The sequence below is a fragment of the Peromyscus maniculatus genome, chromosome 2 (genome assembly GCF_049852395.1).
Source record: "Peromyscus maniculatus bairdii isolate BWxNUB_F1_BW_parent chromosome 2, HU_Pman_BW_mat_3.1, whole genome shotgun sequence".
NCBI lineage: Eukaryota > Metazoa > Chordata > Mammalia > Rodentia > Cricetidae > Peromyscus > Peromyscus maniculatus.
The window spans coordinates 65196032-65339887 of NC_134853.1; the positions used below are offsets into that span (position 1 = coordinate 65196032).

At 43.5% G+C, this 143856-nt stretch overlaps 5 protein-coding genes and 2 pseudogenes across 9 annotated transcripts; 4 read left to right on the forward strand and 3 right to left on the reverse strand.

Annotated features, from left to right (window-relative positions):
• Positions 1-5428: 5428 nt before the first annotated feature.
• Positions 5429-61234, reverse strand: Rigi (RNA sensor RIG-I). 3 transcript variants are annotated; one of them, XM_006975324.4, is made up of 18 exons: positions 60851-61220; positions 43234-43368; positions 37471-37652; positions 36434-36581; positions 35217-35339; positions 33671-33778; positions 33140-33293; positions 31976-32234; positions 30072-30234; positions 28608-28712; positions 25227-25384; positions 24161-24296; positions 21665-21813; positions 18488-18578; positions 16324-16494; positions 15090-15241; positions 9172-9315; positions 5429-6985 (listed from the first exon to the last, which is right to left on the reverse strand). In XM_006975324.4, the coding sequence occupies exons 1-18, from the start codon at positions 60954-60956 to the stop codon at positions 6689-6691; spliced, it is 2781 nt and encodes a 926-aa protein (XP_006975386.2). In that variant the 5' UTR covers positions 60957-61220; the 3' UTR covers positions 5429-6688. The 3 variants fall into 3 exon arrangements, with proteins under 3 accessions (XP_006975386.2, XP_076419583.1, XP_076419584.1); XM_076563469.1 differs by lacking the exon at positions 5429-6985 and adding an exon at positions 7020-8192 and having other exon boundaries at positions 60851-61234; XM_076563468.1 differs by lacking the exon at positions 43234-43368 and having other exon boundaries at positions 60851-61222.
• Positions 52775-54346, forward strand: LOC102916481 (ribosomal L1 domain-containing protein 1 pseudogene; annotated as a pseudogene).
• Positions 57249-60337, forward strand: LOC143271616 (uncharacterized). Of its 2 annotated transcripts, none has more exons than XM_076563471.1 (2): positions 57249-57632; positions 58444-60337. In XM_076563471.1, the coding sequence occupies exons 1-2, from the start codon at positions 57475-57477 to the stop codon at positions 58697-58699; spliced, it is 414 nt and encodes a 137-aa protein (XP_076419586.1). In that variant the 5' UTR covers positions 57249-57474; the 3' UTR covers positions 58700-60337. The 2 variants fall into 2 exon arrangements, with proteins under 2 accessions (XP_076419586.1, XP_076419585.1); XM_076563470.1 differs by having other exon boundaries at positions 57251-57632; positions 59175-60337.
• Positions 61235-78287: 17053 nt separating the features above from the next.
• Positions 78288-92037, reverse strand: Topors (TOP1 binding arginine/serine rich protein, E3 ubiquitin ligase). The gene is made up of 3 exons (XM_006975325.4): positions 91849-92037; positions 90440-90637; positions 78288-81823 (listed from the first exon to the last, which is right to left on the reverse strand). The coding sequence occupies exons 1-3, from the start codon at positions 91849-91851 to the stop codon at positions 78866-78868; spliced, it is 3159 nt and encodes a 1052-aa protein (XP_006975387.2). The 5' UTR covers positions 91852-92037; the 3' UTR covers positions 78288-78865.
• Positions 91724-92390, forward strand: Smim27 (small integral membrane protein 27). Its single transcript, XM_042270985.2, has 2 exons — positions 91724-91894; positions 92198-92390. Exons 1-2 carry the CDS (start codon positions 91850-91852, stop codon positions 92318-92320), a joined length of 168 nt encoding a protein of 55 aa, XP_042126919.1. The 5' UTR covers positions 91724-91849; the 3' UTR covers positions 92321-92390.
• A 259-nt stretch (positions 92391-92649) lies between these two features.
• On the reverse strand, positions 92650-105021 carry Ndufb6 (NADH:ubiquinone oxidoreductase subunit B6). The gene is made up of 4 exons (XM_006975327.3): positions 104727-105021; positions 102517-102609; positions 95348-95392; positions 92650-92827 (listed from the first exon to the last, which is right to left on the reverse strand). Exons 1-4 carry the CDS (start codon positions 104904-104906, stop codon positions 92759-92761), a joined length of 387 nt encoding a protein of 128 aa, XP_006975389.1. The 5' UTR covers positions 104907-105021; the 3' UTR covers positions 92650-92758.
• A 4197-nt stretch (positions 105022-109218) lies between these two features.
• Positions 109219-113994, forward strand: LOC143271829 (UAP56-interacting factor pseudogene; annotated as a pseudogene). The gene has a single exon (XR_013049056.1). The product of XR_013049056.1 is annotated as a UAP56-interacting factor pseudogene (transcript).
• The last annotated feature ends 29862 nt before the right edge of the window (positions 113995-143856 follow it).

Below are 143856 nucleotides of genomic sequence, written 5' to 3' on the forward strand. Positions count from 1 at the left end.
TTATTTCATTGCGATGTCGAATTTTAATACCACATATTTTAGATAGTAACTGTTTATCAAGTATTTTCTCCTGTTTTGTAGTCAGTCTGACTCTTGACTATTTCCTTGGCTATAGAGCTTTTATTCTGAAGCAGTCTGATGGGCCTATTTGCATTTTTGTTGCTTTCGTCCTTGAAATTCTGACCAGAAAAACCATCGCTATAACCAATGCCATGGCACTCCCCCGATGCATTTATCTAATACTTTTATAGAGTAAGAACTTATGCTTACATCTTCAGTCTATTTTTAGTGATTTTTTTTTTAAAGATTTATTTATTATGGGGTTGGGGATTTAGCTCAGTGGTAGAGCTTGCCTAGCGAGCGCAAGGCCCTGGGTTCGGTCCTCAGCTCCAGAAAAAAAAAAAAAAGATTTATTTATTATGTATACGGTGTTCTGTCTACATGCCAGAAGAGGGCACCAGATCTCATTACAGATGGTTGTGAGCTACCATGTGGTTGCTGGGAATTGAACTCAGGACCTCTGGAAGAGCAGTCAGTGCTCTTAACCCCTGAGCCATCTCTCCAGCCCTTTAGTTGATTTTTATACATAGTAAGATAAGGGTCTAACCTCATTCTTTTGCATGTGGTCATCCATTTTTTTCCACAGCATTTATTGAAGAGACAGCTCATTCTCCACGTGCGTTCTTGGCTTCCTTGTCAAGTCATTTAACCATACCTGTGTAGGTTTATTTTGGGGGAGAGGGAGCGCTCTGTTCTTTTCCATTGGGTTATGCACTGTTTTATGTTAGCACCGTGCTATTTTCATTGCTATGTCTTTGTAGTATATTTTGAAGTTAGATAGCAGTAATAACTCCAGTTTTGTTTCTATGCCCAGCATGTCTTCCTCTGGTGTGAGTGTTGTGGTTTCATGTACCTAGTAAGGTTGCTTTTATTTCTTAGAAAAACATCATCGGGGAAAGCAGCACCGGGAATTTCATAGGATTACATTGAAGCTACAGATCATGGTGTTAGTGCAGACATGTTCAACTTTAGTCTTCCACTGCATGGAATTTGAGTTCCTTAATTTCTCCTTTGGCTCATTAGTTGCTCAGGAATATAATATGTGTACGTTTTTCGCACGTTTCTAAAATGCCTGGTTACTGGTATGTGAGGACTTCCTTCCGTGTGGCTCTGGTCGTTCAGCAGATGTGTTGTCCCTTTGATTTCTTCTCAGCACATCCCGTGTGAGCAGGTGATGGTCCTCATTGGTGTCCTCTGTGTATCAGACATCTGGACTTGTGCTCACCCGGAGGCTGTCAGCGGTCCTGTGAACTGCAGGCTGTTTTATAAGCCAGAGACACTCTGACACTTACAAAAACATCCTCTTCCTCCCACATTTTGTATTTTAATGCCACACCTGACATGTTTTGATATTGTGCATCTCTTAACCAATGGTGGTAAATGTTTAACATTTTAAGAGTGTTATCTTTAAACCTTTAAAGGGAAAGTAAATGGCAGCAACAGATCTACATACCACACGGCCGTGTTCTCGATTGGGTGTGTTGCTTACCTTCCCTGTGAGTTTTATGCTTTTGTGTCTTTCCTGGTTTCTAACTCCAGCTTGAAGAGCTGCCCACAGCATTTCCCGTGTCAGGTCTGTTGGAGATGACTCCTTCATCTCATGTTGGGAAAGCCTTTATCCTTTCTTCACTCTAGAACAGCTATTCTAGGGATGATAGTCTTGACTGGCAGATTGGGGGGACAGGGTGTTTGATCTTGGCCTTCTTGACCTCCAGAATTCCTAGTCTTAAATTGTCCCGTCTGTGAGATTCTGTTGTAGCAGCCTAAGACCCTGGTTGTGAGGGAATATGATTCTGGAAGGAGGCCCTTTCACTCTTAATTCTATCCAAATGTATCCTCTGTTGTTCAAATCTTAGACGGCCTTTTAATTTAAAAACAAAAACCCAGAGCCAGCTATCAGGGTGAATGCTGAAAGTTCAGAGAAGCAGAGCAAGAAGCCCCAGCCAACCTCACCTGGCCAACTCCTCAGCTGATCCTGTTCCCATGAATCCTCAGACCGAAAGCCTGAGTCCTCACCGGAAAGGGTCTCAGCTGAACTGCTTTAGTTCCTGTTTCCTCACACCTTACATACCTTTCTCTGCCCTGCCGTCACTTCCTGGGGTTAAAGGCATGTGTGCTTCCCAGTACTGGGATTAAAGGTGCATGTGCTTCTCAGTACTGGGATTAAAGGTGTGTACCACCACCACCTGGCTCTGTTTCCAGTGTGGCCTTGAACTCACAGAGATCCAGACAGATTTCTGCCTCCCAAGTGATAGGAAAAGGATATGTGCCACCACTGTCTGGCCTCGATGTCTAATCTAATGGCTGGCTCTGTCCTCTGATTCTCAGGCAAGCTTTATTAGGGTACACAACATATCACCACATTCCTCTGTTCTTTTTGCTGCGGTATTCTTGGCCTGTGTCCTGTGCTGGTCCATAAGACTGTACAGCCTTTTCCCTGAGTTCTAAGGTGGTGCTGGCCCACTCACTCTCCAACTGAAAGTGTAGTTCTTGCTGGCTCCATCCCCTCCATCCTCTCGAAAAGGGGATGATAATCTCCTTTGTGTTTATGATTTTCCAAGACCATTACTGCCTTATCTTTCCTAAAGAATAGGCATTCCTTGGCATCTAATGTGAGTTAACTGGCAAATTAACACAGCAACAAAGTACATGTACCTTTCAGTGTGTGCGTGTGCGCGTGCGCGTGCGCATATGTGTGTGTGTGTGTGTGTACAATGTTTGTGTTACATAAAAATATGTAAAGAAAGGATATGTTAGTCATATCCATCTTTGGGTGTTAGAAGCAGAGCTCAGAGTGGTTTATGCAAAAGGGAAAACTAAAGCCATATAAAAGGATAGTGACATCGTGACCTCAGGCTTAGCTGGTTCTAGTGATTTAAACTGGGGCTCCTTACCCATCATCTCCCCCTCTCAGCTCCCATTCTCATGGCCTCTGAGACAGCATCTATTGTATTCTTCCAAGTCCCTCCATGGGTCAGCGTTATGGCTACCACCCGCTGTTGGTTGTCAATCAATCATTTGTCATTGCAAACATTTGGCTCAGGCACAGACAGCAGGACTTGCTGCTCATCAGTGAAGAAGTTAACTTTGGCACAGCTTCCCCAGAACTGTAGCAATGTCTAAGTTACTCTTCTGTTGTTGCAGGAATACACCCTGACAAAAGCGCGTACAGAAGGGATTATTTTGGTGTAGGGTTCCAGAGCAGTATCTCTCACCCTGCTGGAGAAGACATGGCAGCAGGCAGGGAAGCTTGGGAGCAGGAGTCACAGCGAACAGGAAGTGGAACCAGCTGCAGGTCTCTGGATCCATCCCCAGTGACTTCCTTCCTCCAGAGAGGCCCCACCTCCTCCGGGTTCCACAGTCTTCCCCAACAGCGCCACCCTCTGGAGACCCGAAGCATTCAAACGGTGTGCCTTCAGACCACAATTGAGCCAGTGAGGCAGCCCGTGGGTTGTAGAGGAGTATACAGCCCTGCTTGTGAAACGGGAACCATGGTTCCACGGGCTGCTTTAGGAAGCTGTTAAATGTCATCATCACAGATGTGATTTAACACTCAACTAATTTCTGTTCACTTAGTCAAATTGCCATAAACAAAGACAATCAAAGCTGGTATTAAGAATTTTTAAAGTTTGCACCCAGCAAGCCTGTACCTGTCTATTAAATACAGATTTGTAAAGTGAATTGGTAGTTGTATTTATGGTATATTAAAACAGTTTACTGACAGGATCCAGAAGTTTATAGTTCACTTTGGTTCTACCGGTCTCACTGGTATCCCACCTACATATCTATTCCTGTGTTTTTACAGGATGCTGATTAACAATGTCCAGTGAAGTGTTTCAGGAACCGCTGGTTTAATTGGATGTGAATGTGACAGAGGCAATACTATGACCCCTGTGTGCTGTCAACACCAAGAAAGGCATAAAAGCCTCCCTGGCTATGCAGGGCATCCCTCAGGACCTCACAGCACCATTCCACAAGACTTGGTTGCAGAACTGCCATCTGTTTGGCCTGTTGTTTGAACTTTAGTTACCGCTGAGTCTGTTCTGAGTACAGGAGTCAGGACTTTAGCAACCTTATTGCATAATGAGGTCTTTGCAGACTCCATTTCAGGATGGAAAGGCTGCAACAGCAGTATTGACCACAAAACAGCAAGGTCTGTGATTGTAGAACAAGTTGTAGCTGAACTTCAGAAAAGACACATGCTGGCAACCTGCCAGGACTCTGTCGGGGTCTGGTCATGTGCTCATGGGACAGTCCAGATGCAGCCTTCCATTAGGAAGTCCAAAGACCAGCATTCTGGCGTTTCTCAAAACCTACCTGTTCTATTCATTCAGTACTTATTAACCCAGGGTTTGTTCCGTTCCAGGGTATGCCTGGCAGTGACTTAACTCCATGTACCACTCAAAATCTGCTCAGTTTCAGCTCTAGTCTGCTTTTCCCCATGGGCAGAGAAAGGGCGATTCTACTTCAACTAAATTATCATTGTCAGGGGCTGGAGAGGTGGCTTGGGAGTTAGGAGCCCTGGCTGCTCTTCCAGAGGTCCTAAGTTCAATTCTTAGCACCCACATGGAACACACAACCATCTATAACTATAGTCCAAGGGATCCAGTGCCCTCTTCTAGTGTGCATATGTATGTGCACACAAAATACCCATATACATAAAATATAGAAGTGATTTTTAATTAAATCATTGTAATGTTTAAAGGGGTCTTATCTGAATAATTTCCAGTAGATATCTTATACATGCTATCATTTTTTAAACTGTAGCAGCAAAGAAAGTTATCACATACTAAAAGTGATGAATGAAAGTCAGCTCTCAGAAAATTCACTTAATCTTTATTTTATTTTATTGCAGCTTATTAAGAATTTTACCAATAACTATTATCAATAACTACTACATATTATCTTTTTTCATATATTCAATTAAAAGTGTAATCCCTACAGTTTGCTTTCTTCCAAAAAGAAGTTCTGTTGCTGGTTAATTCTCTGGACATAAGAACAAGTGGGAAGTAGGGTGTTATCCCATAGCATTGTTGACCTCCAGGGTTGATTTGGGTGGCCCACTGTGCACTGGGTAGTCTTGGGATAGTCTTCAGATAGAAATGTCATGTGAAAAGAGTTATGTGGTCATGTGACCTCTGCAGTTTTGTTTGGGCCATTGATGGCACTAATAAATTACAAATAACTTCTAGGGAGATGTTTAAATCGCTGTACTGACTCCAAAGCAGTACAGATCCTACTCTGAACTGAACACAGAGTGCTTTGGTATGTTGGTGGTAACATCACTCGGATACTTGTCTCTTAAGCTGAAGGACCCCATGAAAGCTCTCTGAAGTATTTGGGTTTTTTGTTTGTTCGTGTGTGTGTGTGTGTGTGTGTGTGTGTGTGTGTGTGTGTGTGTGTGTGTGTGTTTTCGAGACAGGGTTTCTCTGTGTAGCTTTGTGCCTTTCCTGGATCTCGCTCTGTAGACCAGGCTGGCCTGGAACTCACAAAGATCCACCTGCCTCTGCCTCCTGAGTGCTGGGATTAAAGGCGTGCGCCACCACTGCCCGGCCTCTGAAGTATTTGTAACCCTCAGCAAGAAAGACAGGAATGCCATTTGAAGATATAATATTTAAAAAGAAAGGGCAAGCCTTTCCTCACAGTACTTGAGGAGCAGAGTTAGGCAGATCCCTGAGGTCAAGGCCAGCCTGGTCTACAGAGAGAGTTCTAGGAACCTTGTCTTTAAAAGCAAAAAAAAAAAAAAAAAAAAGCCATATTAACTGGAAATGTTAAACATTAGCCTTTATTGAAAATAGCTAGAACCGGGTATGGTTGCATAAGCCTTTAATCCCAGCACTAGGGAGATAAGGGGAATCTGTGAATTCAAGGCTACATATCTAGTTCCTGGTCTACAGAGAGACCCTGTCTGGAGGGGGAGAGGGAGGAGGCAACCATGGCTTGAGATGTCTAGTCAAGGAGGGGAAATGGTCCAAGTGAAAAGAACATATTGCAGAGTAAGATGTATAGTAAATGAGCAGAAAGAAATGCCTTCTCAGCGAGCATAGCTGTCTGCCACGGCGTTTGACATTTTAAGGGTATAGGTCACTCTAATCACCTGTGCTTGTGCCAGCAAAGACCAACAGAAAAAGACTACAAGAATCAGAAACCAAGAGAACCCAAAGGGGAGTGTGACCGCCAAAAGCAGGAAAGGAGTCCAATGTAAGAACCAGAAATGCCCGTTGGATTTGGCAGTCAGCCCGGTGACCTTAAAAAGAACAAATTCAGTAGCTTGTTAAGGGCAAAGCATCTTGTGGCAGGTTGAGAAAGGGGAGTAAGGAAAACCTTCCAGCACTTCATCCATCCTGATGCACTGAGTGGCTGTGTGTTCTCTTGGCCGGCAGTTCTGAAAAGTATAAAAGGGAAACTTTTCAACCCCCTCCAAGTGCTATGAGTTATTGGTAAACAAAGTACTACTCAGTGCTGCAGTTCATGCACATGCGCGTTGTGTGGATGAGAACTGCTCGGAACAGACAGAGGTGATCCGGCCTTCCACACAGTATAAGCTTGTGTAAGAAAGAGTCGGTTCATTGCTTCTGCACTCGGGGAGTCGTGGCTCCCTGGACTGAAAGACTCGGGAGCCGTGCGGTCATATGGACATTTCTGCAGGATCAAACTGTTTTCTGTCAAAATGGAAGTCCTTCCACTTTGAGTGCCGGTTCTGGGCTCCACTTGCAATATCTTCCACCACAAAACTTTCAATTTTTATGACTGGAATCTCGAACGTCTTGTATCTCACGTGGATCCCCCAGTCGTGGCGGCAGTTCTGAATGGCACAGAATATTTTTGCTTTCTTCTCGAAACTATCGTAGGTCTTTGGTTTCGGGTGTGGCTTAGACACAAAGCGTTCCTTAAAAGCTTCTCCAAGCACGGTGTAATGGGATTGCTGAGAGGAAGAGATGGAACGTAAAAGAATGTTAAAAGCAGTCCGAAGCGACTTAAAAACTACTCAGCAGTCAAGGAGGAAGAGGGAGTGGCATCACCTTTATTTTACAGGTGGCAAAAGAAGGGACTAGAGACAGAGGCTCCTGCAGGCCAGAGGAGAATCCATTTACTGGGCTTTAAGCATGGGTGGGAGGAGGTGTAAGTGAGGTGGTACTGAGCACCCCCAGAAGAGGGAGAAACCCAGCTCTCTAACTCAGAAACAAAGGGGTAGTTGTTGAACACATGCAAAGTGCACGTTTACCAGAGGCCAGAAAGGCACAAACCAAAGCATGGGGATGACCACCCACGGGTCAGTGTGTGTGAAGAGGCTCAGGAGCTGGACTGTCCCCAGGTCCTACCTATAGTTGACGAAGAGTGTACCCTACAGAAACAAGTGTGGGCCCAGCATCCAGTTCTCCAGGGAAATTGTCTAAAGGGGCCACTGTGAACTAGAAGCCTTTGAAATCGGAACTGAAAGTGCCTTTTACATCTAAAGAATCAGATTCAGAAAATGGATGTCACTGGTAGTATGCTTCTTGTTCAAATGGTCCCATATAACCCATCCCTAGCTAGTCCAGCCATTCACCACCCTCCATTGGTAGCAAGAATTCGTCTCTGGAGGTTTTACCGACCTTTAATTAAAAGCTTTAAGGGGGCCAGACGTGGTGGCACACACCTTTAAGTCCCAGCACTTGGGAGGCAGAGATAAATGGATCGCTGTGAGTTCAAGGCCAGCCTGGTCTACAGAGTGAGTTCCAGAACAGCCAGGGCAACACAGGAAAAACCCTGTCTTGAAAAACAGGCAAAAAGGAGGGAAAAAAAAGTTCTCTGTCCAAAAACGAATTTTAGAAAACACAATAGGAATAAAGAATGTCTTTATCAGAATATGACATTTTTAGATACTTAGCCTTTAGTCTCTGTCTTTCTTGACAAAGATGGACCCCCCTCCATTGGTGGTCATGACACAGGTGTTGCTGTGTATGTTGTTTGCAGCCATAAGGAAAGCATCTTTATAATTGTGTGTTCAGATTACTTCCCACTGTACCATTAGTTTGCTGGCAGGTTTCACTGTACCATGTGTGCTTCAAAACTGCAGCCTCAGCGTTTCCTTGGTATAGTTGTTGACACACAGTAAAGGTGCAAAAATGGCTGGGGAGATTCTTGACTGCCTTAAACCAAGTCCCAAGGCCCACATTTATATTCATCCACACATTTGATAAAACTAAGCAATCAACACCAGTATGCTTCTTTCAATTACAGATTTTTATGCCTAATCCTTTATTTGTCCCAGGAGCTAATCAAGGACACAACACTGCATCTAGCATAACCTTCATTTCCTTTCTTTTTTTGGAGGGGGGGCGGGGGTCGGGGGGAGGTTGGTTGGTTGGTTTTTTGAGACAGGGTTTCTCTGTGTTGCTCTGGCTGTCCTGGAACTCACTTTGTAGACCAGGCTGGCCTTGAACACTCAAAGATCCACTTGCCTCTGCCTCCCAAGTACTGGGATTAAAGGCGTGCACCACCATGGCCCGGCATAGCATTCATTTTCTACAGCTGCATAAAAGAACTTTTGGAAAAAGTGGTGGTGTGTGCCTGTAGTCCCTGCACTGGGGAGGCCGAGACACAGAAGCTTGACAAGTTGAAGCCAGCCTGGTCTACATAGTGAGACTATCTTTCAAAAGAACTTTATTTTTTATCTAATTGACACACAATTGTTTGTATTTGTGGTGTGCCGTATGATAATCTAAGAAAAGAACGATGATCTCATCAGAGTAATTAGCATTCCCTTCTGCCTGAACAGTTTCCATCTCTTCATGCTAGGAAGCTTTGAATTTCCCTCGTCTAATTTGTTATAAGAATTGTAGTGAATTGGAAACAAAGCAGTACTTGTGGAACCCTAACCCTTACCATCCTGACTGTTTGGGGCCGCTGTAATCAGACCTCCCTCTACTCCCCGGCCTCTACCTCCACTGTTCTAGTTTGTGCTTCTGTAACATCAGCTTTCCTGGCTCCCACACAGAAGCAAGACTTTATTTCTCACTACAAGGACCATGGCCAACAGTGACAACAGAAGCACTAGCGTCCTTCTACAAACATTGCTCCAGGAGATGATAAGCTTTGACTGGCACTAAGGACGGCCAGGCTGCTCACCTCGACCACTCGGATGTCAGCTGTGTAGCATGCAAAGGTCTTGCACTTCCCACACAGCAGTTTCTTATTTTCTTTATCGGGGACAGGTGGTGGTTTGTGTTGACTATCTCTGATGAATTTTTCATCCAACTGTATATGGCGAACCTACATTCCAAAAGAAAAGTCTCTTGAGTGACCACAACTAGCACACGAAGATAAATGCACATGGTTGACCACAACACCCACACCCACATACACACACCCACTCGAATATAATTTCCAATGCGCATACAGTGCCTAGTTGTATGGTTTTGTTTGTGAAAGTCAGTCTCATAATTCCTTTGCTTCTCTTAACTCTTTAGTAGCCAGTGTTTAACTACATCTTCCATTAATCTTTCAGTGACTTTCACAGACAAACCTGTCAAACAGTCACATGAACCATGCTTTCTACTCTAGTGGTTTGCAAAACTTTAGAAAACCTTCACAAATAGACCTATCATGTGGATGCTTCAGGCATAAGCCAAAGGAATGGATCAAGAGGAGAAATAGCCCTCTATCTGAAACCTCTCCTCGAGCCCAAAAACATATTGCTGAATTCCAGTACGGTGTAATGGCTGCATGGTGCAGCTGTATTCTAACTCAGAATGCAGACTCTGGCGTACAGAAAGAACTGGGCATAATGAGAAAGCAAGTGAAAGATTATCAGGAGTGAGGAGAGGGCAGAGCAGCCAGAAACACTGGGGTCCTGGGAATAATGTGGTGGGTTCCCTGGATTTCCTGTTCACCTGATATGTGCAGACTTGAAGCTGAAGCAGCTGAGATCAGACATGTCAGAGGTAGAAACAAAGTCCCAAGAAAAGCCTGACATCCCTCAGCAAAGGACCAGAAAAGAGCAGCCTTGCAGACAAAATCTTTAGAGCCTACCGTTGAGACAATATAACTTCTTTGCTCCCTGGGTAGAGAGGGCACTGTGGCCCAACCCCTCCCTACTGTGCCAGCACCAAGGGGGAACTAAGATTTCTACTTTACAAAGATATAATTAAGCCCCAGTTATCAGGATGGAGCCAGGGTCTTCAGCCTGTTGACAGGACTCATAAACCCCACTCTCCCACCCCACTTACCCACAGTCGAGTAAGACCCTATGAGGAGACAATTCCCCGCCTCCTCCCCTTGCTCCTCTCAGAGGCTGGACATCTGCTTCCACAAATGGTGACAAAGCAGTGGCCCTACCTCCTAACCAGAGCTGAGCCAGAAGCCAGCCAACACAGAAGACTACAAAGGTTCAGAGTGAAAATGTCTTAAGTTTCAAACGCCTCTTTTCGTATCATGAAACAGGAAGAGCTCACACTGAATGAAAAAGTAACAATCAATAATGCCAAGGCTGAAATAATAAGATTTGTGTGGTAAGGAATTTCACAGCCAGGATGAAATGCTTCAGTGAACAATCACAGACATTTGATTATGGAAAAATATACAAGTTCGTTACAACCCAAACTTAAAGCTCAACAGAAGGGCTAGACTAGAGGGGACCAAGGAGCAATTTTGAACTAAAAACTGAAATAAATGTTAGAGAGATGGCTCAGCAGTTAATAACAAGCACTGGCTGCTCTTCCAGAGGCCCTGGGTCAGTTCCCAGCATCCACCTAGCAACTGACAACTCTATAACTTCAGTTCCAGGAGATCTGACACCCTTTTCTGGCTTCCTTAAGCACCAGGGAATGAGTACTTGGTGCACAGACTTAAATGCTGTAAACACATGCATACACACACACACACACACACACACACACACACCATATATATATATATATATATATATATATATATATATATATATATATATATATATATATATACATATATATAGTATTTCTAAAACTAGAACAAACAAAATTACCCCAATCAAACAACACAAAGAAAATAAACCAAACAAACAAAAAAACAGACTCTTTGGGACATACGGCTACTGAAGAATTTTTTTACATTTAACACTTAATGCCATTAGAGTCCAGAAATGAAGTAGCAGGATTTGGAAAGCCAGATATCATGGCTGAACAATTCTGAAATGTGACGAGCAATAAGATCATAGATGCACAAAGCCAAATGAGCCCCAAACAGGATAAAGTAAAGACATTCACTCCAAGGTGCATATAATAAACTTCTGGAAACACAAAATCTCAGAATAAAACAAAACAAACAAACAAACAAAAAACCAGCACTCTCTCTCCAAAGGAAAGTCTGAATGCCAGCAGGCAGTCCTTAGAAGCCACACAAGCCAGAAGGAAGTGGCATAGTTATTTCTCAAATGCTAAAAGAATTATCACTCTTGCCCATCAAACCTGCCTCTCCAAAATGAAGGGCTATTCTCAGAAGAAGGAAAACCAAGACTTTACCACCATCACACTTACAATGAATATAGGTTAAAAAATAATCAGTGCATGATATTCCCAGCCTCCAGTCTTCATGCTGTCACACCTGAGATTTTCTTATTTCCTCACTGTGTAGCCCTGGCTGGTCTGGATTTTGCTATGTAGACCAGGCTGGCCTCAAACTCAGAGATCTTCCTGCCTCTGAAGTTCTGGGATTTAAGGTATTTCCTACCATACCCAACCTCTTAGGTGTTTTTTTTTTTTTTTTTTAAGTTTTGTAAATAAAATGGAGAGAGAAGTGTGACTGGGTGTGGTATCACAAAGCATCTGGATCTGGAAGTGGGAAGATCAAAAGTTCAAAGTCATCCTTGGCTACATAGTGAGTTTAAAGCTACCTGGGCTAAGTGGTGCCTCTATCGGAAAAAAAAAAAAAGTGGACTGTCTTGGGTTTCTGTTGCTGTGAAGAGACACCATGCCCACAGCAACTCTTATAAATGAAAACATAGAAGTGGGGTAGCTCACTTAAAATTTCAGAGGTTCAGTCCATTATCATCATGGTGGGGAGCATCGTGGTATGCAGGCAGACATGGTGCTGGAGAGGTAGCTTAGAGTCCTACATCTTGCAGGCAACAGGAAGTTGACTGAGACACTGGGTGGTATCCTGGGCATAGGAAACCTCAAAACCTGCCTTCATAGTAACACACTTCCTTCAACAAGGCTATACCTACTTCAACCAGGCTACACCTCCTAATAGTGCCATTCTCTATGAGCTTATGGGGGCCAGTTACATTCAAACTACCACATTGGGGTTATGTTCCTGTCTTCAAAAAAAGTTTTCACTATTGTGAAAGAGTTATATGACATGTACTTATTCTTTGCTATAAATTAACTTTGGATAAATTTCTAGAAAAAAATTTAGGATTACATGATTTACACATTCCTTTATAGGCAATTTTTTGTCTTGTTTTTTGAGATACAGTTTCTCTGTGTAACAGCCCTAGCTGTCCTGGAACTCCCTTTGTAGACCAGGCTGGCCTCAAACACACAGAGATCTGCCTGCCTCTACCTTCCAAGTGCTGGGATTAAGGACATGCGCCACCACACCTGGCTCAATTTATGAGCAATTTTAATATTAACTTCCTTTTTTGTTGTTGTTTTATTTTCTTGAGACCGGGTCTCTGTAGATAGCCCTGGCTGGCCTGGAACTCACTATGTAGACCAAGCTAGCTTTGAACTCAGAGATCTCTCTGCCTCCCAAATGCTGAGATTTAAAGGTGTGCACCACCATGCCCAGATTTTTAACTTCATTTTTTTTAAGATACAGATGAAGGTGAATGGAGAGATGGCTCCGTGGTTAAGAGCACTAACTGTTCTTCCCAGGTTTGATTCCCGGCACCTACATTGAAGCTCATAACTCTATACAAGGCGATCTGACACACTATTCTGACCTCTGAGAGCACCAGGCATGAACAGAGTTCACAGACATGCACGTAGGCAAAACACCCATACATATGAAAAATAAAATGAAAGATTAAAAGGTTCAGATCTACTCACTTTCTCAGTTAGGCTAGAGCTTGGGGGAACATGACAGGAAAGAGTAAACATGAACCTTCCCTTAGACATCCCATGTCTTTCACTCACTTATATGTAATGGCTTTTTTCATGTACTGCTGGTAATTGCTCCAAATTCTAATGAGTTAAATGTGTTACTACTAGAGTTAAGACTTTAAGGCAGACAGCAGCAACTAGTAGAGATGTCGCCAAGGCCCTGCCTGACCCAATCCCACACCTGTGGTTGAAAAGAAACGGCTGCACACATAGGCAGAATCGGTTTCTTCCTTCTGTATTGTAGGTTCCAAGGATCAAACTCAGGCCATCAAGCTTGGTGACAAGCACCCTTATCCACTGAGTGTGATGGCTAAAGTTGTATTTTAAGTTTAAATGACTGTGCTTAAGAGAACAGTAAAACAGAAACGCCTCTCACCTGTGAGCCCCACCTGCCTAAGGACAGATAATGTCCTGGAATGCTGGGGGCTGTTGTTCATGTTAGATAACAAGGCACATGTTTTCACTTCCATAAACAAGCTTGGTTGCCCCAAATGCACAGGATGTGCTTGATCACACATAGTATGTAGGCAGGAAGTATATCAGGATGTATGCTTGGCCCTGACTAGACAAAGACAAGAAGTACGAAGCCTTATGGGTTTTGCCTGTATAAATTAGTGACTAATTTGCAGCCATTGTCTGTAAGTCCTGGGTATGGACCTGGCCACTGTCCATTGTCCTGGCCAGTATTTAATAAAGCTTGCATCAAATGTGGCTCAAAATTGTGGTAGTGGTCTGCTGTGGATATTGTTCTATATAAATAAAACACTGATGGCCAGTGACCAGGCAGGAAGTATAGGCGGGACAAGGAGAGAGGAGAATTGGGGAAACAGTAAGAAGGGGGGAGAGACACTGCAGCCACCGCCAGGACAAGCAACATGTAAAGACACCGGTAAGCCACCAGCCACGTGGCAAGGTATAGATTTATAAAAATGGGTTAATTTAAGATATAAGAACAGTTAGCAAGAAGCCTGCCACGGCCATACAGTTTATAAGTAATATAAGTGTCTGAGTGATTATTTTATACGTGGATTGTGGGACTGTGGGGCTTGGTGGAAGCCTGGAGAAAAGCCCTCCAACAACAGTGGTCTTATTCTCACCTGGTGGGATTAACAGGAGCCATCCTCTACCCCTCCTCCCACCCTCACAGGTAAGAAAGCAAACCCTGGCAGCAGCTGTGAGTGTCCACATCATCCTGGAAGTCCTTCATTCAAAAGTAACATTCATGACCTATCTTGTCCCCAAGAGGAAGGGAACACAGGCTTCTTCATTTAAATTTCAGATTACACTATATGGCCTTTATAACCAGAATGGCCCAATAATAATAATTCACCATCGTGAGTTAACTGAACTACCACCATGTCCTGACGCTTCCTTCCATCATGGATGTGAGTTCTGGGCTTCCCCTGGACTGTACATGTTAAGCTGCTACATGGTAACCAGAGAATTCCCCAGGGCACAACGCTCTAATGATGGTGGACCACACAACACGAACCCTCCTAGTGAACTGTGCTCAAGCCAGTTTTCAAGTTCAAACCCAGCCGCAGAACCCTCACTAAATATCACAAAGGGTTCCCACCCCAAGAACCATAATCTTTTTTCTTCTTTTATGGCATTTTCACACAGATGTCTCATGCCCCCTCCCCACACTGCGTTCCCCCTCCCCTCTGGCTGCCCCCCCATGTGTCCTCCCTTTCAAGTCACATGAATTCCATCACTTGAGAGGTAGAGACAGGAGGATGTGAAGTTCAAGATCACCCTCAGCTCCACAGCAAGTTCAAGTTCAAAGCCAGCCTAAACTACTTGGAATTCTCTTTAAAAAAAGCCCAGACACAGACATACACACACACACACACACACACACACACACACACACACACACACACACACACACACTCAGCACCAACCATGCTCATTTGTTATTTCTGGTCAGATTCCAAAAGAATAGCACAGAAAAAGACTTACCATCTTTTCAAATTTCGTTTCATCCCATGTCTGAAGTCTTGAGATGGACTCGTTCATTATTCTCTCCTTGAACATGTTCACCTTTTCTTTTTCTATCACGTCAGCATTGCTGGTCAGGAGGAAGCACTTGCTGTCTCTCGCCCTCCCTCTGCCTGTCAGAAAACGTTTTATTTGTACTTTGGATGTAAAACACTGACGTTATGTGAAAATAGATACAAAAAATGTGGGAAGTATTCCTAGAGTTTGACTTTGATTCATGGCATCCTGCTTTCTGGAGAAGCTGGCCTGAAGAGTGGCTCCAATGCAGGTTCCAGCCTGCATGGTAAACATACAGAGGAACCAGGATCCACCTGCAGCTCGTTTCCTTAGGCTCTCCAGTGATGCAATGTGATTCCACAGCCATCGTGTCAGAAACACTGACTTACAGATGAGCTAGCCTGAGCCCTCGGTCATGGCTCCATGAGCCCTCGGTCATGGCTCCATGAGCCCTCGGTCATGGCACCATGAACCCTCGGTCATGGCTCCATGAGCACTCCCACCTGAACCCTCATGCAATGGGGAGAGAGGGTTTCTCTCCCACACTCTCACCCTGGAGTGTGGGTGAGAACTTGTCAGTGCCATTACAGAGACAGGTATAACGAGGGTCATGGGCATTTGAACTAGAGATTATTCTGGGAGAACTAGGTTACATGCAATGGAGACAGAAAAGGACATAAAATACAAAGGGGCAGTATGTGAGACATTCAACAGGCTGTAAGCAGAGTCTGGTTGGCTGGACTGGCTAGTAAGCAGAGGAGGAGAATGAAAAGCAAATGGGAATAATGAGCGGCACACACACAGCCATGATTCAGGAAGGGTAAAATGGGGTTGGAGGGGCTGTTCCTGGGGAAACAAGGGAAGGGAGGGAGGAGTCTGGAATACAGGAGCTACTCACCACAACCATGAAAGGTCTACTCGCTGACGGGCAAAGCCTCAGGCTTAGTGGATATTATATTTTCGTAAATATGCCAGCGAACGCTGGGCATTAAGTGGCGCCATTGTGAAGAGACACAACGGAGTATTACGGGTAAAACTATACCCACCCAATCCTGACCAAGTAAGTCAGCTTTTAGACTAACAGCACCAGAGTCGAGTGTGCCATCAGTCACATAACACAGCTCAGTAAAGAAGGAAGGCCAAACGCCACAAGCCAGACAAAACGGGAGCCAGGGGGAATAACATCAGCGGCTCTCACCTCTGGTTTGGATCATTTTGATGACATTGCCCACATACTCATACAGGATGACCAGATTGCACTGAGCAATGTCAATGCCTTCATCAGCGACCGAGGTAGCAATCAGAATGTTGTTATCTCCACTGGCTCTGAATGCTTCCAGGGCACACTTCTGGGCTGGGAGTGTCATCCCTGTGTGGGATAAAGAGGTAGTACAACTCACTCATGAAAGAATTATACTCTTGGAAAACCAGCTACTAATTAGGAACCATTTAAAAGTGAAAAGTCATTTTTACCTTGAAAAACAAAAAAAAAAAAGCACACAGTACATCAGATTTCACCTAATTACTATTTTTCCATTTGGCAGATGAAGAAAGTAAGGCATAGAAGTTATAACATGTTTCACAGCCTAGGAACTAAAAATGCTACTGATAAGGGAATCTGAAAATGTTCAGACAGCAAACAACCTGAAGCTTTTCTTTTTTTTTTTTTTTTTTTTTTTTTTTTTTTTTTTTTTTTTTTTTTTTGTTTTTTTCGAGACAGGGTTTCTCTGCGTAGCTTTGCGCCTTTCCTGGAGCTCACTTGGTAGCCCAGGCTGGCCTCGAACTCACAGAGATCCGCCTGGCTCTGCCTCCCGAGTGCTGGGATTAAAGGCGTGCGCCACCACTGCCCGGCGCTTTTCTTTTTTTTTTAATTCACATTTTTTTTCTGGGTTAGCTATGAAACAAGAAGGAACTATCCAGGAAACAAAAATTGTCACCATCATCTTGGGCTATTTATTCATTCACCTAACGCTCAGTCAGCAATTATGGACTATAGTTGGTCAGGTAAGAATATGATGGCTAAAGATGACATTTTTATCTACAAGAATGATAAGCAGGAAGCCATGGCAGAGGAAGTGGGGTGAGAACCACAAAATGGAAATGTTGGGGGAGGTCAGCTCAGGTGTGAGGACAAGGATGGCTACTGGGTACAAGCAGGGCGCTGAGAAAGGTCTCAATACATGATGGAAAGATGGATGGATGCATCGATGGATGGACAGATAAATGTATCAATAGAAGGAAGGGAGGGAGGGAGAAAGGAAGACTGGCAGGATCCACACATGCATGGATGAACAGTGTCTATTTGTACGTCAGTTACAAAGTTTGAAAATCAAGTTGGATTCATGTTGGAGAGATGGCGAAGAACTTTGAGATCCAATCCCATTAAGATAGTATTAGACTTGAAACCATACTTTCAAAACTCGAGTCCACTCTACATTTATGAGATCTGGAAATTCCATGTGGGAAAAGTAGCAGAACAATGAGTGAGGCACAGGAGAACAGGGGTGGAGGCAGGAAGAACAGGGTGACGACATGTCATACGGCGGAGATATTCTGGGAGCTGGGCCAAAGCTGTGATGAGGACGAGCAACACAGGATTCTTCCAGGTAACGATGACCTCCCACCCTGTGACCACACTAGTTAGAGTTCAGGGTTGCCTAGACCGTTTTTAAACTATAAACTATGCAGTAGTAGGCAGAACAAAATCTACCCTGCAAAGAATAACAATATAATAGATGCAGAGTATTTTCATTTCCAGAATTTGAAGAGAGGCATGAGCTAGGAGTGCTGAAAAGCAACTCCGGCTTTGTCTGCAGGACACAAAAGGAGGCAGTTTCCCGCAGGGAACCAGACCAGTGTGGCTTCCGGCATTTGGGACGTGTGCTGGCCTTCTGAGGCACTGACTAGGTCAGGCAGAGAGACAGCTGTGGCCATTCATGTGAAGGGAGCCTGCAGACATGGTTAAGATCCCTAATCAGTTGAGTTACATGAGAAGTGAGTTCATCTAAGGGGGCCTGACCTTTTGAACGAGGGTGTGGGCCTTCCCTGAGCTCAGAGACTTAAACAATTCATGTGCCAGGGCTTCCAAGCTGTTCTTGGCTCCTCCTCCTCCAGACCAACTGCCCTGCCTGCAGGTTTCAGGTTTGCATTGCTAGCCTCACTGTGTGTTCATTTTCAGGAAATCTCTGCCTGCTGTCCTGGGTACAGATATAAATACACATCCATACCATATACATATGTGTAATCTCCTAGCCGCTTTATCTCTCTAGCTAAACTCTGACTGATACAAGCACAAAATAATGGAACAAGGTATACATTTTATAAACATAGTATGCTACATCTAATTCACTGTACACAAATACCTGTGGCCTGGTTGGTTTTGCCTCGTCCAGTCAATATGCCAGGTTTTAGAAAGCCGAGTCCAGGATTTTCTTCAATCCACTTCTTTAAAGCCTTGAAGTGAGAAGAAATGACCAGTTGGACACTACTTGTAAACATTAAACCTTGCATTAATTCAGCATAGAATATATTTACAAAAAGAACATAAAACCGAAGATACAGATAGATTTCAGACTGACAAACCCCAGCTTCCAAACAACAACGAATTCCAGTGGTCTAGAACTCTGTGGTTCATTGTGGCTTAATTTGTGAGATGTTTTAAGCGACAAAAAGGCGAAGTTTAGCACGAGGGGTACACAGAAGAAGCGGATTTAGCAAGACTTTGAGATGCAAGGTCAAATGTGTAATCAGTCGCATGGTTACATATCAGCAACAGACAACTGCAATTTGAAAATCTGTGTGTTGTGTGTGGGTGCACATGGCTGACCATGTTGGGGTGGGCTGAGCATGTGTGTGTGTGTACATGCATGTGGAGGCCTGGGGTCCTCAGGTGTCATTACTTAGGAGTCCCCCTACACACCCCCCCTTAGTTTTTTTGAGACTGAGTAACTCCTTGGGGATTGCTGACGTAGCTGGCCAGCAAGCCCCAGGGTTCTGCTTCTCTCTGCCTCCACAGTGCTGGGCTTACAAGTGTACACTACCATGCTCAGGTTTTTGTATGGGTTTGGGGGACTGAAAATCCAGGTCCGGACACCTGCACTTCAAATACTTTACTGAACTATCTCCCCCGTCCACAATGTGAAATATTTTAAAGTAAATATTTAAAAATGGCATCACTAAAACTAACACCTAAGTACGAATCTAACAAAATGTACGCACGACCTCTATACTAAAAATGACAAAACACTAATCAAACACAGCAAAGGGGCTGGAGAGACGGCTCAGTGGTTAAGAGCACTGGCTGCTCTTCCAGAGAACCTGGGTTCAGTTCCCAGCACCTACATGGCTGCTCACAACTGTCTGTGACTCCAGTTCCAGAGAATCTCACACCCCTTTCTGACCTCTGTGGGCACTGCATGCAAAATACAGATACACATGCAGGAAAAACACCCACATACATAAAAAAAACAGCAAAGAACACAAGACAGGTAACCTTCAGTGACTTCTACCTCCTATGAAAAGACTTTGCAGCTTCTTTCTGAAATGCACAATAAGGCAGATGTAGCGGGACTTGTAAAAGTGACAGTGTCCACTGGGCCCTCTTCCTTTCAGTCTCCTGTACGTCACTCACTTTAGACAGAGCCAGCTGCCATGTTGGAGGCACATCTTTGCAAGCCTGCCAACAAACCTGCAAAAGGAGCTGAGAGGTTGACCCTGAGTCCTGAGCTAACTGCGGCCTCCTGAGACCTGGAGCCATAAGCACCCAGTTGTTCCCAGATCCTGGCCCCTGGATATCATATGATAATACATGTTGGTAATTTTCTGGCTCTAGCTTTGTAAGTAATGGACTCTTCAGCAAAAATAATACAGAAACTCTACATAAATGGAGATATACTATGGCTCTTGGCTTGAAGACTCAATATTAATGTCTTTCTTCCTTTATCTATCCACAGATTCAATGCAACTTCAAAAAAGACCCTGGGGGATATTTTTCATAGATGTGGAAAATCTGATTCCAAAGTATACACAGTAGACAATGGAATGCAGATTTAAAAACTTAGGGGGGGAAAAAAAAAGCTAAGTATTCACTTTGCCCCTTTTCAAGCTTATTAGAAAGCTACAGCACTCAAAACTATGGGACAGATTCAAGAATTGATGTTTAAATCATGGAAACAGATGTATAAATCAATAACAAATAGAAATTAGGGGTTGGGGATTTAGCTCAGTGGTACAGCACTTGCCTAGCAAGCTCAAGGCCCTGGGTTCAGTCCTCAGCTCTCGGGGGGGGGGGGGGGGGGGGGGGGGGAGGGGAATAGAAATTAATCCATCCAAATATAGTCAAGAGATTGTTTTAAGTTACAAAAGTAATTCAGGTGGGGCGGTGGTGGCACACACCTTTAATTCCAGCACTCGGGAGGCAGAGCCAGGCGGATCTCTGTGAGTTCGAGGCCAGCCTGGGCTACCAAGTGAGCTCCAGGAAAGGCGCAAAGCTACACAGAGAAACCCTGTCTTGAAAAACCAAAAAAAAAAAAAAAAAAAAGTAATTCAGTAAAGGATTGTCTTGTCAACAGACAATAAGATGTATAAATCCAAAGGAGGAGGAGGAATGGAACATTCAACCCTACCTCATACTATTTATAAAAATACAAAAATTCTAGACGGAAACAGAGAAAATTTTTGTGACCTTAAACATCAGCCAAAGCCAGAAAAAAAAAAAAAAAAAACAGACTTGAAACATTCAGTGTGCAGAGACACTGTTAAGATAGCTAAGCTGGGCAGTGGCACACACCTTTAATCCCAGTACTCTGGAGGCAGAGGCAGGCAAATATCTGAGTTCAAGGCCAACCTGGTCTACAGAGCAAGTTCCAGAACAGCCAGAGCTACACAGAGAAACTCTGTCTCAAACCATGCCCCACCACCACCATAAAAAAAAAAAAAAAAAAAAAGGTAACTAAAAAGCAGGCTGTAGGCCAGCAGAAAACACTTCAAATCCCTTGTCTCAACAGAGGACTTTTTGGTCATCCTACAAAAGACTCTTGAAAACTTGACAATAAGATGGTAACCTACTTTTTTTCCAGAACTGGGGATTAAACTCTCAGATGCTAGGTGAGTGCTCAACCACTGAACTATAGCTCCAGCCCAAAAGCTCAACTTTGGCATTGGTTTTAAAATCTGAATACATAAACTTTTTAAAGATGATCTCAAGACAAACTTCTAAGCATATGAGGTGTCCAAGCATATTAGTTACTAATCAATGTAAATCAAAACCTACAGGATGGCTGGAAATGACAATTTTAACAGGAAACTCTTAAAAAGGATGAAGTACTAAGACTTAGAACATGAGGAAATAAAACTGAGGTATTAGTGTAAGGATAAACAATCAGGACAGGCCCACACATGCATGGATACTTGATTACAGGGCAGCGAAGAATGGGCAACCTTTTCAGTAAAGTAGAGCCAATCTGTTCTGTGTGTGCATGGACACACACACACACACACACACACACACACACACACACACACACACACACAAGACTTACATCCACAAGTGCTCTGGTTTTCACGAAGAGAATGGTTTTGGTCTCGGGCTTTAAGTGGTATTCTTCCTGTAAGATCAAGTAGAGGTCTCTGAGTTTCGGGTTCTCGTTGCTGGGATCTGTGGAAACCTTTTCTAGGTCCTCCAGCTTTTCTGCAAATAGAGAACAGTTTGCAAAAGGCTAATGAATGTTAAGGCTTTAGAACTGTGGCCTTCTATTTCAAACAGTTAACCTCTCCATTGTTAGCCAGAAATCTGAGAAGTCAACACTAATTTCAAATGGTGTATCCCTTTAGAAAGCAGTTTAGCAATATAAAGCTCACACATTCTTTGGCGCAGTAATCTACAGCTAGGAATTTGACTCAAAAGTTCTATTTAGAAAACTATGCAGAAGATCCCGAGGACAGTCACTGAGATTGTTGAGACTATGAAAGAAATACAGAAAACAACCCAAACACTAAGTAACTGAGAAGCTGCTCTACAGATCTTAGGCTACCTGGCTGATGGAAATACAATGGGAATACAACATTGCTGTTAAAATTAAAGAGGTATGTGCCTGCTGATATGGAAAGATCTAAAAGATACATATTTTCTGTTCGTTTGTTTGTTTTGTTTTGTTTGTTTAATTTTTCAACACAGGGTTTCTCTGTGCATCACTGGCTGTCCTGGAACTTGCTCTGTAGACCAGGCTGGCCTCGAGCTCATCCCTGCCTCTGCCTCCTGAGTGCTGGGATTAAAGGTGGGCTTTCAAAAAGATATGTTAAGTTAAAAACTGAAACACAGGATATCTTATCTTAAAAAAAAAAAAAAAAAGTGTGGTGTGCTAGAGCCAGATCAAACCGGATTACGGTGGTCAACTGTGAAGTTCTTGAGAATTGTGGTGTCTGGTTTTAAATATCACCTTAAAAATTCAATTCTCTATCCTTGCAGCTCAATGACTTATATAAAAACAAATATAACATATAGCCATGCTCATTAACTTCCTAATTCATTTTCTCACACTTTACTATGAGTTATGCTCTTGAGTTGTTATGCATGCATGTATGTACACATCTAGAATATATGCATGGTAGAAATGTTAGTGTGTGTTCAACTGTACACAAGTTCAATGAAATATTGGTGGTTGGAAATTGATCATCGTAGAAGTACTTATACATGGAAATAAAGATAACACTGGCTTCATCCTTTGTTGGCAGTCTAGACTTTGTAAAATGCTAAGTATTTAATGCAGTTAAATTTAGCTATTATTTATGAATCATGTAAAAATGCAGAAATGCCCTCCCTGTGTTTGAAACTATTATCTAGTTCAGATAAAAAGTTGCTCACTTTTCTGAGAAATCAGCGAGGTGCCAACATGTCTCTGTTGTTTCATTTGGTTCTCACACCTAGAATTAACAGAAAATAGACCTGACAGCCATATCAAAACTACATTTACTTTGGTAATTGCAATCTCCAGTTGGCTGTGAATACAATAATCCTGCAGAGACCACCAAAAGCATTCTGTGGGCCACAAATGGATAAAAGTAATATATATTAAAGAGTTCCATGTTTATTATTTGTGAGTTGCTTACTATGTTATCCCCCATATCAGTAAAATTTATAATAAACATATGCAATTTGTCTATACATTTTCTCCCAGATAACTAACTGTATGTTTATCAACACAGCACATCACTGGCTACACACATGTATAGTAAATAATTTAGTATTAGTAGTGATTGCTTCTAGGAAAAGTAATTTGAAAGGAGAAAGAAAACATGTTCCATTTACTATTTCCGATGTTTGGAGTATAATGTAAGGGCAGTAGGGGTATATTTTTCATTATTAGAAGTATACATAAACCAGGCAGTGGTGGCACACGCCTTTAATCCCAGCATTTTGGAGGCAGAGACAGGCAGAACTCGGTGAGTTTGAAGCCAGCTTGGTCTACAGAGAGAGTTCCTGGACAGCCTGGGCTACACAGAGAAACCCTGTCTCAAAAAACAAACCAACAAAAAAAGAAGCATATATAAAGCATAGTCTTCTTAACATCATTAGAACACATGTTGGTGTTATTAAACCTTTTTAAATTGCCAAGTTGAACAGAATGCTACTACTTATTAACTGTGGGAAGCAGCTTTTCCAAATCCCACTGTTTTCCCTTTTCCCAAATAAAAAGTGGAAAAACCATGGATGTGTCTGTAAGAATTAGATTTTTCTGAAGCCAAACCCTCCTGTATTTTTTGTTTGTTTGTTTGTTTGGATGGTTGGTTGGTTGGTTGGTTGGTTGGTTGGTTGGTTGGTTGGTTGGCTTTAAGGCTTTTGCTTTTTGTTTGTAGTGCTAGGGGTTCCAGCCATGCTAAGGCCATGCTCCATCACAGCCCCCATAATGTGTCATCTCAAGCCCAGCACAACAGCACCAGCGAATAAACAGATGCTAAGTGTGATGTGCACCCTGCTGATCGAGCCACCCGACTCCAGAGACTCCCGACCTCGGAAGTCATCCTGGAGTCACCCTCACCTTCAAACCTCCGAGTAAGATCTTGCTCAGTCTCATCAAATGCTGCTTCTCGGACATCATGGAAGAAGGCTTTGAGGTAATTAAGGGCATCCTTCATCTGTGCATCCTCACTGATGATGAGAGCATCGTTGTATTTCTGTTTGAAATGAAAGGTGAGTCTCAGTACCTTTCCAAGTCCCCACGTTCCCCACACTGACGTTCAACCGGCTGTACTTAGTACAAAACTGGTTTCAGGAAAACCTTTCTCATATTGCACTGCTGAGGTTTTAGAGGTAAATGGCCCTTGGTGGGTCTATGATAAAAACCTCTGAACCAAAATCCAGTTTCCTTTTTTGTTTTAGTTAACTAGATATTAATTAAGTAGATTCACTTTGTATTGTAAAATTACGCCTTGGGAGAGAAGGAGAAACAGTGTATCATAAGAAACAACAACAAAAGCAAGTCAGCGAGTTTGACATCACCTTGCATCATAGTGCTGACACTCTTCTTAAATTCCAGAGTCATAATAAAATGTACATGGGCCTTTCAGAAGATGGCCCTTACCACCTATGCTGAGAGTCCGGTAAGCATTGAAATTCCATGAACACATGCTATGGAACAAGTCTTTAAATATGTTCCACAGCATGGCAACAGAGGTGGCGGCTGTTCCCGCCATTCCTTTCTTCTGTGTTAACCAGAGCCCCCAGGGTTCTAAGTCTGTGGCTTTAACAAAGTAAGGCCACACACGCGTCAGGATGTGGCAACAGGAGCCACTTCTTGAACTCAGAGATGGGGTTACCAATCACAGATCTAGAGCAGTAGTGTTTCGTCATCACCCAGCTTTCTCCACCCACATCCATAAGGCAGAGCTGGAGGCTTGACATGGACCCCGAACCTCTCTCTGTTCCCGTCCTGTAGCCTGGCTGTTAAATTTCAGAGAACAAATGAGGTTGGTGATGACTTTCTGTAAAGTTCCTAATTGAGCTCTTGGCTAGGATCAGAAGCTAATGTTCCCTCAGCTGCCACAGTGCAGACCCCAGGAGCTGCAGTGACCAAAGCATGCCATTCAAAGCAGCGATCGATCTACCCGCAGATGTGATGTGTACAGAAAGAGCGCTCTGCAGATCCTGCTCTCCTCCTCTTTGTCCGGCATCTGGAAGACCATGCACGCTTTGTGCACTGCAACAATCCACTGTTCGTACTTCTGGGTGCCAAATTCTCTGTTTTGAATTTGAAAAAACTTTCCTAGAGGGCAAAACAAATCAATAAACAAACAAACAAATGAACAAGTGGTCTGCAAGCATTGGTTCTAACATGCCTCGTCCTCTAATTTTCTTTCTTATTCATTATAAGTGATATTTATCCTGAAGTGGCCTGAGTTTTCAGCTGTGCGCGCGCGCGCACACACACACACACACACACACACACACACACACACACACACGCACACACACACACACACACACACACACACACACGCACACATGTATGTGTAAGTAAAGTGGTTACTTACTAAATGACCCCAAATCAAAGTGCTTTTCATTCATAATTGCATTTTTTTTTCTAATTTCGTGAGGTCAATATTTCATTTTACAAAGAGGAAACAGATTCGGAAAGAGCTGAGTAAGGGGGGCTGGAGAGATGACTCAGCAGTTAGGCTCTGGTAGAGGACCCACGTTCAGCTCCCAGCACTCATGTTGGGTGGCTTCCAACCACCTGTAAATCCAGTTCCAGGGGGATTCGATGCCCTTTTCTAACCCCCAGGAGCAACAGCACTCATCCCCCACAGTCACATGATTTTTTTTAAATAAATCTTTTATGGGCTGGAGAGATGGCTCAGAGGTTAAGAGCACTGGCTACTCTTCCACAGGTCCTGAGTTCAATTCCCAGCATCCACATGGTGACTCCCAACCATCTATCATGAGATCTGGTGCCCTCTTCTGGCCTGCAGGGATACATTCAGGCAGAACACCATACACATAATAATAAATAAATCTAAAAAAAAAGGTGGTGGCACACGCCTTTATTCCCAGCACTCAGGAGGCAGAGGCAGGCAGATCTCTGTGAGTTCGAGGCCAGCCTGGTCTCCAAAGCCAGTTCCAGGAAAGGCTCAAAGCTACACAGGGAAACCCTGTCTTGAAAAACAATGACAAAAAAAAAATCTTTTATAAAAGGATTACTAAATAATTTACTCGTATTGTGTGGGTGTGGCAAGAACTCAAACCCAGCTATGTGATGTCTAAGCCCTACAGGTCTAAGGGGCTGACAGCCAAGGTAATTCAGAAATTAAACAAACAAACAAACAAAAAACACAATGCTGCCCTTAAAAACAAAGACACCATTGGAATAGTAAGTCTCAAAAGCTTCAGAGACAGGTATATAAAACTGGGAGCACCAGTGTCCAACACAGCCTGTTCTGCTTTGCTATGAGGTCGGGACACCTGATCTCAGGGCAGCACTCACAGCATCAATCACAGCAGAACACAGAGATGTTGTTCTGGGTACAACTGGGTGCACACCTGGAGCTAAGCCCAGCTGCTTGGTTCAGACTCATAGGGTCCACAGTGATCCAGACTCTGGGGCAGGGGGGGGGGGGTGCCAGCATGGAGAGAGGTGAAAAGACGAAGTGGAAACAGCCACAGTGGCTTGGTCTGTTAGTTTAGTTTCCTGGGCTTCTTGAGACAAGCACAGGACAGTAAAATTCAAAGACAAGAAATGCATTTATGCATTAAATGTCTCCCCTCACCCATTCATTTTCAATAATAGAGCAGAGGACTGATACCCAACAGGTAACAGTGGCAGGCTTCTTCCCTGCTTCCACCCCACAGACAGGGTCTCAGTATGTAGCCCAGGCTGGCCCTCAGACTCACAACCTTGTAGACTCAGTCTCCAAGCTGCAGGGGTTGCAGGTGTTGCCACCACACCCAGTTCACAATGAGATGTTTTCCCAGTTCCAGAAGAAATGAGGTGGCTGTCGACAGTTACTCAATGTGAGGATTGGGAAAATATTCCATGCTATTAGGAAGTGAGTTATTGACAGGATTTGGACTGGAGGAAGTACAGATGTTAGCTACAGTGAGAGGAATAATTCAGTAAAAGTCTGTTCATTCATCATCACTTTAGTCAGATCGTGTCATTCTGTTTCTGGGTGACCCATATACCTCCTAACTGGTCTCTTTACCGCCTGCCTTTTTTTTTTTTCTCCATCAAGTTCCTACCAAGTAGCTACAGAGAGTTTCTAAAACAGTAGAAGAGAGAGCATGCCACCCCACGCTACTACTTCAGGGCCTTCAGTGGATTCGTTACCTAAATTATTCCTCCCCAGTGCTGTCCTTGGATACTGTTTGTCTCCCGGATGCTCATGTGGCAAAAGCATGATGAGGTTAAGAGGTGGTGACACTTTCAAGAGCTGAGGACAGTGAGAGGGTGTTAGGTAACTGATGGCATTGCTCCTGGAAGGGATTAATGCAGATCTAATGGAGGCCCAGTGTTGATGCACATCTTGGGAGGAGGAGACAGCAAGTTCCCAGTTCAAGGCAGCTGGGCGGTGGTGGCGCACGCCTTTAATCCCAGCACTCGGGAGGCAGAGGCAGGAGGATCTCTGTGAGTTCGAGGCCAGCCTGGGCTACCAAGTGAGCTCCAGGAGAGGCGCAAAGCTACGCAAAGAAACCCTGTCTTGAAAAACCAAAAAAAAAAAAAAAAAAAAAAAAAACCAGTTCAAGGCTAGCCTGCACTGTATACAAAGATTCTGTCTCAAAAGAAAAAAGAAGGAGGTAATTTAGAAGGTGATTTAAAGACAGTTTTTTTCAGGTATTTATGTCCAGATGGATCTGCTTTCAATTTAAAAAGAAAATAAAGCAAAAGAGAATTTAAAAATTCTTATAAGGTGCCTAAATAACCAAGAATGGAGAAATTCAACATATGAGGCAGATATGGTGGCTCATGTTAGCAACTCCAAGACTCAGAAGGCTGAAGCAAGAGGACTCTGCAAGTTCAAAGCCAGCCCAGTCATATAGCAAGTTTCAGACCAACCAGGGATACAGAAAAAGACCTTGTCTCACAAACAACTAGAGAAATGGGAGCCAGAGAGACAGCTTAAGCTCAATTCCCAACAGATGTGGCAGCTCACAACTGTCTGTAACTCCAGTTCTGGGGCATCTGACGCACTCTTCACACATGTGGTACACATACATACGTGCAGACAAAAACACCTATACACAGAAAATAAAAATAAATCTTCTAAAAAGGACTAGAGAAAAGAAAGGAGGTGAAAAAAGGGATGAGGAGATAAAGAAGATATAGAGAAAGGAGGAGAAATGCGTGTGAATAAATGAGAACAAGTCAGTCCACATCTGGATATAATCTCACCATTGAACTGAAAAGACACTAATGGGCAATAAAAGACTCTCGCCAAGTGGAAGGGACACAGAAAATGGGATTTAGCTGTCATGAGTTAGCACAGACTTACCAAGTTCCTCGGAGACATTCTTTGCCAGTTTCTCAGTCTCCTTCATCAGCTGAGATATGATGGACTTGAAGGTGTTGACAGTCCGTGATTCCACTTTCCTGAAAACTAGGATCGAATGAACATGAGTAGTGTGAAGGACGCACAGGTCAAACTCTGCCATTTCCAAATCCTCCTCTGCCCTCGTCACATCCTCTGGAAAGCCACAGGCTCCAAGCTCACTAGTAAGTGGCCCAAATCACAGCACATACTCAAAAGCATTGAAACAGCTTCACGTTGCTTCCTGTACCGAGTCTAATGTCCCTCCTGGCCTAGGTGTAATCCAGCCTCTCAGTCTAGGTTTCCTGGTGCCTCTGCGCTGACAAGTCTGGTAGCGCTCTGGTTTCTGCAAACACCAACTCCAGCCCTGTTTCTCTGCTGTCCTATATTCCTTCTCCGCACCATCTCGCCCCTGAAGAGTGTTCCCATTGATCTTACTATTCACGTGCTATGTTCTGGCAGTAGAGAGTTGACAAGAACTACCAGATGCTGCACAGAAGGCTGATTCTTGGAGGAAAGAAAGGTGTGCGCCTAAACTCGCCCGTCAGAGTCCTGCTATGCGGGTGCAGGCAAGGCATTGTGGAGCAAGGGAAGGAAAGTCAGTCTCTCTGGGGAGGCTGCTGTAAAATAAGCATGAGAAGGAGAAAGGCAGGAACAGGAGAGGCCAAGCACAAAGCCCAGCTGGGACGCAGGCGCAGAAGAGCACAGGGAGGGTTTGCAGAGTCAGGGAAAGCCACGCAGTCTTTACAAGACTTGGAAGTAGAAGAAGCTCAAAGGCCTCAAATTGCAGAGAAATCCACGGGTGTTGCTAAAGGGGTGTGGTGGGCCGTCTTCACACTCTCCATGGGGGACTCTCAGAAATGAACAGGGCCGGGCCCTCCCATTCCACTCAATGCATTCTGCCACTGACTCAAAATCAGTGCTCAGGCCAAGACGAAGCCAAGTGTAACTGCTGTACCTCCAGGCTTACATGGCTAGTTAATCATTAATAACCATCTGCTAGTGAACCTCATTTTTAAAACCTGTTCCAGTCATTTGATGAGAGCTATTATGATTCAGATCATTCCAACCAGATCCATTACAATCATCAGATCCATACAGGAACAAGATGACCCCATAGTACCTGCCTAGGGCATGGAGCCTAGAGGCCTGACCCAGCCACTGGTTATCAGCTCTCTTGCTGGTGCTTGCTAAGGGCTTTAGAGATAAAGAGCAAGGATGTTTGTCCCTTTTAGGCTACTTTTGAGACTCATGCATCACTCAGGAGAAGAGGTCGATTAGGGAGAAAGATAGGACGCACATGTGACTATTTCTGAAGTTTGGAGTTAAAATGCTTTTACCAAACAAACGCCTCAGAGTTCATCCATCTGAAGGAGGAGGAGCAGAGAGTCACAAGTTCGCAAGGGGTGTGTTGCTGAACCCACTTACTTTTCTGGGGCTTATAAACAACCTGCTCGAGTTCTTCCACGTTGTCCCTGACGGTGGCGATCACGGACACATCCAGGGCAGCGCAGAGTTTGCAGATGTGCAGAATGGCTTCCTCTACGGTTTTGGCGTCTCCAACACCAACTGAGGCAGTCAGCCCGATGACCTGTAAGGAGCATCCCCGACACTGGTTCTCGGACGTTCTCCAGGATGTTGTGAGCAGAAGCTCCCCCCCCCCAAGTGCAGCACTAAATAAATCTCATCATCCAGACACTAGCCAGAGTAAGAACAGAGAGGAAACCTTTTCCAGGCAGGGCTAGTCTTTCTTTACCCGTGTCTCCTACTAAGGAGGAAAACATCAGATGGGAACAAAAAGGAATAACGTGTCCATTCCAGTCACCTCCATGTCCCGTTCATTTCTGTGCGCTTTGACAAGCACCTCAACAGTCAGTGGAGGGGAAATGGCCATTTAAAAACAAGAGCTGGGTAGATTCAGTGAGATAACTTCCTTCAGTAATAACCCGACAACTATGGAATGATTAACTCACCAGTGAGAAATCTGTTTACCATCAACATTACTTGAGAAGATCAAGCTGTGGGTACCACACTAAATGTCCTTTAACCTGTACTTCTGAAATGGGTAATTATTGGAGCTAAAGAATTGCATACAATTCATAGTTTACAGCCTCATTTGGAGCCCTGGTATAATCCCATCATTCTTCACTGTATCCATCTCTGTTCTCACCTACTGTTTCAAATCATCTTCATCCTCTCCAACTCCCGCTCCCATTTCTATATTGATGGTTTTCAGCACAGCGCCTGCCTCTCCTCAGATTGAGAGAAAGGAGAATTTCTACCCATGATTCCCTTCCTTCCTGTCCCATCTAAGAATGACCCTCTGAAGGGATTCTTCTCATGTGATATTGGATGGGTTGCTGCTCATTTCCTGTGCTAAGCCGTAGACTTGCCCACTGACGCTCTACCCTCCAGATGTCTCCAGGAGCATCTGTCATAACTAACAGCTTTACTGGTTGTCCCCGTTCTCATCCTGCCAAATCTGCTGCTGCTGCTCCTTACCTCACTCTCTACACTCAAGTGATACCGTAGATTTCAGGATGCTGGAACATGCCAGAATCTTTCATAGCTCTGTGCCTCTGGACACACCACATCCTCTTAATGAAAAGCATAAAGTCATCTGCCTGGAAAACCCCTGTTAGTTCCTCTCTTCTCGGTTACATCTTGCCTTACTTTTACTTACGTTTCAACTACACCCTTTACCCGTCTCTACAGCAAAGCTCACGATCAGCTGTGACATAACTATTATGTACCCGGCTCCCTGTGCACACTTAACTGTATGAGAGCCAACGTTATATCTTCTATATCAGTGTCCCCATGGCCTAAAACAGTGCCCAAGGTACATGGAAGCCCATGATTCATACAGTTGGCCCTCAACATCCAGATGTTATAGACATCTGTGAATTCACACAACCATGGATCAAAAATATTTTGTTAACCTCATAAGTACTAAAATGTATAAATTTCCTACCTTCATTCCCTAAGCAATATAGTATAAGAACTACTTATATAAAAATTTACATTATACTGTGCAATATTAGTAATCTAGAGCTGATACAAAGAATGTAAGAGGAAAGTGTGTAGATTGTATATAAATGCAATGTCATCTCATACAAGAGACTTAAGCAGCCTAGATTTTGGTTCCTGTGAAGGGTATCCACCCTGGATACCAAGGACAACTGTCTGTCAAATGAATGAACCAAAACTAACCAATGAGTTGTAACTGATGGACCTAGAATCGGAGGAGGGTAATCTCAAATGTGGCTACAAGAATAACTAGATGGAATTCTGGATGATTGTGGCTCCTTTGAGACATCATCTGACTGAAATACCTGAGGCAGTGGGTCTGGCGACTCTCCAAGTTTGTGATCTAGGTATCTGAACATGATCTGATTGTACGGGTGGTGTTTGCTGGTGTTGTGGCATTCATCAAATATCATCAAGGTGAAGACGGACAGTGAGGGGATGGTCCCATTGTTGAGATTGTTCACGAGAATCTGGGGTGTCAGGATGATGATGTCATTGTTTTCAATAATGGGCTGCACTGAGACATTATCAGTCGTTGCCCCAGAAATGCCTGCTACGTTGTACCTGGGAAATGACAGAAATCTCTTATTACCGACTGCAGTGTGAACAAGGAAACAAAGGTGAAACATTAGATCAGCGCAACAATGAATGAAGTCCCCCTAAGCCCAAAAGAATGCAACCAGGGAGTAATTTAAGTTCCCCCCTAAGCCCAAAAGAATGCAACCAGGGAGTAATTTAAGCTTACACTCAAACCTGACATGAAGCCAGAGATCGGGAAATGCAATCTGGTGAATTGACCACGGTATATTTATTCATTCGAGTCATTAGGAGATGAATAATTCTTAAAAGAGTAATGTCAAATGAAGTAAAAAATCGTTAAGAATGACTGGTGTTTCATCTTCAACCACCAAGTCGTTCACTCTGTCAGAGCAATCCCTGAAGGCTTAGCACTTCTGGTGGAGCTAAACGAAAAAGGTTATTCCACAAAGGAATTACCTCTAAAAGCTAAGTCTATGGTTATTTTCTTTGAATCACACAGAACAGGGGCTGGAGAGATGGTTCAGAAGTTAAGAGTACTGGCCGTTCTTCCAGAGGACCAGGGTTCAGTTCCCAGCACCCAAGTGGCAGCTCACAACTGTCTGTAACTCCAGTTCCAGGGTATCCAACACTCTCATACAGACATACATGCAGGCAAAATACCAATGCACTTAAAATAAAATATATACATTATTTAAAAAAAAAAAAAAAACCACATACCCAGAACAACCAGGCATGTCAGTGTACACTGTAATCCCAGTATTTAGAGGGTAAAAGCAAGAAGATCATATCTTCTAGGCCAACCTCAGCTACATAGTGAGTTGGAAGACAGCTCTGGTTATATCTGTATATATATATAACAAAATATATTCATGGCATGAAGCTAGAATTTAAAAAAAGAAAAAGGCAGTTGGACTGATTGTAATACATACCCAAGTCTTTCAAAATAGCGTGAGAACACAGTTGCCTGCTGTTCATAGACAGGAATTTGATTAGCAAAGAAGACCACTTTCCCTTTCTGTCCACGTGGGAATCTTTTAAGATGATGCTCACATATAAGAAGTGACACGAAGGTTTTCCCACAACCTTTCGATAGAAACGGATAACCAACGTTAGATGCTTCTCTAGAATGTACTTATTTTCGGCTTCTCTATCACCGTTGGGACACAAATAAACTAATCGGTCATCTGCACTGACATGACAGTTTAAACGATGGCTAAAAACCATCAAACTACGTCCTAGGTAACGTGCACTCAAACAGCGAGACCTGAAAGCAAACAAAGAGGGCATTTCTCTCCCATTGTCCATGTCCCTTACCAAGATACACTGAGACTATTGAGAGGACAGCTTTCCCAATGGCAAACACAACAAGAAAAACCTTGAACTTCTTCACTGTATCACGGTACCCAAAGACAGAAGAAAAAGCAAAGAGAAAATGACGTAAGTTACTGTAATTGACTCACCAGTAGGAGCACATATTATTGTATTTTTCCCTTTCTCAGCAGGCAGAGCAAGCTCCAGTTGGTAATTTCTTGGTTTCAATGGGCTGTTCAAAGTATTAGAAGATGCTTCTAGAATATAGAGAGAACAAGGCCAGTGCTCTAACCACCGTTCAGTGGACATGAGTTCTGACTCTAGCAACAAGGGCCCGTTTTGGAGGTTTGGAATCTGGCCTCTTATCAACCGTCCCACTTCCCCCATTGATTTGGAACACACAGTTGTCTCTCAGTGATAAAGAATCAACAACAAGGAGACAGGAAAGGCCAAAGTGAATTCTTTCTAAATCATGGAAACCTGACTAAGAAAAAAGGGAAGCAAGACTGGTCTAATTCAGAGCAAAGCAACTCAGAACAGAGAAGCAACAGACCCCCAAAGCCAGCTGAGAACGGTACTGCCACCATCAGGTTCTCCAAGCAACTTTCGCAAGGAGAAGCCATGCTGTGCACTTCTCAGGATCCCAGATGGATCAGCACAATGGGAGGTTTAATGAGCTGAGGCCTCATCTCAATAACAGGTCAGCATACAAAAAGTCAGGAGACAGAAAAGACAGAAATCACCTCGTGTGTCCAACCTTCCCACTTTACAGTGGGAAGAGACTTTTGAGAAAGTTGAGAAAATCAGCTTTGCTTAAAAGACATGTATGGATCACTGTGCTTCTGAAACATTTAAAGCGACCCACACTGTGTCACCCTGGAATGACAGAACCTTTGTGTCATTCAATTGCTGACATAATTTGTAAGGTATCTTTTTTTTTTAATGTTCTAAAAAATTACATTGTTCTTTTAACACTATTCATTATTCATCTTATTTCCTTCTTAGTACATTTTGTTATAAATATATTAAGGCACATCTTACAACCTTCTGTTGTCTTTATGATGAAAACGTATTTCAAGGAGTACTGGAGGCCTTATCCAGCCATAGGTAACTTCACAGCACCATGTGTATGAGAACCAGTTGACTGAGCCCTCCACACAGAGGCTGCCAAACAGAGGGCACATAGCCTGCTCATCCACATGTATGGCAGCCCTGGGATTCTGGAAGGAGACTGAGCAAGTGCCTCAGAAACAGAAGCATTCTTTTAGAGCACAAGGCTGCTTTGGGTGTCACAGACACTGAAGTTCTGTGAACATTACATCAGAGGAAGCTGTGGACGTACATTCTCAGTGGTAGCAGGCAGATAAAAGCAGCAGAGGCCACAAAAGATGGGAACAGTAATTCTAATTATGAAGCCCTACGGCCACACAAATTCTGTTTCCTTTCCTTTAAAAAAGATTTTCAAAAGGCATCACAGTGCTGGAGAAAGACCATTATGGAAAAGAACAAATGATGCCTAGTACCTGAGAGTGGGCAGGGATTTTGAGGACAAATGATGCCTGGTACCTGAGGGTAGGCAGGGATTCTGAGGACAAATGATGCCTGGTACCTGAGGGTGGGCAGGGATTCTCAGGATAAATGACACCTGGTACCTGAGGGTGGGCAGGGATTCTGAGGACAAATGATACCCGGTACCTGAGGGTGGGCAGGGATTCTGACTGAGAATCTGGCACTCTGGCTCTTCCTGTATGAAAATCTGTATGCTGGACATCTCTGTTCCATCATCTTCAGCAGCTTTACTTTCAACCCTTTTGAAACCTTTGTGAGATAACAAAAAACAAAAAACCAAAGCTTAGACTCTCAATGTCATCTGACTGTGGTTTGGGTTGTGGAAGCCCCAAAAGTCATAACACTGAACATCTAAATTTCCCCTGAGCTCTTACAGCCATGACTTTCTCTTCCTTAACATTTCATTTATTTTTAAAATTATTTTATTAATTAATGTATTGTGTGTGTCACTCATGACATGGAGTGTGTGGAGGGCAGAGGACAACTTTCGGGAATTGGTTCTCTCTATCATGTAGGTCCTAGAGGTTGAACAGGCTCAGTGACAGCAGTCTTTACCTGCTAAACCATCTCAAGGGCCACCTTGCATTTCTTAAAGCAACTGGAAGAATCATTTTGAGTTGGAAGCTCAATTTGGTGTTTGAATGCCAGTGTCACTTAGTACCATGTGACTCAAAGTGTGGGACATGCCGCTGATGAGCAGTACGCACCGTGAGCCCCTCCCCTCTCAGTAGCCCATGTGGATAACATTTGCAAGAGATTCATTCCTAGGCACACGAAAGAGACACTCATGGCTTTCATCTCTGGCTAATCCCTCGCCAAAGACACAGACAGTTTCTACAGTCATTTATGTTCTAAAGAAACCCAGGTGAAAACTAAAACTAGAAACTCGGGTCTTTATCAAACTCAGATTTAAAGCAAGCATGAGTTTCCAGAAGCCAAATAAGATAGGCTTAGTCACAGCAAATTCTGCATTCACTCCTGCTCTGTCAATTCCAGATGGCTTCCAGGCAAGAGAACCAATAAATATCCATCGTTCTCAATATTCAGCCTCTACTCTGGTAGGGAGGTAAGTCTTATGATTTGAACCTTTAGGTCTGGAATTCTCAAGCTATTTCTCTGACACCTTCAGTTTGGGCTGGAACCCCTTATTTTTCCTTTCCCAGACTCTTTGGGCTGTGCAGGCTCATTCGCTCCCAGAACTCAGCTTCCCGATGCTTGTTCCCTCCCTAGGGATGTAGCCATGGGTATCTGAACGGAATAGTGTCTTATGAAAAGTAAATTCTGGTAGGATGTGGCAAAGTCCTGGGGCAAATGGTTCAGGGCTCTTTCTTGAAGCGGCCCACCTTCATCAACAATCCACAGTTCACTGAACTTGTTGTCTTCTTTCTCCAAAGCAAGTTTCAGAACCTTGGGCCAGTTCTCCTTATCCGATCTGAGAAGACACTCGACCATCTTCTCCGCACCTGCCATCATTCCTTTGGTGAAGCAGATCTGAGCGAGAGACAAATGCAGCATGTGAATCAGTTAGCTCAGCTTTCTCTGAAGAAATGTCTACTCAAGTAGCATTTGATGGAAATCTCTGTGAAGTACAGTTCAGTGGGTCTTAGTTAGCATCATTTTTTTACCCCACCTAGCACTAGCTTTTAAGACAGCCTTTCCTTCACCTTTGTCCTTTATATGTGATATTAATATGTCAAGCCAAATGTTCTCATCTTCTGAATCCTTACATTCATTGTCATCAGCAATCCCAGGGCAAAAAGCTGACCTATATGATACCCGTTCATACTAAGGATACATCAGCATATAGAGCTATTTGAAAGACCCTAACAGCACAACAGCAAATTCTTTAGAGTAGGCATTTCTAATGATAACTAAAATGTTCTTTGTATGTACTATTATGCATGAAGCTGACATGAGCACTTTACAGGTATCACCTCATTTACTCCTACCAGCATGTTAATAAGGAACATTTTTCTTACTTTAGACAGGAAAAAACAGATGCTTAGAGAAGCTAAATGAATTGTCCAGGATCACATCACTAGTTAAGTGATTGAGAGGAGATTATAATAAATGTATCTATGTCCAAGAGTCTAGCGTTTTTTCCTTTTCATTTGGTGTACTATTCAATGTGATTTGCACGTGCACAGAACACTATTGAGAGAAAAAGTAACAGGACAACCTGAGCTGAAAATGGGTTAAACTTCAAATAGTCCAGCATAAAAATTACCCCATTCACGTTAAAATTCTTTCCTAGTCATTACGTCTTCTAGATGAGGGCTTTTATGGGTTTCAGTTATCCTTTGAGGGCCTAAAACAACACTGAAAACAGGAGCCGTTTCCAAGAATCGCAGCATTTTTCTCTAATTTTGTGTTAATTTACCTGTCTGATTTCTTCACATTCCTGATTAATTAAGCATTCAGACAATTCAGAAAGGATATCTGTTGGGTTGATTCTGGCCTTAAATTCTGGTTGTAAACGTCGTAAAAGTAATCTATGTTCCTCTAACTTTTCAATTTTTTGGAAATCCCAACTTTCAATGGCTTCATAAAGTCCACAGTAACCTGAAAAGAAAGAAAAAAAAAGGGGATTTCTTAAATGAGTCCAACATAAAATGCTTTAACATCAAAACTGTAGGAATTCTGTTTGAATCGATGGTAAGAGAACTCAAAACCATCTGCAAATGGCCTCAGTTAGGGCTGACAGGTCGAAGGCTTGGTCCCCGGTTGTCTTTAGAGGTAACTGCACCATGTCCTCGCTGGCTTCGTTACAGTTGGCACATTGAGTTCATACAGAAGGAGTGATTGAGAACTGTGGACTCACTGGAAGACATAAGTCTTAGAGACGTGCTTTGGCTCCTCACCATTGTTCTTTGCTTCCTGTCCACCTGGAAGTGCAACTTTGGTTCACCACATGCGCTCCACCGTGGTGCCCTGCCTCACCCCACATGGGTGCGAAGCTATAGATCCACCTTTTATTTCCTCAAGCATTTGGTCACAGTAGTGAAAGTCAACTAATAACAGCTATTTGTGATTTTCCAAAAGGGAAGTAATATTCATTTTTAGCACCCAACAGTTCAGACCTTCCAAAATTCATTATCTTTCAGGGTAAAGTCCTAAGGACAGATATGAAGCCTTGTATTTGATCTTAGTATAAAATCTTCAAAATGCCCCCATGTACTTTAACAATAACACACAATTTACTCTTTAAAAGTATTTGTTTATTTATTTGTTTGTTTGTTTGTTTGTTTGTTTATTTAATGTGTGTCTCTGTGCACCATGAGTGTATCTGAAGCCTGTGAAGAGGATGCCAGATCCCTGGATCTGGAGTTAACGAATGTTGTTGAGTCATCAAGTGAGTGCTGGGAACAAAACCTGGGTCCTCTGCAGGAGCAGCAAGTGCTCTTGGCCACAGAGCCATATTTTGGCCCCTAATTTACTATTAAATTAGTCAAACTCATCATGTTGATCTTCTCAGTAGGAAGCAGTGAGGAAGACAAGAGGAAATATGAATCTACTTCCTGCCCTCGAAGAGCTTTCTTTCCACACCATTTCAAGAAGAAAATGAAGTCAATGGGCGAATAAAGGAGGAAAAATGACTTCCAACTAAAATAACCCAAGAATGTCTCACTCTAAGGCTCTTGGACAGAATCCCCAAGCTTGCCTGCCTTTAAGACCCACATTTAATTCAGTAGCCTAGGAAGACAATGGTTTTATTCCTATACACCCAAGAAACTAACACAACCCAAATATCTCCTGGACCTGGGAGATGGCTCAGTGGATAAAGAACTCAGCACACCAGCCTGAGGCCCCGAGTTCCTATCCCCAGTTCTCACGTCAAAAGCCAGTCTAGACAAAGCGGCAAACTCCAGGTTCAGTGAGGGACCCAGTCTCAAATCATAAGGTGAAAAGGTCCCGAGGAAGACACTCAATGCCAACCTCCGGCCTACACAAAAGTGCCCTCAAATGTGTACACACACACACAAATTAGTGTAACTGATTCTCAAGGTTCATCCACGTGGTAGCCTAAGTGAGCATCCCTTCCCTTTGTAAAACTAAAAAGGATTCTACTGTATGTGTGTACTGAAGGTTTTCTCCTTAAACTGTATTTATTTTTTAACTGTTTACTTATTTATTCTGTGGTGCTGAGATGTGTTTGAGTGTAAGGCCTCACCCCAGGCTAGGGGAATGCTACACCCTAAACAACACTACATTTGTGATAAAGAATATTAGTGCTGCTTGTATCTCAGCTGTGGCAGAAAACACTGCTATGAACATGAGTGCAGAATTCTCTCTTCAAAGCTTTGCTTTAATTCTTTGGGAAACATGCCAGGTATGGACTTTCTGGATAATGCAATGACTTTTTTTTTTTTTTGAGGAAACTACACTATTTTCCACAGCAGTGATACCATTTTACAGCCTACTAATAGTGCACACAACTTACAATTTCTTCACATCCTCATGAGTACTTTGATTTTTTTTTTTTGACATGAGTCATGGGTGTACAGTTATATCAGTCACTGGAGATTTCACTTCCATTCCACTGAGGATGAGTGACTCTGAGCATCTTTTCACATGGTTGATAGCCAGTTATATGTCTGGAGAAATGTCAAATACTTTCTTTTTAATTCATATTGTGACAGGAGCAGGCGGCACTGGAGTGGAGGTCAGAAGACAATCTGCAGGAGTTAATTCTCTCTCTCCACCTTGTTTTGAGGCAGGGTCTCTCCTTTTGTTTCTGCTAGCTGGCCCATGGGCTTCTGGCCAACTCTTCTGTCTCTACCCCAATCTCACCATAAGAAGGTTTGGAATGCAGATGCACACTGCTGAATCCAGCTGCTTCTCGTGGGTTCTGGGAACCCAGTTCAGGTCATCAGGCTGTGCAGCAAAACCTTTCATGAGCTGAGCCTTCTTACCAGCCCATGTGAGCAGCCGATCCACTCTATCTATTTTTTAACCAGGTTTCCTCTGTTGAGTTCTCGGAGTCCCTTATATTACATATTATAATACATATCCTATGTATTATAGATACTAATCCCTCATCAAATGTATGATTCATAAACATTTTCTCCAGTTCTACAGATTGATCTTCTGCTCTGGCCGTTGTGACCTTTGGTGTACAAAGATTTTTAGATTTTATGCAGCCCCATTTGTCCATTTTTGTTCTGCTTAGCTGTGCGCTTGGCATCATATCTGCAAACAGAGATGCTTCACCTCTTATGTTCCAATACAGATGTTTCAAAATTCCCTTTCTTGCCTAAATGCAAAAGTTTTTCTAATAAATCTCCTGTAATTGTCACAGTAAAAGTTCGATGTGCTGTTTTTGCTTAAGAGACAAAGACTTAAATATAATACTCAGATTAGTTAGAGCCTCCAAGAGGAAAACAATGGGTTCTTTGGGGAGGGCTAGGTAAGAGATGAACAAAATAAGCACAAGATTAGTTTACTTGTCTGTTTATCCCCTTCTGTGCCGTTTAAATTGTCAGATAAGGGCTGGGGAGATGGCTCAGCAATTAATGTTCATAATGTTCTTGGAGAGGGCCTGGGATCAGGTTCCGGCACCCATGTCCGAGCCTCACAACTACCAGTAACTCCAGCTGCAAGGGAATAACTGGCCTCTGTAGACAATGCACACACAAGCACATGCCCACTCACAAATACACATACACATAAAATTTAAGAGTAAACAGGGACGATAAGCATGCATCACTGATGTGGGAAATAGATAATATGTTACAATGATGGTCTGTCTGTAGGGCAGGAAAAAGAAGCAATAATCAACTACTAATCCCGGAAATAGCAGGAAACCAAGTTTTATTTTATAATAAATGGCATTTAAGGCCTTTTACCTAGTTAAAACAAAAGCATTACTTTTCATAAAACGGTTGCCATCATCACACGGACAGTGTAAGGCTTCCCGGGGCACACCAGCACCTGAGAAGGGCAGTGTGTTTACTTTAGCATTCCCATGTTAATTCAATATACCCGCGTTATAACATGGTGGTTATGTTTCTTGCATTTGCGAGGCCAGCTCAGACTGGCCTGGAACTCACAGGGATTTGCCCGCCTCTGCCTCACCAGTGCTGGGACTAAAGGCGTGCGCCACCACAGCCAGCTGACACATTTTCTTTGTCTGTTACATCATTCCCCTACAATGACAATAAATGTAGTCCGTCATGGCTTCCTTTTCTTTGGTGTTTCTTATATACACTGTGCCTGATTTTCATATATGTCTTCTTGTTCACTGCTTCTAACACTGAAGAAAAGCACCCTTTGCCTTCTTTCAAGCTGAGCAACAGAGAGACAAGGAACGTGACTGAAATCCCCTTTAGTAAAGGACTGGCTGCATGCTAAAGTGTGATGCTTGACTTCCACCTGCTCACATCCGTGTAGCATCTCAGACAGAACCTGCGTCGGTAGACCCAGGTCCTAGCTGCCCCCGGCGTTTCTGCTAATTAGCTGTGTGACCCTTGGCAAAGCATCTCCCCAGGCCTAAGTTTTCTCATGTACAGAAAAAGAGGAAGTTAGACATTTCTATGATGTCATTCATCTCCAGCTAAGACTGACCCCATATGCTAGCAACGAGACCAAAGAACACACAACACAATTGTAATCCGATGTGAGCCAACTAGTCCATTTAAGGATTAGAATATTCCAGGCTGGGTGTGGTGGCGCACACCTTGAATTTCAGAACTTGCAGAAGAGAAGCAGACAGATCTCTATGAGTTCAAGGACAGCCTGGTCTACACACCAAGTTCCAGGACAACCAGAGCTACACCGAGAGATACTGTCTCATATAAACAAAAAACATACAAAAAAAAAAACAAAAATAGAACACTCTAGTACTGGGTACACCTTCTGTTTCTCACCCCTCTGTCTCTTCACCAGAAATAACAATATACTATATTTAACTTACCAACTCCTTTGGTTTTTGTCTGAAAAGCCACAAGGCATTTGTTTGCTCCCATAACAATACATGTTTAGTTTGGCTGAGGTGGAACTTTATAGCTATTATAACTTATGACACTTAAAATTTAAGGGCTGGAGAGATGGCTCAGCGGTTAAGAGCACTGACTATTTTTCCAGAGGTCCTGAGTTCAATTCCCAGCAACCACATGGTGGCTCTCAAACACCTGTAATGAGATCTGGTGCCCTCTTCTGGCCTGCAGGGACATATGTAGTGAGATCTGGTGCCCTCTTCTGGCCTGCAGGGACATACGTAGGCAGAACATAATAAATGTACTGTATACATAATAAACAAATGCCAGGCGGTAGTGGCACACACCTTTAATCCCAGCACTCAGGAAGGAGAGCCAGGCGGATCTCTATGAGTTCGAGGCCAGCCTGGACTACAGAGGGAGTTCCAGGAAAGGCGCAAAACCACATAGAGAAACCCTGTCTCGGAAAAACAAAAACAAAATAAATAAATAAATAAAAAGTACTGCATGCCTACAATTTAGCTAGATTGTCATTTATTGTGGGGGCCCAAAGACACCCCAACTTGTGGCTTGTTTTCATCTTGACTCAAGGTCAGAGAGTCCAAGCTTGCAAGGCTGCATAATAGGATGCTTTGCCATAAGGTGTGGTTACCAGAGTATTAAGGAGGTGTTTACACTTGATTGTACTTTGTACCTTGAACCGTGATGTCCTTGAAGGGGGGGGTCTTTTTACCACCCCCCCTCGCTTTGGGTATATAAAGGCTGTGAGCCTAGAGTCAGTCCTCCTGGAGCTATCCTGTGTCTTTTTCTTCATCTACATCTATATTTCATAGTTATCATTTCCCAACTCCACACTCAATTCAACAGGTCGAGCAGAACTCGACAATTTACATTCACACAGCTTCACTGCAGTATAATGGGTCACTGTGTAAACACTATAAAACTTATTTACTCATTCTCCTGTTGAAAGACATTGGCATTCTAGTAATACTGTCACCTCTCCCACAGTTACAATAATTCTGTAGATTCTTTTGGATATTTCTGGTAGACAACTCTATCATCTGCTTGCAAATAGCCTTTACATTTCCTTGAACAAGGAGGCGTGAACCACATACAGATGCCTCAAGATGAATCCCTTTTCCCTTTTCAGCATTCTGACCAACTCAGCCGAGTAAAGCACTCTGCGTTGCCAGTAAGAAGGAACCAACCTGCATGGTACAGGGCATCCAAGAAGGCCCGGAACCAGCCATCGCTCTTCAGCTGCAGCAGGTACTGGAGGAACAGCGAGGCAGCCTCCATCGGGCCCTTGTTGTTTTTCTCAGCCTGGATGTACTGGACCTCATCTGCAAACAGAGGCGAGGACCAGTGAGCAGCCGGCAGAACCACTCACCGCCGGAAGAGAAAACAGAGCAGACCTTCCCACATGGGCTGGAAGTCATAACGTGTCACACAACAGAAGCAGCTTCGGGAGGCAGCAGACTCCGCTCACTCATCGGCACACACTTCCCATCCTCTGCACAAGTGTGTGCAGAGTTCCGAGAGTGCACTCTGCGAAAGGAATGTCTTCAAGACTTTTGAAAAAATATAAATAATATTAAGTTCCCCACAGGAAGCAGAAGTCACAGTGGAGGGTGTTACGTGGAAGGAGAAAGGCTTCCTCTCATTCAAAACTGAAGCATAGGCTGGACTGAGGGTGGGTGGGAACGAACACCCTATGGCGTCAGTGACGTGTGTAGCTGACGCAGTGAGCGGTTTGTGATCTCTTGTCCCAGGTTTTTGCTAAGAGAGTAAGAAATACAGCAGCAAAGTGGAAGGAGAGGGAGCTAAAGAAACCAGTGAGAGCAGGTGGCAGAAAAGACGAGCAACGGCTAATTTCAAAATGGTTGTTCATTTTGAATACACACGCTAACTCTACCCAGGAAGTAACCAGACACCATTCTACTGTGGCCTCACATACCCAATTTTTTCCATAGCAGATGGAAATTCCAAAGGAGGGAGCCAGTTGCCAGTGCGGTTTTCAGTGCATTCTTAGCGACTAGGAACCCGGCCTGCAGCACTCAAGGAAGGAATCAGGAAAGAGCAAGGAGCGGAAGTCTCCTACCTTAGCTCTCATTTAAGGGTCTCTATCAACAGTAAAGTTACTTAACAGTCACATTTTCTCTATTCAAGTGAAAAACTTGATGGATTCTAGAGTTTGGACTCCATCCCAACTATTGAATTACAATAAAAAGAAACCCTTCATCCACTTAGCAATCACTCCACTCCCTCTCCCCTTTGCACTCGACAGTCACTAACCAACTTCACAGATTCTATTCTGCAGGACTTTCAGGCCTGGTGAGGCAAGTGCTCTAGCGCTGCGCTCCAGCCCCGGCTCCCATCTGGGCGTTCATGTGAATGGTTCCACGCAGCACACGGTCTTTGCCACTGGCATCTTTCCTTTAACATGTTTTAAGGTCCGTTCATCTTGTACACGCTATCATTCTTTCCTTTACTAAAAAGCTATACAAAAAGAATGCAACAAGCCAAATGAAATTCCATTGCATGGACGTTTCACATTGCGCTTGTCCATCCAGCAGTTGACAGGCATTTGGGGCTGTTTCTACATTTTGGCTATTATGAATAGAAATGCAAGGAGTGTTTCTCTTAGTCACTGGTTTTTGGGGTGAAGAGACATGATGACCCCATGGCAACTCTTATCAAAGAAAACATTTAATTGAGGGTAAGCATCAGGGGGTAAGTCTATTATCATCATGCATCGTGCTGGAGCTACATCCTGATCTGCAGGCAGAGAGAGAGACCCTGGGATTGGCGTGGGCTTTTGAAACCTCAAAGCCCGCCTCCCCCTCGCCCAGTGACACACTTCCTCCATCAAGGCCACACTTCCTAATTCTTCTAATACTTTCAAATAGTTCTTCCTTCCACTCTGATGACTAAGCACTCACTACAGGAGCCTGTGGGGGTCAACCCCGTTCTAACCACCACAGTGCTCATGTACAATGTTTGTCCTAATGCACTTCTCTTAGGTACACATAGAGATGTGAGACTGCGGGCCACGCAGCAACCTCATTTTTAACATTGTACAAAATTGATAAACCATTTTCCAAAGAGGCTGCACAATTTTGCAATCCCACTAGCAATCTGAGATTTATTTCTACACAGCCTAACCAACCCCTGTGACTGTCTTTTTCCTTGAGCCATCTGCACGAGCTTCCTGTGGCTGCAGTGACACTTTGACACAAACCACATAGCTTAAGGTGATAGGAACATTTTTTTTTTTTTCACAGCGCTAAGCGCATACATCTGCAATCAAGGTGTTTGTTAGTGGAGCCATGTTTCCATCAAGGACTAGAGGAAAGCACTTCCTTGCCTCTTCCAGCTTGGGCAGCCATCGAGATTCCTCACGTGTGACCTCTTGCACTCCAGTCTCTGCCCATCTCCACGCTGGCATCTCCTTATCTGACTTGTAGCTCTCACTACACACCCGCCTCTGTCTTCACAAGGCATTTTCTTGATCTTTATGCCCACACATGGCTGTCATCTTATAGGGATATCAGCTCCACGGTATACCACCTTACTCCAATATCACCTCATTTTAGCCAGTTACCTCTGTAAAGACCCCATCTATCTCCAAACAAGATCATGTTCTGAGTTACTGGGAATGAGTACCCCAACATAATTCAACTCATAGCAGCAATCCATCTGGTCACTTAGCCCAGCTTCCCTGGGTCCACAACCTTACCTCTTTGAGTCCATCTGTCCTGTTACTAACATCTGTCCTGTTACTTACAGCTGTGCTCTTGCTTTCTGTGACATGATCTTCCCTTAGACCCACCATTACTGATAAACCACAAAGACCAGATTTATCCCTGCCGCAGCAGGGGCCGTCCAGGTCCAACTGCCTTGTCATATCCTGGGCAGTTTATTCTTTGCACTTTGTATGGCTCATCCTGCTGCTCACCATATCCAATATGGCTGCTTGCAAGTCAGTGATAATTTCATCAAAATCACCAGGATTTCAAAGCAGAGAAAACCCCATCTTTTGGAAAAAGCAACAGTTCCCACTGTGTTTACTGTTTGGGGGCCCCGTGAGCTTCCCAAAGTAGAGGCTTTTAAAATTCCTCTCTGTGCTTCCCTCTACTCTTTGAAGCCTCTGACTAGGACACTTTACATTGTACACAATATTTGTGTACTTATCTTCTCCTCCCTAACACTGTGACATGGACATGTTTTATTCATCTTTACATTCTACTAAACACAGTGCCTGGTTTATCCATGTGTCCAGAAGATGTTACTAAGAAATGGATACTGAGAATACTACCCATCCAGTCCTCCTCTACGGTAAGGGTCAGCATGTCACTCCAAAGTGACACTGAAAAAAATCCTATAGCCCATAGCCAGGCCTCCTTTGAAACAGCCTGGGAAGCCTGGGGATCAGCAACGCCCTCCACTCACTACACAGAGAAGCATGTAAGTTTTCCTAAAGAAATATGACTTCAGTAGTTCTCTCACAAGAGGTAGCCGGTGCCCATCATCATAAATGCAATTTGAAAAGAAGGTTATAATGAAAGGAGGGCAAGGAGAGCGTATGAGTAAATTCCCACTGTCTTCCAATAAGGCAAAAATGTAAGTCAAAAATCTTATACCCAGTCCTAGTACTTATTAGTGTTCCAGGTCCCTCAATGCATCCTTACTGATAGGATATACTTGTTATGAAATTAAGGTCAACCAAAAGAATCCAGAGCTCCTAAAGGAGCCAGGGCAAACAAGACAGGGCAAGGGAAAGAACAGAGAACGTTACTAATCTAACAGAAAATTGAGAAAGAGGAGTAAGCAAAATATTTATGGACTAATATGATAAAATAAAAGAATACGATCAAGCAAGATACAAGTAACTTCTTTTAAAAGAAAAAACACCTCAGGGCCTCACATAGCCTAGATAAGAGCTTTGCCACTGAGCTATACTCGGAGCGTCATATAATCAACTTTATTACAACCTTCTGGATGGAGACGGATAGGTGAAAGGAAAAGTATCGGCTCAGGACCCCCAAGACCAAGTTCTCAGCACAAAGGACATTTATTTGCCTCAGAGGGACAGAGGGCAGGGATAAGAGACAAAACAGGAGACAGAGGACGAGGGAGAAGGGGAGGGAACAAGGGGAAGGGATATTTGCCTTGGAGGACAAAGGACTGCCTCTGGATAGAGAGGAGACAGATGTGGCCCACAGGAAAATAGTTCATAATGGTAAAAGGAGAAACCTCATGCTAAGATGAGGTGTTTAATTTTAATTGGGCGTGTTAATTAGGTGAGCCAAAACGGGGCTTCTGATTGCTGGACTTCAGTACTTTTGTAGCTGGACTTCGGTAGTCAGTCTCAGGAGGAGGAAATAGCCAAATAAGGAAATAGAACTTGGTGGCTACCTTCAGGAATGTAATCTAACGGGTTTCTTTGGTTGGTTGGTTGGTTGGTTGGTTGTTTGGTTGGTTTGAGACAGGGTTTCTCTGTGTAACAGTCCTAGCTGTCCTGGAACTCACTTTGTAGACCAGGCTGGCCTAGAACTCACAGAGATCAACCCGCCTCTGCCTCCCAAGTGCTGGGATTAAAAGCATGTGCCACCACCACCTGGCAATCTAAAGGTTTTTAAGAAACCAGAGGGAATGGGGGAGAAGGACAAGGCCTGTCAGAGCCATGGGCACCACATTTGAGCTGGCCAGAGTCCCTTCAATAGTTGGAGATGAAAAAACCTCCAATGTATCTCTAATAACTAAAGATTAAAAAAAAACTACATAGTCTTCCACTTACTCAAGTTTTTTTGGTTTTGTTTTGTTGTTTACTTGTTTTTGTTTTGTTTTATTTTGTTTTTTCAAGACAGGGTTTCTCTGTGTAGCCCTGGCTGTCCTGGAACTCACTCTTGTAGACCAGGCTGGTCTGCCTCTGCCTTCCAAGTGCTGGGATTAAAGGCGTGTGCCACCACTGCCAGACCAACCTCAAGTCTTTTTATCATGGCTGTAGTGTAACTATGAACTAACTTGGGGAGATCTAACACATGCACAGACCTGCATCCTAACCCAGCCTTTATCACAATGCATGAAGACATATTTCCCATTACAATCTGAAGTTTGCTGAACCCTAATAATCTTTGCAAAGCAGAGACAAAACCAATCCAAATTCAATTGTTTTTAATGATTTCTTGGTTTCTTCTTTTTATCATCATATTTTTAAAGACTTCTGCATATATGTAGTGTCTGTGTGGGGGTATGTGCATGTGAAGAGGGTGCTGGATCCCCTGGAACTGGAGTTACAGGCAGCCTGATTTGGGTCTTGGGAACCGAAGTCCAGTCCTCTGCAAGAGCAGGACATTCTCCCTACTGCTGAGCCATCACTCCAGCCCCTTAGCGTCCTATGTTTTAAGCTAAATCTCCCCTTCGAATCCCACACCCTCTCTTTGAAAGGGTTGTTGACTCAGTTTTTGAACTCAATTTGTAAGAATCCTTTGTGTCTTAGAAAAAGGTTGCATTTCTAACTGTTTGTTCTGGAATATGAAAACATTATGCACCTTTTTGCAGTAAGACTGAAGGAACTCTGTTAGCTTCAGGACTTAGAGGGACATTTTTGTTTCCTTTATTTTAGCTGATTTGCTTTCTTTGGGATTTTCTGGCTATTACTGTTTCTGGGTGCTATTGTCTTTTGTTTGCATTGCTTTGTTTTAATAGAATCAATTTCACTAATTCCTTAGGCTTATTCTTTTGAATTACCAATTAATATACTTAAGCTATAATTTTCCCTTTGTTTGGAGGCTTAGCTGATATCATAAATGTGTAATATGTGAGTTAATTGGTAGCTTTACTTTTAAAGTGGCCAGCAATGTTTTGATTTTCTTTTGGTTAAGAGTTATTTAAATGTACTATTTTGTTACTACTCTTTATTTCTTTATTTGCTTCTTTGAGTGTGTGCATGTGAATGTGTGTGTGTGCACACGCATGTGTTGCATGTGTTGCATGTGTATGGCATGGCAGATGTGCAGAGAGCTGGGCCAGAGAAGAGCTTGCAGGAGTTGTCTCTCTCTTTCCACCATGTGAGTGTCCTTGGGATCAAACTCAGCTCCAGGTTTGGCAGGAAGTGCCTTTACCTATGAGGCCATCTCATGGTCCCAAAGTAAGATGATTTGAAATTATGTAAGTAATTTTTAAAAGTCCTATGATTAATTCTGGGGACACAGAATACTTGCCACTAATTTGGTATCATGGACATTTAGTCTCAAAATCCTCAAACATTATTACTCCCATCATACAGACATAAAAACTGAAACAGACTTAAAACATTTTCCTGGGGTCCTGAGCCTACAAATTAAAGAATAAATTTATATAAGCTGTGCTTAGAACATTTGCTAAAGATTTATGTCGTGTAGTATCTGAGAAAGCTAATAGATTGGAGGAGGTTGACATACTCCCATTTTATAGGGTACAAATGCATGTATGTGGCCTCTTAGTCATTCTTACTCCATGAAACGATACCTATATCTTTATTAACATTAATGAACTAATTTAACAATTTGATAAGATGCTTGAAAATACCCCAGTTTTTTGAGTTTTAAGACGTCATGTCACAGGCCGGGCGGTGGTGGCTCACACCTTTAATCCCAGCACTCGGGAGGCAGAGCAAGGCGGATCTCTGTGAGTTCGAGGCCAGCTTGGGCTACCAAGTGAGCTCCAGGAAAGGTGCAAAGCTACGCAGAGAAACCCTGTCTCGGGGAAAAAAAAACAAAACAAAACAAAACAAAAACAAACAAACAAAAAAAACAAGATGTCCTGTCACATTTAATACCCAACAAAGCTGCATTGTGGTGCTGGGCGGTGGTGGTACACACCTTTAATCCCAGCACTAGGGAGGCAGAGGCAGGTAAATCTCTGAGTTAGAGGCCAGCCTAGTCTACAGAGCTAATTCCAAAACAACCCAGGGCTACCCAAAGAAATCCTGTCTCAAAAAAACCAAAAAAGGAAAGAAAAAAAAAAGCTGCATTGTGAATTAGCTATCCTTTGAGATCTTAAGCGTTGTGTCTGTGCCATATGTTTTAGTATTAAAATTGGGTCTCTAGCTTTCTCATCTAATTGTTTAATATGTCTCTGTCTCATTTTTTATTTTTGTTTTTTTTTTAAACCCTAGATGGGTGTGTTAGTGATTGTTCTATTGCTGTGAAAAGACACCATGACCAAGACAACTCTTATGAAAGAAAGCATTTAATTGGGGGCTGGCCTACAGTTTCAGAGGTTAGTTCATTATCATCATGCAGAGAGCATGGCGGCACAAATGGTACTGGAGCAGTTGCTACATCCTGCTCAGCAAGCTGAGAGAAAGAGACGACACAGGGCCTGGCTTCTCAAGTCCCTCCCCAGTGACACACCTCCTCCAACAAGGCCACACCTCCTCATCCTTCTAATCCTTTCAAGTAGTGCCACTTCCTGCTGACTAATCATTCTTATGGGGTCATTCTTATTCAGACCACCACAGACCCTAATTCTGCCTATGGACTCATCTTGGTGCCTTTAAAGACATGTTTGACTAAAACCCAAAACTAACATAAGCCTTCCCTCCATCATCTTGTTTTATACTTTCATTTTCTGTTTCCTGGTTAGTTTAAGTTACTAAGCATGTTTTTATCCCTTTCTAGAAAATGAGACCAGAGCCTGGCTGTGGTGGCACACGGCTTTAATCCCAGCACTCGGGAGGCAAAACCAGGCAGATCTCTCTGAGTTCAGGGCCAGTCTTGTCTACAGAGCAAGATCCAGGACAGACACCAAAACTACACAGAGAAACCCTGTCTCAAAAAAACAGAAAAAAAATTAATCAAGAGGATATAAACAAACAGATCTATAACAAGAAATCAGGCAGAAACAGTAGTTTAAAAAAAAAAAAAAAAGTATCCCAACAAAGAAAAGCCTAGAATTAGACAGATTCACTGTAGAATTCTACCAAACCTTTAAAGAAAAGCTAAAATCAGTATTCCTCAGCATATTCCATAAACTAGAAGGGGAGGACACCAGCAAACACCTTCTACAAAGCTAGCATTACTCTGATGGTGAAATTAGACGAGCGCATGGAAGAAGGAAGGAAATCAGCTCAGTACATTCACTCATCCATCGACGGACTTTTGGCCTGCTTGTGTTTCCCAGTCCTGGTGAATTATCGGGGTCTCCCCATGTTGCCTCCACCCCCACAAACACTATTAAATTCTCTTGCTTCTCCCTGCTATTTTCTCTACTTCAAAAAAGTCGCCATGGCCATGGCCAGCCTGCATCTTTGTGTCTCTGCTCTGGACTCTTCCAGACACTTCTGCTTGCTCTCTCATGTCTATAATAAAAACCTCCCCACTAGCCACAGAGCTAGTGTCTCAGGGGTTCTTTACTGTGACCCCGCTTACATGAATAAATGCAGTGACAAACAGGTGTGTGTAAGCCTCTCTGTGCTAGGCTGAAATCTGAGCTCTTTGGGACTATGTCCAAGAGCAGCACACAGCTGTGTCATACAGCAGTTCTATTTTCAGGTTTGATTGTTTGCTTACTTTAAGAAACCACCATAGTGATTTCTTCAGTAGCAAGTTTATTTTCTCAACAGCAGCGAAAAGGGTTCCTTTTCCTCCATATTCTTGTCAGCATTTGTTGTTACCTGTTTCCTTGATAGATAGCCAATCTGATGGGGTGCATTGTCCCTCTGCTAATGACAGCCTTGGCTATTTGGAGTCTTTTGTGCTTCTTTGTGATTTTTTGTTTTGTTTTTGTTTTGCATGGACAGTGGCAACCCTACAAACATTATTCTAAATAGTGGGAACTGAGAGCATTTCCTCTAAAATCTGGAATGAGACAAGGGTGCCTGTTCCTTCTACCATTGTTCAATATAGCGCTTAAAGTTGCAGCTAGAACAATACTACAAGAGACATAAATAAAATTTGTACAACTAGGAGAGGAAGAAGTCAAATTATCTCCATTTGCAGACAACATAATCCTAGAAAGACCCCAACGACTCCACCAGGAAACTCCTAGCCCTCATAAAAACGTTCAGCAGAGTGGTAGGATATGCAATAAACATACAGAAACCAGTAGCTTGCTTACATACCAATAACAACCTTGCCAAGGAAGAAACCGAGAAGGGAGGGGGTCCTATTCACAATGACTTCAAACAAACAAACAGCAAACTCTAACCAAAGAAGTGAAAGACCACTGCAGTGCAAACTTTGAAGACACCGAAGAAAGAAATCCATGAAAGCAGTAGAAGATGGAAAGATCTCCCAAGACGGATAGAATTAATACTAGGCAAATTTCAACATAATCCACATCACATACACACACACACACACACACACAAATCTCAATCTTCACATCATCTTCACAAAACTAGGGGGAAAAAAAAACCTCTAAAATTCATGAAACTAAAACAGACATCCTGAGAGGGAAGGAAGATATCTTAGACTGGGGAAGGGAGAGACTAATGGAATGCATGTTCTAAGAAAGCAGAACACAGGGCCATTGGGGGAGGGAAGGAAACCATCCAGAGAGGGACAGGTTAAACAGGGATTTGAAAGCAACAGAAGAGAGGAATAAATGACAACAATAACAGGAATGCACAGAAAATGCCATAATGAACCTCGTTCCTCCGTACACAAATGTAAATGACTAAGAAGATTAAAAGACGAGAAGTCACACCACCAAGAGTACGCTAAGAGATGTCCTAGCTCCTGAGGTCTGCATGAGGCAGTCATGGAGGCCTCAGCGTTCTCCTCTTCCCTGGACTTGGCCGACACGGTGACCGCCATGCGAGCGACCCCGGCCGATCTGGAACATCTGGACAAGGAGCAGATTAGAAAGGCAGTGGAAGTTCTGTTTGCACACTCCAAGTCAAGAAAAAAGAATAATGAGTTACTTTTGAATGAGAATGAGAATTTGTTTCTAATGGAACAAATGTGTTACTATGGAAAATTCCAGAGAAAGAACTGAGGGTCTGAGTGGCTTTGCCTCATAGTATTCTATCAGATTCGTCAGAAGTCTGTTTGTTTACCAAAGATGACTGTAAATCACCTGAACAGACAGAATGTTTCCATAAAAAGCTTCTGAAAAGCATGGAGTTAATAGCATCTCTCAGATTATCCCTTTTAAAACTTTAAAAACAGAATATAAAGCCTATGAAGCTAAGCTCCGCCTCCTAGGTAGCTTTGACGTCTTCATTACTGATGAAAGAATTAGACAGCATTTGCCCACACACATAGGAAGGCATTTCTATCAGAGGAAGAAAGTTCTAGTACCTGTAAACCTTCTGGCCAAGAATCTGTCCAAAGAGATTGACCACTGTATCACCGGGACTGACTTAAACATCTCCAAACATGGTTCTTGCAGTACTGTACGTGCTGGTCACACTGGAATGGAGACTCAGCATGTCATTGAAAACATCCTGGCTGTCTCAGAAATGCTTTCAGAAAAACTACCAGAGAAATGGCAGAGTGTGAAACTCTTGTTCCTGAAAACCAAGAAGTCAGTTTCCCTTCCCATCTTTTCCTCGTTTGTCACATGTCAGGGGTAAAAGATCCTGTCCTTCTGTAGCGTGAGGAGAAAAGAACTAAAGAAAAAAAATGAAGCATGAAAAAGAAAAGCTGAAGAAGAAAAACAAAATGTCAAAGAAAAAATCCACGGAGGCTGCATCTCTTCTAACTCAAGATGACTTAGCACGTGAAGCCAGCAGCGCTCCCATGAAGGCCCCAAGACCCCAGAAGAAAAAGACCAGCAAAGGAAAAGCACAACCCGAAGGGATGGACGAACGTGACGAAACAATTCCACAACTGGTGCCAACAGGAGAAACGCCAGACAAAGACAATGTGAGGATGCAAGAAAATGTCACAGGGAAAAAATCTCCAAAAAAGAGACCTGATCCAAATATACTTCAGGGCAAGAAAAGGAAGGCCCTACCATCTACGGAGACCCCAGAAGCTTTAGGGCCTGGGGCCTCTGGGAAGAAGACAAAAAGAGATGTGCGGGAAATCAGACAGAGAGAGGGCAAGTTCTTTACTGCCAGGAAATCTTCCAATACACCCAAAGACAAAAAACCCCAAGTGGCCCACTCAAACTAAAATCAGGTTGCTTGGCCTGAAGGAACCATCAAGGTTACCCTAAGAGCTTTTCAGGAATACTTAGACAAGGTGTGGTGACACCCACTGTGGGACGTAGAGCTAGGCAGGTCTGTGCGGGTTGAGGCCAGCCAGAACTAGGTGAGACCTCATCTCAACAGACAAACAAACTTGGCCAAGATTGGGTATGCACAGCTACATCCCTAATACTCAAATCAAGCCAAGGCCAGAGAGGCATGAGCATGAAGGAAGCCTGTGGAGTTCAGCAAGAATCTGTCTTGAAAGGCCAAACTTCAGTCCTGGGCTTGGTGGTATAACACTCTGCTAACATATGCACGGTCCTGTCTTCAGTACCCAGAACTGTCAAAAATGACCATACACCACATAACAAAAGGTCCTCTGGTCCTGACCCCACTGCAGCCTTTTTTTTCAACAGTGAGTCCTAGACTTAATATTTTTGTAAAGTTTCCAGAGATGATTCTGAATTAATGTTTCTATTTGTAAAAACTAGGGGTTTGAGGCAAAGAAAAAAAAAATCTATTTTTTATTGTTCAGTGTATTTGCTAATAAGAGTGCTTCTGTATGTTTGTGGTTTTCTAATTAAAGTATAATATCTGCTTGTGGGTTAAAAAAAAAAAAAGAAGAGATGTCTTGGGTTGGTTTCCTGTCTTCATGGTTCAAGCTACTCCAGTCATTGGGGTGTCTTTTTCTACTTCTCTCTAGCAGAACTGGGGGTGGGGACCCCTCGGTGGTCTTTTCCGGCTCACTGCACAGTTTAGGCTGTAGAGCAAAGCCCCGGAAAGCACCTGCAGTCTGCACCACCTGTCCACCACCAGGAAAGACAAACAGGCACTTGGGAAACAAAAAGTAACCGCCAAATGTCCTTTGTCACCCGGACCCTTCACACACCACCTCCCATCACCCTTCGGAGGAAGTCTCTGTTTGCTCACGTGGAAGCACCCAGTACAACCTACACAGCGTCTCAATCAAGTCTCAAAAGCTAGATGTGAACAACTGTACAAAAACCCTAACCGTTGCCGGGCGGTGGTGGCGCACGCCTTTAATCCCAGCACTCGGGAGGCAGAGCCAGGCGGATCTCTGTGAGTTCGAGGCCAGCCTAGGCTACCAAGTGAGTTCCAGGAAAGGCGCAAAGCTACACAGAGAAACCCTGTCTCGAAAAAAACAAAAAAAAAAAAAAAAAAAAAAAAACCCTAACCGCATGGAGTCTGGGGAACTCCTCCCCGGGTTGCCTGTCAGCAACATCCTTGGACAGCATTTGGTGTCTGACAGTGCTGTGTTTCATGAGGTCCTCATGAAAGACCCCCGCTCCATTATGAGGACATGGGGCTTTGGGCCAATGAAATGCGCCCCCCCCCCCTATAACTTGGCCTTAGAAACGCCATTCTGCAGGAATCAGAAAAACAGGAGTTCACAGCCATAGCCAGCTACCCGGCCTTGACAGAGATAGCTATGGCCAGCCTTGAGAAAGATAACTGTGGTCGGCGGCCTTGAGAGAAAGACAGTTAAGTCAAATCAGGATATTTTATGGCTGGCCCCCTGGCCTTGAGAAATAAGCAGCTGGCCTGGACAAGGCCAAATCAGCCACACACATGACCCCAAGTTCACCCTGGCCTTCTTTGAAACAACCAATAGGGACCCTGTAACTATGCTTCTCGCTTCTGTAACCGCGCCTCTGCCCCTGGGATCCCATAAAAAGTCCCCCTTGCCCTAGGAAAGCGCGCAAGTCCTCCAAGAGACTTCGCCCCAGGTACCTGGTCTAAATAAACCCTCTTGCTTTTGCATCTGATCTGTGGTTTCGGTGTGTTCCTTGGGGTTGGGGTCTCTCCCGGAGAAAGATCTCAGCCGGGGGTCTTTCATTTGGTGGCCCGTACGGGGATTGAGACCCCTCCCTGGGACCACCGACCCACCATCAGGAGGTAAGCCGGCCGGCCTTGATTTATGTCATCCCTGTCCAGTCTGAGGGTTGTCTGTTTGTCTGAATGTTAAATGTTGTTTGTTTGTCTCCGCGCCTGCGTCTGATAATCTGTCTGTGTCAGTGGATCTGAAAGGGGGGACCGACGGGTCTGGACTTCGCCGCTGAACCCTGGGAGACGTCCTAGGGGAATCTGGGAACCTGGAAGACGTTCCACGGTTCATCTGAAGTGCCCTCTGTGGCACGGTCTGAAGACCCCTCTGGGGGCACGGTTTTTCTGGTTTTGCTTTCGGTTTGGAACCGAAGCCGCGCAGCGAGTGTTAGTCTTATTTATATTGGTCTGTCGTTTTTTTTTGTTTTCTGTTTAACCGTTCTCCTCCTAAAAGCAGCCATAGGACAGACTGTCATCACCCCCTTGAGCCTCATGCTTAAACACTGGTCAGACGTAAAGAAAGACACGAGCCAACAACAAAGGAGTCGTAATCAAAAAAAAAAAAAAAAAATAGATCACTCTTTGCGAGGCCGATTGGGTTAAAATGGATGTAGGATGGCCTCGTCAGGAAACCTTTAACCTCAGTCTTATTTCACAGGTGGAGGGAAAAGTTTTTGCTTCCAGTCCCCATGGCCACCCGGACCAGGTCCCATACATTGCCATGTGGAGACTCCTGACAACAGAACCTCCCCCATAGGTTAAGCCGTTTCTCTTCCCCTCAGCCCCCTGGCAGCAGCAGCGCTCGCGGAATCCCGGGGCCGAGGAAGCCAGATCGGCGGATCCCTCCCACTCCCTGTTCCTCCCTAACCCCACACCAGCAAGTCTTTTCCTCTCCCCGCAGGCCGCTGCTCCGGCGCAGGCGGGCGCGCGGGCAGGCTTGCAGGCGGGTGCGGGGAAAAGAGAACGCGCAGGCGGGCGCGCAGGCGGGCGCGCAGGCGGGGCTGCCGGGAAGCTAGGGCGCCGGGACGCCCCCTGCCCAGTCCCCGCAGGCCGTCAGCGGTGATGGCGGTGGCGGCGGCGGGTGCCGGAGCTCCCCACGCCTCCTCCCGTCCGCGCGGCCGCGGCGCGGTCGCGGGGGCCCGCGGCGGCGCAGGCGGGGCCAGAGGCGGGGCCGGCGACCAGCCGCCATGGAGCGCGGCAGCCCCCGGCGCGGCCGGCCGGGACCCGGGCGGCGGAGAGCCTGCGGCGGCAGCGCCCCACAGCCTCTCGCTCGGAGGGGCGGTGGATAGCGCGATGGGCGGCCGAGCGGCACAGTCGGCAGCGGCGGCGCAGGCGGACACGGGATGTGGCAGGGGCACGCAGGCGGGGCCGGGGATGGGGTCGGCGAGGGACCGCCCCCTGGCCGGCGACCCGCAGCGATGTGCCACGACCGGCTCCGGCCCAATATGGGGAAGGTGACTAGGGGGCGGCGTCACCCATGGACGCCGAGTCACCCCGCCCCGAGTGTTACAACCCCCCCGACAGCGCCGGAGGGACCGGCGGCTCCTGCAGCGGCCCCCAAACAGCGGAGGATGAGTTCCTGCTTCCTCCCCAATTGCCGGTCGCCTACGAGGAAGGCGGGACAAAGCAGCGAAGGTAGGGAACACCTACATCTCTGGCCAGTTGCTCTTAGCGGGTCTCCAGGGGCTCTAACCCCCTACCGATTCGGCTCAGGTTACCAGAAAGAGACGCCGGCAGCGCGTTTTTAAAAAAAGGACTTAGAGAGACACGGAGGGAGAGGAAAAACAAACAAAAAAAGTCCTGGCCACTGTAAGGTCTCAGGGACAGGTCAGAGAGGGAGTTAGGAAGTTAGGACGGGAGATCAAAAAAGGACACTGCTTGACAAAGACAAAGTGCTTACTGTAAACAGAGAGGACATTGGGCTCGTGACTGATCAAAAAAAGCCTCAAGGGTCTCGGAGACCTAAGCCAAGGGACCTCAATCTGGAAGATTGGGGAGGTCAAGGCCAGGAGACCCCCTCCCCCCGACCTAGGATAACTCTCAAGATTAGGGGGCAGCCAGTGACCTTCCTAGTGGACACCGGGGCTCAACATTCAGTCCTGACCCATACCGGAGGCTCTCTCAATGACCGCACAGCTTTGGTCCAGGGGGCCACAGGTAACAGGAGGTATCAAAGGACCACCGAGAAAAAGGTTCAGCTGACATCTGGACAGGACCCAAAGGGACCCCCCTACAAGTCCTAGCCCTTTAAACTGTTCGTGGACGAGAACTCAGGCTTTGCAAAAGGAATGCTGGTACAGAGACTGGGGCCATAAAAGCCCGGTAGCTGCAGGATGGCCCGGCCCCTGTCTGCGCGGGGTAGCCGCTATTGCTGTTTTGCTCAAGGATGCAGGGAAACTGACTTTGGGACAGCCATTAACTGTGTTATCCTCCCATGCGGTGAAAGCTCTGGTCCAGCAGCCCCCAGACCGAGTGATGTTCAGACCAGTTGTCTCCCTCAACCCCGCAACCCTGCTGCCTGGCTCACGGATGGGAGCAGCTTCCTCCAAGAAGGAGAACGGAGGGCCGGAGCAGCCGTCACCACCGAATCGGAGATAGTTTGGACCTCACCACTGCCACCTGGAACATCGGCCCAAAAGGCAGAGCTGATCGCGCTGACCCAGGCCCTCCGGATGGCAGAAGCCCGGAGGACCAGGAACTAACAAAAGAAAATGGGGGCGGAATGGAGCCCCGAGCGACAAGCTTACATCATAGATGGACAGAGGCCTTGCCTACCAAGAAAAAGACCGCTAACGTGGTAACCAAAAAACTCCTAGATGACATCTTTCCCAGGTATAGAATACCCCAGATATTGGGGTCAGACAATGGGCCCGCCTTCGTCTCCCAGGTAAGTCAGGAGGTGGCCAGGCTACGGGGGATCGATTGGAAACTTCATTGTGCATACAGCCCCCAGAGCTCAGGACAGGTAGAACGTACAAATAAAACCATTAAGGAGACTTTAACCAAATTAACGCTTGCAACTGGCACTAGAGATTGGGTGCTCCTACTCCCCCTAGCCCTTTACCGAGCCCGGAACACTCCTGGGCCTCATGGCCTAACCCCGTTCGAGATCATGTATGGGGCTCCCCCACCAATTGTAAATTTCCTTTACTCTGATATCTCCTCTTTTGCCACTAGCCCTCCAACTGATGCAAAAGACGGTGTATGGGGACTCTGTCTGGGTCCGACGCCATCAATCCAGGAACCTAGAGCCGAGGTTGACGGGACAGCGGCTTGGGTCCACACGTCACATGTAAAGACTGCCAAGGAACCCGACGAAGCTGAGGGCACCGAGACATCTAGTTCAACGCTCTCCAAACCCACTAAAGATAAGACTCACCCGGGGGTCCCCTTGATCCCCCTAATAGTCCTCCTAACATTGGGAGGGGCATCACCAGAGAGCCTGTTTCCCTGACGCTGGCCCTGTTACTGGAAAAAATTACCATAAACAAAATAGCTGCTGGATAGATACAAGACTGCAGCCCTTATGGAGACCGGCCAATTCAGACAGCTCCAAGTAGCCATGCTCAACAAAAATGATTTAAAAGATAATTCCAAAGGTCACCATGGTTTACGACCCTTGTCTCCACCATTATGGGCCCCCTAATCGTCCTCCTGCTCATTTTATTGTTTGGGTCATACATCCTCAATAAATTGGTGCAATTCATCAAGGATAAGGTTTCTGTTGCCCAGGTTTTGATCCTAACCAAACAATATCAGAGGCTCAGACAGTCAGAGATAGAGCTAACCCCTTATTCTCCATCCTAAAATGAAAGATTTCATTTGGTACAAAAGAAAATGGGGGAATGAAAGACCCCCGCTCCATTATGAGGACATGGGGCTTTGGGCCAATGAAATGCGCCCCCCCCCCCTATAACTTGGCCTTAGAAACGCCATTCTGCAGGAATCAGAAAAACAGGAGTTCACAGCCATAGCCAGCTACCCGGCCTTGACAGAGATAGCTATGGCCAGCCTTGAGAAAGATAACTGTGGTCGGCGGCCTTGAGAGAAAGACAGTTAAGTCAAATCAGGATATTTTATGGCTGGCCCCCTGGCCTTGAGAAATAAGCAGCTGGCCTGGACAAGGCCAAATCAGCCACACACATGACCCCAAGTTCACCCTGGCCTTCTTTGAAACAACCAATAGGGACCCTGTAACTATGCTTCTCGCTTCTGTAACCGCGCCTCTGCCCCTGGGATCCCATAAAAAGTCCCCCTTGCCCTAGGAAAGCGCGCAAGTCCTCCAAGAGACTTCGCCCCAGGTACCTGGTCTAAATAAACCCTCTTGCTTTTGCATCTGATCTGTGGTTTCGGTGTGTTCCTTGGGGTTGGGGTCTCTCCCGGAGAAAGATCTCAGCCGGGGGTCTTTCACTCATCTCCACCTTTGCCCCAGAGCTTTGCTCTGTAGAGCAATCAACAGGGGGCCACATTCTTATTTCTCAATCTCTCATGCCAGGACGACGGGAATTACAGAGCAGTCTAGAAAAAGAAACAGACGATTTCCCCAGTTTTGAAAGTTAAAAAAAAAAAAAAGCATCTTTACACAAGTTACTCTACATTTTTCACACTTTGCAGGAACTTCTGTCCCTGCCCACCAAACCCAAATGCCCTCCAGTCTTCCAGTCTAATATGCCCTGGGGGTCTGCCACAAACCCAGTGTTCCTAGGTTACCCAAATTAACATAAAAAAAGGAGGATAAAAAGGGGAGGAACGGCCCCCAACTGGTCTCGGCCTGAGTGGTTTTTTGTTTTGTTTTGTTTTGTTTTTTAACACCAACATGGAGAGCCTGAGAGCCTGCCTTGGGGACTACTCACCCTCCTGGAGCCAGGGACCCATGTAGCTGAGGATGTAGGTGGGGTCCAGAGTCTTCCTGACATAGTCTCTGAATGCTTGCAGATTCTGCCGCTGTTCAGCTGTCATTCTGTGGCTCCCCGCGAGCGATGAGCGCCCTGGCTCCCCAACAGCCGCCCAGGATGAGCACCGTGGGGACTTTCCAAGAAGGAAACCCGAGGGAAAAGCGGCCAGGACCGGCGACTGGAAATCGAAACTGTCTCGCGGCGCGGGGAGGGGCGGGGATCCAGTTTCGATTCTGATCCAGAGAGCCGCCGCCGCCAGTAGGGACCCAAACGCACCTTGGAAACCTCCTTGAAGTTCCAGCCTTGTTTTTGGAGTGGTGCGGTTTATAAAGTGCACACAGTTGAAGTGTACAGTTCAATGAATTTCGAAAAATGGAGACACCGGTTACCTCTTCCGCCAGATCAGCCGGGTCCTGCAGTAACCTCTGTTATAACTTTTTTAGGAAACTATCTCCTCTTTTCCAAAGTGGCCATACCAGTTTGCATCCCCACTGATAGAATTAAAGAACTAAAGTTGACCAACATTCCCTGGGTACGGATTGTCTTGTCTTTTTTCTTTCTTCTTTCTTTTTCTTTCTTTCTAACTTTGAAGCAAACTCGTAATTATTGTAGTTTTATTTTCCCATATAATTAATGATTCTGAACACATCTGCCATGTGTTTAGCTACCATACATAGTTTTTGTTTGTTTGTTTGTTTGTTTTGTGAAACTGCTATCTTTTACTTGTGTGTATACTGGACACAATCTATTCCAAATATCATCTTCCTGTTTGCTGCTGACCACTTCAATTTTCTTAAAGGTGTGTTTTGACACGCATTAAATTTATATTAATAAAATATAACTTATCAGAGACCCCCAATCCATTTATCAATTTTTGTTTCCTCTAATAAATATTTACCTCTCCCCAGGTATCTTACTTAGGATTTCCATTGCTATGATGAAACACCATGATCAAAAAACAGGGCTGGAGAGATGGCTCAGTGGTTAAGAACTCTGGCTGCTCTTCCAGAGGTCCTGAGTTCAATCCCCAGCAACCACATGGTAGCTCACTGCCATCTGTAATGAGATCTGGTGCCCTCTTCTGGCATATAGACAGAACACTGTATGTGTAATAAAAATTAAAAAAAAGCAAGTTGGGAGAAGAGGGCACTTCCAAATCACTGTTCATCTTCCAAAGAAGTCAGGATGGGAACTCACACAGGGCAGAAACCTGGAGGCAGGAGCTGATGCCATGGAGGACTACTGCTTACTGGCTTGCTCAAACCTATGTTGTTTGTTTGTTTTGTTTTGCCTTTCTGTTTTTCAAGACAGGGTCTCTTCTGTTTAGCCCTGACTGTCCTGGAACTAGCTCTGTAAATGATGGTCTGGAACTCAGAGATCTGGCACTGCCTTCTGAATGCTGGGACTAAAAGGCTTTTGGCCACAAAACCTGGCTTTTTTTTTTTTTTTAATAGAACCTTTTTTTTTGGGGGGGGGGTGTTTGTTTTTGTTTTTTTCTTTCTTTTTTTAATAGAACCCAGGGCCACCAGCTCAGGGAGGGTACCACCCACAATGGACTAGGCCTTCACACATCAATCACTAATCAAGAAAACGACCTACAAGCTTGCTTACAGACCAATCTTATGCAAGCATTTTCTTTCTTTTTTGTTTTGTTTTGTTTTTCAAGACAGGGTTTCTCTGTGTAGCTTTGGAACTTGTCCTGGATCTCACTCTGTAGACCAGGCTGGTCTTGAACTCTCAGAGATCCGCCTGCCTCCCGAGTGCTGGAATTAAAGGCGTGCGCCATGACTGCCTGGCGTTTTTCTTTATTTTATTTTATTTTTTTGGTTTTTCAATACTGGGTTTCTCTGTGTAGCCTTGGCTGTCCTGGAACTCACTCTGTAGACCAGGCTGGCCTCGAACTCACAGAAATCTACTTGCCTCTGCCTCCTGAGTGCTGGGATTAAAAGTGTGCACCAACCACAGCACTGCTGAGGCATTTTCTTAACTGAGGTTCCCTCCTCTCAAATCACTTTTGCTTGTGTCAAGTTAACATAAAACTATCCAGCAAAGCAGCTCTGGGAGTTACTCCATATTTCCTGTAGAGTCACTAGACTTTTAGCTTTTCTCTTAGTTCTATGGCTGTATCAAATTAACTCTGTGCTGCAACACAGAAGACTAAACTTTTTCCAGACTTCTAACTGTACTCTCGCCATATGTTGAAAACCTATCCTTTCTCCACTGAATAACCTTGGGACATTTGTCAGGACCCGACCCGCCCCCCCCCCCCCAAAAAAAAGTGTGTCAGGCTGTTAAAACCACAGCATGCAGACATCTATGTATTTCAGGGAAGCCAGGGCTAGATAGTGGAGACCCTGTCTAAAAACTAAAGAAATAAGAAAAACTTGCGTTCATGTGTGTAGATCCATTTCTGACTCTTGCATCAGGTTCTATTTCCTGATGTTTATAACTATTTACCACTTTCTCTGGGTAACTGTAGATTTCAGGTGAGTCTTGAAATCAGGTATTACTGAGTCATCCAAACTTGTTGCTCATTATAAAGAGTGCATTGGCTATTCCAGGTTTTTTTATATTTCCATAGGCAATGCAAATCAACAGGCCAATTGAAAAACAAAAACAAATAACTGCCTATTGGATTTATATATCAGGACTGCACTGAGCCTACAGATGAAATCAGAGAACTGAGTCTTCTACTCCACAAACATGGTATTTATTTAATTTATTTAGCTCTCTAATTTTTTGTTTTGTTTTGTTTTGTTTTGTTTTGTTTTTGTTTTTCAAGACAGGGTTTCTCTGTGTAACTTTGGCTATTCTGGAACTCGATCTGTAGACCAGGCTGGCCTCTAACTCAGAGATGTGCCTGCCTCTGCCTCCCGAGTGCTGGGATTAAAGGTGTGTGCCACCACCGCCTGGTGACTTTATGACTTTTATTAATTTCTATTCCTTACAGCTTTCCCAGTCTTTATGCATTTTTTTTTGTTGTTGTTGTTTTTCCTTTTCTTTCCTTATGCCAACCTGAGGCTCTAACAGAAGACTGAGTGGAAAAGTGATGAGAACTGACAAACTTTATCACTAGTCTTGGTTGGAAATGATCAGAGATGTGGGTATAGTTTGCTTTCTGTTGCTGTGATAGAATGCTGACCAAACATGTTCGTTTGGCTTTCTATTTTCAAGTCCATCATCAGGGGAAGTCAAGGCAGGAACTCGAGGCTTTAGAATCCTGGAGGCTGGAATTGAAGCAGAAACCATGGAGGAATGCAGTTTTCTGGCTTGCTTGCTCTGGCTTGCTCAGAATACCTTTCTTGCAGCCCAGGGTAACCTGCCTAGGGATAATGGCGCTTTACATATGATAGGCACGTCTATGTCAATCAGCAATCAAGAAAGTGCAGTACGGACAGGCATACAGACCAGACTGATGGAGATCATTCTCAGCTGAGGTTACCTCATCTTAAAGTCCAGGTTTCTGTCAAGTTGACATAAACTATGACAGATGCTTCCTGTCAGATTAATGACATTTTCTTTTATATCTGGTTTTTAAGATTTTTTTTTTCTTTCTTTCTTTAGCATGAATGGATGTTGATTTTTTTTCAACTGGGTCCTTTGGAAGAGAAGCCAGTGTTCTTAACCACTGAGCCATCCCTCCAGCCCCAAATTTTTTTTCAACTGTCTTTTCCCCCATCTATTGAGCTGATCATATTTTAACATTGCAAATTTTATTGACTTTATTTTGTTTTGTTTGAGACAGGGTCCTCTGTAGCCTCAGATGGCCTGGAACTCACTCTGTAGCCTAGGATGACCTTGGAACTGTGCCTCCTCCTTCTGCCCCTAGGATGCTGGCTGGGGTCACAGGTTTGTACCAACATGCTTATCTCATTGACTGACTTGTGAAAGTTAAACAGGCCTGGAATCCCTGGGATAAGTCTCTTTTGGGGATGACGTATCATCTTTTCTATATACTTCTGCATTCAGTTTGCTATATTTTCATACAATTGGTTGTTTTTTTATTTGTCTATGTTCATAAAGGGTATTGGTCTGCAATTTTCTTGTAAGGCTTTTTGTGCTAGGATCCTAAGAGTCTGTGCAACATTTCTCCCCTTAAATATTAACAGAATTCACCAAAAAGACCATTTGGGCTGGAAGTCATATTTGTCATATTTGTTTGGATTCAATTTCTTTATTACATATTCAGATTTTTTTTTCAAACTTCCTCTTGAATCGGTTTTGGTAAATTGTGATTTTTTTTTTTTCAAATGCTAAAATAATTCAGTGAGAATCTACTAGCCTGGAGCAACTCGAAGGCCCAGAGAAGGGACCTTAGAAACAGAAAAGAAGACTAGTTCAGGCAATCACAGGGAGCCAATGGGTGTTCTTGAACTGCTCACAGGAAAGCCCAGGTAAGACAACTGCCCAGACTTCAACCAATCAAATAACTTTGCTTCCCTTGTGGATTCAACTACAAACAAAACAAAAACACTCTCCACCAACGCCCTCCAGCCGAACTCTGAGCTGCTTTGAGACTGCAGGTGCTCAAATAAACAACTTAAAAATGTGGCACGTCCTAAGTATCTTCCAACACAACACATCTGACCACACCTTCCAAATGCTAAAGTATTGGCCTAAACTGTTCATGTCATTCTTTAATTCTTTTAAAAACCCTTAAAAAAATTCATCCCTGCTAGGCATTTGCCAATTCACCCTGAGGCCTTCTGCCCCCTCTCCAGTGCACACGGAGGCCTTCTGCCCCCACTCCAGTGCACCCGGAGGCCTTCTGCCCCCACTCCAGTGCACACTGAGGCCTTCTGCCCCCACTCCAGTGCACACTGAGACCTTCTGCCCCCACTCCAGTGCACGCTGAGGCCTTCTGCCCCCTCTCCAGTGCACACCGAGGCCTTCTGCCCCCACTCCAGTGCACACCGAGACCTTCTGCCCCCACTCCAGTGCACACTGAGGCCTTCTGCCCCCACTCCAGTGCACACTGAGGCCTTCTGTCCCCACTCCAGTGCACACCGAGACCTTCTGCCCCCACTCCAGTGCACACCGAGACCTTCTGCCCCCATTCCAGTGCACACCGAGACCTTCTGCCCCCACTCCAGTGCACACTGAGGCCTTCTGCCCCCACTCCAGTGCACCCTGGAGGCCTTCTGTCCCCACTCCAGTGCACACCGAGACCTTCTGCCCCCACTCCAGTGCACACCGAGGCCTTCTGCCCCCACTCCAGTGCACACCGAGGCCTTCTGCCCCCACTCCAGTGCACACCGAGGCCTTCTGCCCCCACTCCAGTGCACACCGAGGCCTTCTGCCCCCACTCCAGTGCACACCGAGGCCTTCTGTCCCCACTCCAGTGCACACCGAGACCTTCTGCCCCCACTCCAGTGCACACCGAGACCTTCTGCCCCCATTCCAGTGCACACCGAGACCTTCTGCCCCCACTCCAGTGCACACTGAGGCCTTCTGCCCCCACTCCAGTGCACCCTGGAGGCCTTCTGTCCCCACTCCAGTGCACACCGAGACCTTCTGCCCCCACTCCAGTGCACACCGAGGCCTTCTGCCCCCACTCCAGTGCACACCGAGGCCTTCTGCCCCCACTCCAGTGCACACCGAGGCCTTCTGCCCCCACTCCAGTGCACACCGAGGCCTTCTGCCCCCACTCCAGTGCACACTGAGGCCTTCTGCCCCCACTCCAGTGCACACTGAGGCCTTCTGCCCCCACTCCAGTGCACCCTGGAGGCCTTCTGCCCCCATTCCAGTGCACCCTGGAGGCCTTCTGCCCCCACTCCAGTGCATACTGAGGCCTTCTGCCCCCACTCCAGTGCACACCGAGGCCTTCTGCCCCACTGCAGTGCCAGCCATGCACCTCCGAGGCCCTGTTTTCATCCTTCTGCTTCTCCAGTCTTGTCAAGGGTTGCTGAACTTTTCATTTCCTTTCAAACATTTTATCTACGGTTATAGGATTCCAAATGGGTCCCTCCATCCCCTGTTTCATTTCCCACGTCTCAGCTTGAAACTTTTGCTTACTCACTGTAACCATTTTTTTTTTTTTGAGTTTACAAATATATTTCTAATAATATCTTTAAACTTTAAGCCAGGATTGGTGGGGCAGGCCTGTACTTTGGCCTACCTGGGAGGCTGAAGCCAGAAAATATTAAGACCAGTCTGAATAATTTAGTTACTTCTGTCTCAAAATTAAAAGTGAGAAGAGGGATAAGGATGTGACTCTGTGGTAGAGCATTTGCCTAGCATGTACAGTGAAGGGCCCCAGATGTCTCTGAGTCTAGCACACACCTATTTTTTTGTTTTACAGATACCCCTAGACAATGGTCAGCCAATAAGGGTCCTAGACCCTGGAAATCCCCTCACCCCAACCTCTGCTATGATAAAAACTCTGCCCCACCTGAGCTCAGGGCTCTCTGCTCTCACCGATGCGTTGGACAGACAGAGGGACCAAGCTCCGGAGCTTGAAATAAAGGCTCTTTGCTTTTACATATGGGATTTGGTCTCTGTGGTGGTCTTTTGGGGGTCCCCGAAATCTGGGCATAACAGTACAAGGCTCTGAGTTCAACTGATCCCCAGTACTGGAAAACTAAATCTTGGTCTGCAAATTCTATCACTGAGTTACTGGTCCAGTCGTCCCTGTCCCCCCCCCCCCCCCCCGCCACTCTTGACTCTGTGTCCCCTCACATGTTTAATAATTTTTAATTTTATGCTGGGCATTGTGGATAAATTATTGAATCTCTAGATTCTGTTACCTTAATCTGGGGAATGTCACCTTTTGTTCTAACACACTAAATGATTAGCACTTCATTTTGAACTCCCAGAAGCTTCATTTACTCATGTGACAGCCCTGTTCCGGTTTTGCTCTTAATGTGAATTTAACCCTTAGTCTGGATCGTGTCCTTCACGAAGGGGCCTGAATGTTCCCCAGCCCTTTAGGACCCAGCAGGACTCAACCTCTAGAATGTCTTCTCTCTGAGGACAGCTCAGATACCTGTGAGGCTCTTTCACCCCTCCAGCTTTCTTACATAGACCCTTGATATTTTCCCTGTACACAGGCATCTCAGAGACAGACAAAATCTAGACTGAATCTTTCGTGTACAATCTTGGGGCTCTTCCTCCTTTTTTTTTTTTTTGAGACAGGCTTGTAGCCCTGGCTGTCCTACAACTCACTGTGTAGACTAGGATGGCCTCGGACTCAGAGATCTGCCTGCCTTTGCCTCCCAAGTGCTGAGATTAAAGCCATGTGCCACCACCACCTGGCAAGGGCCTCCTTTCTTTCTGAGATTTCTCCCTCAGAATCCAGTCACCCTGGAAGCTCCATGGTCCATCTTATAAAACAATAATTACGGCTTTCTCCTTAGATTCCAGACTGAGGAAGACTCTCATAGAAAAGCCAAATGAACTATTCTTATACAGTGCAGTTCCCATCTTTCAAAGGCTCAGTTCTGTCCAATTTCTTTGGGTTTTTTCCCCCAGTGCCTTTATGTAGCTGTTCTTTGTGTTTTGTACACGTTTAGTTTATGTGTGTTATACAAACTCCTGTGCTACTAAGTTTTTGTGAGCTTGTTTTGAGCTCACAAAAAGACTAGCCTTGAGCTAATGACTCTCCTGATCAGCCTCCTGAGTTCTGGGATTACAGGTTTATGTTACCACTCTGGTTTAGGGTTGGGAATTTTTGTCTTAAGTGCTTGAGACAGGGTGTGTCTATGCAGTCCAGATTAGTTTAGAACGTCTGATGTAGTTCAAACAGGTTTTTAACTCCTGGTCTTCCTGTTTCTACTTCATGAGTGTTGAGATCGAAAAGTATACCACCAGATTAGGCCCCGGGTATAAGCATTTAAACAAGAAAAACAGTTAAGACCAAGAATTGCTTTTCAGGGGTAAAGGTGGGGGCTGGAGCGATAACTCAGTGGTTAAGGGCACTGGCTGCTCTTCCAGAGGACCTGGGTTCAGTTCCCAGCACCCACATGACAGCTCACAGCTGTCTGTAACTCCTGTTCCAGAGGATCTGATTACCGCATACAAACATACTTGCAGGCAAAACACCGATTTATATAAAGTAAAAATAAAATATATTATTAAAAAAAAAAAAAAAAGGTAAAGGTGTAACTGAACATGGTGCCACACATCTTTACCTCCCGAACTTGGGAGGCAGAAGCAGGGAGATCTGAGTCTGAGTCTACATAGTGAGTTCTAGATCAGCCAGGCTACACAAGTCAGACCCTGTCTCGAAAGAAAAGGGGTAACGATATGCCTTGTTGTATGCTTCCAGTGGGAAACCCTGTATCCTTGAATGGCGATGGATTTATTAAGCTACAGTTGTACTCTGATTCCTAGGTAAAATGTAACCAAAGCCAGGGAAGAGGTGCCCCGGGATGGTAAGAAGAAACATTGAAAAATCTCATACCCTTTCTTTGCCTGGGCATTATTACTCAGATACCACCTTTTCAGCCTCAGCAAATCTCATCACTTCATTTACCAACTACTCGTAAATTCTGTATTGTCTCAGCCTCATCCTGTGTTCATTCATCTGTGTAATTGCACAAGTTTCTTCAAATACTACATCACTTCCCTTACCGCCACCTAGCATTTCTCAGTGTTTCACCCTTTGGACTCAAACCACAGGCTGCCTTAGTTAGCATTTCCTGTGGCAACATACTGCTTATTGTATTTTAACACAGAGGGTCATTTTAACCCTTTCTTGTGTCCCCTCCCATTTTAAGGTGAGGGGCACTTTTTTTTTTGTCTGTGTGGTGTGCATGTGTTCGCTCATGATCTGCACTGGTGTCATTTTCTACACTTTTTAAAGTGAATTTTTATGTGTATGAAAGGTTGCCTGTGTGCACTTATGCACACAACACAGGCCTGGCGTCTGAGGCCAGAGAAGGTCTGGGGTCCCCTGGAACTGGAGTTATAGCTGGTTATGCACTGCCATGCAGGTGCTGGGAACTGAACTAGGGTCCTCTGCAAGAACAGAAGCGCTCTCAAACTGCAAGCCATTTCCAGAGCCTCTCTTCCCTTTCTTGGAGACAGGGTCTAAGTAGCCCTGGCTGGCCCAGACCTTGCTATGTAGACCAGTCTGGCCTTGAACTCAGACATTTGCGAGCCTTTGCCTCCTTAGTGCTTGATGCCTCCATGGTTTGTTGTTGTTTCCTGAGAGAGGGTCTCTAACTGACCCTGAAGTCTCCATTTAATCTAGACTGGTCAGCCCAGATCTGCCAGTGCCCATTCCATCCAGTCCTCAGACTACAAGCACACATTACCACACCTGGCTTTTTTTTTTTTTTTTTAAGACATGGGTGCTAGGGATCTGAATTCATGTTATCATATTTGTTGTGCAGCTCTTTACTGTCCCAAGCCATCTCCTCAGCCCTGAGGGCCATATCTTAATACTACTGCATTAATTCCTGTCATCTAATTTCGAAGTGAGTGAATTTACCTACATGACAGGTAAGGCTTTGCACTATGCAATAACATTAAGAATAAATACCAAGGCCTTATGTGAGAAACTAGGATTTTTACAAAGTGTTTCACAAGCTGAGGGAATGGATGGGGGCTCAATGGTGAAAATGAATAGTGTGCTAAAGGGAGCCGAGAAAGATAAGCCAAGCTACGGATTTGAAACAATCTTACATACCAAGAAAGAAGTTTGAATATTCTGTCCAAGTGAGGGGCACAAACTGCAAGGTTGCTTGTTAACTAAGGTGGTCATTGTGAACAGCATTCAGAAAACAAAATTATCTCCAGAGCTCCAGAAGTAATGGATGAAAGCAGTGGGCCCCAAAAGTTCCTTACAGAAACACCTGACTTTAAAAGAAGATAAATGATAAGATTGGGGTGTTCTTTTTACACCAGAGAGTACTAAACAGAAGACAGAAGGCCGACTGCCAATGTCCTCACTGGATGACTCGGGCAAAACCTGAGTATGGAAACAAGGAAGGAAGAAGAACTGAGTAAAAACCTGTGGGGGCTGTACTAACAGACCAAGGGAGAACACCTGCTTACTAAATGCCACCTAATAAACTAAGGAGAATGATTTTATAATCACCATAGGAATAACCGACTCAGAAGAGAAGCACCGGTAGATTCAGGCAAGCTTACTAGGAAGAGGACGCTTCCAGGATTTCAAAGCATCTTCCTACAAATTAATGAAAAAAAAAAGAAAAGTACTGAGTAAAGAATAGGGGGGAAAAAGACAACCTAAGCAATGATCAAAATGAGGTGTAACTGGACAAACCTCAGATACAACCACCAACAAATAGGCCATCTAGTAATTCTAGCCAAGTCTACAATCTGAACCAAGTGACAACCAAGACATTTAGGGTCAGTCTGTAAAACACATACTTCAGAAGTGCCAAAGTGGTGACAGACATGTGCTAGTCAACTGTTCCAGTCTGAGACTGAAAAATAAACAGGTACTTTCTGGACTGGATCTGCTGGAAGTGGAAGAGCTAGGTAAGACATCTTGAGGGCACTTGTAAATCACACATTGTGCACCAATGTCAATTTCCCTAATGATCACATCACAGTTACATAAGCCCATTCTTTAGAAAAATAGGAATATTAGGATAAAGGGACATTCATGTATGTAACTTACAAGCCATTCAGAGAAATACTGCATACACTATTTACAAGGCAGTAAAGTTATGGAATTGGCCTCAATGCTCATTAGCAGATGAATGGATTATAATATATATATATATATATATATATACACACAGAGTATTGGTTGGTCATAAAGAATGAGATCATATCCTCAGTAAAACACATGGAATTGGCAAATGATATTACATGAAATAAACTAGACTCACAAATGTTGTAGTATGTTCTCATATGTGGAACCTAGACTAAAAAACATCAAAGTAGATGACTATTTGGAAAAAAAGGACCAGTGGAAGAGGGGAGAGAGTAGTGTGGGTATTGGAATAAATGCAACCAAAGTACATCATATACATGGATGCCAGTATCATAGTAAAATCTATCATTTTATACACCATATCCATATTGTATACCAATAAAAAATTTCAAAAGTAGAAAAAAAGCAAATATATGTGCATATGTAGAGAGTATCTAAAGATGGAAACAATTGTGATAATACATTTGCAGATTTCTAGTGAAGAGTCCTACAACCCTTCTGGAAATAATTTGGCAATATGAATCAAAAAGCATAATGCTTAACACCTTTTATCCTCAACTGGGAACCAATACAGATATAACACACTGAAGTAAAAACTAAGGAGAGATGATGCAGTGGCATGCTCTTGTAGTCCAATACTTACGAGACGGACAGGATGGCTCAAGCTGAGGAATTAAGAGACCGACCTCAGCAACAGTTGGACCCTGGTGCACAACTGGGAAAAGCTGCATGTATAAAAGTATTTGTACCCTAACTGTAATGGAAAGGGAATCAAAATGCTCAGCTGTAAAGGCCACTGAGCTACAATACACGATTTATACTCAATGCCTTGCAACAAAAGATTAAGTTAACCAGAAAATTAAATGTTAAAATAGGATTGCACTCTAGTGAAAACTGCAAAAATCCACTTAAGCTACAGTACAAATACATACACTGTCACAGTGACAGGATTTCATTGTTAATTTGCCGACTTCTTGCAATAAAATCCTGTCATGAAAACTAAAAAACAATCCTGCATATAGTTTTAAGCACTCATGTGCTGCAGCATAACAATATAGTAGTACACACAGCCATCCTGCGCCTTCGGACTGATGAGGCACTTTATAACTAATTACCAACAACTGCTTGAGCCTACCGGTATTCAAAAACCAGTCACTACCAGGTGAAAATGGGGGTTACAAACACACTTTAACACAAAATTCAGCGAGAATGCTGTCCTCGAGTGAAGACAGACACCATGGATGAAGTTTTGGCGGTGCAAGGAGCAGTACGGGGATTGTGGGTGCTAGAGCACAACGAGGTAAGATGAAGGTGGGAGACAGATTCGGACCTAGCCTTAGATTTCTAAGCCATTTGTCACACTGGATTTTTACTTTATTATTATTATGGCCTGTCTAAAACATCATAATGGGAAACTACTGAAGTATTTTTTAATTTTTTTTTTTTTAAGATTTATTTATGTATGTGAGCCACCATGTGGTTGCTGGGAATTGAACTCAGGTCCTGGAAGAGCAGCACTCTTAACTGCTGAGCCATTTCTCCAGCCCACTACTGAAGTATTTTAAGTAGAGAAATGGAATAAAAGTTTTAGATTTTTCTTTTCTCCCCAAGACAGGGTTTTCTCCGTGTAGCTTTGGAGCTTTTCCTGGAACTCACTCTGTAGCCCAGGCTGGCCTCAAATTCACAGAGATCTGCCTGCCTCTGCCTCCCCCAGTGCTGGGATTAAAGGTGTGCACTACCACCGCCCGGCAAATTTTAGATTCTTTCGCATGATGTCCTAAGAATGGAGGAGTACAGGCAGGGTACAGACCAGAAATGCTGACTGGCTAGACCAGAGGGTACAAACATAATGAAAATCTTAGAAGAGATCTGGTGACTAATGAAGAGGACTCAAGAAAATAAAAGCCTTGGGTACTTAGGCTTGCAAACATAACTACCCTATAACCCCTAATGAAATAGAAGCAGTAATTAAAAGTCTGCCAAAAAAAAACCAAAAAACAAAAAACAAACAAAAAAAACCAGCCAAATAGTTTCTGTCCCAATTCCCACCAGACTTTCAAAGAAGAGTTAATGCCAATTCCACAAAATAGAAACAGAAGGAACATTGTCCAGTTCCTTTTATGAGGCCTGGTACCCAAATCACTTTAAGACCCAACAAAAAGAGAATTACAGATCAATTTCCCTTGTAAACATAGATGTAAAAATCTCAGTAAAATACTTGTGCAAACTGAATCCAAGAACACATCCAAGATCATCCACCATGATCAAGTAGGCTTCATCCCAGTGATGTGGGGATAGTTCAACTTACATAAAACTACAAATGTAATCTACCATATAAAAAAGAAAGGCAAAAACCACAGGATCATCTCAGATGCAGAAAACGCCTTTGACAAAATCCAACACCCCTTCATGAGAAAAGTCCTCAAGAGATTAGGGATACAAGGGAACATACCTAAACATTATAAAGGCAATTTGCAGCAAGCCAATAGCCAACATCAAATTAAATGGAGAGAAACTCAAAGCAATTCCACTAAAATCAGGAATAAGACAAGGCTGTCCATTCTCTCCACAACTATAGTACCTGAATTTTTTTTTTTTTTTTCTTTTTTTAAACAGGGTTTCTCTGTGTTGCTTTGGAGCCTGTCCTGGAACTCACTCTGTAGACCAGGCTGGCCTTGAACTCAGAGATCCGCCTGCCTCTGCCTCTCAAGTGTTGGGATTAAAGGCGTGTACCACTACCACCAGGCTAGTACCTGAATTTTTTTGTTTGTTTTGTTTTTGTTTTTCGAGACAGGGTTTCTCTATGTAGCTTTGCACTTTTCCTGGAACTCACTCTGTAGCCAAGGCTGGCTGGCTGAATTCTTAATTAGAGCAAAAAGACAACTGAAGGAGATCAAGGGGATACAAATTGGAATGGAAGAAGTCAAAGTATTGTTATTTGCAGATGATATGATAGTATACATTAGTGATCCCAAAAAAATCTACCAGGGAACTCCTACAACAGATAAACATTTTCAGTGAAGTAGCTGGATACACAATTAACTCATGAAAAACAGTAGCCTCCTTTATACAAATGACAAATGGCTGGATTAAAATCAGGGAACCAACACCTTTCACAAAAGCCACAAATAATATATCTTGAGGTAACTCTAATGAAGCAATTGAAGACTTCTATGATAAAAACTTTGAGATACTGAAGAAAGAAATTAAAGATATCTGAACATGGAAAGATCTCCCAGGCTCATGGATTGGTAGGGTTTAATATAGTAAAAATGGCCACTCTACCAAAAGCAATCTAGAGTCAATGCAATCCCCACCAATTTCAAACACGATTCTTCACAGATCTTAAAAGGACAGTTTTCAGCTTTGTATGAAACACAAACACACACACACACACACACACACACACACACACACACACAAAAAAAAAAAAAAAGGACAGCCAAAACAATCCTGAATAATAAAAACTGCTGGGGGTCTCACTATCCCTGATTTCAAGGTGTACTACAGAGCTATAATAATAAAAACAGCATATTGGCACAAAACCAGACACATTGATCGGTGGAATCAAATAGAAGACCTAGACATAAATATACTATGATATATAATATACATATAAATCTATGGAATATAATATAATATACATATAAATCTATGGAAACGTGCTTTTTATAAAGAAGCCAGAAACACACTGGCACAGGAAACAACTTCCTGAACAGAACACCAATTGTGCAGGCACTAAGATCAACAATCAATAAATGAGACCTCATGAAACTGAAAAGTTTCTCCAAGGCAAAGGACAGCATCATTCTGACAAAGCATCAGCCTACAGAATGTAAAAAGTTCTTACTAACTACACATCCAACAGAGGGCTAGTATACAAAATACATAAAGAACAAAAATAAGGTATCAAGAAAACAACCCAATTAAAAAATGGGGTACAGATCTAAACAGAATTCTCAAAGAGGAAACTCAAATGGCTGAGAAACACTTAAATGTTCAATATCCTTAGTCATGAAAAAATGCAAATTGAAACAACTTTGAAATTTCATCTTTCATCCATCAGAATAGCTTCATATCAATAAAACAAATGACCGCTCATGCTGGTGAGGAATGTGGACTAAAGGGAAGACACATCCATTGCTGATAGGAGTGCAAACTTGTAGTCACTGTGGAAATCAGTAAGGCAGTTACTCAGGAAGATGGAAATTTATTTACTTCAAAATCCACCCACTCCTATCACTCTTGGGCATGTACCTAATGGACACTTCATCCTACCACAGAGACACTTGCTCAACCGTGTTCATTGCTGCTTTAGTCATGATAGCCAGAAATTGGAAACAACCTAGATGTCTCTCAACATAAGATTATCCTCCTCAACACAGTGGAATATTATTCAGCCATTAAAAAAATCATGAAATTTGCAGATAAATGGTTGAACCTAGAAGAGTCATCCTGAGTGAGGTAACCTATACCCAGAAGAACAAGTAGTTTGCATTTGTTTATATATAGATATTTGCTGCAAAGCCAACAACAATCAAGATACAATTGACAGAACTGGAGGTTAGGTAGAGTATGGGACTAGGGAAGACAGACAGGTCTTATCAGGAAGGGGAATAAGAGTTATGGATGGATGGATGGGAGAGGGGCTGGAATGGGAGGGCCAAGTGGGGAGGAGCAGGGGAGAGGAAGATGAGGTAGGGAATATGGGGAGACAGCTAAAATTAAGGGGCATTTTAGGGGTAGTTCAGAAACCTAATACAGTGTAAGTTTCCTAAAATATATACATATATGAAGGCGATATAAATGAAATCGCCAAATAGGAGACAGAACCCCAACTGGCCATATCTTGTCACCAAATGAAGTTTCTAATACCAGAACTGGGTTACATGCACCCGAGTTGTTGGCCAAAGGGAATCCACGATCCAAGCTGTTGCCAAGACAATAGGTTGCTCTTGACAAACTGATGGTGAAGACTCATGGAAGACAATACCCCAATACCCCAATACCCACACAACTCACTCAATATGGAGAAGTCAAGCTGACGCCTACAGACTTCCCCACTATGTTCTAGCATTTTCAGTACTACATGCTACCAAAAGGGAAATGTAAACACCAATCCAGCTACAAACCCTCTGACAATGTGTCCTGAGAGATGCTAGTGCAACGGTGGTAGAGAGCCTGTGGGAGTGGCCAACCAATATCTGATTTGACTCAAAGGACCACTCCATGAGATGGAACCCATACCTGACACTCCTTGGGTGACCAAGAACCTGAGACTAGATAGCCAAGGACCTAGAGTAAAACTAATACTGGTCTTTAAGAAGGGGGGGGGGGAGTAGCAAATAACCTTCTTCTCTACTCATAGATCAGTTCCTTGAGCTTCCTCCTACAACAGATGGGAGCAGAGACCCACAGCCAGAATATTACACAGAGACCTTGGACACTCAACCCTATACAGGATGTCTCCATCAAATCCCTCAGCCCAGGTAACCCTGCAGAAGAGGAAAGAGTCTAAGAATCAGAGGGGATCAAACACGTATGAACTCAAGAGACTGAGGTGGCATGCACAGGGCCTGCACCAGGTCCTTTGTGTATATATTATGGCTTCCAGTTCTAGTGTTTTTATGGGATTCCTGAGTATGCAAACGATCGATCGTTTATTGTGCTTCCTCTTGGGCTCTTCTTCTCTGTTTTATCCAATTCTGATGTTTTGTTTTATACCTTATTATTATCCCTTAGAAACCTGTTTGTTTTCTAATGAAACATAAAGGGAGTGGCTTCAGATGGGAAGGAACTGGAGGAAGGGAAAGCAACCCCCACCCAAAAAGCCCACAAAGCTTCTTACAACTGCAAAGTCCATTCCTCCATCCCTCTAAGTCTTTCTATTTCCCACTGTGAATTTCAAGCTGTCGACATCAACTTTAGAGTCCTACAATTTAAAAACATTTTCTACTGCCTTTTAAGCAAATTTTGAGGATGACTTTTACCAAGTTGTTTCTACACTTTCAGCAACCCTGCCTCTAACAAGCTAGGCCCTGGCCCTACTCCTGCTTTGGAACATTGCACATGCTCTTCCTTTCCAATACTACTGCTGTCAACTTAGTTTCTGGATTCTAACTATTACCTCCACCTCACCTCAGATCGGGTCTCCATTATGCATTCTTCATATAATTATATATACATAATATACATATACACAGCAAGATACAATTATATGCATACAAATACATAAAAAATTGTATCTTCTCTCTATATAAAATTTTATCTTCTCTCCAGACAACTTATTATAGTGTTATATTTACATAACTGTTTTAGCTAAACAATCTGTAAAATCCATGAGGCCTTGTTCTCCCACTAAAACCAAGTACAGAGTAGCCAACCAGCAAGCCCTCCAATTTCCACTGAAGACTTAACGGGAAAACAAGGCAAACTGAAGCCTAAATCTGGATCAAGTTCAAGCTCTGCCGTAATGAAAATCCTTTCATTGGGATAGATATAGAGCCCTATTATTTTCTCTAAAGATTAAAAAATCAAGGGCCGCTTGGTGTGAAAAGTTGCCAAAGAAAAGTTTGGCTAGGGTTTGTGTTTGTAGTAAGCCAAATGCTCCAAAGCCATTTTCCTCAAGTAAATAAGATACTCAATGTCAGTTAAAGACCTGATCCAACCACTGAAACTGGGACCTGTAAATGATCACCCGATTTTTAAGACTTTGGCCCTAGCAAAACTTTAAGGAAAGCAATGTTGCACAGGAAAATGTCTGAATTCTTTTACAGTGTACTATTTTATTGTCTTTTGTTGAATACACATTTGTATTACTGCCAGTCCAGATAAGCAAGTATATAAACAAAATACTAAACTCTTCTCTCGGCAGAAGTCAAGATAACCTGTGCAGATTAAAATGACTTATTTCAGCCTAAGAAATGGTTTTGAATCATACAAATTTTTTATGAAAAATAACTGTCCAAAAGCATTCTCCCAGCTTGTAACACATTTTCAGAATAACTCTTGAAAAAAAATTCAAAAATACTACCATAAAAATATGTCAATACCATATGGCTTTATGAAATAACTTCTAAATTTTTTTTATTTTTATTTAAAAAGGTTCCCAAGTTTTAAATAAACTGCTAGCAACATTTTCTTCACTTAAAAGTGCATATATCTGGGGATGGGACATACATAACTTTTTGAACAAACAATGAATTTTACAAATTAACACACACACACACTTAAAATATTTTCAGAGGTAAAATTTTTTCAATAAAAGTCATCGAGATTGCAGTAGATGACTTTTCCCCTTTTTTCTATAGCCTCTGAATGAAGAATGAGATGCTTTGGCAGCTTTAAGACATATCACAGTCTCCACCAAAAGACACTGACAATAATGAGGTCCGTGGAGATGGCAATGGTCTTGATGGCTCAGTCTGAATAGATACATTACTGGACTGGCTGTCCAAATCTGAGGCAAAGGTGCTTTCTTCTTCTCTTACATCAAGAGTTTGTTCAACTGAGTCTGCCGGTGGTACACTATTATCCACAGTTGGGCTGGTAGTCAAGTCATCAGTAAGTGCAGTAACATCACATTCCTTGTCCAAGATACCAGGCTCATCTTCTATGGTGACAACATCTTTAGTTTCAAATGCTTCCGAGGAAGGAGTCAAAAGCTCATTGTGCATAGGCTGTGGAAGATTACTAGTGCTACATTCCACACCAGCCTTTACTTCTGAGTCCTTGTCACTATCACTGTCGATGGTTATAACGACCGGGGAACGTGAAGTGTTATCTCCATGGTGTTTCTTGTGCTTCTTCTTATGTTTCTTCTTTTTCTTTTTATGGTGTTTAGTTGTGTCAGTAGTTTTTCCTTCATAAACTATCTCTACACTTAGGCTCCGCGTCCTTCTTTTCCTCTTCTTGTGTTTTGTCTCTCTGTCTGATGATCGGCTATCTGAAAAGCTATCGCTCTCATTTTTGTAATTTCCATCCAGTTTTGATGATTTTTGGTAATGACTGTCCTTCACTTTGGAAGCACAATCACGAGATGGTTGAGCCTCTTCATTAGTACCTTCCAAATGCCGGGTTTTGTACTTCCGTTTCCCTCCAGGCTTTTCGTTTCGCCCCCGGTCAGGCCCAGTTGATGTAGTCCGTGACCTATTACTAGACAGGCTCCTTGATCTGTGCCTCTCATAGTAGTAGTATTTCCTTTCACTGTGATTCTTTTTCCGAGCATTTGTTCTTTCAGAAAAAGACTGAATTCGGAATTCTGGACTTGAAGATTGTCTAGAATAATGGGCTCTCGAAAGAGTCCTCTTCCTGTATGATGATTCATAACCATCCCTGTCCTTGTTTCTGCTATAATAAGTGTATTCCCACTTATATTTGCTTCCATAATTATTTCTTAAATAATAGCGATCTCGATTTCTGCTTCGTGATCTTCTTTTGCCATGATCACTGCTCCGAGATCTTGATCTGCTGGTGCTTCCACTACTCACTGACAGTGTCTGGCTTTTCCTTGACCAGCTGCTATCTCGAGTTCTTGATCTCTTTTTGTCCCTCCTTGCTCTAGGTCTGCTACTACTCTCCCTACTTCTGGATCGTTTATTCTTCATTCTTTTCTTCCCATGATGCTTCCTATGATTCCTCTGATCATGCCCACTTCTACTCTGGGAACGTGAATCTGAACTTCTCGATCTTCCCCTCTTCCTGTGTCGATGGTTATATGGGGAATATCCTCTGTCTCCTCTTGTAGGCGAACTGTCTCTGGGAGTTGACAATGATGTAGATCGTTTCTCTTCTTTCTTTGATTTTATTGTTGTATCAGCATCATCACAATGGCTTTGACTTACTTGTTCATCCTTTCCAAGAACAGAACATGGAGATGAACACCGACTAGCATCACTATCACCAGAACTGTAAGACTGTTCTTGTTCTTGTGTCTTCACTGTTTCCACTTTCTCATAAGAGCCCAACTCCTCGGAATCAGAAGACAGTTCAACAAGTTCTGGGGTCCTTTCAGCTAGTGGCTTAACAAACCCAACAATGACACAATTATCTGATGATGAATCACTGTCATTATTTAGGTCGTCATTGGTCTGTACTCCCTGTATCTGAGAGGTGGCTCCTGTGGGAACAAGTTCTTCATCTGAACTGTCCGAAGAAGAATTTAAAAGGGAAGACATACCAACATGCACTTGCTCTGAACTTGAGTAAGATGGCCCGGGAGTTTCGTCATCCCATGGTGCCTGCCTAACAGTGGATGCATTCATATCTAGCTCTTGAGTCTCAGCCTCATCTGGTGATATTGTTATGACTGAAGAATCAGAATGGCTGCCTTCTTCAGATGAAGGAGGGCAATCATAATTAGCATGCTGATCAAAAGCTGCCATGTTGAAGGGAGATCGAGCAAAACTGATAAATTCATGTATAAAATGCTCAGTTCGATTAAGCAAAAATGGTCTTAAGTCAGACACAAACGCCTGACTCTCCAAATCATAGCGAGTAACGTTACTCATAATGATGTGCTGGACAATATTGACTAAAGACCCATGGGCTCCAAAGAGAACCGTAAGCTCACGTTTTAACCAAGGAACTAATCTGTGAAGGCAAGCTGGATTTCTACGGAAGAACTCAGCTGAAATATCCCTGTAGCGGCCACCATCTTCAATGCTTCTAACTCGAACACCAGCACGATAAAGAGTTCGTCTAAAATTAATAATATCTTGTTCCTGAATTTTCCGCAAAGATCTTTCATCTGCAGTAGTTGGCCCCCCTAATGTCATTTGCCTCATAAATTGAGGCATTTCAACATCTCTAGGTCTTGCTGAAACACTTAACCCTTCAAACAGTACTCCACTGTCTGGTGGGGTAGTTGTTCTTCTATTTGTGGTAGTACTAGGTGAGTAAAGAGAAGCATTCCGGTCTCTTGTCATAGTTGTCCGTTCTCTTGTCATAGTTGTCCGGTAGCGGAATCTTCGAACCTCAGGAGCAGGAAAAGAATCATTATATGAAGGCCTTAGGACATATTCCTTGAAGTCATCTTCGGCCCTCACAGAATGGAAAATAGAATCAAAGGGCTGTTTACACAGTGGACATTCAGCTTTGTTTTTTGACCACTCTTGCACACAGCGAAAACAGAACTTATGCAGGCAGCGATCTAAGTAAGACACATTATCAAATCTGTCCAAGCATATAGGACACTTAGAATCAGGAGATGCATCAGTCGGTACTGTCTGCTGTAATTTGCTAGTACCAGCTTTTGGTGAAAAGTTGTCCATTCTAAATTCTTTAGCAGCTGAGGCCATTATCTGTGAAAGGGAAAGAAATGTATCAGTAACTCAGTAAAAGGATAACTGAACAAAAAAAGACTTTGTTCATACTTAGGCAAAAATGGTTTAACATAAAAAGGCAGTACATGATAAGAGCATTAAGGACATAGCAATTAAATCACACACTCCAAGATCAGTTTTCCTAGGATAAAATCCTCTTCTGTCCTCTCAAGTGCTACTATCTTACTTTCATTTCACCTGTAGGTCAGTCATTAGGAAAGCTATCAAGTACACAATAAGCTCTTAGGTAAGTATTTGAAACAGAGAAGCATAAAAGCCAAAGTACCTATGTTCCCTATTCAGACTTAATAAGTTACATTTACCGTGATTGTTATTTTTGATGCTATGACCATAATATTTCTTCCTAGACCCTTATAAAATAAAAAAAAAGAAAACCTCTTGTCCTCAAATGTTATTTTCATGTATGGTTTTGTATTTTACACACACACCTCTAATACCATGGTCAAATTATTTATAGCCTAACTATAATATAGGCCTCTAACATCATAGTCTATTTACTAACAGTCTTAACTACTGGGTGTTTATGTTTCTAAAATAGTCTTTGAAATAATTTATGTATACTCATGTATTTTAATATGATACAGTACACCAATTTTTCTGAAAGAGCTTTTGTAAAATACATATGAGCAAGTTCACCTGCTTAGGCCAATGCTATAGTTTTCAGTGAAAGCTTCACTACAAAATGGTCTTTCAGTATAAAAGCACTAGAAGGTAGCATGTGGCTCCAAGAGCTAAGCAAATGTCAGCTGTGGTATCAAGAGGACAGCCAGCCAGTAGCAGTACTTGACCACTACAACCACATTATTATGTTCACTGATCATTTCTAACTATTTCTTTTCTTTTGGAGACAGGGTTTCCCTGTGTAGACCTGACTGTCCTGGAACTCACTCTGTAGACAGACTGGCCTCAAACTCACTGAGATCCGCCTGCCTCTGCCTCCTAAGTGCTGGGATAAAAGGAGTGTACCACCACACCCAGCATTTCTAAGAACCCATCATAGCTTCTTTTGTTGTTGGTTTGGTTTGGTTTAGAGTGGGTTTACTATGTAGCCCATACTGGTCTCCAAAACATAAGATAATGCTCCTACTTCTGCTTCTTGAGTTCTATGATTAAGTGCAGGCCACTGGACCTAACCCTCCTTTTTTTGCTGAATCAAAAAGTGAAACCACAAGGTATATTCTCTGTTTGATGTCTCCTTTCTTACTGTCTGCATCCTCATCATGAGAATGTTAATGATCACTTTTCTTTACACATCGTATCAGCTTACAAAAGAGTTTGATGGAGCTGAAATCAAATATTCATTTTATTTCAGCTCTCTCATCTATAAATCCTTTCTTATACTACATTTAATTTTAATTTTTTTCTCTGTTTTTCAAGACAGGGTTTCTCTGTATAGCTTTGGCGCCTTTCCTGGACTCTGTAGACCAGGCTGGCCTCGAACTCACAGAGATCTGCCTGCCTCTGCCTACCTGAGTGCTGGGATTAAAGGTGTGCACCACCACCTCCCGGCTCTTATACTACATTTAATACTAACCCTCTTGTACATAAGATTTCATTCTTTAAATTTCTCTGGGCCTATTACTCATCTTCCTCACTTCATAGGAAATTCCATCACTACTCAAATGCTAAGTTGGCTGAATGATAGAACTATAACTTCCTAAATAACAACTTATTGGTCTAAGGGGGAAAAAACACTTAAAAAAAAACTGTACTACTAAAATACAAGTGCTCCACCATACTTTCCAAATTAAACATTCTCACTTCAGATATTAACTTTCTCAGAACCATACCTTAAGAGAAAAGTCAACTAACGCAAACAAATGTTTCTTTAATGGTACAGATATTCCCAGTCCTCTCTTCAGAACTTTTCACTGGTCTTGGAAAGTGGAAAATTACAAATACATAATACTAATTGCTTTTGCTCTGTTAATTAATTATTTATGTGGTTTTGGGGAATGGAATCCAGGGTCTCAAAAATGCCAGGCAAATAAATACTCTACCAATAAGCTATATCCCCGGCACTTTTGAATGGATTCAAACTCTCAACAGAATCACATAAATGTCTCAGTATTTCCCTCTATGCAGAAAAAAAAGTTTAAGCCATTAAAAATAGAGAAAAGAAAAAAAAACTTGTAGGATCAAAGCCAGCCTGTGCTCAGAGCAAACAAATGGCAAAGAGGAAGGAGGTGCAAGGCTGAGACAACCAGGCTTCAACTCAAACTAGCAGCTCCCAAACCAGAGGAACCTGCAGCGCCCACTTCACTTGGCCCTCAACACAACGGACTAGCGTTAAGAAAAGTGATCAGCAGAATTCAAGATATAACACATTTTATCTTAATGTTTCTTTGGAAGACAGAATCTTAGTGTTTACTAAACATTTCTAATTCACACGAAATGTACAATTCAGACCTGGGAATGTATGTAGCTCAATGGTGGGCCTGTCTGGTACAGGTAAGGCAGTCCTGGATTCTATTCCCAGTACCGCAAAAGAAAAAGGAAAAGAAATCACAATCCAGGATCAATTAATTAAAGGATACTGTAGCACGAATTGTTAGAAGGTCTTATTAATAAAATCAAACCTGGAGCCAGGTATTGGGATGAAAACTGAAAGATCAGAGAGACAGAACAGGCCATAGCTAACCTCACCTCGCCAATTCCTCAGCCGATTCTGTTTCCTCAAACGGGAAGCCTGAGTCCTCATCCGAAATGAATCTCAGCTGAACTGCCGCTCAAAAGCCTAAAAGCTTAACCAGGCTCTAATTCCTGGCCCTCATGCCTTATAAACCTTTCTGCTTCCTGCCATCACTTCCTGGCTGTTGCTAGGATTAAAGGTGTGTGTGTGCCACCATTTTCTGTGGAACCATGACCACAACTTTGAAATCTTCAAAAAGATGATGGGACCCCACAAAGATGATTCCACATGGACTATGGAAAAGCCATTAAGCTGATTAACACCACAGAAAGATTGGCTTTGAACTACAAACTGCTCAGGACAATTTCAAGATGGCTAGTTGAGATGATCCAGATTTACAGACAACTCAAGCAAAGACCTGAGACAAGCCCTACATTTTCCCATTATACAGAGACCGGACAACAAACAATATAGCTACCTCTCTCAGGACTTGACAATTAACCCAAAATCTTTCTTTTCAGGATTCCTTAAAGATGTCTTCGTCCCCAGAAAGCAGAAAGTGGCTTTAAGAAAATGACGTCCATATTTCCAAGAGGTGGGGTAGGTGGTTTGGGTCATTCAATGGATAATTGTTACTGTTTACGATGGTTGGTTACAAGCTGTTAATTGTGAATGGCAAAAAATAAATAAATAAATAAATAAATAAATAAAAATAAAAAGCTTAACAAAGGAGATTAGATACAGGGTTCTTTAAAAAAAAAGATATAGAAAAGGGTCAATCATTGAATCTACTCTGAAAAAAGGGAAGATATAGAAATGATAAGGTAAAAAGGTAGATTTTTGGATCTACTCAAAAGAAAATATGGATATAAGATAAAAAGGAAGACTATTGCATCTACTTTTAAAAAGGAACTACTTGTTCTAAATAGGATAAGTAATGAACTTTTTTTTGTCTGAATTTGTCAAATGTTAGTGGACCGGACATTGTTAATGTAATTCTTGACTATATATATTGTATATACTTATTAGATATATTTTTTGTATTAGTTATAAGTTTTTTTATTTTAGACATAAAAGGGGAAATGTGGTGATATTGTGTTCCCCAATATATTGTGCACCATAATAAACTTTTCTGGGGCCAGAGAACAGAACAGCCACTAGACTGACAGAGGCCAGAAAATGGTGGTACACACACCTTTAATCCTAGCATTCTGGAGGCAGAGATTCATCCTGATCTGTGAGTTCAAAGCCACACTGGAAACAGCCAGTCATATTGACACATGCCTTTAATCTCAGGAAGTGATGACAGGAAGCAGAAGGGTATATAAGGTGGGAACACCAGGAACCAGAGTCTGTTAAGCTTTTAGGCTTTTGAGCAGCAGTTCAGCTGAGGAATTGGCGAGGTGAGGAAGCTGTGGCCTGTTCTGTCTCTCTGATCTTTCAGCATTCACCCCAATACCTGGCTCTGGGTTTGTTTTTATTAATAAGACCTTTTAAGATTTGTGGTACATACAGGATACTAGACTATAGACTTCAAACATCAATGAAGTATACTCTTTGAAAAAGTGAAACCTAAGTCTTTCCTAATTTTGAGAAATATTACTTTGACAGCCTAAGACTGTCAAAATAACAATTAGATTTTTCTTGTATTTCCATACACTATATTTAGCTAACAATACAGTGCTAGTGAGAAACATAAAATAACAATGTAATAATATAATCAAGAGATTGCCTGTTCAAAAATCATCACTAAATACTAAACTTGTCTGTTAAACTACAAATGAAGTAGAATAATCGTTTGACTTAGCAATTCATTTCTCAGTACTCAATCAAAAGAAACTACGAAATAAGCCAGGCAGAGGTGGCGCACGCCTTTAATCCCAGCATTCGGGAGGCAGAGGCCAGCCTGGTGGTCTACGAAGCGAGTTCTAGGAAAGGAGCAAAGCTACACAGAGAAACCCTGTCTCAAAAAACAGAAACTACAAAATAAACCCAAACAAAACTCTCAAGTCCCAAATTAGTTATTGATAGCTCAAACGTGGTAACTGAAATGCCCGTCAACTGATGGATCAACATTTATTACTACTATCAAATGGTCAAAGCCACCCAGGCTGGGCAAGTCAGTGACTCAAGGGGTGACGACCTTGATGGTTTTGCTAATGCTTCCCCCAACCATGATCAGAGCCATTGTTTTGTAATGCAATGTAATGCAATAAGAGACTTATTACTGGTCATCAAAGCACCAAGAATAAATAACTGTGAGTGTCCCAACAACTCACAGGAGCTGTGGTCACCTGCACTAGTTCAAGTCAGTGAAAAATTACAGCAGGACCCAGGCTGAGTTCTCACACCAACAATGGCAACTCACAATCATGTATAGCTACAACATAACATTCTAATAAATGAAAAACAAAACACAAAAGACCAAATACTATATGGCACCATTCATACAAATGACCAAAATTGTCCAATCTACAGAGGGAATGATGACTTGAGCTGGTAATGAGATTCCTTTCTGGGAAGATGAAAATGTTCCATTAGACCTGGGTGATGACTACACACCTTGGTAAATACAGACTGAGATGGGGGGCATTTGCAAAGTGGTCCTTATTTAGGTGGGAAATATGGAACCATTTATATTTTGTATTCTGGGTTCTAGAAGAAGCCTTCTAACTGTTGCAGGCTGCAGGAATATATCATAAGAACTCAGCTGGTTACGGCAAAGTCACTACCTGGAGGGAATCAGGGAATTCCTCCAGAGGAAGCCAAATTCCAAGGAGTTTTTGGTGTTACTTGGCTTGTTATACATCAGCTGTATTCTGTTATGAAAATCATGTGTGCCTTCATAGTTTTTCCAATTGACTTTTCCCTAAGAAGGACTACAGTGTGGACTGATCACTCTCTGGACATACACATTCTAGGTATTTGGAGAACAGCCTCAGGAAAGGCTTTCTCTGGAATCAGATTATCTCCTTTAACCACTTTCAAGGACTACAGGAAACACCACCCAGGTGGGCGCCCAACTTCCAGGGACTAACAATGATAACAGCCTACCTGCAGTCTCCTGACTTACATTCCACAAGGAGACACCGCCCAGGGGGGCTTCCAACTTCCGAGGACTAACAATGATAACAGCCCACAGGCAAGTCTCCTGACTTAAATTCCACAAGGAGACACCGCCTAGGAGAGGTGGACATTAATAGCTTTACACAATTTAGCTCGGACCATCCCTTTATATACCGGGACTTCCAGGGCACAAAGGGGAGAAGAGAAAAAGAGAATGGAAGAACTAGATGGGTAAGAACTTGAGAGGAACAAACTGAGATGGGGAAGAACTAGATTAAAGGGCTAAAAGAGAGGACTAGAGGAACAAGATGGAAGATGAGGAAGAGCCAGATGAGAGAGAAGGAGACGGGAGAGGAGATGATGAGGGAAAGAACTAGGTAGAGGAGAACCTAGAAGGGACATAACTAGATGAAGAAATTAAGATAGAACCTAGAGGGGACAGTAGATAAATAGAGAAATCAGGCAAGAAAGGAGCTAGACATGAGAGCAGAATAGAAGCTGTGTAGAGAGAGAACTATCACAGAATAATAAAGTGTATGAACCAAGGAGTTTTGTATACATAGATTCATTTCTTTTTATCAAAGATTAATTATCAGCTGGTTGTTGTAATTATCAGGGACCCTGGGAGGGGACTATCGAGGGGCTGGACCCCCTTAGTCTCCGATACCTGGCGCCTGGACCTACAAATTATTTCTTCCAGAGCCGATTTAACCAGCTCTGCTCCTCCTTTCTAAACAGCCAAATCCAAAACAAAGTCTATTACTTTAGGATGCACTGAACTTTTCCTTTCTTAAATCTTCTAATCTGCAGATTTTAACAAAGATTAAAAACTCTTTATACCATAATTGAGGGGAAATTTCAGACAACAGGGTCAAACGTATCCAGGGAAAATAGGTGGATATAAAGAATCACAACTGCAATCTAATGAAAGTTAGATTGGGAGTTTGGAAAACTGCATGAATTTCAGGGTTTTCTCCCTCCCCCCTCTAAAATCAAGATTTCCTATCAAAGTTATCTTCTATAGCATTCCTTAAATTATCACTGGACAAAGAATTTAACCACCTGACTGTACTTGAGTGATGTTCTCTCTAACAGCATCAGTCAACACTGAGAACCGACACTTTCAGGGTGGTGGGGTAGGAAAGAACCAGGTCTTACTATGTAGCCCAGGCTGGCTTGCAACTGCCTGCCTCTGCCCCCAAGTGCTAGGTAGGATTAAAAGCGTGTGACACCACATCTGGTCAGAATCACCATTTCTTAGTTTGATTTCCGCAAAGACCAAGCCAGGGCAAAGTTATTTCTCAAATATTCTCAATTCTAAAATGGAATACCAGTAGTCATCTGAAAGAGGACAAAAACCAGCTTGTGTAAAGGGATGTAATTCATGTAAAGAGGCACTTAGAACAGTGTTTGATCAACAATAAGAATTCAACAGTTGCCTAAGTTATGGAAAAGTTTGATTTTGGTAGTAATCATCACCAACAACTGATAGGTTTCCAAAAATAGTCAATAGTAATTAAATAATAACAATGGTATACTTAATGTATCTAAGCAAAGTGGTTAACAACGTTCACAGATAGATAAACCGGAACAATGACTGTTAAAAGCAATCTGGGTTCTACTTATAAATCGAGTAGTTAATTAATCAATTCTAAAAGTTATAGGACATAAATGACCAAATTTAATTTCTTCTTTTGAGGGGCAGTCCTGGAACTCAGTCTGTAGGCTACACTGGCCTTGAACTCAGGGATCAGCCTGCCTCTGCCTCCCAAGTGCTGGGATTGAAGGCTTGGGCTAGAATTTCGAGTATCAGTAACGAAAAGAATTTATTGGAACCAAGTACTCTGGAACATCCTGCAATCCCAGCACACTGGAAGATGAAGGCAATAGAATCAGAAGATCAAGGTCACCCTCTGCTACATAAGGAACTCCAGACTGGTCACAAGAGTCCCTGTCCAAAAGTGGGGACACGCGCAGGGGTGGGGTTGTTTGCCTGGGAACTATTCCCTACGAAAGGTACTCACTCCAGACAGGCATGCTCGAGTGCGGCTGACTCCCCAGCTCTTTGCTTTGCTTTCACGTACTAAAAATCCAAACCCTCAAATCCTCCCAAGCAGCACTCTACCTACTAGTAGCTTAAATCTTAGGCACCCATTTCTCCGTTTTTTTTCCCCCCTTCTTAATCTAGAAACTTACCCACCAAAATTGCTTCCCAGTTTCCTTAAATCTCTATGCTCAGCCGGGCGGTGGTGGTGCACGCCTTTAATCCCAGCACTCGGGAGGCAGAGGCAGGTGGATCTCTGTGAGTTCAAGGCCAGCCTGGGCTACCAAGTGAGTTCCAGGAAAGGCGCAAAGCTACACAGAGAAACCCTGTCTCGAAAAACCAAAAAAATCTCTATGCTCACCTCTTCACTGTCCCTCTCCAGTCTACAAATCAGAACCAGCAGCCCAGAAGCAAAGCTTCACTAACTAGATGTGTGATAAGTCACAAAGCACATAAACCCTACTACCCACACGGGTAACACTGGCTTCCTTAGCCTGAGAACGGCTGGCACAGACGGAAAGACAGCCACACCACGTACCTTACATAACCACGATCAACTAAAATGCTACTCCCATTTCACAGACAGGGTCGGGGGGTGCTGAGGACCTGCCAAGGTCACACTTCCTAGACGTGGCGGCTGCTCTGCCCCGGGACACCCAGCTCTTTCCAGTCGTCAGTCAGGCTCGCGCCCCTCGGGCGATGCTGCGACACTCCCCTCCTCCGCTCACCGCCAGCGATCCACAGGTGCCCGGGTCTCGTCGGGAGGCCCAGGCCGTAGCAGCCTTGTCCCCGGACCCGCCAACCCCGCGCCCTTTGTTCCCACCCGACTCACCTCGGAGGACGCGGTCGCGGGCCCGGCCGGGCCGCTGGAGGCCAGCTCCCGTCGGCCCAGCAAGCTCGGCCGGTGGCGGCAGGATCCGCGAAGGCGTACCCGGCGGCTTCGGCGCCTCCCTTCCTCCGCGGGCGCCGCAGGGGGCGCCTCCCCCTCCTCGCGAGACAGCGGAGACCCCGCCGGCGGCGGCTGCGACCCCTGTGACGTAGAACGCTCATCAGCAAAGGCAGTTTGGGGGCGGAGGGAGGGCGAGACAGCCCGGCCCCCCGTGCAGCCGAGCCGCCCCCTCCCCCACGCCCCGCCCGCCCGCCCGGGCGCGCTCTGGGCGCATGCGCCGCGGGCAGGAGCCCGCAGGGGGCGGGGCCTGGCGCCCAGATGCCAGACCCTGCCCTGCCCCCCACGGCGGGGGGCGCCTGTCTTCGGGATTTAAGGCGCAAACTCAGCAATCATCGGCAAATATGCGAGGGGAAAAGAAAAAAAAAAAAAAAACCCGAAACCTCGCGAACTTGGACAAGTTGCTAGAATCCTCTCCAGTCCAAGAACCGGACTGAGCTCCCACGGTGCCCCCGTGCCCGTGTCTTTTTCAGCTGGGATGAACCCCAGGCGTCCAGCACTCCCCCAGCCCCAGCGTTTCCTCCTCCCTGCGGCCTGCTTTCCCCTTCCCACTCGTAGGAATCCAGACCCCCAAGTGGATCAAACACGTCTGCGCCCGAGGCCGCGCAGTCCAGGCTCTGCCAGCCAGGCCTCCACTGTGAGCACCGCCGGCACCCCAGCTCGCCTGCCAAAGTGCCTTTCTCGGGGCTTGGTATTTCACACTCGCCGAGGCCCCAGACTCTATGACAAACGTCCAGCCAGCACTTGTTGAGTGGCAGGTCCACCATGCTGGTACCATATTTAAAAATATTCCCAGCCATAAGCGACCGTATTCTTACTAGCCGTTCTTGATGTATGGCCGGATTAACAGTTCCCAACGATTCCTCAGTTACACAAAGGAGCGGATAAGACAGTGTTCATGCCCAACAAACATAGGAACGTCTATCCGCATTTTGTAAAAACGGAGGCGGGTGCAGGGCGGCAACTTTAATCCTTCCAGCGTGACTATTTCCAAATAAACTTGCATGCACTCGATGGCATACTATTTTGCGTTCATACCGCACTGCGACTGGAGGGAAAAAAGTTGAGGAATGCCTATGTAAGCTCAAAGAAAAAAGCGCGATTTTAAAATTTTCTCTTGTATTTCCACCGCTGCCTGAAAGGCGGGCTAGGCCCGGGTCACGTGACGCGCTCCAACTCCGGGCGGAAGCGCGCCTGGCACGGCTCGCCGAAAGATGGCTGCTGCAGCAGCGGGGTGGACGGCGCCCGGGAGCGGGCTCTAGGGCCCGCGCCACCCCGTCCCCGGTGCTCCTTACCATGAGGCCAGTGAGTCGCCGCACCCTGGACTGGATTTACTCCGTGGTAGGTGGCGGGGGCGGTGGGACGCCACAGCGCCGCATCCCAGGGCCCGCAAGCCGAGAGCCGACTGTTTGCTCGCGGCTCGGAACTCCAAAACCCATTCCTAAATTGAGCGTTTACGCCCTGCCCTCAGCTCCGCCCCTTCCTGGAGGACACGCTCTTCCGCCGCTGACGTCAGGGCTGCCGGCCCGGGGGCCTGCGGGCTGTGCTTCCGTGTCCCACCTGTAGCTGGCTGGCAACCCGGCCTGAGCAGGGAAAGCAGCCAGCACACTGATCTTTCTTTTTGCCTTTCCTCCCCTCTTTCAGTTGCTACTTGTGATCGTCTTGCTCTCCTGGGGATTCGTCATCTATGCATCGACTGTAGCTGCGCGACGACAGCTACAGAAGGAGTTTCCAGACAAATTCTTGGAAATGAATGAACTTTGGTAATTCAGCAAACACAGTTCTTTCCCTCAGAGAGCACCTATGTAGACTTAAAAGTAAAATTCACAATACGAAACTGCGTATGGTCTTTTGTGATAAGCGTTAACATGCTAATTTTTTTTAATCAGGTCATAGATTTTCATTCTAGTCCTTCAAACACTTCACATCCTCTTGCCAAACCAGTATGTAAAAAAAAATCTATCATGTGACTAAAACGTTTTGCATCCTGTTTATCAAAACGGACAGGAAAAAAGTAGCTGATGGAACTGTTTCGTATTTGTCTTTCTACTGTTAGTCTCAAATCGGACGATTTTTGGAAAGAAATATAACAACACTCCAAGAGAAAGCTTTATTGGTTAATTTTCCAGGGACAGACTCAGTAAATACAGCACTATAGGAAGAGGCTGTAGCTGTTACACAAGTCTTTCAGTTTTTAAGTGCTCTTTAATGATGCTGATCAGGAAAATCTTTCATTGGTGGAATTACTTCTCCAGTCTCCAGAATTACATCACCCTAGGAAAGACAAGTAAACGTTTAATTAAAATTTATTTTCATTAAATGTACATTTTGTTGTAAAATATTTCAACTTTTTTTAGCACAATAAATGACTATAAACATATAAACATTTTGTTAACTCAAAATTAAGCCAGGCATGGTGGTGCACACCTTTGATCCCAGCACTCTAGAGGAAGAGGCAGGTGGATCTCTGTAAGTTTGAAGCCAGCCTGGTCTATATAGCAAGTCCCAGAATGGACAAGACTACATAGAAATACTATCTCAAAAAAAAAAAAAAAAAAAACCACAAAAAAACTTCAAAATTATTTTCCATTTCCATCTTACTTAAAACATTTCAATTTGGATGCTATATTTTCATCTGCACTAATATATATATGTATATATATATATATACACACACACATACAAATATAAAAATCTTTATAAAGATTAATCAAATTATTACAGGAGGAAAGTAATCAAATTGTTGCAGGAAGACTTAAAAATTAAAGAGTTATAGACACATAAAGTACATATTTAGACTGTCTAAATTACAAGTATGGATACACTTGTGAGACCATCACCACAATCAACTCGATCAAGATTTAGTATTTTATTCCTTCCATCTACTCTCTCAATCTCCACCTCCAGTTTTCAGGCAAGTGTTAAGTCTGGATAGGTGGAAACTCTGCTCTAGTCCATGTTCAGACGCTACATGGAAAAGCTATTACGCTCTGGCATTCATTTTAATAAGGACGGAGACAGGACAGACTGGGAGGACAGCCTGACCCATACTAGTCACATCAGGAAGGAGAAAACATGTTTTGTTAAGCCAGAGACTTGCAACACTGTCACAGCTTGTTCTATTCTAAATTAGATGGCCATTCTGCAGCTTGTCAAAAGGGAAGATTCTGGAAGTGGTCAACAACATAGAAACAGGAAAGGACCACTGTAGCAAAACAAAGAAAATACAGAAATAAAAGAAGTGCTACAAAACCAGTGATATGGTCTTTCTGTACAGAGCCTGGTCTTATCCTTTGTACATAAATGGCAAAATAAACACATAATTAGATAAGTAACCAGGCAAGCAAAGAATAAATAAATATTAATTAGCCAACCAACCAGCAAGTTAATATCCTATTTTGAGACTATGTGGGGTCTGACACACATCAATTACAAGTAAGTAAATAACAGAAGTTTCCTGTTATTTCCTAAAGCAGAATTCCAATATTGACAGTTAACTAATTTTGATGGTTTGCCCCAAAAGTCCCGTTATAGCTGATAACAGACTATTGTAACATGTGGTAATATTTTATTTGTGCTGAAATATAATATTTTATTTGTATGTTAATAAAGTTTGCCTGGAGATCAGAAGAAATAGCAAGCTATTAACACAAAAGTCAGGCAGTGGTAGCACACGCCCTTAATCCGATCACTTGGCAGGCAGGGTCTGTGTGTTCAAGGTCACACTAGGGAACACAGCTAAGCATGGTGACACAGGCCTTTAATCCCAATACCAACCATAGAGAACTGGAGGTCTGTACAGACAGGCAGTGAAGTGAGGTAGCTGGGCTAAAAGCTAATGAGAGGGCAGAAAAGCAAGGCAATAAAGGCGCAGGTTAGACAGGAAGTAGCTCACATTTTGGAAGCTACAGAGCTGGTGAGGTAAGGTGGTTGGTAGCTCTCACTATTTCCCTGATCTCTAAGGCTTTCATCCCTATATTTGGCTCCATGTTCTTTAAGACTGCTTAAAAATTCGTCTATAGTAACATATGCTACCTAATGGAAGTTTTTGAATTTACAGTTATAGTGGTTCACTCATTATTTGTAGAGATAGACAACATGTTTTAGTATTCTAAACAACAGCCTCATAAACAACCAATAAAAATACCAGTTGATTATATATAATATATATTGTTTATATGAAGACTTAAAAATTAAAGCAACACAGACATAATAAAGTATATTTAAACTGTATACTATAATTTTGAAGTATGGATATACCTGTAAGACCATCACCACAATCAAGATTATAAAATATTTATCATTACAAGATTTAGTATTTTATTCCAAAGTGCTAAATTTTTGTTTTTGAGATAGGAACTCACAAGGAGCCCTGGCTGTTCTGAAAGGTACTATGTAGACCAAGCTGGCTTCAAACTCAGAGCTCCTCCTGCCACAGGGGAGGGGTGCTGGGATTAAAGGTAGACACCAGCACACTCAGCTTAATTTAAATCTGAATTGACAAAAACTATCTCTTCAGGCTTGTGCTATAGCCCTTTACCCATGAAAAAATGAGGGTTCCTTCTGCTCTAGGGCAGTCAAGGTCAAAAAACAAGGCTGAGAAATATGGTGTCCACTCCACATCTTCAAATTCAGTTGCTACTTCATACTATCCTCCTTTTCCCCTACAATAATACACAAATACACTTCAGCTGACAGTAAGAAAGGATCCTTTTATGCTAAGGAGCTTGGCAATCACTTGTAGAATGGGAGGGGAAAATGTACAAGCGGAAAAACTGAAGTTTTGAGACTTACTGGGAATATTCTGGGCTTCGAGTCAACGATGGCATATGGTGTTTTCTGCAATAAAAGTAACTCTGTGTAAATTACAGTGTTAGACTTTCTTCTGAAAATATGTTAGGTCTTATCCCAAATTTTCCCAGAACTCTGGGCCCATATAACTTTAATTCAACATCTCTACTTATGTCAATAGGCATCTCGAAGTTAACCACACCCACAATTTAATTTCCCCTAGCCCCACAACTGCTGCTCCTCTTGTTCCCTATCTTAGCTAACGGCACCTGTATGCCCTCAGTGCTAAAAGCCAGGAGCCCTAACTCCTCAGCAGATCCTGCTGGAACCACCTTGATCCAACTGATCTCCCCAGGTACCTTCCTTGCCCACGCCGCTTGACGTTTTCGCCAGAACTGCTCCAACAGCACCTACTAGCTACCCTGCTTCTACTCATGCCCCCAACAACACAGGTAGCATGATCCTTTCAACAGGGATCACATTTTAACTCAAAATCTCATAATCCATAAAGAAAAAGATGGAGTCCTTGCTGTGATCTCACCCCTAGCTAACTACTTGACTTTCTACCACTCTCCCCCCACTGTACTGCCGGGGTGCACCATGTCACGTGGATCCTTTGAAGAAGGAAGGCACTCCAAGATGAAAGTATTCCAATTTTAAGACCTATGTGGCAGCAGGAAGGCCCAGTCTCTTCTGATGGACTGAACCATGAACAGCCATACAAAAGTGTATTTATTGATTGTTACTCAAAGTATTTCTTCATACCAAGGTCCCTAATCTTAATTTGCATGTCTTACTGAAGGACAGCATCACATGCCCCCATGACTCCAGTCCTTTATTATGTATTGTTTGCAATATGCAATAACAAGATTATTATTATTACCCGAGACGCACACCTGAGGCGTCTAGTGACCAAAGTCACGAATACCTGCAATGCCCCTTCAGCAAAACAATTTTACAGGTCAAGGGAAACAATCACTGTTTTCCACAAGGATTCTTCAAGGTCAAAGTGCTTCTAAAAAACGGTTGTCCATTCTAGTATCTACCCCAGATATAGTGACTCTGCTACATTCCTACAACACTGTACCCTAGTCACAATGGCTTCCTTGCTATTAGTCAAATCAATAAAGTCTGCTGTGTCCCAGGGCTTTTGTGCTCACTCAACCTTCACCTGAAGTGCACTCCTCCTGGTATCTGCTTGTCCCTCACCTCATTCCACTTAGGTACCTTTAGTATCACTTCTGCAGAAAGGCCCAATTAAAACAGCAGCTCTGTCATTCTCTACTCCTTTACCCTGCTAATTTCTCTTCCAGAGAATTGATCACCTCCTATAATCATATGTGCCTTTTATTCATGTGCTGATTGCCAGTCTCCAAGACTAGAATAAGCATATCATGAGGCAGGGCACAATCTGCTGTGTATACTGCTATACCCCTATTTACAGTGCTTTGCATAAGAGGTGCTTAATATATAAATGTAGAACAAATAAACTCATAAAGCATGTATGTCTGTCTGCACAAGATACCATACCAAAATATTTAAAAGATCATTGGCATGATATAAGACAAGGGGACCAGGACTGTGAGAGAAGCTTAGACTATGATACAAGGGAAATAAAATATCTTTATTATATGAACTGTGGCCAGGGCTAGGGAGGTGACTCTGGGTAAAGGACCAGGCCTGGCAACCTCAGCTGCATCTCCAGAACCCACATCAAGATAAAAGGAGAAAACCAACTCACAAAATTGTCTTTTGATCTCCCAAGCATATTATGGGACAGCTGTACTCCCACCCACACAATAACAATACATATTTAAAATTTTTATTATAAAAAGAACTGTGGCCAAAGTCAAGAAGATACTAAATGTCTTCAGAGATGTAGAATTCAGTTACTGAAACGAATGTTACTATAACGAAGCTGTAGAATTTCCATAAACAAACCAAGAGAAAGAGTAAAAGGTAAGTGGCCCCAGGCCCCACCAAACAAGAAATGTTGAAATATGTCCACTAGTGGCTAAGAAAGCATGAATCCCTCAGAGAAGTAACCATATTAATGTCTCTTTTTGTCAACCCAATACTGTAGCTTATTAAATATGCTTCTGCTAGAGGAGAAATGTCTTTAATCTTAAGACAACTTGGCCACAGAAATGATGAAAGAAACTACACTCTGTATAAAGTGATAAATGCCAAGTTTTAAAAGTTGGGATAGGACTGGAGAGATGGCTTAGATGTTAAGAGTACATACTGCTGATCCAGAGGACCAGAGTTCAGTTCCCAGCACCCACAATGCTTGGCTCACAGTTGCCTATAACTCCAGTTCCAAAGAAATCGACTCCTCTGGCTTCTACGGGCATCTGTACTCCTGTGTACATACCACACAGAGATACGACACACACAGACACACAACACGGGCACACGTGCAAGCACACATAAAGGGAAAATAAATCTTTAAAAATATAAGGGTGGGTTGGAAAGGGAAATGGATCTGGGAAGAGCTGGGAAAGAGGTGAGCATAATCAAAACACATTGTAGTTGTATAGAACTCTCAAAGAACTAATAAAAAATAGGTAACTAAAAAAGAAAAGTTGGGATGATCCATATTCTATTGATTAGCAGATTAGGTTCAGGATTGTCTAACAGATTAGGTTCAGGATTAAAATGAAAATGTATAATAGACACACTTCTGATTTGAAGTTGAAAAAAATTGCTTCTTAGAGGCACCAATATTCTTGCGGGCCGCAGAAATATATCATAAGAACTCAGCTGGTTATGGCAAAGTCACTACCTGGAGGGATCAGGGAATTCCTCCAGAGGAAGCCAAATCCCAAGGAGTTTTTGGTGTTACTTGGCTTGTTATATATCAGCTGTCTTCTGTTATGAAAATCATGTGTGCCTTCATAGTTTTCCCAATTGACTTTCCCCTAAGAAGGACTAACAGTGTAGACTGATCACTCTCTGGACATACACATTCCAGGTATTTGGAGAACAGCCTCAGGAAAGGCTTTCTCTGGAACCAGTTATCTCCCTTAGCCACTTTCAAGGACTACAGGAACCACCACCCAGGTGGACGCCCAACTGCCAAAGACTAACAATGATAACAGCCCACCTGAAAGTCTCCTGACTTAAATTCCACAAGGAGACACCACCCAGGGGGGCGCCCAACTTCCAAGGACCTACAAGTGATAGCAGCCCACGTACAAGTCTTCTGACTTACAGTAAATTCACAAGAGGACGCCGCCTAGGCCAGGTGGACACTAAGTAATAGTTTTACACAATTTAGCTTAGGCCCTTCTTTCTTACAGCCTTACTAACTTTATAGACCTCTAACTACTTACCTAACCACTTCTAGGAATATTTAGATAAACTTCTGTGCTAACAGCTATGCTCAGCCAGAACTCCCAGTTCAAACCTCCCTGTATCACCAGAGGCATCTAGCTATACACAGGTTGCCTAGAGACTGAGCACACTTTCCCCCACCCTGCAGAAAAACGGCAGACAGCTTGGACAGATAGGAGCCACAGGAAAAAAGAAGACAGTTTTATTTTCTCCCATTGACCTAGCAACTTATAGATTTTTAACATCCTTTACCAAACACATTTAAGGTTACAGTTGTGCACGTAAGATCCCTCTTCTTAGATGTTACCCATATTTAGCCTTTAGTTAATTCATTAGTCACTTCCCCTTTGGGTCACAAATGGTAATTAACAACTAGTGCCCCTCTTTGTAATTCTTATCAACCCTCCATTTGATCCTGATAGCGGACAATCACTGCCTGAGGAAGTTCAGGCTGAGTGTCCTGGGTGGAGGGGAGGATTGTGATTTTGGGGAGATATATAACTGTAAAGCAGAGGACAGGAGGAGGAGAGAGAAGAGAATGGAAGAACGAGATGGGTAAGAACTTGAGAGGAACAAGCTGAGATGGGGAAGAACTAGATTGAAGAGCTAAAAGAGAGGACTAGAGGAACGAGATGGAAGATGAGGAAGAGCCAGATGGGGAAGAACAAGATGAGGAAGAGCCAGATGAGAGAGAAGGAGACAGGAGAGGAGCTGATAGGGGAAAGAACTAGATAGATGAGAACCTAGAAGGGACAGAACTAGATGAAGGAATTAAGATAGAACATAGAGGGGACAGTAGATAAATATAGAGAGAAATCAGGCAAGAAAGGAGCTAGACATGAGAACAGAACTGAAGCTGTGTATAAAGGATGTTATGCCAGAAGAATTAAAGCGAATGGATCAAAGAACTCTGAGTGCGTAGACTGATTTACCGACCCTAAAGATTCTCTGCTGGTTGATAGAGCCTTCCGCGGACCCTGGGAGGGGACTATCGAGGGGCTGGACCCCCATAGTCCTCGTTACAATATACCATATAAACACCTAAAATTAAGAGTGAACAAATCAAATTTATAGATAGGTTTAAAGCGCTTAAGAGAAAGTGATTACAATTGTTAAGTGGGATTGTCTTAAGAGTTCAAATTCAATTAGTTCCGAGGTGGTAAGGACAGAATAAGCTTTATCAGAGGTATGGCAGTTTAATTATAAGATAAAAGTACACTTTAAAATGTAAAACTAACAAACTAAATTCCCAGACAGGACTCTGACCACTTCCGTACAGCAGCCACTCTCGGATGTTCACACCTTCCCTGCCAGAAGGCAGTGTTCTTCTCCAGAGATCACCACGCTAAAACAGTGATGAAGTGAGATGGACAGTGACATGAAGAGGCCCAGGGAGCTGCTCGTGAACACGGTTTTCAAGCCCATCAGTACAGAAATGTAAACCATTCTGACCCTTAATAAATTATTAGTACATTTTATTGTTGCAGAAGGGTTTTCAGCTGGTTTCTGAGATGAAAAACAAAAAACAAAAAACAAAACCCAATTCAAGGGAGCTGGAGAGATGGCTCAGTGGTTAAGAGCACTGATTGCCCTCTCAGCGGTCCTGAGTTCAATTCCCAACAACCACATGGTGGCCCACAACCATCTGTAATGAGATCTGGTGCCCTCTTCTGGCCTGCAGGGATACATGCAGACAGAACACTGTATACATAATAAATAAATCTTTAAAAAAAAAAAATTCAAATCCCTAGTATCCCCTACTAACCTTACTGCTGACCCAGCAGACGAGCCATAACGTGGATCCTTCAGGAACCATTATGGACAGGGAATCATGTAATTTCAAATCAGTTTGCTTTTTCCCAACTTCGTCTAACGAGTACCAAATTGCAACAGCCTCCAGCTGCTCTGCCTGGTGTAGAACTTTGACTCCTTCGAGCTGCGGTCAATGTTTTGTTTTGTTTTTTACATTCCCTCACAATCATCACGCCATTCTCCCATTTAACAGTGGAGAGTTCGGTTGGGTGTGGAAGCTCACGGATGTCATCAGGTGAGAGTGAGGAGATCCAGGGTTCAAGGCCAGCTTGCAGTATATGAGACTTACTTTCAATACACACACAATGAAGAGTTCCCACTGCTCGTTATACATAAAGCTCCCCTTCTCCCTAGAATTTGAAACTTTCCCCTAAATGGGTCTCAGCTTATTGGGTCAATAGAGAGCCATCTCCTCAGTCTGGAGGACTTCTGGCCATGCTCATCACTGACTTTCTGTCTTTCCTTCTAACTGGCATAACTTGTTCCCTCACACTCTCCCTTGAATGTTATCTGCCCTCTAACATAATACATATTTCTGGATGTCAGATACTTACTTTTATATATTCTTTCTAGAACAATAAAAAGGACACACTAGGTATTCCATTCTTGTTGCTCGAAAGACATAACGTGGGCCAAGGAGATGGCTCACGGGGCAAAGGCTTGCTGCTGAGCCTAACAATCTGAGTCCGTCCCCGGCGACCACGTGGTGGAGTGGAGAACCACGTCCCTCCAGCTGTCTTGACATTCTTTAACCCCCATGGACTAACACTTTTGAAGGTAACAAGCCAATAACCTCGCCCCACTGGACAAGTTGGACTTGTCTCAGGATTCCTCATGACTGCATTCAGATGATGAACGCTGGGCAGGAATATCACGGAGCTGAGGCTGCTTTCTTCTTGCTGCTCTGACAAGCAGCCGCTTCAGCTGTCTCAGACACAGAGATGCCGCCTGCTGGAGTGTAACTTAGGGACAACACTGTTCCCAGGCCTTCTTAGTGGACAGACTTAGTGAACATGCATGCAAGCCCCCGCCCACACTCATGGTTATTTCTCTGTCTACCTATGAATAGGTAGTAACTGAATTCATACCAACACTTCCAATTCTAATCCATTCCCCCAGGAGTTCTCCCTTTTCGTGGAAACACCCCCTTTCCACCAGTGTACTTACGTGACCCAGCTCCTCAGTGTAACAAATCTGTTGCCATCACCACCCCCTCCCATGTTTAGCCTCCTCACCATATTTGATGTCTTAGTCCACTTGAGGTTCCTTACTCTTTCTTCTCACATTCCAATATCCTACACCAGGCTGCCGTCACTAAGGCTCCCCAAATAGGCATGCTCAGACGACTCTTAACAACTCTCACTGAACACAAGAATGCCCTCTTTACACTATTTGAGTTCCAACAGCTTACACGAGGAAGTCACCGCTGTTCCTTCTTCCAGGACACCCCAGAAACTGTATGTCCTTTTCCTACCGCCCGGAGTCCAATGTTATGCACCAACCGTACAGTGCCATCCCTTATCTTTAAAATATGGCAAGTGGCTCTGGACAACCCAGGTAAGATCTTTCCATGAAAAAGTTAATATTTTTGGTCACCCTAGATTCTAAAGAAAGAAAATTATGAAAAGTCAGACTTTTAAAAACAAGGGAGAATGAAAGGATGAGGAGACCTCTTTTGAATGATATGACATACCTAAGCTGTGCTAAAAAGGCAGCAGAAATCATCTTCCCGCCTCCTGCTCAGGACTCTAGGTTTAGACACTCTGATCAATTAAACACTACTTCAAGTTATGCATTCAAGTTATAAACTAGTTGTATATACCAGTAATCTTTTGAATTTCAAGTTTTGAAACTAGTTGTATCTAAGACTACTTAAGTTCAATTATCTGTTACCCAAAAGAATTCAAAGAACTTCAAAATGAACTCAAAGTGGTGTATTATTTCCTCAGTACAGCATAGCCAGGGAAATTATTGGACAATATTAAAGATAAATTCTAAAAAGCACACATTTAACAAATACTTACAGCTACGTGATATTTGACGTAATAGTGAATAAACCAGAGAGGTATAAGCACATGAGAAACAGCGAAGAGACTGGACCGGTATGTCTTAAAGACCTGCAGAGGGGAAACACAACACGCAAAATAAACAAATACCCTCTTTTTAAATTGTTTATATTTATTCATTTTATGTGTATTAGTGTTTTGTTTGCATGTATGTATGTGTGCCACGAGTGTGCCTGGTGCCATTGGAAGTCAGAGGGAAGAAGGCCTTGGATCCCCTGGAACTAGATGTGGGTTCTGGGGACCAAAACCGGGTCCTTGGCAAGAGCCAAGTGGTCTTGAGTGCTGAGTCATCTCTGCATCTCCACCCACCCCTCATTTTTATTTTCATTAATGTATTTTGAGACAGGGTCCCACTCTTTAGCCCAGGCTGACCCACTGTGTCGCCTGGCCTGGCTTTGAACATGAAGCAATCCTCCTTACTCAACCTCTGCAGTATTACCAACACGTGCCACTTACTACACCGAGCATGAGATAGCTCATTTTCAATGTGTGTGGAACAAAAAGAAAAAGAAAAAAAAATCCCACCGCCAACAGAGAAACAGTGTGATGGGAATTTTCAAACTTCTCAATGGAACATATCTCCTGACAGACTGGGGCTAACCTACCTACTCCAATATTTTCACTAACTCTGGGACTCCCTGTAGGACAGCCAGAGCCAGAGCAAACAAGGGTTAGGATGAGTAGCATTCTGCAAGACTGCTAGACAGGGTTTAGGATAAATAGCATTCTGTAAGATATAAGGCATTCATGTTCAAGAAAAAAGCAAGATTTCGTATTAACATTCAGGTGTTCTAAACTCACTGACAGCTGTTCTGACATACCATTTTAAAAGGGAAAGTCAAAATACAAAAAAAAAGGGGGGGGACTTTTCTATGGCATCTAATTTGACTAAAACACACCCTTTAAGAAGAAAGACAACCTAGAATCTATGTATTATACCAGATTATAGAAGAAAAAAAAATCATTGAAAGTAAGGTAAGACAAAATTCAACAAATGCTTACTTCCTTAAATCACCAGCTAAGTTATCAACTTGCCACCAGTGACTGCCAAAATCAACAGGCAATGTCAGATACACAAGAAGGGAGATGCAGCTTGAATTACGGTTGAATTTTACCACCTTTAGTATGTACTTCCCTTTTACACTAATCTCTGTTGCATTACACTTTGTAGCACAGTAAGATAGTAATTACATGTGGATTTCAATATGAATTCCTTCATGTGACCAGGAGCAAATCCTTCAAAAAAAATTTGTTTATGTTTCTCTTTCCTCACATTTAAAATAAGAATTAGGAACTGTTTTTACCATTTAGGAATAAAGAAATGAAGTAATGCATACAAAAACCTCAGCAGAATACTAGGTTCGAAGATAGCAAGAGCCCACTGTTACTTTATTATTATTACTATTACTATTATTATTATTATTGGAAGAAATTGAAAGCAATTCCCACATAGTAGTCATTATTATTATTATTATTATTATTGGAAGTAATTGAAAGCAATTCCCACATAGTAGTCATTACTCATCACGGATATGACATAACAGACTCCAAGAAAATATCCGGAACCCTTAAAATAAAAAATAGCCCTAGAATGGATGATTTTTCTGCTTGGCAAAGTTGAGGAATGCAACTTAAAAGTAAACAAACCGTGCTCAAAGTACATACTGAGGCACAGAAAGGGAGCTTTAGCGTGTGGCAAAGCATCCCAAATAGAGCCCTGTCTTCTGTTGCGATCCCCGAGGCTGTGCTATACCAGCTGGCCCTCTGGCAGCTGAGTGCTGTGTTCGCTGCTCTTTATCACCTCGACCTTACACATGGTCTACGTGTTCTCAAGCACTAAAATCGCACTCTAGTGAATTCTGGCCTGTTACTCTGAGGCAAAGGATCTACAATCGAAAGAACTACATGTGCTGAACACCTAAGGTCGGACTTCTCAGTACACCTGACAGCCAAACAGGATCATCCTCCCGAAACCAAGCCGCTCCGGGACTCCAGATGCCTGCCCTGGACTCTGGTGATGTGACAGTCTCCGCTAAACCTGAGACCCCAGGCTGACTGTCTGGGGGCCCTCGGGGCACGAACAGGTTCGGGACCGAGAGGAGCGGGGCGTGGGGTGGCCGGGCTGCGAGCGGGCGTGGGAACTGGGACCTGCGTGGCTCATCACTCACCACGTTCTTCCACGGGGCCCCGTCCCGCAGGAAGTTATTCCAGAATCCCTCCAGGGGCCACGGCTTGCGCGGTGGCAACACGGGCTCCCGGGGGCTCAGCTCCTGGTCCTTCAGCCACCGCCTCCTCAGCTCCCGCAGCTGCTGCAGCCGCAGCTTCTCATCCGGCGTGTACCCCGTCATGTCGCCGGCGAGCCTGCCAAAGAGACACGATGCGCGTCCGAACCCGGGGCTGGTCACTTACACGCGCGGCCGCGCCTCAAAGCGACCTTGAAGACGCCTGGGGGCGGCGCGGTGTGATGACGTCACACCAAAACAGTGCCTCTGGGCGCCCGCGGACTCCTTCGCGGAAGTCGGGATCTGCGCATGCGCAAAACCCTCTCCTCCCGCCCTGGTTTTTAAGATCCCGGATTAAAAGCAAGCTCTAGAAGGTCCCTTAGTTATGGACTACTGGGGCCGGGGAGACGTGGGGGGGAGAGAAAGTGTGAGAGGTCCTGGGGCTGGAGTTCAGAGAAGAAGGAACTTGGAGGGGAGGGGGCCGGAAGGACGAGGACGGGAGTTCGCTGAACCTCGGCCCCGCCCCCTTGAGTCCCTCTCTTGACCTACAGATAATTGCATCCCGATCCCGTCAAGGGACCTGAGCGGCTGTGTCGGTTTCTTCCCGCGTCTGTACTGCAGAAATAAAGAACACTTTATTTGGGAGGATTACACAGGCCCGTCCACTCTTTGATCCAGCCGTCCCCCTTAGAAGCTATCCCAAAGGTATGGTGGTAAAAATTGGCAGAGGTACGCGCGAATATTCATCACGACACAATTTGTAATAGTAAAACCTTAGAGATCACCTCCTGGATTCCTCAACAGAGGATTAGTGGAAAAGCGTATGGTACTGTAAGGCACTGGAATGCTACAGCCGTCATATAGATAAGCTTTCTATTCACAACTGTGGAGTGACCCCACAATCTATTGTTAAGGAAGAGACAGAGAGAGAGCTACACTCAGTAGAAAGAAGAGTATATGGTATGCTGTCTTTTATCCAAAAGAGAGGTGAGCAGTGTTATATATATATATATATATATATATATATATATATATATTCCCTGAAGTTTTAAAATTAATATAAATGAAAACAAAATTTTTTTTCGAGACCGAGTTTCTCTGTGTAGTTTTGCACTTTTCCTAGAACTCACTCTGGAGTCCAGGCTGGCCTCGAACTCACAGAGACCCACCTGCCTCTGCCTCCCGAGTGCTGGATTAAAGGCGTGTGCCACCACCGTCCGGCGATGAAAACGAATTTTGTTCGTTGTTGGAGATCGGGTCTGGTGTAATATAGGCTGGCTTTGAACTTGCTATTGAAGGGAGACTGGGCTTGAACTCCTAATTCTTCTGTCTTCACTACTCATGAGCAGGGATACACCAGTATGCTCAACTTAAAAACAACTGCTTTTGGTGGAAGAGCTGGCCCTGAGGTCATAAGAGCAGGAGAGCTGGCCCTGCTTCTCATCAGCTGCAGCACTTGGGAGAGTGGCCCCTACACCTCACCTGGGCAACACAGTAGAGCTGACCCTGAAGGTGTAGGCGTGGGAGAAATGACCCTGAGGACTTGAAAGCTGGAGAACTGGCCCTGACCCTTGGTTATAACTGCAAAGGGTGAACTCGCCAGGGCAATGCTGGAGAGCTCAGCGTGGTAGTGGTGAAGACGGGAGAGCTGGTGGGCCGACCAACCCTCCAACGACCAACCCTCCAACTACCGAGGCCCAGAACCGGGGTTGTGTGTGTGTCGGGCAAGGATGGGGATGGGGGATAGATGTTAGTCCTGTGGACCCAGGGATGCAGGATCTCCATGACACAGGGCAGCAACAGGATGTCCAGGAAGAGTCCCAGTGAGGGCCCAGAGCGCAGAGAGACAAGGGGCCTCAAACCAGACCAATGATTCTTTGTGATGAACGCCTGCATGTAAAAATGTATGAATAAAGGGGTTTACTGGGCGACTCACTGTGTCACACTGCAGCTAGATTTACCCCTTCCTTTTTTTCCTTTTTTTAATCTTAAAATTTGTTTGTTTTTTTGCGGGGGGTGAGGGGAGGAGGTGGGATCTGGAGGCATGATGTGAAAGACACAAAGAATAAATTTTTAAAGATTGATTTAAAAGCTTTGAAAAAAGCAATATTCTATAGGGAGGATTAGGTAGAGACCGTAGTAGAAGCTGGCAAGTTGTAGAGATGACTCAGCGGTTAGGAACACATGCTGCTCTTTCAGAAGACCCGAGTTTGTTTACATCGTGGGGCCTCTGGAAGACAAGACTATGATCTACAAGGCTCTCCCCAGCGCAGACACCACTAGCACAAATTAGAAGTTTCTAAGACTAGTAGGCAACCGGCAGGTTCCCCAGATCAAAGACAGAAACATTTCAACATCAGTAAATATGAACTGAGGAATTTTAAAATGTAAAATACATCACACCCACGAAGTCAAAATATTTTGGATGGTTTGTGACTTTTAGGAATCAACTCATTACTTTGAAATCTGATTTTTTTTTTTTAAAAAAATCGGACGTTTTTTCCCTAGTTTTTTGTACAGATTGCTTCTTACAGTAACCAAGAGCTTACAGGGGACACTTTCTTCAAAGAAGTCCTTTAATACCGAACACGGGAAGATCGGCAGGCCATTCTACAGCCCTTCATTAATGAACCGGTGCAGGGATTGCCTCTGTAGCTGTGGGCTGCTCGGCGAGGGCTGCGCCCTCTTGTGGACAGCTGTCTTGTTGCCTCTAAAATAGCCTTGCCAAAGTCTGGAGCTGAGGCCTCAGTCTAGGGAGGGCCTGGGGTGGAGGAGGTACAGTACATTCCTGTGAGTTTGCTGTCCGTGTGTGATGGGTCATTTGGGCTCACTGTATTCCTCCCTTTTCAATTTTTTATTTACACTTGAAATTCCCATAAATTTTTTTTTTTTAAATCTGTGCATTGAAGCACTGAGCCTTTATTTAAGGTATTATTAATCTTCGGGCCCTTCATGTAAAACTTTTCTTATCTACAGACTTCAACTCTGTTATAATGAGATCTGCATAGTTAATCCTCAAGTAAAAATAAATCCTGGAGCCTAACTGCCAGGGTTCTGCCTTGTCTCCGGTTCAGGTCCTGAGACTGGGATGGGACATTTGTGCAAGGAAGATTCTGACCAGCAGGTGGATTGCATACAGGTGGCCCCGATTTGCTTGAGTTGTCCTTATTTATACTTTGACAGAGTGTTTTTTTTTCCTACCAGGCCTACGTGAACAGTTTTATTATTGGCTCCTATTTTTAATTTTTAAGAAATATATCATGGTCATTACAAAAAGCCCCCATTGTTCCCCTTTCTGCTTCCCCAAATACACCTTCCCACCCCCTGTATAACCTTATTCTAGACATAGAGTTCATCGTTTTTGTTTTGCTTTTTTTTTCAGGGCTAAGGACCAAACCCAGGGCCTTGCGCTTGCTAGGCAAGCGCTCTACCACTGAGCTAAATCCCCAACCCCGAGTTCATTGTTTTTTGCAGGCTGAACTAAATACAGAGCCAGACACATCCTGCTCTCACAGCCCTTATGTCATCTGGCCGCTACTTGCGGTTGCAAAGTTAAAAAGTAATAGACATGGGCACAATGCTTTAAGGACAACAATATTCAAACTCAGACAATTCTTTCATGTCTATAAGATATGCTCTTATATAGTTCCCTTTTCTCAATCTCTCAATAAAATGCAGGCTTTGATAAAGCACTCTTTTCCTATCCCATATCCTATACCATACTTCTTCCATATAAGTTCCTGTATTTGGTAAAGATGGATCTTTTCATCTAATATTTTGCATTGCATTTTTCTCATTGGATCCCACCAGATCCTACCACTGATTCTATATGCTTGGTGTCCAGGGAACTTGCTCTCAACAGTTGGCTCTATGTGTATTTCTGAGAGTTTTCCCCTATTCTGTATATGCATGCCTCACTTTCCTTTCCAAAACGTGAGACATGGTTAATGTTCCAAGTGTTGTTTTCTCATATATACCTAACTGCCCCTATTGAGTCAGAAAAGTTTCAAGGATTAGAAGTTGTAATTAGTAATTCAAGATAAGAAATTTGAGAAGCATTAGCTCCCTGCTGATCTAAAGGGAAACTATTGTAGAAAGAACACAATTTCCAGGGGAGATTGCAGCTGTTGCATTAGTGACTGACAAAGTAAAACTAAAAACTACCCAAAGAATCAATGCTATGGGTGAGAACTACAATGAGAAAGAAAAGAGCCTGCAAGTTGCACCAATTTTGCAAATTCCTATGCTGCCCCGTGGTTCCATGGGTGGCTTGCCCCAGGAAACCCGTTAGACAAATAGTTATATGCCAAGCCGAAACTAAGCTGCATGGCTCCAGACACCTAACCAAGCTAGGAAGGACTATATAGAGGCATTTGACAATTCAAATAAATGTTTCCTTTATTAATAAAATTAAATATAGCCGGGCGGTGGTGGCGCACGCCTTTAATCCCAGCACTCAGGAGGCAGAGCCAGGCGGATCTCTGTGAGTTCGAGGCCAGCCTGGGCTACCAAGTGAGTTCCAGGAAAGGTGCAAAGCTACACAGAGAGACCCTGTCTCGAAAAACCAAAAAAAAAAAAAAAATAAAAAATAAAATAAAATTAAATACATCTAGTAATTTCTTGATTTGAGGACCATCACCCTGACTTTCTGTGGAAACCATCCACTCTCACACTTAGTAATAGTCTGTGTGCGTGAGTTGGAGGTGGTGGGCCTGCGACTTTGGCCTTCCTGGATGACTGCTCAGATGCAGCATCCCCAGTCAGGAACTGAGTTCAGCACTTGGTTTCTGGGAGCCACTGTGATCTCGACACTGTCACTGAGAGCCTGCCTCAGTAAGAACCTTGACAAGATTGGTGTGTCCCTTGGATGATGTTATCAAGCTGAATAGAGAGGAAGAAAAGAAGCAAAATTTTCCACGACGAAATAGCAGACTCCAGCGAAGTGGTGCTCTGCAATTCGGGATGAGAGTACAGTGGGGAACGAGCAGAACTCTGGTTTGGGTAAAACTAGTTAGTGTGAGCCCTAGAGGAAGAGTATTGCCTGGAAAGAGACGTCCTTATAGAGCTATCACCTTGCAGCTAGGAAAGAAACTAGAATTCAAAAGGGAATCAGTCCTATGAATCGTCCACCTCTAAGTGACAAGAATATAGAACGCTATTTTCCAGCACTAAAAAGGAAGGCAAGCCTTCTGAGACCAAATGAAGTACAAAGGAAACCAGTTCTCAAGAGACATAACCAGTTAAACAGAAAAAAATAATCCTACAGCTAATTTTTACCAGGAATGGACATAAATTAAGTCCTCAGAAAGATACTCATCCGGCTACTTTTCTTTTCTGAAGAGGCCTGAAGGTTCAGGCCCAGTTGAACACAGAACAGCTGCTCGATGGTAGCAGAGAGAACTCATCAATGGGTACTTCCACCACAGTGGAGGAATTTTGACTGTGTCCATTGGCAATCCTGGAGCAGTACAGTGTCCAGTAACTCAGGAACCACGATTCTCTCTGCTGCTGTACCCTCATTCTTGACAAAAAGAGAGCAGTCTGATGTGAAGAAAGTTCCTAGAGGCGTTCCTCTAGAGTTTGACATAAATAGTGTGGGAAAACAGGCTTTGGGCGAACAATTTGGAATTCTGAAAGAGCAAAGAGCCACCCGTACATTCAACAGAGGAGGAAGCCGCTTTGTAACTGGGATAGGTCCACGTCATAGGAACTCCTAAGCAATGACTGAAAAGTTGCTGCAGGCCGCAGGAATATGTCATAAGAACTCAGCTGGTTATGGCAAAGTCACTACCTGGAGGTATCAGGGAATTCCTCCAAAGGAAGCCAAATCCCAAGGAGTTTTTGGTGTTACTTGGCTTGTTATATATCAGCTGTATCCTGTTATGAAAATCATGTGTGCCTTCATAGTTTTTCCAATTGACTTTTCCCTAAGAAGGGCTAACAGTGTGGACTGATCACCCTCTGGACATACACATTCTAGGTATTTGGAGAATAGCCTCAGGAAAGGCTTTCTCTGGAATCAAATTATCTCCCTTAGCCACTTTCAAGGACTACAGGAAACACCACCCAGGTGGGCGCCCAACTTCCAAGGACTAACAATGATAACAGCCCACCTGCAGTCTCCTGACTTAAATTCCACAAGGAGACACCGCCCAGGGGGGCGTCCAACTTCCGAGGACTAAGAATGGTAACAGCCCACATGCAAGTCTCCTGACTTACAGTAAATTCCACAAGGAGACACTGCCTAGGAGAGGTGGACATTAAGTAATAGCTTTACACAATTTAGCTCGGACCCTCCCTTTATATACCGGGACTTCCAGGGCACAAAGGGGAGAAGAGAAAAGAGAATGAAAGAACTAGATGGGTAAGAACTTGAGAGGAACGAACTGAGATGGGGAAGAACCAGATTGAAGGGATAGAAAAGAGGACTAGAGGAACGAGATGGAAGATGAGAAAGAGCCAGATGAGAGAGGAGACGGGAGAGGAGCTGACGGGAAAGAACTGGATAGATGAGAATCTAGAAGGGACAGAACTAGATGAAGGAATTAAGACAGAACCTAGAGGGAACAGTAGATAAATAGAGAAATCAGGCAAGAAAGGAGCTAGACATGAGAGCAGAATAGAAGCTGTATATAGAGAGAACTATCACAGAATAATAAAGTGTATGAACTAAGGAGTTTTGTGTACATAGATTCATTTCCTTTTATCAAAGATTAATTATCAGCTGGTTGTAGATTCTTCCCGGACCCTGAGAGAGGACTATCGAGGGGCTGGACCCCCCTAGTCCCCGATAAAAAGTTGAATCGCTTTAAGGGTTTATCAGAGAAGTTCAAGAAACATTCCTTCAGAACAGTCACAAGCCTAAATAACTTCATTTTTGAAGGATTTTTTAATGTATAAATAATGTCCTGAAAGAATAACGGAATATATCTACCTGTTCTTAAAGATTTCATGGTCTGCCCACGAACGAGAACATGACTTCTTTGATTCTTCATAAAGCCAGAGGAAGACAGAAAGACAGAAATGGATTATTTGTGTGAGTGTGTTGTTTAGGATCTCATCACGTTTGTCCAGTTTTTAGATATTGCCATGGTAACTCTTAAAGTTCAGAAGTAAGAGTACACCCCGTACTTGGTCTCTGCCACTTACCCATTAACATGCTGCGGTAAGAAGTACAGTTGACTTTTTGTAATTAGAGGCTTTTTTTTTTTTTTTAAGTATAGGAGAATTTCAGTTTTGGCTTTTAAGATTTATGGAAATATTTTGAACTTGGTTCATTTTTCAGTCATTGTTAAGGTTAACCACCCCACCCCACCCTCACCCCCAGTTCTAAGCATCCAGTACTGAACTTTTAATAAGAATGTGGCTCTCGGGATTAGTCTCAGATCACAGCGTGTCAGGGCTGAAATGCTTATGTTACCAAGTCAGCTGGCAGGGCCTTGGAGGCGACGCCCGATGCAAACCCTGATAGTTTGTGTTGAGTAAATGAAGGAGACACAAAAAAGGCAGGAGCAAATGGAGGACTGGAAAGGGTAAAAAATAAAAGCCTGGGTTATAGTTATACTCTTTGGATTTAGTGTCGTCTTGAGTCTAGTGTCCATAAAGTCTTTTACAAATGATGCTCAGAAGAATTACAATTTTTAAAATGAATTGAGTCCTTGGATATTTTGACAGTACACTCACTAGACATAAAGCCCTATGTTTCATATTTAAAAAGTATTTTTTTTAAAAAAAAAAAAGCTTTTAGGCTTGATAAGTTCAATAATTTACAGCTCCCCAAACAAAAATCCACTTGTATATGTCACAAAGAGAAAATGTAAAATTACATTCAAGTTCTACTTAACTGTACACGTTCACTCTGTTTCTCGCATCACTCAGAGTTCCGGCATTATAGGGCGGAAGGGCTTTTCTCTTTCTCTGGAGGTCTGCTGTGCCAAGACAGTGCTGACAGTCCTCAGGAGTTGTACGTCATAAACGACAGTAAAATGCCAAAATGCAGCGACATATTCCAGCCATCAAGTGTAGCCATTTGGTTTTGCTATGATTTCAAATCTCCAAGTGGATGTTTAAGTATCTCTACTTAAACTTCCTGTAAAGTTTGACTTCTGTAAAATGAGACCAAGCACTGTACTTCCTGGCCACCTTCCTTGTATCCTAGAGACCATTCATTGTCTCTGATGTGGGAGCCCGTTCTGGGGTTCCTCATGGCTTTACCCAGCAGGTCCGAATAGAGGATGATCAGGACCACGGGCCTGAGTGCAGGTGTCTGAGATGGCCTGCACTTGGCTGTGCTGGGGGAGGAGGTCTTTTGCTCCACCCCTTGGCGTCTCTATAAAAACCCTGGACCAGAGACAGTCGGGGCCCGTTGGAATAGGTTCCAGGCCCTCTCGAGGCTATCCTTTATTTTCTATCTGTTTATCTCCGCAACATTCTCCGCTATAAATCCTTCTATCTAATATTTCCTGCTGATCGCACTCAAGAAAACTCTGGGAAGCTGTGGGGGTGGTGGGTAAACGCCCCACAGAATGGCGCCATGAACAGGGACTAAAGACAAAAGAAAAAAAAAGGGACTGAAGAAAAAAAGGGGGGACAAAAAAAAGGGGGGGCTAAAGACAAATGAACAGGGACTTAAGACAAAGTAATAGGGACTAAAGATAAAGGAAAATAATAGTTTTATTACAGAGTTTTTGGTGAAAGTGCTGAGTTAGCCCTGCCAGTGGAAAGGCATGCCGGTGTTATGGAATATATATATATTTTTATATATATTTTTTGGGAAGGCAGGCGTTTTATCCTCGAGAGAAAAGGAAAGCGGACTGGAAGGATGTCCGATGCTGCAGCGAAATTCTCTTCTGTCAAAATTTTCTATCTTCTATCCCTTTCTCAATTTCTATCTGTGATAAGTATAAGATATAGGGTAGTAATATAGTTTAGGAAAAACTTAGAAGTATAAGATTGTGTAGGAAAAAATAAGTAAGGCAACTAGACAGAAAAACTCATCAATTTTCTCACTTTGGGGGCTTTGAAAGCAAACTGGGGGAAAAATCTTTCTTTGGGCTTTACGGGTAGTAAAAAAGCTCTTCTCTGAGCTTATGGGAAAGAAAAAGTTTCCTATGGAAGCTTTTGACCTGGGGACAGCTGAAATGCCAAATCCAAGCGGCAGGAGAAAGTAATTTCTCCCTGAGGCAAAAATGGGGGTGTAAGAAGTCAAAGTTTAAAGTTGTGAAGTTTTGGGAAAAGTTGGTCTTTCTCCTGGGGAAAAAAAAAACCTTTCTCTTAAACTATAAAGCTTTTCTTGAAAAACTTAAGAGAAAAATCTCTCTCAAAAGCCTTAATCTTTCTCAAAAGCTCTTAAACTTAAAAACTAAATTTGTCCTTCTGAGAGAGGACAAAAATTAGAATCACCTGAAGAGATTAGTATGGGGACCACCTGTGATTAGCTCTAAGGGAAAACAACAAACCTCTTAAGACAGCAAAACCTCTAAGTTCTTTCAAGCTTTAACAATCCTCCCTGCAATGCAGGAGGCAGGAAAAAGTTTTTAAAAACCTCTTCTAAGCTCTATCTCGTCAACCTAGTAAGACAGTGGGTCAGAGTACCCTGAGGGAAACACTTGGGAGAGTGTGGGTAAAAAGCTACAGAGAGCCCAAAAGGGCAGGAAACTTTGCCTGAGAAAAGCAAAAAAGCCAAGCTTTTCAGTTAGAGCCGAGCTGAGGCAGCAAAGGTTCTGAGTGAGCGTTTCAGAATGAAAAGGTGCTCCTAATCGTCCTATGCAAAGATTCCCTGAAACTGTTAGCATTGTATCCTCGCTTCTGAGCAAAAACCCAGAGGCGACTGGCCAGCGTCTCTGAGTTGGAGTGCATTTCGGGGATACTAGGGTTCCTGCAGTTGCAAACTTCCTGGAGCACAGAGCTGAGGCAGGAAGGTGCAGGACCCAGGGGAAGATTGCTAATGAACAAACAAAGCTAAAGCCTGTGGGAAAGGCACAGTTGTCCACTTTCCTACAAGTCCCGGGTTGATAGGTCCACGACTGCAAAAAGAAACCTGAAAAGCTTTCCTATCTGAGTAAGGACCTTTCTGGGAAAACAGTAAAGCTGAACTGTGTCTGAAACAGTCGTGCTGCCGAGTCAGAACGCTGTCTGGGGAAAGAGCCCAGCCAGGGCAGAACAGAACTATCCAGGAGTAAAGCTTTCTTTTCTGTCAGAGAAAGCACCTCTTTGAGAAAAGCTTTGTTTCAACTGACTCCCGATGAGATGAGGGAGTGTAGCCCTGAGGGGTGATTACCTCTGACATAAGCTCTGTCCTTGAGCACCCAAACAAGCAAAAGCAACCCACTGTGGGACTGGGCCAGGTGAAGGCCTGATGATACAAAGCACCCGTCCTAATGAGAGTTTAGAAATGGCAAAAACCTCCCTTGTTAGATTTTCAGTCTGTACGCAAACAACACAGACCCGGAAAACAAACGGACAAAAAGCCCCTACCTTCAGTAGCAGGGAAAGCCGCCGCTCTAGTGTTGGAAACCGTTTCTGAGGTAGAGGGGATAAATTGAGACCAAACTGGATACTGTCAGGGAGAAAGACTCTGAAGAAACAGAGGGGACAGATTCCTCCCCAGAAAATGCATGACCTGACAAAGCTGCTCGAGTTTGAGGCAGTTTCGGGGGAGAGAAAAAGCCCCTACCTCCAAAAGCAGCTAGCAGAGGAACAGAGCTGCAGACAGATACCTGAAGCTCTGCATCTGGGGGGGAAGGAGCAAGCAAAATGAGAATAAGATCAGTGGGAGAAAATCTCTCTGAAAGAGCTATGGAAAAGCTCTGTTGCAAATGATCTTGTTTTTCACTGGCTAAGGCCAACACAAGCCCCGAGGAAAGTTGCTATCAGAAATGCCAGCCTCAATGCCGGCTAACGAGGCAGGTGTGTTTCTGATCCAGGGGCCAGTGTCTGATGAAGGAGAAACACCCGTTAAAGCCAGCTGAGGAGAATAGAAACCTCCCAATGTGCCATAGCTGAAAATGTAAAATGCTTGTTCAAATCTCCCATTGCAAAAGCAAAAAACTTTGTTCAAACCTCCCGGGCAAGAATTTGTAAGCAAGTCTAGTAAAAGAGAACCAGTTGACTCTCAGACCCAAAAAGAACTATGGGAAATGATATAAGGGACTGATATAAGGGACTGATATGGGACTGATATTATTATGGACTGATATAAGGGAAAATGCATTCTGGGAAAGGTAGTTTTTCTGCTAAAGATGGCGACATTGCCCTGAAACACTTTTGTCAGCTCAAAAATACGTTCATGGTAAACTTAAAATACAGCCTTTAAAAAGAATAAGGAGGAAAATCATCTAAGAGTTTAAGTGTCAGTTCCAATGAAAAATTGAAAGGATACGGAACTAGGTGCTTCGTGGTTTGGGGCTCTGTTGGTAAAATGCCTTATTTACCCTAATAGCTGTGCAACGTTTTTACGGTAGTTGGATGACAAAAAGCTACCTTTAAGAGCAAACAAGTCACCTTAAAATCCTTAAAGCAAGGGAAAGCAGTTTATACACTGAACGTTGTCTTAGATATGAAGAAACTTATGTTGAAATTAAAAAAGTTCTTTGCCTTTTGAACAAACTGCCTGCAATGAGTAATTCCTTTGCAAATCTAATAAGGAGACAAGGAAACAGGCATTCAAAAAAGAAATGACTGCTTTATAGATGGGAAACAAACTTCAGAAAATCTAGCTGTCTTACAAAAGAGTTGCTTTTCTTTATAAGAAATCAATGCTAAATATCACCGCTGCTAATAACATCAGGAGTTAAAGCTAATGAAGTGAAAATACTAAATCCTGAAACTCAAGTGAAATGGAAGGGTCCCAATCCTGTGTTAATATGGGGTCGAGGACATGTTTTTTCACAAGAGAATGAAGCTTGGTGGTTCCCAGAGCGTCTGGTAAGGAGCGTGGAACTAAGAAAAGTCAGCTCCAATGACGTTCCTCTAAAGGAACCAGAATGATAGTGGCTCGATTAGTGCTTCTGAGGTTTTGTCACTGGTTAATGCAAACAGTGAGGAAATAAGAGTTCAGAGCTGTGCCACTTTTGGCTTTACTAGCTTCTTTAGAAAAATACCTTATATCACCTAATAGCTGTGCAGTATTGGCGAAGAGCTTTACAGCAGCTAAATATGATAATTTCACCCTCAGCATAAAGTTTTTCAGTAGAACAAACCAAAAGTACTGCTGTGATAGAAACGTTTGTTTGAATTGAAGTTCTTAGGGGAAACTATTATGAATTTGGGTGAAGGGACAGTCTCTAGTTAAAAACCGTTTACCGCTGACAGTGCATCTCTGCCGGTCCAGAACGGCTGAGAGAACTGGCAACTTTGGAGTGTGGCTTAGTCCTGAGAATGTTACAATCCCCTAGCAACAAGTATCACAACTCTATAATGACAACACTCACTAAATCCCAGTGCTTTATAACAAAGCTAACTATAAACTGTAAACTTTAGAAATGATGTACGTACTTCCTGTCTAGTTAAGAGAATCTTTCTGATAGAGATGGTGATGATAATTAAGAGTAAGAAGTAGAGAGACGAATATAAGATATGTGAGTTTGTAAAATTCTGTCTTGTTAGATCTGTGTTAAGAAATCTTTAGGTGTTTGCTAAGTTAGATATATGCTAATGGTAGCCTATATAAGTTTGTAAAATAGATCAATAGAGTTCCTTTAAGAATATAAGCTTGTAAGAAGTATCTAAGGTAGTCTTAAGACATGTAGTAATAAGCTTGTAAGATGCTAGTTGTAAATGTAAGTTTAAATATATTTGCTAAAGTAGTTCTATAAAGTATAAATAAGTAGATGTTAATATGTTGTATGAGTTTATAAAAATGTGTAAATGTTGAATATGAGTCTAAATGCTTTGCAAGGCAAAAAAATGTTATATGTGAGTTTGTGAAAAAGTGTAAATGTTAAGTGTGAGTCTATTAATGTATATGGTGAAAACACCTGAGACACAGGAGATAGTGTCCTAGTAGACTGCAAAGTAGGCAGTCTAAATGATTTCAAAAGCTCCAGAAGCCGCTAAGAAGCTAAGAATGGCGGACGCCAGAACCAGCACAAGGCATCCGCAGCTGAGATCCCTGGAATATCAACGCAGCACAGAAAAACCTGAGCTAACAGCAAAAACGGTGCGGTTTAAAATCTTACTATAACTAAAAAGGTCTGTCTGTGAGAACAAAAGTTGCAGAGACGCTTGTTTGAACAAAAATTATTAACTGCAAAAAGTTTTGGTTAAAAAAGTCTCTTCATATTTGGAAGTAAAAGCCTGATACCAGAATTTATTTCTTATTTAAACTTTTTGAACTTAAAATGAGATAAAATTACAAAAACATTTTGGTTATGGATTTCTTCAAATTTGGAAGACTAGTACCAATATTTATCATTTGAATTTTGGTACTTAAATGAAATGAACAATAGAGATTTCATTGCAATGGGACAATTTTGAGCTTACTTATAGTAATGACCTAGGAACGGTTTTCTGGAATTGGGTTAAAAATGAAACTGTTTAAATGAAGAAATGTATTTCTACTTAGAATCAAGATACAATTTTGTGTATGCGTATATGCTTTATTAACTGGAGATTTATGAATTGTTTTGTGGAACTGTTTATGTAAAAATGGAATTACTTATGGAACTGGTTTTGTGTTACAAATGGAACTGTTCAAACAGATAAGTTTGGGTTCCTCTAACTAGGTTTGAGACTTTGTTTAAAAAATTATAAAGAAAAGGAGGAGTTATAAGATTGAATTATGTTCGCAGAAACCTATTGATATTAATGCACCCTGGTTTTGTGGAGTTAAGAAAATGTTTAAGTTTGATGTGGATACATCGAAGTTTTTCCTATGTTCTGTTAACAAGAAAATTCAAATGACTGAGTTAAAGTTGTAAGACGGAGAAAATTGTTAACTATATATAGCACCATATATGCTAATTCAAATGGTTCTGTTAAGAGTTTGCTTTGAGTTGTAAGATTGAGAGAATTGTGATTATGTATAGCAATAATTATGTTAACCTGTTAATGGTAATGATGAAGCTAAGGGATTCTTTAAGTTTGTAGTCGCCTTAAGAGTTTTGGTTTAGAAAGGGCTTGAGGCAGCTAAGACTGCTGTGGTCACCTTGGACCTAATTCAAAAGAGAAATGCCATCTATATCATCCTCTACTCCCATACTGGGAGGTGTAACAGCTATGGAGATTGCTGTAAGCCATTAATAGTTATTTTTTTTATATATTAAGAAGGGGGGACCTGTGGGAGCCCGTTCTGGGGTTCCTCATGGCTTTACCCAGCAGGTCCGAATAGAGGATGATCAGGACCACGGGCCTGAGTGCAGGTGTCTGAGATGGCCTGCACTTGGCTGTGCTGGGGGAGGAGGTCTTTTGCTCCACCCCTTGGCGTCTCTATAAAAACCCTGGACCAGAGACAGTCGGGGCCCGTTGGAATAGGTTCCAGGCCCTCTCGAGGCTATCCTTTATTTTCTATGTGTTTATCTCCGCAACATTCTCCGCTATAAATCCTTCTATCTAATATTTCCTGCTGATCGCACTCAAGAAAACTCTGGGAAGCTGTGGGGGTGGTGGGTAAACGCCCCACACTCTGACACTCTTTAAGTTTCTTGCTGGCTTATACCAGTCATGGGAAAATCTGCAACAATTTTCGTGCTTACACCAGAGATCTAAATCTGATCAGTGTGTGTTATTTGCCAGTACTTCTACTTAATAAGGGATTTTTGGAAACTAATCACAGAATTGAAAATAAATCTAGCTTTTCCTTAGCTGTGATACTTTTTTTTTTTTTTTTTTTTTTTTTTTTTTTTTTTTTTGGTTTTTTGAGACAGGGTTTCTCTGCGTAGCTTTGCGCCTTTCCTGGAGCTCACTTGGTAGCCCAGGCTGGCCTCGAACTCACAGAGATCCGCCTGGCTCTGCCTCCCGAGTGCTGGGATTAAAGGCGTGCGCCACCACCGCCCAGCCAAGCTGTGATACTTTTTACTGAGGCCAATGACTCATGAAACATTTTTTGTCAATATGAACATTTATATTTGGTTCAGGAACAAAATATTTTAGAGTGGTTTGTTGGTAACTTATGTTAAAGCAAAGTTTGAAAAAACAATTGAGGATAAGCACTATCTTTGGAACAATTTGTGAAAATATGATATAAAAATCCTTGTTTCCTGTTGTTTTAAAATACTATTATACAGAGGTATGTTGACACTAAGTACATTGAAAAAAACAACATGGTGTCTTTGGTATAATAAATGTTTGCTCTTCAGGCATCTGTAATTTAATTTTCTTTCAAAGTAAATTTTGCCTTTAATACAACTAAGTTAAAACTCTTAGTTGCTAACATATTGTATATTAACAAAACAATATGTTTTTTGGATGAAAATTTTCTTTATTGGAATGTGGTTGTAGTCATTCTTGTTCAGTTCTTGAAGGCTTTAAAAAATTTTAAACAGGGTGCAACTTAAAATTTCCTTTGCACCAAGATGCATGCAAAACATTGATGCAGTGTATCACAAAATGAAAGTTTGCATTTAATGAGGAGGTGCTTTACACTGTACTTTTTGGTATTTTGGGGGGGTTACATTAGATTTATTTTGAAGCTGTTCATTTTTGACAAATAAAATGTAACGGGTTTCACATGAGTAATTCTGAGCTACAAAGACTGAGTGTGGTCTTCAGATTGCTCTGTGTTACAAAGCATATTTATGATTTCTGGGATCTGCAGTAACTGATCAGCTGAATCTACACTCTTGGTATTCCTCCAACTGCCTTTTGACCATTCCATGCTGGGTAACAGGAGGAGCCTGAGGGTAACTGAAGATAATCAAATTGTTTACAGCACACAGCACGAGATTAGCAGAGCCTTTACTCTACTTCTCACACTGACAAATAGTAAGTAAATAGTCAATAATAATAATAAATGAAATCAGTGTTTTCAAACAAATATAATTCTTCTGCCACGGGATACTACCCACCATGTCCCATTTCTTCCCATGAACTCAGGCTGTAAAAAAAGAAAGCAGAAAAAGAGATAATCCCTTAAGACAGACTCAAACTCAGATGGGCTGTAGGAGTGAGGTAACTGCCAGACCTTCCCACCAGACAGTGCTCCCATTTGCTGCAATGTGCTTGATATAGTGTGCACCCCAGTAAACTTATCTGGGGGTCAGAGAACAGTACAGCCACTATATTAAACATAGGTTTAGGCAGTGGTAGCACATGCCTTTAATCCTAGCATTCCAGAAGCAGAGATCCATCTGGATCTCTGTGAGTTCAAAGCCACACTGGAAACAGACAGGCATGGTGACTCACGCCTTTAATTCCAGGAAGTGATAGCAGGAAGCAGAAAGGTACATAAGGCATAAGGACCAGGAACTAGAGCCTCTTTTAAGCTTTTAGCAGCAGTTCAGCTGAGATCCATTCAGATGAGATTCAGAGGCTTTCAGTCTGAGGAAACAAGATCAGCTGAGGAATTGGCAAGGTGAGGTTGGCTGTGGCCTGTTCTGTTTCTCCGATCTTTCAGCGTTCACCCCAATACCTGGCTCCAAGTTGTTTTTTTTTTTTTTTTTAATTAATAAGACCCTTTAAGATTCGTGCAACCCACAACTCCAGAGGTTAGCTAACAGGGAAAGACCCTAGAAGGGACACATGGATGACCCCATGAAGGAGAAGTGGATGAAGTCTACATGAGCAGACTGGGTGTGGGGAGGTAGCAGTGGGCGAGGAGTGGGGGAAGAGAACATAGGGAAATGGGAGGGTCAAGCTGGAACAGGGACAGAGTGGGAGGGCAGGGAGGAAGATACCATCATAGATGAGGACATCATGGGAATAGGAAGAGGCAGGGTGCTGGGGAGGGTCTCAGGAATTCACAAGGTTGACCCCACCTTGGTCTGCTGGCAGTGGTCCAGAGGGTGCCTGGACTGGTCTATTCTAGTGACCAGCCTAGCAAATAACCTAGCTGTCATCATAGAGCCTTTGTCCAGTGACAGATGGAGGCAGATACAGAGATCCACGGCCAGGCACCAGGCTGAGCTCCAGGAATCCAGTTGATAAGCGAGAGGAGGGATTCTGGAGGTGAGGGACGACGAGATTATGATGGGCAGACGTGCAGAGATGACTGGCCACACTACTGGAAGCCCATGAACTGTGGACTGATGGCTGTGGAGCCTCCATGGGACTGGACTAGGCCCTCTGGATACGGAAGACAGTTGTTTGGCTCAAACTGTTTGGGAGGCACCCAGGCAGGGGGATCGGGATCTGTCCCTGGTGCATGGGCAGGCTTCTGGAACCCAGTGCCTGTGGTGGGACACCTTGCACAGCCTTGGTGCAGTGGGAAGGGGCTTGGACCTGCCTAGGTTCAGTGTGCTGGGCTCTGCTGACTCCCCATGGGAGACGTCGATTTGGGGGATGTGGGGATGTGCGGTGGCTTGGGAAAGAGGGCTGGGGAGGGAGAGAGAGGAGGGGGGATCTGTGGATAGCATGTGGAGTGAGTAGAAAATTTCTTAATAAAGAAAAATGAAAGAAAAAAAAGATTCGTGCTGCACTGGAAAGTTATAAATACAACTAAAAGTTGGGGTTTGTCTAAGACCTCGGGAGCCAGCCCGCAAACCTATATGGCTTAGAGGGCAGAGAGAAGCGGCCAGAAAATGAAATGAAAAGGTATCTACCAGTAAACTTGCTTGACTTTTCATCTGTTGAGAAAGGGTCTATACTTGCAGCTGTGTTTTTAAAATCTAGAAGGGAAGTTAGTTTTTCCCCTGGCAAGGTGCGTTGGAGCAGACAGGATGAAGCCATGAATGTCATGGGGGTGAAGAAGGAAGGTTGATCCGCTGGCAATGCTTGGCTGTCAGACTAAGTCCAGGTAAGAGATTGCTCCGCATCAAAGTCCTCTCCCCTTCAGTCCCTACTTAAGAGCCTCAGGTCTTCACTTTAGGCGCTGCTCAAGCCAAATGACTGAAAGCGCAATTAACTTTTATAATTCCTTCAGCGTCTATAAAGTTCTTCTATTTTATTCTTTAGTTCAAAAAAAAAAAAATGCATCACCCATAGGCCAGCCAGATGGCTCAGCAGGTAAACTGCTTGCTATGCAAGACCGAATTAACTCTCAAGAGCCCACATGTGTTTGTTTCCATGAGAACTGTCCCTCACAGTCTCAGGCATTTGAACACTTGGTGGCACTATCTGGGCACGTTTCAGTGGTGCAGCCCAGCTAGAGGAAGTATGTCACTGGGGGTGGCCTCTGAGATTAAAAAGCCACGTGTCTGCTTCAAGCTGACAGCTCAAGAAGTTCCTGCTCCTGCGCCTGCCACCTGCTGCCCTGCTGTCCGTCCATCCTCATGGTGATGGACTCTAACCTTCTGGAAGCATAAGCCAAACCATCTTTCTTCTGTAAGCTACCTTGGTTATGGTGTTTTAACACCGCCGGAGAAAAGTGATCCACCAAGTAAAGGTGGGAGGAGAGAAAGGACTCCACAAAGTTGTCCTCTGACTGCCACACGCATGCCCACATGTGCACATCTTGCACACATACATCATAAATTTTAAATTTTGTTAAATGCGTCACCCTACCACACAAGGTAACATCTGCTAAGTGGCAAAGAGGAAACATGTTGATCAGGAAAATCTGTGAAGATGTGAGAGGGGGCATCCTTCCAGATGTTCTTCCTTTCTTGGAGATGTACAGGAGCCAATATAATCAGAAACTTCTGGTGGGGGCAGAAGGTGTATGCCAGAAATGGGGTTTTAAGCTGGTCCCTCAGCTGAATGTTAGTTTCCATTGAAGGTTACCTTTGGCATGAGTTCGACCACCTTAATATCCTTTTGAGATTAGAAAAGCAGGCTGCTGGAGCTGGAGAGATGGTGCAGTGGTTAAGAGCACTGATTGCTCTTCCAGAGGACCTGGGTTCGATTCTTAGCACCCACATGGCAGCTCATAACTGTGCAATTCCAGTTCCAGGTGATCCAACACCCTCACACAGAGATACATTCCGGCAAAACACCAATGCACATAATAATACTAATGAAAACAAATAAATTATTAAGAAAAAAGGAAAAGCAGGCTGCCTCATTTGTGTTTTGTTGGTTGGTTTGTTTGTTTGTTTGGCTTTTTCAGACAGAATCCGTAACTGTGACTGTAACCCAGGCTGGACTGTAATTCACTATGTTGTCCATACTGGCCTCAAACTCACAGTAGTCCTCCTGCCTCAGCTTTGCACATGCTAGAATCACAGACTTGAGCCACCAGTCCTGGTTTCTGTCTGATATCTTCATGGTCTAGGAGTCTACAGCAGCGCTTCTCCACTCGGGTGTTTACTTCTAGTTGGATCCCTGCACCTCTCGGGTCTAGAAATGTCAACTAGAGATCCCAGAAAAAGTGTCTGGTTGAAATCACTAACAATAAAGGCACCTCAGTTCTAGTTTGTGTTTTGTTCTTTTAGTGTGTATATTATCTATATTGCTCAGATAACCACCTTATAACCCAATACGCAAATTTGCACGTGTGTTCACAGTCACACATAGCTAGAGGCCACAGCATGTTCTGGCTCACTGTTTGGATAAGGATTTGGCAGTCATTCAGATTCAGGGAAGTGGTGACTAGTCACTGGATGTCACATGTCACAGCACATAGATTCATTCCATTTTTATATACATACCTCAAATGAGGTAGGCAAAATGGAAAAGTTATGCTCCTTCATTGTTAAATATTTGCTATCATTTGTTCACAGGTTGCTATTAAGCATATCTGTTCTGCTAAATAAAGAATCAGTTAAAATGTCATTATTCATAAGGAAAAATGTTAGCAGCCCTCAGGGACTCAACTGATATTCTAGCAGGTGAAATGTCAATGTAGTGGAAGATTCCCCAAAGACATTTTCCTAGGACTCAGCCCAAATCATTGTTTTTGTTGGATCAAAACATATCCATACTTAGGGCAGAGGAGATAGCTCAATGTAGAAAGAACTAGAGTTAGACCCCACACAGCACTCACACAGATGTCTGTCTACCATGGTGGCCCACCTGTAATCTCAGACTTGGGAGGTAGAGGCAGGGGGTCCCAGGAGCAAGCTGGCTGCCAAGACTAGCAGAATTGGTGTGCTCTGGGCTCAAGTGAGAGACCCTGCCTATTGAAATCCAAGATGGAAAGTGGTCAGGGAAGATGCCTGATGTCGAACTCTGGACTCCATATTCATTCATGCACACATGCACATAGACACTTGAACATTCATTCACATACACACCACACACACACACACACACACACACACATTTGAATTTATTAGTCTTGTGGGTTTGTTTGTAATTATCTTTAAAATAATTTCATTTTTATAGTTGAAAGAAACTATACACACAGTTTGGCTTTGTAAGTAAATGTGCAATGAAAACAATTTTACACTGGGAATATGCAAGAGTTTGTCTTTCTTCTTCTACACTTGGAAAACACTGTTATCTCCTTATACAGGGGTTTCCCCTTTACTATAGAGTAGTTAGTGACCAGCAGGGAATGAACTAAGGACAAATGGAGCGGATATACAAACATAAGCAGACCTGCCCAGCCTTTGGGAGCTAGAGTGACAAGTAATACTGTAATGTTATCTAGCACTTGGGAGGTGGAAGCTGGAGGATCAAGACTCCAAGGCTAGCCTCGGCTACATAGTAAATTCAAAGCCAACCCAGGCTATACACGAGCCCCTATTTAAAGTGATGTTTGAAGACAATGCATAAGAAGAGAATCAAGCTAGTTAACATATAAATTACTCATTTTATTTTTATAGGGAGATTAGAAATGTGCTTTTAAAGGAATTTTCCAATATAGAAGATATTGTCATTAACTGTAACCACCATTATGTGCAATAGCTCTCTCTGATGTATTCCTCCCTATAGCTGGAAGCTTCTGTGTCCCGCCCCGTCCTGCAACCACTTCCAAATAGTCACTCAGAGGCTTATATTAATTATAAATGCTTGGCTGGGTAGCTCAGGCTTATTACTAACTAGCTCTTACACTTAAATTAACCCATAATTCTTATCTATGTTTAGCCACATGGCTTGGCATCTTTTCTCAATACAGCGTTCTCATCTTGCTTCCTCTGTGTCTGGCTGGCGACTCCTGACTCTGCCCTTCCTCTTCCCAGCATTCTTAGTTTGGTCGTCCTGCCTATACTTATATTATCAGTTTTATCATTTTTGTGTTATCACTAAAAAAGTTGATTAATATGAGTGCTAAGATACAAGTTTTCAAGCAGCCAAACTTAATTTATCCAATAACCTTACAGGAACTGCCAAATGATAGATATCCCCAAGACTATGTAAGAGCTGAATGGACTCCTGTGCAAATGTTAGATTTGAGGAGATTCAAGGAAGTGATAGTCTCATGTGGCATGCATTCATCTTTTGTGAAGCAGATGTTAAACTCATGGTCAACTTGTAGTAGAATTATCCCTCAAGACTGGAGACTTGGTTATAGCAGTCTTGGAGCCTGGTCATCAATTAACAGTGGAGGGCCTGGTAGAAAGATGAGGCTAAGACTATTGAACAACAAAGTAGGACTAGAGGTATGAGAATCTCCCAAGACCAACTTCTTGGGGAGGGAAAGTAGGCTAAAGGCAGTCTCTACATGATGACTACACCCTGGCTTTATGCCACACAGCAGCTTTGAATGCTTGGGACAGAACTGAAGAAGTAGGAAAGAAAACTGAGTCATTTACTAGAGTTATACAGGGCCCAAAAGAAAACTTCATTAATTTCTTACAAAGATTGACTTCAGCAGTAAATAGAATAATACCAAATTCAGAAGCTAGACAAATAATAATTAAACTCTGGCTTTTGGAAATGCTCATGCACAATGGAAAAGGGTAATTAGGCCATTAAAGACAAGATCAGCACTCTTAGAGGAATGGATCTGAGGTACAATCAATATTGAATCTCATAACCATTAAGATGCTTAGATAGGAGAGGTGATTTGTGGAGATTTGAAAAATTGAAATGTCAAGTATTTCAATTGTGGTAAACAAGGTCACCTAAAAAGGGACTGTAAACAGGGCATTCCTAGAAACAATATTTTTTCTCTAAGCATAATCCAAACAGAATGCCCCTCCCTTCTGGATTATGCAGAAAGCTGGCAAAGGCAGACATTGGACTAATGAATGTAGATCAACAAGGGACAGTCAAGGTAACCCTTTGCCATCATGAAACATTTTAAAGGGGCCTCTTGCAGGCCCCCATGTCAAATTTGGTTCAGTTATTTACTATCACCATGGAGGAATTCCTTCCCAGAGCAATTAAAGACCTAATGTCTATTGTAAAAAGCCATACTGCTCTGGATGATAGAACAGCTTTAGAAAATAAAACAAAAATTTCAAGAGAAACCATAAATCAAAATCAATAAAGATTAGATTTGAACAAGATAGACCTCTTAATTAGAAGAGATGATAGTTCATCAAACAGCATGACCATCCAATCTAAACTAACTTTAAAACTAACAAAAGTTTTTCATTTGATCAGATATAACTTGCCATGAGGGAACCTCTCCAAAATTAGGGTTAGGGAAAGGTTTTGTTTTTGTCTTTCCAAGAGAATGAAGGCATCCAACTAAGGAATCTGAAAACCACTGGACAAATGAGACATTTGAAGAAAAAGACAAATCATCCAGAGAAAATGTCCCAAGAAAAAGAGTAAATTGGCTTATTGGTATATCACATTTTCAACATGCTAAAATTTCATAAGTCTTCCCAAATGTTTGTTTCTGCTGTTCTCTGCAGACATGTAATGTAAATGGTCTTTTTGTAGTCCCAGTTCAGTTGAAAATTAAAGCTGGCTTTGGAGTTGGAGTGTGGCTCTCTCCTTTCTCTAAACCTAAGCATGCTTGTTAAAGTAAAATCCAAAAATCTCTGTCTCATGTCAGAAGAGCCACCTGATATGGGACAGAAGAAAAACCAAATTAAGGCATTATTATATTGCCACTAACTTCATAATCCTTTGGTTTTATTTTGACTCTTTAATTTTTTTCTTAAGGTGTGAATAATATCTCAAAATTTATAAGATTGAGATATATATATATATATATATGTATGTATGTATGTATATTTTGAACTTTTTGTCATGGATATTAATGGCCATATAGAGTACTAATTCTAGAAAAAGGCTTCATCTACCTTCCTGTGCATGATTTCAGGTTTGAGTTTCTATCAGGTAACTAGGAATTAAGGTTTTGTACTCTGGATGTACATAACAAATATTGATCCTGTAACCTCTTTGAGATCTGCTGCATATGGCATTTAAAATGTTTAATTTTCCTGCAGTGAACCATGACCATGTCTAACAGGAACCTTGGAAGTTTCCAAAAAGATGATGGGCCCCCATAATTATAATTCCTCCTGCACTATGATAATGTCACTAAGCTGACAAACACCACCTAAAGATTGGCTTGAGACTACAAACTACTCAGGACAATTTCGAGGTGGCTAGCAGATGATCCAGCCTCACAGACTACTCTAGCTAGAACTTGAAACAAGCCCTGTACTTTCCCATTACACAGAGACTAGACAACAAATGATACAGCTACCTCTCCAGGACTTAACAACTAATCCCAAATTTTTTTTCAGGGTCCCCTAAAGAATGCCATTACCCCCAGGCAGCAGGAAGTAATTTTAAGAACACAATGCCCACATTTCCAAGAGGTGGGGTGGGTGGTTTTTGGTTGTTCAATGGATTATGGATATTTGTCATTGTTTAGGGTGGTTGGTTACAAGTTGTTTTGGGTAATAGTTTAAAAAAAAAGCTGAACAAAGGCTATTAGATTTAGGGTTCTTGTTTTGAAAAAAAATAAAAAATAAAAAATGGGGATATAGAAATGATAGGATAAAAGGTAGATTATTGAATCTACTCTCAAAAGAAAAAAGGGGGATATAGATATGATAGTATGAAAGAGTAGATTATATAATCTACTTTTAAAAAGCAACTACATGTTTTAAATATTTTACATTGATATGCATCTTTGTATAGTGATACAAAGTTGAGATTATTTTTATTAGAACATACTGTACATACATTTCTAATCTTGTTCAAGGTATTGGACCTATACATCTCATTTAACAATGTAATGCAAATTGCTAGTCCTTGAAAGTTATTATCACAAACTATTTAGAATAATAAAGAAATGCAGGTTAGTAGTTAGTCACCTATTAGAATTAAACTTGTAGTCATGTTAAGTATGTTTTCAAGGTCAAACATAAATTTTAGGTAGACAGGTGGTCTTCAAATTCTCCAGACATGTACATAATATGACATTTAAGATGTTTTAATAACATAGATTCTTTTTTTTATGACAATGAGTCATGTCTGCTCCTGGCAGCACCAATCTACTTCAAAGAAGATGATGGGCATCAAAGAAACTCTATACGGAGTTTACTTTCTTTGTGGCAAATGTTAGCCACTGGGCAAGAAAATGCCTTTGTCTTGACTGCCGACAGAGTGCTGCCCAAATGGGACAAGCAGGACACAAAAGAAAGAACTGCCAAACCTTACCAAGACAAGGTAGGAAGGCCCTTCAGAAAACCCTGCTTCACAGATAAGTCTGTCAGATATGCTAGGCCTGTAGGCTGAAGATGGATGCTCCAACGTTGCAAAGGGACCTTGGGTGACTGTTCAGGCAGTCAGCTGTTTGTCATTTCTCACATTTTTTTTGGAAATCGCTTGCTTGCACTTCCTGCTTACTCAGGTAATATATTTCCTCCTTGGGTCTCTGATGGAGTTCAAGACTTTATAGTGATAATTATAGTTTTCCTTGTTATCAGATTCAGAAAAGAAATTCACTAAAGAGGTGTAAAGTGTATAGGGTTGAGAGATATTAAATGATAGTTTTGGTAATGCAAGTACAATAGAAAGGTTTAACCTTCTAGACTCACCAAGATAGAATAGATATGGAGTATTTTCTCTGAATTTGTCAAATGTTTATGGACTAGGCATTGTTGATATATTTATTGCCTGTATATATTATATATATTGTACTTACTGTATATAGATTTTCTTATATTAGTTATAATCTTTTTATTTTAGACAAAAAAGGAAATGTGGTGATATTTTGTTTGTGCTCTAACAAATAAAGCTTGCCTGGAGATCAGAGTGGGAAGCTAGTCACTAGTTAACCATAGAGGCCAGGCACAGTGGTGGCACACACCTTTAATCCCAGCATTTGGGTTGAGGAAGTAGGAAAATCAATTCAAGGCCATCCTAGGCTACACAAGATCAATCCAGTCTAAAAGAGAAACAGAGCCAGGTGGTCAAGGCTCACACCTTTAATCCCAGGGGGAGGGGCTTGACTATGCCTCAACTGAATGTGCCAGGCTCTGCAAACTCCCCATGGGACACCTTGCCTTGGAGAAGGTGGGAATGGGATGTGGGTTGGGAGGGAAGGCTGGGAGGAGGGAGGAGAGGGGGAATGTGTAGTTGGTATGTAAAATGAATAGAAAATTTTTTAATAGTAAAAATAAAAATAAAAGAAATTGCAGTTATTTTTTCCACATAGTGGTTTTGTTTTCTTTGGATGTAAACACAGGAGTGGGCTTACTGGATCATATCATTCTATTTTATTATTTATTTATTTTTATTACTATTGACTTTTTGAGACAGGGTCTCTCCATGTAGTCCTGGCTTTCCTGGAACTCACTGTGTAGACCAGGCTATTCTGGAACTCACAGAGATCCTCCTGCCTCGGACTTCTCCCAAGCACTGGGATTAAAGGCGTTCACCTCCATGCTTCACTCTATTTTATTTTTAACTTTTGATTTTTTAACTTTTTTGAGCAACAGACTAGTCTTCTTAAATAAAAGCAGTAATTCCTTAACTTCATTTTGTTACATTTCATCATGATATACCTTAGGAAACACCAAGGGCAAAATATTTAAGTCCACTGTTTCCTCAAATCTTCCAGAAGGATGACTGAGTTCTTTCTTTCCATATACACACACTCTCTCCCTACTAACCCCCTCCTCCTTCCCGTTTCTCTTCCATCATTCTTCTCCTTCTTAGGTAATTTGAGGGCGGTGGGTTGGGGAAGCAAACGAAGCAGAACCTGAACCACCCCAACTGACTGTGATGTAAACTCCCATAATAACTGATGTATTTTACCTTTGTTTTCTTTATTGGTATGTGACTTAGCATCTCAAAATCACGGCAAGCACTTACAATCCCAGAACTCGTGGGCCTGAGGTCGGAGTATTCTGAATTCCAGACTGGAGTATGCCCTTCATGAGCCTTTGCTGCGGCTGGATCAGCCCATCTCCTCATGCCTTTCAGAGGAAGTCAGCTTCTCATTGACCTGTGTCCCTCACTGCTATAGAACCAGAGACAGAGGCTCTCTTTATTTTATCTCATCTCATCTCATCTCATCTCATCTCATCTCATCTCATCTCATCTCATCTCATCTCATCTCATCTCATCTCATCTCATCTCATCTCATCTCATCTCATCTCATCTCATCTCATCTCATCTCATCTCATCTCATCTCATCTCATCTCATCTCATCTCATCTCATCTCATCTCATCTCATCTCATCTCATCTCATCTCATCTCATCTTATGTGGGTGGGTGTTGTGTCTGCATGTAAACTTGTGTGCCGTGTATGTGCAATGCTTACAAAGACCAGCAGAGGGCGCCAGATACCATGGCATTACTGACGATTATGAGCCACCATGTGGGTGCTGGAACTCAAACCTGGGTCCTCTAGTGGAACAGCCAGTGCTCTTATCTGCTGAGCCACCTCTCCAAGCCCTGTGATTCATTTTTGACTGGCCTTATGCACAGGCTTTACTCTGAGGAGCAACATAGTAATGATGGGCTCACCTGGTTTATTGCATTCATGGATTAAACGCCTCAATATAAAACAAACAGAAACAAAAACAAACCAAACAAAAACAAAATCCCATGTCCAGCTGAACATTCTCTGATTTGTGTATCTTAAGCTGAATGTTCTAACCATGATCCAAGTATCTCCCACCATGCTTCTCCATGCACGCTTGAGTCTTACCGCATGTGACTGTAAGAATTGTCCTTGCAGCTGGCTAACTAATCATTTCCATTAACTGAATTCTTTCTGAGGTCTTGTGCCATCAGGTCGTTCATCTACTCACTCATTAATCGCTTTACTTAGTGTTTTAAAGACGATAGATCTTGAACTGTGCTGAGAATGGGTCTATGAGCAGGACACAAGGAGTCTAAGCGTCTCATAAAGAAAGATAGACAACGGACACATGGACAGATGAGTGCATGGAACAGCTGTGGTGGGCGGAGCCTCTTTTGGTTTGGTTTTGTCATTTTGTTTTCAAGGCAGAATTTTTGCTATAGAATCCAGGCCGGCCTGGGACTTGTGAGTCTCCCAACTCGGTCTCCCAAGTGCTGGGATTACCACCAGGCCAAATTCAGCTCCCCCCCCCCCCCCCCGTGTGTGTGTGTGTGTGTGTGTGTGTGTGTGTGTGTGTGTTTCTCGAGCGTCCTGTGTACGGTGGGTAAGTACGCTATCACTGAATTTTATCTTCAGTGTGCTTTTTTACTTTTTATTTTGAGACAAGCTCTCACTAAGATTTCCAGGCTGGCCTGAAGTCACTCTATAGCTAGCAAGATGTTGAACCTATGCTCCCCTGCCTCAGTCCTCCATGTAGCTAGGACTCAAAGCCTGTTCTTTTAAGGTCTAGATCCAGCCTATTTACTTTTTACTGATCTACTTTTCATCCACCATCCATGCATCTATCACATATTATTCCATCACTTTCCAGGGAGCAGACATTGTCCTTACTCTTCCAATGCAGTTAAATGACTCACAGTCCATCCCCTTCAAGAACACAGAGTATAGGTGGGAGCCAAGTAAGGATTTGCAGGAGCAGGAGATGCAGAGCCAATACTGTGGCGGCACGCGGAGTGGGGGTGAGCGCCCACAGGAGAGGGATTCATAGCAGCAAAGGCAATCTAGAGCTAGAAGACTCTGGAGCAGCAGTTCTCAACCTGTGGGTCATGACCCCCTTGGCAAACCTCTACTCCAAAAATATCTACATTAAGATTCGTAACAGTAGCAAAATTGCAGCTTTGAAGCAGCAACGACAATAATTTGATGGCTGGGGAATCCCACCACGGGAGCTGTGCTTGAGGGCCGCAGCGCTGGGAAGGTTGGGAAGTGCTGCTCTAGAGGGTGAGGTCCTTTCGTTATCGGTCGGACGCGAAGAAAGGGCACTCAAGAACCCAGTAGGCACTTCCCGTAATCTCTGAACGTTTCTATGTAGGAGCAGGGCGTTCAGTCATATCTCCTCCCATCTTGAGTGTGCTTTCGGGCCCAGCTGAAGATAGCCGCTAACTGAGCTGCTAACTGAGCGGTGTTTGCCCAAGTCCAGCTTGTCTGTGCGCTTGACTGATCTGGAGTGCTGACTTAGCTGGAAATTCAGTTCTCAGCGATGGTTTCCAGAGCTCCTGCTATGCTACCTCCATCCTGGATAGACTGCTCAGTTCTGTTCCCTCCTCTCCGCTATCCTGCCTCCACCCTGGATAGACTGCTCAGTTCTGTTCCCTCCTCTCCGCTATCCTGCCTCCATCCTGGATAGACTGCTCAGTTCTGTTCCCTCCTCTCCGTTATCCTGCCTCCATCCTGGATAGTCTGTGCAGTTCTGTTCCCTCCTCTCCGCTATCCTGCCTCCATCCTGGATAGACTGTGCAGTTCTGTTCCCTCCTCTCCGCTATCCTGCCTTCATCCTGGATAGACTGTGCAGTTCTGTTCCCTCCTCTCCGCTATCCTGCCTCCATCCTGGATAGACTGTGCAGTTCTGTTCCCTCCTCTCTGCTATCCTGCCTCCATCCTGGATAGACTGTGCAGTTCTGTTCCCTCCTCTTTGCACAGCTTACCCCGCAGAACCAATGGCCGTCCAGTTGAACCGCTCATTCACTTCCGCCTGTGGCTAGGCTTGCCTGCCTTTCTTCCTTCCTTCAAAAAACAGTTTCATGCCTGTTCTTCCTCTGCAGACTCTGACCTCTGCAGCCCACTTTCTCCTCCCTTTGCTCATCGAAAGGCTCCCTCAGGGGTTGAATGTGTGCTGAGGGGGCCCCCACTAATAGTTCAGATGGGAACTTTCTACTAAGGTCGCACATTGTACACTCTGACTATTATGGAAATAAACACACATCATATGTTGCCGGGATCTTGGAATGGAGATTATTAAGAATTTTAGTTGGTGTAGAAGAAGGTTTGACAGCCTGAGGTGTGGCGGCATCAGGAAAGACACTACGGAGGCCGAGAGGCCCCATTCCTAAACGCCCCGCCTCTGCTCTTCAGGGGGGCTGCTGGCGTTTACAGCGTCTATCAACCGCACCTTACTCCGAAACCTGCACAAGTGAGCCAGAGAGCCCGGGCATCTTTCTCTCACCCCATCCTCTCTCTCTTTCCTTCCATTTTCTTCTCTTCTATAGTCATCAGTGCAACTAACTAACAAAGCCCAGATCTTTAGCTTGCAGTCACTAAATGAGCTGTGTCCACGCCACAGTTCACTGAAGGTCGTGGAGTTAGAATAGGAGGGTAGGCTGCAGACAGACACTGATGCTCCATGGTCTGACTGGATAAGGACAGCTATCAGGTGACTTGGGAGAAGCAAAGAAATTAGGGAGGATATTTTAGAGGTCAGATTCTACCCATATTCCACCTGTGAAATTCAACCCCGGACCCCTGCCCAATTGCAGGAGAATCTGGCAAAAGGAATTTAGCTTTTTTTTTTTTCCAGTGAGAACACAAAATGAATTCAGAGAACAAACTCTATCACTGGCTGTTCTCTCACACCATCCCATGGACACACACTTGGACACTTTCTGTGTTTGGTGAGCTGTATACACTCAATTGTGTTTATAACAAGCATCTGCATCCTGGGTCCCTTCCCATTCTGAGAAAATGGCATCTTATTTTATACATAAATGTCTTAGTTCTGCAATGGGATTCCATGGCTGGGGGTGGGGGGCAGTGTGAAAGGAGGCAGGCAAAAAGACAGTCTCCCATGAACTTGAAATCAGCAAATGACTTTCAGAAAGTTGATTGAGTATATATCTACATTCAAATAGATCAACGCAGGAATTGGAACTGGAATCCATTTTTTAATAGTCTGAACAACATCAGGAATGGTTCATTTGCTACCTCCCACCCCAGCCCAGCACTAGGGATCCAAACCAAAGCCTTGAACACACTATACACCTGCAGTCCCACTGAGTTACATCTCCAACCTCCCCATCCTTTTTTTCTTTTTTTCTTTTTTGAGACAGTCTTGCTATGCAGTCTAGGCTCTCCTTGAACTCATGCCAATCCTCTTGCCTTAGGCTCCGAGCACTGGGATCACACCCATGTGCTCTCACACCCAGCTAACCATGTCTTCCAAGACTCAAGGACAGGGTTTTACAACGCTGCCCTGTGTTTATAGCTGGTGGACTCCACTAGGTGGCGCTGTTTAAAAGCGTCAAAAAGCCCTAGGCGAGGGGAGACTTTGATGGACTGCAAACTTCCTGCCTTTTCGAGAATTTAGGGCACTTCGTTACCAGTTGTAGCCGGTTTTCCTAAAATGCCATTGATGTGGTAAATTTAATCTTTTAGCATAACATGGAAAGTGTTTTGGTAAAATAATTCAGTCCAAAGTTTTCTTAAAAGAGAGTAGTATTTCATTTTGAACAAATCATTTAAAATGAAAACCCTGTCCTGAAATGACAGCCTGTCTCCCAAAGTGCAGCATCAGCAGCAGGCAGGGACCCAGAAGGCAGACCAAGCTGTAAATTTCCCTTGCTCAAAGTGGATTTTAAAGCCAACACAGATTCTACTCCCTGTTTTTTTCTGAGCTCTATTTTGAGACACACAGTTTGAAATTCCTAAGGTAATCTGCTAAGTTATATGGGTTCCGTCAACTCCAAATGAGTCCAAAACACCCAATTAAAATACTCCCTATAACTAAAATATAATTACAATAAAAGCTTCAAGCCCAGAACTTAATAAGTGTTACCTCATTTGGCACCAGAAGGCAAATCCCCAACTGCTGATCAGACAGAAGAGGGCACACTGTCTCTCTCCTATCTGCGCATCCATTCACACAGGTGTCCTGTGTCCCAGGTGTGGGCTCAGAAAGTGAAAAGGGGAGTTTGGACTGGGAAGACGGCTCAGCGGATGATGCCCTTACCATGCCAGCCCGAGGGCCAGAGTCTGGGTCTTTAGAACCCGAGGAAAAAGCCAGGCAGGCATGATGCCTGTGGGCAATCCTAACACTCTGACGTCAGAGACAGGTCATCCCTGCAGCAAGCTGGCTAGCTAAGACTAGTCAGCTCACATACAAGCACACATACACACAATATGTGCACACAGATGCAAAAGGAGGGCTCATCTGGTAACAGGTGGAGAGAGTTGAGGAACTGGGGAATGGTCCCTGACTCCACCCTTCCTCCCTCTCTCCAACCCGTGGCCTGCTCTGTGGGGACCAGGGATGGAGCCCCTGTCATTTCCAAATCTCCCCATCCCACAGGCAGGTTTGATCGTGACGTTGGTTTGCTCCCAGCAGCAAAGGAGTTCAAAACAAGAGTATCTACTCCGGCCATCTCCCAGGATTCCTCATAAGCTTAACAGGAGCCCATATCCTACATTCAATATCACTCAGCAGTTCTAATCACATCAACAACTGTAAAGTGAGAAATTGAACATTGCGTTCTGGCTAGAATAACCTCCATTAAATGACCTTGTAAATGTAAATGACCTTGGAAAGCTTATTGAAAACACTTGTCATTCTTGTTCTTCCAAAACGATGGAAAATAACTCATTTCTTACTCACTAAAACCCAAGTCCAGAAACAGGTATATAATTCTCTGTGGTTTTGTCTGTATGGGGAGTTAGAGTTCAGAGTCATCAGGGTTGACTAGGCTGATGGGTAAAAAATTCCACCACTGGCCATGATGAAGTAACAGGGATTAGATTTAGCTTCCCCCTTAAATAACTAGAAAACCAGGCACAAGGCAGGGAGCAATGGTCTAAAGACATTGGCGGTGTGGGTCCATGATACAGGACAGAAGTGAGGTGAGGTCAGTTATCTCAGTTCTGTGCTGGAGGAAGTTTCTAGACTGAGCCACAGGAAGAGAAACTCCAAACCAAGCAAAATAGAGTCATCAGACTGAAGAGACTGTGACTGAGATGCGAGGAGATGATGACAGTTCGGGATTTGAGCTTTCGTTTCCAGAGGCTGTAGGGCATGGCGGGGTGAGGAGCCCACAGACTAGGGCAGTGGAGGTGTGTGCAGCAGCTCGTCACACGGTGGTGACGGGGGGGGGGGGGGGGGGGGGGGCAGAGAAAGCAGGTGGGGGCACAACCGTCTAAAGTCCTCCTTCAGGGGCTTACTTCACCAGCTGGACCTGAGTCCAGAGGACCCACAGACACAACCGGAATTAAAGTTCAAATATGAATCACATGACTCATTTTCTGTCCTTGTTGCTCAGAAAAAAAGCAATGTTAGTTCATTCAAATGAAAAATAGAACGATTATCTTTTACAAAAAAACATACATCTATGAACTGAAAACGCTGCTAGAGTCCAATATAAAATAACAATAAACAGACTGACTGACCTTCAAGATCTCACCCAGCTCTAAGAGTCTGTTGTTGTTCCGGAAGTTCTGGAATTATCCAGAATGTTGTCTTACTTCTATCCAAACAAGTTATTTCCATTTATTAAAACTATTGTAAATATTGTATTAGCATTGGTATGTCAGGCAAGCCTTGTCAATACCCCTGATATAAACATGTAAGGGGCAGCAACGATGCCGATTGTGTAGCTAGTTCCTCCTAAAGGACACATTTCCTCCTGGACATAAGGAGGGAGGCTCAGGGAATTCACAGAAAAGTTACAAACTCTCAGGAGAAAGTTCCATATCAGGAGGCAGGAGGTTACATAAGCGGAAGCAGCTGCTGGGGGAACTGGAAATCATAGATGGAGCCGCCTGCAAATTGTGCGGGAACTGGAGTGATGCAGCTTTCTTGGGCAGACCCCACGCTGAGAGGAGCTTCCCGAGGATGGTTAAACTGCCCGAGTCGACCGTCTTCCTGTAAGCCAGCCAAATAAACTCCCTGTCTCCCCGAGCTACAGTTAGGCGGGGTCCTGGTCAGTCTGTCGCTGTTTTGTCAACTTGACACAAGCCAGAGTTACCTGAGAAGAGGAATCCGATTGAGGGAATCCCGTTATTAGATTCCCCGAGGGCAACTCTGTCCGGGAACTTCTTGCTTGTTTGATTGGTTGATTGAAGATTGCCGTGGGAGGGCCCAGCTGACTGTGGGTGGTGCTGAGCGCGCCACGGAGCACGAGCCAGTAAGCAGAGTTCCTTCGCAGCTCCTGGCTGCCAGGTTTCTTCTGCCTTGCGGTCCTGCCCTGACTTCCTTTGATGGTGGACTGTGGTGTGGAAGTTTAAGCCAGATGAATACTTTCCCCCTAAGTTGCTTTTGGTCCCGCTGTCTTATTACAGCAATAGAAACCTAACTAAGACAGAAATTGGACAGGACAGGAGTGAGGTGTTGCTGTGACAGATCTGACCATGGTTTGGGGAGGACTGTGGAACTTTGAGTTGGAAAAGCCATTGAGTGTCCAGAGCTTACTGGGCTGTTGTGAGACCGTGGAAGTTAATGCAGAAGATGGAGACCTGCCATGTGAAGTTTCAGAGGAATGTGTGAAAGTCCCTTCAAAAGACTTTATCGGGGGTATTAAGTGATATTTTTAATTAACACTCTGTGGTTCTGGTCAGCTGGGGCTGAAGAATCAACTGTGATTAAAAAGGCACCAGAGCCGTTAGAGTGAAACCTTTACTGGGATAATTAACACCGGTTAGATGGAGCCAAGACATGAGCTATGACTAAGAAGAGACTATCGTCACCGGGGTGAAATCTTCTGAAAGCATTTCCTCAGGGTCAGCACACAGAGGCTCTGGTCCAGAGGAGTCCAAGGCTGCATCTCATAACAGCAGCTGAACTTGGTCATGTGTAAGAGTCACCCAGGGGGCACTGGTTTGGAAGGCATGAATGGGGTCATGGAGAGCAGCTGAGGCATGTCACTGGCTGGCAGTGCTGGCGTCCCTGAAGAGAGGCAAGAAGAAACCACTGGTGAAGTTGCATCCTCAATTGCAGTGGAGACTCCACCACACGGGATGCCAGTAGCATGGGACAACCACCAAGGATAGGAGCAGCTGTGAAGTGAACCTGGCCTGATCCTAACAGACAGGATAGGAGCAGCTGTGAAGTGAAGCTGGCCTGATCCTAACAGACACGCCATGTGTGCTGTTTTTCTCAGTAAGCAAAGTTTTGAGGTAGGTTTATGAGGGGCATCAACTAGGTGTAAGTGGGAGGTGCTAAGAGCATAAGGTTACACATCATTTTAACCCTAAGTAAGCCCAGTCTAGTCACTGTCCTTAATAGCCAATGATTGGGGTGTCTTTGGTGCTCATGGAGAAATGGCCTGAACTAACATGCAGTATTCTGTGAACCCTGCCATGGAACAATCTGTGTACACTGTAAATATGCATTGCTCTCATTGTTAATAAAAAGCTGATTGGCTGATGGCTAGGCAGGATTTTTGGGGCAGAGAGAATGCCAGGAACAAGGGCAGAATCAGAGGAGTCACCAGCCCAGATGGAAAGGAAGCAGGACATGCAGGAGAGGTAAAAGCCATGAGCCTCGGGGCAGCATGTAGATTAATAGAAATATGTTAATTTAAGTTGTAAGAGCTAGTTAGTAACAAGCCCAAGCTATAGACAAATCATTTATAATTAATAATAACTCTTGAGTAGTTATTTGGGAAGCAGCTGGTGGAACAGAGCTGACTGTGGTCCTGACGAAAAACTCTGCCTACAGAACCCTGAACCACTCAGTGAGGCTGGTGGATGCACTGTGTGTTAGTGTTGTGCTCAAACTGGCACAGAGACACCAGGTGGTTTGTTTACTAGGGAGCGCAGATATTTCTATAAGCAGGCCATGCAATGTATCACGACAGCAATAGAGTTTGCAAACATGCAGAGGTCAGCCTAGAAAGACAAGAACTTGGAGGCAAAATGAAGCAGCGAAGAGGCTGGGACAGAAATCTAGTCGCGTGAGGGAAGGCCCACTTCAACATAGTAGGAGGGACTATATTGTGAGGAATGTCAGAAGTAGCTTTGGCAAGATGTGGCAAGATGGTCTGAGTGTGCCGATGACAGACATGTCAAGAGGGGAATTGAGGCTCACAGCGGGCTGCTTGTAAGGGACTCCCATCCAATAATAAGTATCATTGGTGAACAGGGTGAGAGAATCACACCAGAATGGCTACATCTCACAGAGGAGGCACCTCCTGAAAGGCTGTCAGAAATTCCCTCTGTGGTCTAAGGAGTTTCATTTTACATCTGATTTTCTTGGATAATAAATTCCAGGAGGGGAAAACAATAGTGTTGGGTCACAGAATGTGTAACCAGATAGACGATGGAGTCGTTAACTGAAACAGAGACTAGGGAGCGGTTTCATGCGAGCCTGTAAAACACCATGCACTTCGTAGAAGTCAGGGGTGGGGGTGTTGGGGTGAGGGGGTGGGAGGCTGTTGCCTAAGGGAGAAAGGTGGATTAATGAAGATTCCAGAAGCAGGCAAAAGAGGAAAGTTCCCAGGAGCACTGCTAGCTGTATAGTAGAATGTCTAGACAAACAGAACAGGATCTCTCTTGGGAGGGTTGGACCATGGTGTTGGTAGGAAGACAAAGCTTCTTTGCCAATATCTTTGGTTAGAGACCTTGAATCAGTCAACAAAGCAGACAGGAATCACATCTGGCTTGGTGGAGGATGGGAGCAGCCGGGCAGGGAAGATTTTGGAAAATACAATCTGATTCTGTCTTCTTCACTCTTGTCCCTACCTTTCTGCTACCAAGCAAAGAACTGTTGGAAATTCTACACGGTGAGAGATTCATAGCCACCGAGACTGTAAAGACTGTGGAAATAAACTGTTTGGCAGAGGGCAAAGCCATGGAAATCCACACAGGAGCCAGGATTTATGTGCTCGGAGCCCTCCACCTCTGCCCATAGCGTTCCGCTGCATCATAGGGTGTTGTAGTCCTCACTGCCCCACAGATCTGTGTGTCCTGGAAGGTCAGGGCGGGAAGTCACAGTGTACAAGCAGAAGAAAGGGTGAACACCACATCCTACCTTCTCACCTTCAAAAATCTCCTTGACGGCGCTCCATCCAGGGCTTCTCCCAGGAACACCTTAACTCCGCATAATTTCTCTCCTTGATTCTTAACCCGCAAATGCCTACTTAGAAATTGTCCTTACCCTCCCCTATGAAAGAGTTATTATTCTATTTGATATGTGTGAGCTTTGGCCTGAGTGTCTGTCTGTGCACTGTGGGTGTGCCTGTGGTCAGAGGAGATCGGAAGAATGCATCAGATCACCTAACTGCAATTACAGATGGTTGTGAGGCACTGAGTGGATTCTGGGAGCCAAACCTGGGTTCTCTGTAAAAGTAACGAATGCTCTAAACATTGAGCCAACTCTCCAGCCCTTTTCTTCCCCTTCATGTGCAAATAATTTAGCTACTTCCCCAAATCCAACTCAAACTTACAAGCCCTAATTCATCACACAGCCCCACAAAATAAGAAGCTCAGCAGGTAAGAAAGAGACCCTCCTAAGGAAGCAATTATGGTTGTAGGTATGAAAGCTTTGTGGCTACTTCATATGTAAATATGCAAACATCCCTAAATAAAATAGTATTAGTCATTTTACCTCAAGGAGCCCCTAATCTAGATGAAAAAAAAAAAAACAGAAACAGAAAGATTAAACATAACCTTACACTGTTACAAACTGAGGGTCGTTGAGATGGCTTGCCCTGAAAACCTGGCTGCCTGAGTTTGAACCTTGGAACTCACGTAAAAGTAGAAGAATAAGACAGACTCCCCAGAGCTGTCCTCCCATCTCCACTCAAACGGCATGGCATGTGCGCCTGCTCGCACACATCTTGCACACAGTGTGTGCACACATCATGCACACAGCAACAGCAATGAATCACAGAACTAAAGCCTAGTTCTAATGCCGTGTCTGTGGCCCTTGACACAATGCTGTGTATTTTAAAGAACAATTTGCTTGGAAATATTTAGCTTTGAGCCATACATCCTTCAACCTGACAAACCACAGTGGCAGAAGCAGCTAAAATGAGCTTGAGTTGAACAGAACAAACCACATCGCCCAGGGCTGCTATCAAGGGATGAGGACGCAGAGGACTGCATGCTTCAGCACTCAGGACACAGCAGGGTCTGTACACAGTACTTATGTGATTATTCGCTTTTATTCTGCCCTTGGGGAGAATTGTTTTTCTCTTGCTCTGGATCCCAGGCTGGCCTTGAATGTGTGGCCTTCTTGTCCCAGCCTCCTGAGTGTTGGGATTATAGGCATGTGCCATCCCTCCAGGCAGGGATTATTATTGCCGTAATTGTTATTGATGATGCTGCTGTGGGGCTCAGGAAACTGAAACTTTGAAGTTTGTTCTTAGTATTGTTTTCTTCTTACCCCCTTCAATGTTTCCATGTCTCCTGCCTCTTCATCCTGCCCAAACTGGTGGGGGGCCTTTTTGAATTCGAAAATCTAATTGTTGACAATATCTGGAAAAAGTTGCTAGAAATCATAGATGCTTTTTAACTCCCTTGACTATCTAGATTTTTGTCAAAAATGTGTGTGTGTGTTGTGGGGGGGGGGGTCTTTCTCCTTTTCTTTCTCTCTCCATCTCCCAGCTTTCTCTTGGGTCTCCTATTTATTTTCTTGTGTTCAGAAAGGTCTGTCTCTGGCCTTCCAGTTTGCATGGAAGCTCAGCATTGTCCATCATCTGGTCCTGCTTCCCTCCCACCAAAGTGCAGAGGTGTGCTCACTGTGCTTTGTGGAAAACAAGGGGCCCCGCCCCATTTTTATACTTGTAGGTGGTTAGCATTTTCTGCAAGGACGCCATAGAAAAATCTTTATCCCTCAAGTTAAATACCTTAATCAATGCCTATTGTTTAATGCAAAAAAAAAAAAAAAGTCTCGACTAAATAATCTGTTCTTTCAAGAACAGATTTTGTTTTTCACTTCAGAAAAATGTTTCTTCACTGTATTTCCAAGAAGTTTAATTTTCTATTGAGTACTACTTCAGGAACCGTAATTCTGTTTTGTGTCATCATGGTCTGAACCCCTTCTTTGGCCTCAGTTTTAATTTTTAAACTCTCTGCTGTCTGTCTCCAGCAGTGTTTAGGTGTTCTGTTTAAGATTTATTTGTTGACTGGTAATGCTTCTGATTTGATTGCGCTTGCTTCTTCTCAGCAGTTTGTATTTACGCTTTTGTTTTATTGACATCTTGTTTTCATTACTCTTTCCTTTAGCACAAGGCGATCTGGGGGAGTCATCTTCTGTCTCTTGGTTTGTTTTCTTCCCAGGCCTGGCCCCACCCCCTCCTTGGTTGACATATTTATTTTCACTTTGTTTAACTCAAACTTGGGCAGTGCTGTTTAAACTTCTGCTTTCTGAGTTCTTCTTGAACATTCTCCCTAGAAATCACCACCCTACAGGAAACCTCAGGGCTAGACAGCATCTTCCTTTCTGTAGCTGGAGGACAGGAGGTTGGGAAGGAGGAAGCTCTTCCAGAGGTACCAGCAGTATTTGTGAGGATCCTCACTGCCCTCTCCAGACTCCTTTTCAGAGGCTAACCTTCCCAGGGCGGGCTTTAGTTGGACTCCCAGCTGGGCCAGCGCCCTGGAGAATGGCTCATCAGGGACTCACAGCGGCTTCCCCACCTCTTGGCTCCCAAGATCATCTCTTCATATCCAGTAAACTGAGGAGTGGAGGAGTGTTGTGGACTGTTTCTCCTCAGGTCTTTTTGGGAAGCCGGTGTGGTCAGCAGGTTAAGAACCACTTTTCAAACGTCAGCGCTCTCTGATCTGACTTCCTTCACCTCAGACGTTAAGGACAATGGAGTCCTGAGCAGTGAACTCTGAGAACTGCTGATTTTTCAAGCAGGTGGGTCATGGGCTGCTCTTAGGGGGAAAAAA

Coding starts and splice junctions, on each gene's coding strand:
- Topors (XM_006975325.4), bottom strand. Junction 81,824..90,439: donor CCGCGACCGCGTCCTCCGAG/GTGAGTCGGGTG, acceptor TCCCTTTCACAG/ATAATGGCCTCAGCTGCTAA.
- LOC143271616 (XM_076563470.1), top strand. CDS start 57,475: ATGGACGCCGAGTCACCCCGCCCCGAGTGTTACAACCCCCCCGACAGC. Junction 57,633..59,174: donor GGCGGGACAAAGCAGCGAAG/GTAGGGAACACC, acceptor TTTTGCCACTAG/CCCTCCAACTGATGCAAAAG.
- Smim27 (XM_042270985.2), top strand. CDS start 91,850: ATGAGGCCAGTGAGTCGCCGCACCCTGGACTGGATTTACTCCGTG. Junction 91,895..92,197: donor TGGACTGGATTTACTCCGTG/GTAGGTGGCGGG, acceptor CCCCTCTTTCAG/TTGCTACTTGTGATCGTCTT.
- Rigi (XM_006975324.4), bottom strand. CDS start 60,956: ATGACAGCTGAACAGCGGCAGAATCTGCAAGCATTCAGAGACTATGTC. Junction 36,582..37,470: donor AATGTGAAGAAATCAGACAG/GTAAATTAACAC, acceptor TCTCTCGCTCAG/ATCTGCTTCACCAAAGGAAT. Junction 18,579..21,664: donor AAACCAGAGCACTTGTGGAT/GTAAGTCTTGTG, acceptor TCTCACTTCAAG/GCTTTAAAGAAGTGGATTGA.
- Ndufb6 (XM_006975327.3), bottom strand. CDS start 104,906: ATGACGGGGTACACGCCGGATGAGAAGCTGCGGCTGCAGCAGCTGCGG. Junction 102,610..104,726: donor GGGCCCCGTGGAAGAACGTG/GTGAGTGATGAG, acceptor TCCCCTCTGCAG/GTCTTTAAGACATACCGGTC. Junction 92,828..95,347: donor CGAAGCCCAGAATATTCCCA/GTAAGTCTCAAA, acceptor TGTCTTTCCTAG/GGTGATGTAATTCTGGAGAC.